This window comes from Carcharhinus amblyrhynchos, chromosome 16 (genome assembly GCF_965287045.1).
Source record: "Carcharhinus amblyrhynchos chromosome 16, sCarAmb.v2.hapA, whole genome shotgun sequence".
Lineage (NCBI taxonomy): Eukaryota > Metazoa > Chordata > Chondrichthyes > Carcharhiniformes > Carcharhinidae > Carcharhinus > Carcharhinus amblyrhynchos.
Genome location: NC_137339.1, coordinates 50030101 through 50174279, shown reverse-complemented (window position 1 = coordinate 50174279; position 144179 = coordinate 50030101). Strand labels below are relative to the sequence as shown.

Genomic DNA, 144179 nt, shown 5'->3' with positions numbered 1-144179 from the left:
ATGCGAATCTTTACACCTAACCTGCTGTTCAAGTCTTAAAGTGGCGAACAATGTGACTTGAACAGCAGGTTAGGTGTAAAGATTTGCATTCTAATCAGTAATCTGTAAACTGTCTGTGCTTTATATGCTCTGTCTGAGGCCAGAACTCTCCATTCACCTGACGAAGGGACTAACCCGAAAGCTTGTGCGTTTACTATCAAATAAAACGGTCGGACTAAAACCTGGTGTTGTCAGACTTTTTACTGTCATAGAGTTTCACAGCACAGAAAGAGGCCCTTCAACCCATTGTGTCTGCAACAGCCATCAAACACCCATTTGTTCTAATCCCATTTTCCAGCACTTGTTCTTTAGCCTTGTGTGCTAAGATGTTTCAGATGCTTATCGAAATGCTTCTTAAATGTTGTGAGGGTTCCCGCCTCTACCACCCTTTTAGGCAGCGAGTTCCAGATTCCCACCACCCTCTTGGTGGAAAGGATTTTCCTCAAATACCCTCTAAATCTCCTGCCCCTGACCTTAAATCTATGACCCCTGGTTACTGACCCCTCTACAAAGGGGAAAGGTTCCTTCCTATCTATCCTCAATGCCATAATTTTACACACCTGGATTAGGCCCCTCAGCCTTCTGTGTTGTCAGGAAAACAACCCCAGCCTATCTTCTTGGCTGAAACGCTCCAGCCCAGGCAACATCATGGTGAATCTCCTCTGCAACATCCCTAATGCAATCAGATCCTTCCTATAGTGTAAAGTTGCACACAGTGTTCTAGCTGTGGCATAACGTCCTGGACGTTCTGTGCCTTGGCTAATAAAGACAAGTATCCCATATGCCATCTTAACCACCTTACCTACCTGTCCTGCTGCCTTTAGAGATCTTTGGACATGCACGCAGAGGTCCCTCTGATCCTTTGTACTTCCTAGCGTGCATTGTGTATTCCCTTGCCTATTAGTCCTCCCAAAATGCATTACCTCACACTTTTCAGGGTTAAATTTCATTTGCCACCATTCTACCCATCTGAACAGCTCCTTTATATTGCCTTGTAATCTAAGGCTTTCCACCTCACTATTTACCACACCACCAATTTTCATGTCATTTGCAAACTTACTGATTGTAGCCCCCACATTTACATCTCAATTAATTTGCACAATTCAGTGCAGATCATAGATTGAAACATGAGGATCCCTGGTCTATATGATGCAAGATAACATTAATTTTATAGTCATTATATTATCCACTTGGCTCAAATATTTAAGTTGAATTGATTTGTGGTTTGTTTACTTATCTTGCAGATTGTTTTGATTTTCAGTAACTCAGGAAAGACTATTCAGTTTGTCAAGATCAGCTTGTTGAGGCCCTATGTGGGTGATAATAATGGTTACAATGAATGGGTGGTTGCTATGAAGCAACTTATTACGCAACTGCTGATGATTAATGAATGACGCAAGCATTTGAGTCATGTGCAAAGCATTCTATTAAAATCTGTTTTCAGATTCAACTCATCAGTGGATGATTGTTTCCCCTTAAAAACTAACCGATCAAACAGTTTTTTAAAAATAAAAAATGGGCTCTTGGTTTGACTCTTGGCTTGTGCTGAGTTGGCCACACTCAGGTAGGAAGGAGTAATTTCTGCCTTTTGTCCCTTTTTCCTGGGCAAAGGGGAACAAACCCTCTGGCCTGCTGTCCTGCTCCTAATTCCTATCCCACTTTCCTGCTGGAATGGGCACGTTTGTAGACAAGGACCCCACACAGCTCATTCCTAAGCTGCAGAGTGAGTGAATTAAATAGTCAGTACTCACTGGCTCGTTTCCAGTGTGAAAAGAGGAAGAGAGAACTTAGTGTTGGAGCAGGGAGGTAATTATTGAAAAGATTATAGTGTGACTAAATAACATATTGTGACTATAATTGATAGTTACATTTGCTTTATTTTTCCAGACTATAAAACTTCACTTGATGGAACTGAGCAATGTTAAATGTTACAGACAGGAGGGGTATTGATTTAAATAGAACCAGTTTCTCCTCTTATAGAATTCCATTGAATCCTGACAGTGCAGAAAGATGCCATTTGGCCTACTGAGTCTGCACCAACTCTCTAAAAGAACATCTTACCCAGGCTCTATCCGTGTAACCTCACGTATTTGTCCCACTGGTTCCCCTAGCCTACACCTCTTGGGACACTAAGGGACAATTTACCATGAACAAAACACCTAATCTGCACATCTTTGGACAGTGGGAGGAAAGCAGAGCACCTGAAGAAAACCCACACAGACATAGGGAGAAAGTGCAGACTCCACACAGTCACCCAAGGCCGGAATTGAACCTGGATCCCTGGGGCTGTTCACCACTGTGCCGAGTTGGCTACCCTCGGGTAGGAAGGAGTGATGTCTGCCTTTCCTCCTTTTTCCTGGGCAAAGGGGAACAAATCCTCTGGCCTGCTGTCCTGCTTCTAATTCCTATCCCACTTTCCTTCTGGGCAGAGTTGTAGACAAGGACCCCACTCAGTTCATTTCAGAGCTGCAGAGTGGGTGAATCAAATAGTCAGTACTCAGTGGCTAGTTTCCAGTGAGAAGAGAGGACTTAGTGTTGGAGCAGAGAGGTAATTATTGAAAAGATTATAGTGTGACTAAATAACATATTGTGACTATAGTTGATATTTGCATTATTTTTCCAGATTATAAAACTTCACTTGATGGAATTGAGTTGCCCATCTCACCACCCATCCTTAAACAGAAAGTTGTTTTTAATTAGCTTCCCTAGTTGTAAGCAATGGTGTACTTCCCAACCGTCTGTTTTAGGTGTGATCTAATTTCTATTAATAATCCCATGGCAAACTTGAGAAAGAGTGAATTCAAAGGGTTAGTTTATTTGCAACCATGAAAATGCAGGAGGAGGGTAGCAATGTTACCTCCTTTACATTCGTGCAACAAAGACACGGATAGAGAAACAAAAGATTTACCGCGTAGAGTCAACACAGAGAAAGAAATATTGTTCCAGAATCCAGAATCACAGTCCAGTGAGGTATACCTTTACCAAGGTCGACGGGCTCAAAACCGATGCTGGATAATTTGCTTTTCCGGTGTGTGCTGACTCCACACATTGAGATAGAGGCACAGAGATCATTTAGTCTTGGAAGTGGTGGTACAGAATTTCCAGCAGATGCAGTGCAGTTGGGGGCAGGTGGCTCCTAGTCTGTAATGCTGCTAGTTAGATGGCACAATGGCAGACTGACTTTGCAGTTCCACAAGGCAATATTCCTCGTTTCACAAACCAGAGGCCTGTGTCTTCATACTATCTTTGACAATGAGTGCACCCTTCACTTGGATCCCTGAATGGCTCAACCATTAAGAATTGGAAGGAACTTTGTAGGGCCCTTTTTCTTAGCAGATGAACAGACTCTGGTTGGTCAGCCTAGGTTATGAAATGCAGATGACCTTTGTATAACTCTCTTTGAATTTGGATGGTGAAGCCCACAATATGTCAATAGTATCTCTTCATAGGTAACGCGTTGTGAGTTACTCTGATACCATAGGTAGCTCCTTTTGTTCAAGGGCCATGGACTGACATACACTCATCAATTTTTGGGTCTTTGTTCAGTTTTAATTTTTAAAAATAGCAACACTATATGCTTCATTTGAAGAAAATGTAAGGTATTTATCCCTCACATTAACATTATCAGCTGAGATTTCAGTAGGTTCCCCAAGCTTCAATTAAGTTCTGTGGATACTTGGCAGAAACAAAGCTGTCATTCAAGACAGATTCATTCTCAGGGTGTGGTTGTTGCTGGCAAGGTTGACATTTTCTGCTCATCTCTGAAAAAGGTGTACTACTGGTGTTGTTTGACTTGCTAGGTCATTTTTAGGGCAGTTAACAAACTGGTTTGGAATTAAAATCACATAAGGGCCTGGCAGGGTAAGGATGCCAGGTTTCATTCCTTAAGGGACAGCATACAATCCATTTGTCTGACAGGCTCGTAGACACTTCCACTGGCACCTGTTTTTTTTATTTTCAGATTTTAGAAAAAACTGGATTTAGATATCTAAACTGTTAAGGTGGAATTCAAACACATACATATTTGGAGTGGGACAGTGGCACAAAGGTTGCCTCACAACATTAGACACCCGGGTTCGATTCCCACCTTCGGTGACTGTGTGGAGTTTGCACATTCCCCCCGTGTCTGCATGGGTTTCCTCCCACAGTCCAACGCCTTGCGGGTTAGGTGGATTGTCCGTGTTAAATTTTCTCTTAGTGTCGGGGGGCTAACTTGGGTGACACAGTAGCAGTGGTTAGCACTGCTGCTTCACAGCTCCAGGTTCGATTCCCAGCTTGAGTCATGTCTGTGTGGAGTTTGCACATTCTCCTCGTGTTTGTGTGGGTTTCTTCCAGGTGCTCCGGTTTTCTCCCACAGTCCAAAGATGTGCGATTAGGTTGATTGGCCGTGCTAAAATTGCCCCTTAGTGTCCTGAGATGTGGAGGTTAGAGGGGTTAATGGGTAAATATATAGGGATTTGGGGATAGGGCCTGGGTGGGATTGGGCCGGTGCAGACTCGATGTGGAAAAAGGCCTCTTTCTGCACTGTAGTGTTTCTATGATTCTATGAAATGCATAGAGTTATGGGATTAGGGCCTGATTGGGATCATGGTTGATGCAGGCTCGATGGGGCGAATGGTCTCCTTCTGCACTGTAGGATTCTATGCTCTGCATTATTAGTCCAGATTTCAAGGTGACTGGCTCAGTAACACAACCACTATACCATCAATTTGCTATTAGTTTCTGTGCTAGTTTTGCTGATTTTTCTTTGTGAAAGTTATAGCTGAGAAGAGGAGAAATGCATCTCCTCCCTATGGGCGTGTCACCCTTATGCAGCAAGAACAATACCTTCAATTTAACTGGTGCCTTTAGCACTGGAAAATGTCTCACACACTTCACCAGGGTCACAATCCTCATAGAGACTGATAACTTTAAAAATATACTTGCATTTTCCGGTGACTGATTGAAGAGGCCATACAACAAGGATTTCAAGACTTTTACCACAATTAATGAACTAAAAGCAACATTGTTTAAATATCATTCAGTCATTAACCTATTCTCTAAACTATAGAGTTTTTTAGCCAGATAACTTCTAATGCCCAAACCGACTTTCACATTGAGGGCTACCAAGGAAATTCCACCCTCTAGCCAAAGTTTGGCAAATGTTTCAGTTTCATTTAAATTCTCACAAACTTGGTCTCTTCAGTCCAATCGTGATCTCTCACCTGCATTCTGCATGATAAACAACAGAGACTGGCTGGCTGTCTCTCTCTTGCCCCCGCTCGCAAATTTTTAGAGACAGACCTACCAATTTGGTTCAGTGATATCTTAAGAAACCTGTAAGCCAACACTACAATGGCTTGCTGTGGTCTGTTCCTCTCTTAAGGTGCATCTCTATGACAATGTGAATAACATCGGCTTTGTATCAAGATAGAAATGAGAATTAGCTATCTTCTAGATACCCAACTGCATTCTATCTTGGCATGAAATAGACATTTCAAAATATGAAACCTGACAGTTTAAGGTGAGGGGAGAAATACCAAAGTGTCCAGAGGGGCAATTTTTTCATTCAGAGGGTGGTGAGTGTCTGCGATGTGTTGCCAGAGGTAATAGTAGAAACAGGTACAATTTTGTCTTTTTAAAAGCATTTAGACTGTTACAGCGGTAAGGTGGGTATAAAGGGATATAGGCCAAACATAGGCAATTGGGACTGGTTTACTGATAAAAATGGGCAGCATGGACAAGTTGGACCGAAGGGCCTGTTTCCATGCTGTAAACCCCTATAACTCTATGGTATTTCCAGCACCTCCCTGTGAGACTTGAGGACTAACAGGTTATCTATCCACTGTTAGCTGTTCAGATTACTGGTTACAATACCTCGCACCTCCTTCCTAACAAGACAACTTGGACCACTCAAGCTTGTTGCTGCGTGGAATTCAAAATAGGTCAAATGATCCCCAAAATTACAGACAGTCTCAAAACATAACAATTTAATAAACTTTGTATTGGTAATGTAGGAATGCAATCAGATCAATTTTGACACTAAGTCACATGAGATATTACGACAGGTGACCAAAAGCTTGGTCAAGGAAATGGGTTTTAAGAATCTGCTGGGCAGCTCTTTCTGATTTCTTGCTACATGTTTGGAATGCGTTATTGTTGGGAACCATCTTTAAGCTCTAACATTAATGTTTCTACAGTTCAAACGGCCAGAATACCATGCTGCTGGAAAGGCTAATGGTGTCACTGTAACCTTGCCGGAAGACAACTGGCCTACTGAAGAGCAGGCAGGCAATGGAATTTCAGTCCCAGTTCCAGAGTCTTTGGAGCAGCAACAGAACTTGATCATAGCTCAACAAGAAGAGGGAAAGGAGTATCATCTCCCAGAGCAAGAGCAGGCATCTCTGTCAAACAGCTAGCAAGCACACACTTCCCAAAGGATGACACTATGTTACTTGCTGAGACAAGTTGTTGGGAATGTCTGCAGAACATTGAACCCAAGCCTTGGCTTTTTTACTGAATACTGAAGTTTTCTGTATTTTAATTATTTTGATTGTTTTATGGCTCATGGCCACCTTGGTTGATGTGGCATCCCTACATCTTGCCTTTCATCTATTTATTCCAGGATTGTAAGAACGTCGCACTCCCATTACCAATGGTCATGAGAAAACAGAATAACTTTTAACATTGAAAGGCCTGATTAGTTGGTTTACTATAAAATTATTCACAAATTAAAGCTAATTGGTGTAGGGATGAGGAAGGTTCCCAGTTTGGATTGTGGCTGTGTTAAATTGCCTGATCTCAGTTGGGTGGCACAAGAGATGGTCCAATTAGCCTTGATCAGTTAACACACCACAGAAAATTCAGTAGTAACAGTCATCAGGCCAACTTGGATGGACAATAAATGCCTGCCTTGCCAGTCGCATAGACATTCAAGATTAAATTTAAAAATGCTTGAGTTCTGATGAGAAGCAAGGGTGGAATGGGATTAAGAGACTTAAACTCCTCAATGAATAAACATTAAACGTGGAATTTGGAAGGACAGCTTAATAATGTTGATAAAAGACTGCTCACTGAGTGGGCTCTGAAGAGGTCATATTTTTAGGGCATCACCTTGGTGATCTTGGATTGGTTGGATTTTTAGCTATTCTTGGTATGGAGAGAGAAAGCTGGGTGGAAAAAAATATTTAGCTCTCTGTTTGCAACAACAGCTGATTCACAGGAGAGTTATCAGACAATAACACCAAGTGAAAGGAAGAGATGTTAGGACAGGTCAATCAAATTTTGAAGAAGTTCCTTAAGGAAAGACAGGAGGAGGAGATGTGAGCCAGCTGGGAGAGTGAATTTCTGAGTTTACCTGGCAGGGAGAGTCAACAAACAGGGTAGCCAGTGAGGCTTAACTGAGGCATCCCGACACAATTTTTCAAAGCTATCTCTGTCTTTTGGCTAAGGTGAAGTGTCAGATCAAGCCCAAGTTGGGGTGCAAGGTCTCACGTTGTCAGCTTGGATCTTGCTTGTTTTTCTTGTGGGGACGATGAATTGGATTCAATTTTATTTTGAATTTGCTTTTAGGATGGAATAAAAATTTTAAAAATTCCTGAGTTTGGGACTCAGATAACTGAAGGCATGGCTGTTAAAGGGGTGGGGTGGGGAGTGGGGGACTGTGTGTGTGTGTGTGTGTGTTTGAAGGATATGGATGCACAAGAGGCCAGAATTAGAGGAATGCTCTATATTGGGAGGGTTGAGGGCTTGGAAAGCTCACAGAGATAGCAAGGGGTGAACTCAAAGAAGGATTTGTACAGGAGTATAAGAATTTTAAAAACGAAGCATCTGGGGACATGGAGTCAATGTAGATCCACAAGTACAATGGTGATGGGGAGGGAACTGATTAATCAGGTTGAGGATTGATGGGGTGTTTTCCAGCTTCGTAACCGGATACTGTTGCGGATACTGAGAACTTTTTCTCCAGAGGGCTGATACAGACAGTGCATTTAGACTGTGAGCGTAACTCAGTACAGATTGCAAATGACTTGCATCACCCTGCCACTTGTGTAATAAGTAATGCAACAGTGTATTTAACCTCAAATAACAATCGTGCTTAGATTGCTCCTCATCTTTCAATTTAGAGAGATGCTTTGTGCAATATGAGTAGTTACATCAGAAGCAGGAATTAGATGTTGAGCCTTGTCAGCCATATGTAGTGGTTTTAGCCTGGACCTCCCTTGCATTTCCTCATGACATGAAGATTGGATCTGATCTTTCAGAGAACTACCTCCTTCAGACAAACCCTACTCCAATTACCCAGGTTCGAAGAGGGAGTTTTTGAGTTTACGGCCCAGCTGGTAAGTGACTTATTTTCCAGAGAACTGTTCCAATATTCATCACCATGGTGATGTTAGGGGAATAAAACATTTGGGCTGAGGCCTAGAAACAATGGGCTTACTGAGTTCCCCTGAAATCACTCTTAATGCCTTTAACAGTAATTACCTTCTATTATAACTGCAGGTTTGGCTATGTATGACCATGGATTAAATCTGGGAACTTCCTGCTTTGTATTGATTACCAGTTAAACCAGAAGGTGTTTTTTTAGAAATCAGTGATAGCTATTGCAATTGTACAGTTTCTGAGGCAGTTATTAGGATATTGGTAGTTGTTTGCACCTGTCAAAGAGGAAGGTCTTCCAATCAATTTTTTTTTAAATTATTCATTCATGGGATGCGAGTGTCACTGAAAGGGTTAAAAAAAATCACTGAAAGGATTAAATATCACATAAGCTACAAGCTGAACCTGTCACACAGGGAAAGCTATATGCAAATGACAGGTTTTGATTAAAGTAAGCTCAGGTAAGGCTCAAGGACTATCTAATGGAATGATGCACAGCTATATTTCATGTCTGCTCATTAGAACAAGAAACAATGGAAAGGGAGGTTGAGATACCATTGGTCAGAGATATAGCTATCATTTCTTCATGATATAACATGCACAAGTTTTAATTGGACATTATACCATTATGAATGCATGATATAACTATATGCTAATTACTTGTAATCAAAGTTGAGTCTTTGTATGTATTTCTGAATTTTTCTCTCAATGCTCTGAATGGACATTCAGCGTCCTGTTGCTAGTTGTAGTTTATTAAAATCATCTTGAAACCACTCTGTTACTTTGTTTGGCTACTTGAGGGGAACTATGGTTTTTAAATACAACAAAAAACCATCGTAATAGCCCCTAACAGTCACTGACTAGGCCAACATTTATTCCAGCCACACTTGATGAGGAGTGGCGGTCCGCAAGTACAATAACTTGAGGGGTGCCACACCAGATCAAGCGTGGCTGACCAGGAATCTCTCCTACTCTTACCACTAGCCATTGACATGTTTGGAAGGATTTACAGATTGACACTCAACCTGTTTCACTGCAATATGAACACATCTTATTTGGCCATCAAGCCCTGGAGTGGGACTTGAAACCAGAGCTTCTAGCTCAGAGGCAGGGATACTACCCACTCTGCCACAAGATCTCCTTGCCAGCATTTATTGCCCATCCCTAATTGCCCTTGATCTGTGGGGTTATTTAGGACTAGTTGAGTAACGTGAGGAAGCTCCCAATGTCAATCCCCATTCTGAGCTGCGTTTGCCTTTCTCAGCTGGAACGGCATGACAGCTTTCAAAGTTTGCCTGAAGATTTGGCGGCAGAGAGTTTACCAAACTTCCCCTTTCTGACAGCTGCTATTTGTGCTGAGGCATAAGTTTGGGATTAGCTCTGATGCAAGTTGTGGTTGAATTTCTCCCACACGGTAGGTAGCCTCCCTCATCTATAATGGGTACCTGTGTGTGAGACTGGTGCCTTTGAACTACCCATCAGTAAGGAGCCTAAATCATCAGTAAAAACAGCCCAAGTACAAGATTTTCTCGAATATTTCAGTGGGTTGAATAACATGAGAGTGAAATTGATCAGAACCTTAGGGATTAAATAGCAATGGAAGCGAATAGACCAAAAAATGTAAGAGCAAGACTTGATTTGATTTTTTGATTTGAGTTGATTTATTATTGTCACATAGAACGTAGAACAGTACAGGCCCTTCGGCCCTCAATGTTGTGCCGAGCTATGTCCAATCCCAAGATCAAGCTATCCCACTCCCTATAATTCTGGTCTGCTCCATATGCCTATCCAATAACCGCTTGAAAGTTCCTAACGTGTCTGACTTCACTATCACAGCAGGCAGTCTATTCCACACCCCAGCCACTCTCTGGGTGAAGAATCTACCTTGGACTTCCCTCCTATATCTCCCACCATGAATCTTATAGTTATGCCCCCTAGTAACAGCCACATCCGCCCGAGGATGTCCACTCTGTCTATCCCCCTCATCATCTTATAAACCTCTATTAAGTCACCTCTTATCCTCCTCTGCTCTAAAGAGAAAAGCCACAGCTACCTCAACCTTTCCTAATAAGACCTACCCTCCAAACCAGGCAGCATCCTGGTAAATCTCCTCTGCACCCTCTCCAATGTTTCCATATCCTTCTTACAGTGAGGTGACCAGAACTGAACACAATATTCCAAATGTGGTCTCACCAAGGTCCTGTACAGTTGCAGCATAACCCCATGGCCCTTAAACTCAAACCCCCTGTTAATAAATGCTAACACACTATAAGCCTTCTTCATGGCTCTATCCACTTGAGTAGCAACCTTCAGAGCTCTGTGGTTATGAACCCCAAGATCTCTCTGTTCCTCCACATTCCTCAGAACCCTGCCGTTGACCCTGTAATCCACATTCAAGTTTGTCCTACTAAAATGAATTACATATATTAACATACAGTGAAAAGTATTGTTTCTTGGGTGCTGTACAGACAAAACATACCATTCATAGAGAAGGAAACAAGAGAGTGTGGAATGTAGTGTTACAGTTATAGCTAGGGTGTAGAGAAAGATCAACTTTATGCAAGATAAGTCCATTTAAAAGTCTGATGGCAGCAGGGAAGAAGCTGTTCTTGAGTCGATGGCACATGACCTCAGACTTTTGTATCTTTTTCCTGAAGGAAAAAGGTGGAAGAGAGAATGTCCGGGGTATGTGGGGTCCTTAATTATGCTGGCTGCTTTGCCAAGGCAGCAGGACAGAGTCAATGGATGGGAGGCTGATTTGCATGATGGATTGGGCTACATTCCTGACCTTCTTGTAGTTTCGTGCGGTTTTGGGTAGAGCAGGATCCATATCAAGCTGTGATGCAACCAGAAAGAATGCTTTCTATGGTGCATATGTAAAAGTTGGTGAGAGTCATAGCTGACATGCCAAATTTCCTTAGTTTACTGAGAAAGTAGAGGCGTTGGTGAGCTTTCTTAACTATAGTGTCAGCACAGGGGGACAAGGACAGGTTGTTAGTGATCTGGACACCTAAATACCTGAAGCTGTCGACCTTTTCCACTTCGTCCCCATTGATGTAGACAGGGGCATGTTCTCCTTCCAGAAGTTGGAAACAAATCTCCTTTGTTTTGCTGACATTGAGGGAGGGATTATTGTTGCTGCACCAGTTCACCAGATTCTCTATCTCATTCCTGTCTTGTCATTGTTTGAGATCTGACCCCCATGATCAAAATTTTGTACACTAGAAGGAGGCCATTTGACCCATTGAGTCTGCTCTGCCATTCAAAGTGATCATGATTGCTTTGATTTAATAACCCTTAACTTCCTTTGTCCCCATAACCCTTGATTCCCTTGAAACAGAATAAATAGAAATGGAGTAGGTTGGAACAGCAGCAGGGAATAGATCAGCATTTTAGAGATTAAGTTACGGTGGACTATCATAGATCAGCACCTATGGGGTTGAATGATGTTAATTGTAGCGCATTTTTTTTGAAGGATGGGAGAGTGAGCCTCATGCAATCCATAAAACAGGAGCTTTTGAAAATTTCAGAAAATACATTTAGAATAGTGAGTTCAGGCAAACCTATCTGTCTTCCTGTGGGATCTCTCCCCATATTGTGATGACCTTGCAGGAAAAAGCTGACTGCTTCTGTACTTTCCAGCACTTACTCATCCTCTAATTTTAGAAATGTACATGAAACAATTGTTTATACTATTGTTTCTCCCTCACCTGCTTTCTATAACAGCTGCAGTCCCTCCTGTTGTGCACTCAAATGGAAACAATAAGTGTTGGGTGGGGGAGGAGGGGATGAATCTTGCATAATTGGGGGTTGTACGCTTGGAAATAACATTTTGGGAGCCGGTGGGGGGGGGGGGGGGGGGGGTGGCGCAAGGTGTTGGGAGGGGGAGGGCTCCCAATAGGTTGGGTAGGTATCACCAAAGTTATTGAAAGGAAGAGAAGTGAAGGGGTGGGGTGCATTGGGGGTACAGCCCCTTCAAGATTCTAACCTTCCACCTTCCTTTGTGCCTCCTTGCCTGGACTCCAAAATCCACCGTCCACAGCCCTCCCTCCCTAGGGCATTCAATCACTGCCCCCAAAACCCCAGACTTAACTTGCCAACATCTACCTTTGATCTTGGTGGAACTACTTGCAGTCCCAGCAGCGTCCACTACTCTCCTCAGGTGCTGCTGGGATTGCAAATAGTTACCAGCCAATCGGACTATCTGGCAGCTTTCGAGGGCAGGACTTCCTTTCACTGAAGGGCCTAATTTTCACACAAGTTCTCAGGACCACTCTCAGTGTAACATTGCTGTAGGGCAGCTCATTTAGCCCAGTCCACACTGAATATTGGCTTTGTAACTTTAAAAATGGAGGAAAAATATTTTTCAAAGGTGATTTCTGATTAACATCTCTTCTGGAAAGAGAAGGGTGGGATGGTGGTTTGAGGAGATGGGGGAAGGTAGGGTGGATGGGGGGTGTTGGCAATATCCTTCCCCAAAAAATTCAGCCCAGAATATGAGTAACTTGGGGATTGAGATGTCTCACCATTAGTGCGATTTATTATTCTAACTTTTAATTTCATTTTTCCAATGATTTTTGTGCCACAGTTGTTGGAACTGTGAGCTGATCATCGCACAATGAAAGGTCAACAAAATATCATGGACCTTCCAGCTGAAGAGAGGACCATGTTCATCAACCAGCCAGTGGGAACACCTTTCTCTACCTTATCTAAACCATATTAAATCTATTAGATCTTCCCTCTGTCTCATTTGCTCCAAGGAGAACAAACACACACATGCTTCAGTCAATCCTTGTCACTAAGATCCCTCATCCCTGCAACCATTCTGTTACATCTCCTCAGGCATCCTTCTTAAAGTACGGTGATCAGAATAGAAAACTAGTTATGGCGAAACCAGAGCTTTACAAAGGTTCAACATAATTTCCCTGCTTTTGTACTCAATATCTCTGTTTATGAAGCCCAGAATCAAATATGCTTTGCTAACCATTCTCTTGATATGTCCTGCATACTCTCCCCATTTTCCCCTTGGTTATTGATTTCCCCATGAGGAAAGAGATGGTGAGTGCAGACTTTGGCATCCTGTGGCAACACCATGGGTTGACGAACCTGGATTCCGCAGTTGACATCACCTTTTTTAAAGATTGATCCACATGAACCCTCAGATTGTTCTGCCCCTAAGCTCGAACAGAACTGTCTTTTAGTATTGCCGCCATCACTTCTGCGGAAAAAAAGCATTAATTATTGACTAAAAATTCCCTGTGGGCTGCATCCAAACTGAGAATGTCCCAGAGTCGCTAGGAATAAATGATTAATTTCCTGGATACCACTAGGGGCAACCCTCTCCAGGACTTTAGCACAAAAGCAAAACTCCAGTGCTGTACTGAAAGAATGCTGCATTGTTGGAGATACTGATTTTGGCTGAAACATTAAATCAAGGCCCCAGCTGCTCTTCGCAAGAGGATGTAAAAGATCCCCTTGGCAAAGTTTCAAAGAAGAATAGGAGGGTTCTTTCAAACGTCCTGGCCAATACTTATTCTTCAATCAACATTACACGGACACATAATCTGGCCATTATCACATTGCTATTTGTGGGAGCTTGCTGTGTACAAATTGGCTATCACTTTTCTACATTATAACAGTGACTACACTTCAAAAGTACTTCATTGGCTGTAAAATGCTTTGGGATGTGTAAGCTGTGAAAGGTGCTAGGTAAAAGCAATTCTTTCCTTTTATACCTGGGAGAAAAATCATTGGGGCATTGAAGATATGGAGTGGAATTCCCTGGTTGTTCACGGCGTTGGGATTCTCCAGTCCAGCCGGCAGTGCAGCCCTGCCCATGGGTTTCCCAGGATGATGTCGAAGGGAATTCTCATTGACAGTGGCGAGACCAGACAATCCCGCCTCTAGCAAACAACATGCCAGCTACAACTGGCTGGAAGCATGGGGCTGGAAGGCCGGAGAATCTCACCCAAGGTGATTTTTAATCTTTCCTTCATTCACTAAGTATTGACTATGGGAAACCAGGGTGTTTCATTGGTGGGTGATTGGAGATGGGCGATCATGTCATGGAACCTCCAGGAGTATGACCAGCCAGAGTTAACAACTTTGACCTATCTCATCGCATTACTCATGGTGTTATATCCAATTCTTATCAGAAAACAATTGCCGTGCGTGGCTGGAAAATGTGTGCCATTTTTTTGATGATGATTTATTAAAAAGAGAGTGGGTGACATTCTTCCTATCTGTTTTTGACTTGATTTAAGAAGGTCAGGATAATCTTGCTGTCTGTCCTTCCCTGAATAATTCAAGAAATGAGTACCCCACATGTAAACGCAGGACTGAGCATCGACCAAGGGGTTACAGCTTCAATTGGTAACCTGGTGTTTGTCAAGGAGTTGACTGGGTACCATAATTTCCTGATTTACCCTTCTCTCTGCCATCTGTCCCACTCAGTTGGGAAGGGGAGGGATGTTCAGCTGGATTTCTTTATCCACTTCTAATCCCGATCTGAAGAAGGGTCATGGTGACTAGTGGAGTGCCCCAGGGGTCGGTGCTGGGGCCTCAGCCATTTACCATTTATATAGATGATCTGGAGGAGGGAACCGAGTGTAGGGTGTCGAAATTTGCTGATGACACCAAGATTGGTGGAACGGCAAATTGTGCGGAGGGTGTGGAGAGTCTACAGAAGGATCTAGATAGGCTGGGTGAATGGGCCAGGAACTGGCAAATGGAATTTAATGTTGGCAAGTGCGAGGTGGTCCACTTTGGTAGGAATAATGGTAGGAAGGATTATTACTTACGTGGCGAAAAACTGCAGCAGGCGACGGTGCAGAGGGACCTCGGGGTCCTTGTGCATGAGTCGCAAAAACCCAGCCTGCAGGTGCAGCAGGTGGTCAGGAAGGCGAATGGGATGCTGGCCTTCATAGCGAGGGGGATTGAATATAAAAGTAGGGAGGTGTTGCTGCGGCTGTATAGGGCATTGGTGAGGCCGCAGCTGGAGTACTGTGTGCAGTTTTGGGCGCCGTACTTATGCAAGGATATTTTGGCCTTGGAGGGAGTGCAGAGGAGGTTTACTAGGCTGATGCTGGAGTTGAAGGGGTTGAGCTATGAGGAGAGGCTGAATAAACTAGGCTTGTACTCGTTAGAGTTTAGAAGAATGAGGGGAGATCTCATTGAGACGTATAAGATGATAAATGGGATGGATAGGATAGAGGTGGAGAGACTCTTCCCGCTCAGAAAGGATAGTAGGACTAGGGGGCACAGCCTCAAGACAAAGGGGGGGCGGTTTAGAATGGAGTTGAGGAGGAACTTCTTCACTCAAAGGGTGGTGAATCTCTGGAATTCTCTGCCCGTTGAAGTGGTGGAGGCTGCCTCGCTAAATATTTTTAAGACGCGGGTTGATGGGTTTTTGGTAAGAGAGGGGATTAAGGGTTATGGGGAGAGGGCGGGAATGTGGAACTGAGCCACGACAGATCAGCCATGATCTTACTGAATGGCGGGGCAGGCTCGAAGGGCCAGATGGCCTACTCCTGCTCCTATTTCTTATGTTCTTAAAATGTTAACTCTGTTTCTCTCTCCACAGATGCTGCTGGACCAGCTGAGTATTTCCAGCATTTTCTGCTTTTTATCCTTTATCGAGTTAATGTCTTAGTGGAAAGCGTGCATGAGTGTGTGAGTGAGGAAAGCATTAGGATTGACTGCGATGATTCCTGTCAGTCCCACAGTTGAACAGCCTGTTAATGCTATCTCTTCAAGAGTGAGTGTTGAGGTGCCAGGGCACTGCTGATGGCTGAGGAACTGTACAGCAACATCAATCAGCATTTTCAGGGGATGAGAGCAGAAGACTGAAGGAGGAAGCCTCCACGCAGAAATTGTGCCCATTTCACTGAATGGGTAATGGGTGCCTTTTGAGGGTGTGTGCACCTGTATATAGAATTATTTTAGATCAAATTCGAGACAGACTGAAAACAGAAGTAGATGGTACCTTTTGTGAAGAATAGGCAGGTTCCTATGCTATGATCATGTTGATCACAGATCTTTACACAAGAACAACAGAGACTGCAATATCAGAAGCCATCTGTTATCAACTTCACTGATTTAAGTCCAACAGGTTTATTTGGAATCATGAGCTTTCAGAACGCTGCTCCTTCTTCAGGTGAGTTGGCTGGAGAAGCAGCGCTCTGAAAGCTCATGATTCCAAATAAACCTGTTGGGCTTTAACCTGGTGTTGAGAGACTTCTTACTGTGCTTACCCCAGTCCAATGCCAGCATCTTCATATCATCACTGATTTAAAGAGGTCTTCCAACAGCATCCATCGACAGTCACTCTGGTACATGGCAAGACAGCACAGCATCCCAGAGCAGCATTTTAGCACCTTCAAAACCTTATATCATGACTCCAACTCCTGTGTCAGCATGGGTACCATGGACTCCGTCAACATCATCACAGGAGTACTGCAGGTTGCATATTCTCCCCATTTTCATCTTGGTTATTGAGTTCACCATGAGGAAAGTGATAGTGAGTGCAGACTTTGACATCCTGTGGCAACACCACCAGTTGACAGACATGGATTCCACAGTTGAGATTGCCTTTCTGGCCAAACAATCGCACATGTTCCAAGACCTGGTCACCAGTCTCAAGAGCAATGATGCCAAGTTTGGGTTACACATCAGCTGCAAGAAGACAAAGACAACGTTGACTGGATGGTATCGAGGCTCTCCCAACACCATCGAGCAACAGAACATCGAGAAAATCAAAAATTTTCCTGACTTGGAAGCTACATCTCCAGGGAGGGCGACGTGGAGATTGGTGTTCCTTCAGAATGGGCAAAGCAGCATCGATCTTCCTGCAGCTCCACACAGACTGTGCAACCAACACCATCTGGCCATAAAGTTGAAATGCTACATATCCATAGTAGTATCAACTGCAAACTATCTCAACGTGACTTGGAAGGGAAGAGCAAAGTTGGGCATCTTTCACCAGCATTGCCTACATAAGGTCGTGGCATCATATGGAGAGGTGGCAGCAATGAAGAATTGTTATAGAGGACTGGCCAGAGACTCTTGTGGGATATCATGACAGCGAGGACTGAGGCTGACAGGACATGGTTTTCGTTCCCAAACCTGTCCCACTGAATGACACCAAATAGACACCACCAGATGGAAGAAGATAATCTGACAAAATAACTTAAAGAGGCTTTGAAGAGCAGCATAAAGCCTGGGCTGGAGCGATTAGATTGCGATAGACCGAGGCCAGTGGTCTCGCTGCCCTTTGTTCAACATGGGTCTTGGGAACCAGATCTAAGTCTAAGAATTTTATCTGTGAATCCAAGACTGGTTTGTGACAGGGGTTTCAATGGTGAAAGAAACAAAAAGAGAAAGATTTGGGTGAGATGCAACAATCTCTTGCGAAGTTCAGTGACTTGGCGCATCCACATTTGTTATGTATATTCCAGATTAGTGCTTGAAGGTATATTCATATGCTAAGAGGATTAACACCCAACATTAAATTCTTGTCAATATGATTGGTGGAATAGCCTCATCTCCTTACAAAAAACAAAAGTGGCTTGTGATCAGAAACAATGGTGAAGTGCCTATGATACAAATATTGGTGGAATTTCTTGACACCAAAAACTGTCGATAATTTTCCTTTCTCAATTTGTGAGCAAACTTTTCTGGCTTCTGAGAAGGTTCTCAAGACATTGCCTATTAGTCTTTCTGATCCGTTGATCATGTTATTGGACAACATTGCACCAACGATATATGGAGAGGCATCACAGGATAGTACCAATTTCTTAGACTGGTCAAAATGCATTAAAAAGTTTGAAGAATGTAGCAATTGCTTAACTCTGTTAAAAGCTTCTTTTATTTCCAAAACTAATGCCGGTGTTTCTTTAACAGCAGATACATGGGGGCCAATAATGTCAACAAATTTGATAACAAAACATGCATAATAATTCACCATTCCTAAAAATGACTTGAGCTCAGATGTATTTTTTAGGCCAATGCCTCCGTTATGGCTCCCACCTTGTCTTCCATGGGGTGTAATCCTTGTGCATCTACACAGTACCCCAGATAGGTTACCTCGTGGCTTGAAAACTACATTTCTCTCTCTTGAGGTGAACACTAGCTTCTTGAAATCTCTTTAGCATCTCTTCTAAGTTAGTTAGGTTCTCGGCTTCTGTTGTTTCAGTTATGAGAACATCATCAAGGTATACCACAACTCATGGCAGTCCCTGCAGCAGACTCTCCATTGTTCTCTGAAAATTGCACTTGCTGACAACACACTGAAGGGCAGGCATGTATGTTGAAACAAACCATTGTGCATGTTTATCATGACATAACCTCTAGAGTGTCATCTAATTCAAGTTGCTGATGTGCATGACTCATGTGCAGCTATGTGTAAGATTGACCTCCAGCTAGCTTTGCCATCAGGTCTTCAATCTTCGGGACTGGATATTTATTCAGTTGGGCAAGTTAACTGTTAACTTGTAGTCCCCATAAGTGTGAACAATCTTGTCTGGCTCCGATGTGGGAACTCTGGGAGCTGCCACAAATTGAACGGGCTGGATAATGCCCAGTTCTTTCAATCTCTTTAATTCAGAGAGTATCCACCTTTTTTTTAATAAAGCATACGGTACTGGTATGTTCTTAAAATATCAAGGGGTTGCCTCTGGATTCACATAGATCTTTGCATGCAGGCCTTTTATCTTGCATATCTTGTCACAGAAAGTACTCTCATATTTCTTCATCAGTTTGGGATGTTACTCCTTCCTGCACTTGGAAAGTTTTAGTCCAATTTGATTTGTTTTCCTCAAGCCATTGTGGCCCAGAAAGCTTTATCCTTCACCTGGCACTATTATTATTGGGAGCTGGGCAGATTATTGCCCATAGCTTATAGGAACTGTTGTGTCATGCCCATTATTTTTCTGGCTTTTCCTGTATAACTTTGCTAAATTCATTGACTGGGCTCATTCTCTCAAATACTGAAATGTATGTATATCACAGCAGCAGATGCCCCAATGTCTAATTCTTAAGAGGCTTTCCAGTTATCTGGAGCCTTACAATAATGGGGGCTACCTTGTTAGCTTTCACAATAAACAGGGAGTAAAACGTTGGTGCTTGCTTCTTCCATATTATATATTTATGATGCTACTTAATCAGCTACTGCGCTGATCCCTTGAACAGTCTTTCCAGTGACAGAGAAACATTCAGCTCTTTATGCCTGCAGGATTCAGGAGAGTATTTACCTCCATAATGGTAGCATTCTGTTTCAATATTTGCCAATTGAGTTCCTCTTCCAAATCTTCTTGTTTTATTTGTAGCTGAATTCACTTCTCACTCATTATTACATATTTGTTTTTGGCACCAGTGCTGACCGCAGGTTCCTGCTCTAACTGGTGAATGACGCCATTTTGTATGCTTTGTAACTCTTGTGTACCCTTTCAGTTCTCTCCATTGCCAGCACTATCTCCAACTCTACCTCCAACTCTTGCACAAAATTTATATCTGCCTCTGCAAGTAACTTTCATTGAATAGCCTCATTATTCATCCCACAAACTAATTTGTCCTGCAGCATTTCATTCAAAGTGGCTCCAAATTCACAACGATCTGAAATCTGCTTAAACTTGAAGATATAAGTCACAATAGTTTCCCCTGGGGCTCTTCCTTTTGAATTAAACTTAAATCTCTGCAATACAACCAATGGTTTCAGATGGACATATGACTATCAATTTAAAGATCTCACTGAATGACTTGTAAGCCTAGGTAGCACACACACTCAGGATTGCCTTTCTCTCCCCTCCTTCTCTATTCTGCTAGCTGAAAGTAATAGCCCAAATGCTCCATGTATCATGTCAAGTCCTTCATAGAAGCATCAATAGGTTCTATCCATTGAAATAGGTGCATTTTAGTAATTACTTTTCTTTGTCCCAACTTCAACGGAAACTGCATATTCACAGTTTGGGGTTTGCTTTTACCCACATTGCCAATGTAATAATTCTTGTTCACCTGTTAAGTAAAAAACAACAGCACCTTTATTTACAGGTAAAGCCTATACAGGGACTTGCAGACTATGGCTGCAGCCCGCTCCCGAGAAGGTTGTGGAACAGCAAGACCTGCTTAACAGGATGCTCCCCATCATCCTCCCCAGTTGGTTCCCTAGGACATGTTACCTTTACTTTACAGATTAATCCTTAAAAGGGCAATGATCACAGGGGTGGAACTTGTTCCCACAACCCTCTGACTGAAAGGCAAGACCAGTCACTGAACCACAGCTACCACTGAAAGCTGGGTTCTGAACATTGCAGCCAATTTATCAAAATCAAGCTGGTGACTAAATCTAATATGATTTTCTTTCTATAAAAAATGTTCAAAATAGTCTGACTATTCCTAAAACATATTTTCTACTTATGACAGGCTTTCCCTCTTGAATGCTACTTAATTAATCTAAACTAGCTGATGAGTGAGTATAAAACTGGATATTTAGTGCTGTTTCTCTATCCCTCCTGAAGGTGCTGTGTTTTCACTGTGATGTGGGCCACATGTCCAGGTAGCCCTCTGTTGTCTCAGCTAAGTGACTATTCTTCACCTAAACGACCAGTACCATCAAGGACAACACAGCCTAGTCCTGATCCCATTCTCAGAGGCCTTGGCGGCCTGAGGCTGTTTGTATGTTCCAGGTATTGCTTTGGTTGAAATATCCATCACACACTGAAGATCAAACCTCAGCCTGGCTGACTGGTTAATTGGGTACTTCATACTCCATAGGCGTACCTAACTACCTTCCGACATTCCTGGGCCTAGGGAACCATCTCTTTGTTAAATTTCACATGCTTCCCTCGTCCACTCCTATTCTGCTATAACTATTTTACACCTCCTCTGGATTCCCTTTTATTTCACAGTTTGTGTCATTATTTTTTGCCTTGCACCATCGTTCCTTTTGTCATTTAATCTCCCCGACCCTCCCTCCATTACAGACCTCTCTCCTTTGTTCTTTCCTCCCCTTTCCCCTTGTTTTTTGTACTTATTTAAAAACTATTCATCTCCAAAGACCATAAGACCACAAGAAATAGGAACAGGAGTAGGCTATTCAGCCCTTCCAGCCTGGTCTGCCGTTGAATAAGATCATGGCAGATCTAATGCTCACTAAGTCCACTTTTTTGCTTTTTCTCTGTCACCCTTAAGTTCCCTAATGATTAAAAACCATCTCAACCTTGAAAATATTCAAGTACACAGCCTCCACAGCTTCCTGCGGTAAAGAATTCTAATGATGCACCATTCTTTAAGAGAAAAAAATGTTCCTCAAACCCATCTTAAATAAGCACTCCCTTATTCTGCAACTATGCCTCTGGTCCTACACTCTTCCAAAGTTGGAAACATGCTCCCAAGATTTACCTTGGTCTAATCCCCTGAGTATCTTATATGTTTCAATCAGATCATCTCTTATTCTTCTGAACTCCAAGCAGTACAGACCCAATCTGTTTAATCTTTCCTCATATGGCAGCCACTCTGTACCCAGGATCATCTGAGTAAAACGTCTTCCTATTCTGATAAACCATCATTAACCTGAAGCATTAACTCTGTTCTGCTCTCCGCCAATGCTATTTCCATCCTTTCCTGTTTCATTTTAGTCCAGATGGGTCACTTTACAAAGTCTCTTTCGCTGATAGCTTCAATCAAATCATCTCTTATTCTTCTGAACTCCAAGCAGTACAGACCCAATCTGTTTAATCTTTCCTCATATGGCAGCCACTCTGTACCCAGGATCATCTGAGTAAAACGTCTTCCTATTCTGATAAACCATCATTAACCTGAAGCATTAACTCTGTTCTGCTCTCCGCCAATGCTATTTCCATCCTTTCCTGTTTCATTTTAGTCCAGATGGGTCACTTTACAAAGTCTCTTTCGCTGATAGCTTACTAAGTAAATATTCTCCATGATGTGACACTGAGCCACAGAGATTAGGAGATCCTAGTGTGGATCCTTGGTTGGCATCATATTAGCTGATCTACTGCAGAAGGCTTCGGTGTCTCTGCTCAGGGCGCCCTGCACTGGCGTACTCTGGCTCAAAGGCCACGTACACTGGCTCAAAGTCCAGCCGTGAAGCCTTCCAAAGTTGAATAACTTGCCACTATTCATTAGGTAGTCTAGACTCAAATAAAAGGAATCATTGAACCAGGACTAGTGAAGTTGCTGGAGCCTTGGACTTTTAGCCCTGAAGAAGAGTGGAAGAAAATAACTGAGTTAAAAACATTCCTTGTGAAATTCCCAAAGCAATGCCTCATTCTTATTAATGCATTGAATAGGGGACCCTGAATTGATGCACAGTTGGGCTTTCAATGCTTTTTGCTGAAACCTAATTAAAGCTGCTGGTGACGTCACTGCATGTGTTACACTCCCAAGATCTGTAATCCACATGGGGATTTACTCGGCTGTATTTGGGAATTGGAAAGATAAACATGTGGTCTGGGAGTTAACAAAGTATTAGCTTCCTCATATTTCCCTGAGCTGCAAATGGAGCGACTGGAAATGAAACTGAAAAAGATTCATAAAGGGCTGGGTGGGGGACACGGAGGATCAAGGAGAGGGATTGGAAAGCTTGGTTTTTTGAAATGAAATTACTTCTTGTTCAAGAAATCAGGCACTTTCATTATAATCCAACAAGGACATTTTTACTGAATGGCTCAATTGGTAACATGACTTGATTATCCGGTGAGTCAGGAGATCACGGGTTCAAACCCTACCCTCAGAGTTTTGAGGAAATAATCTAGACCAAAACTGTGGTGTAGGATACTGAGAGAATGCTGCAGTGTTGGGTGTGCTTTCTTTCAGATTAGATAATAAATTAGTTCAGTTGAAAGATTTCATGGCACTAGTCAATGAAGAACACAAAAGTTTACCCCCCACCCCCCCCCAGTGTTTCCCCTGTAGAGGGATGTGCCACCTCTTGAAGACAAGATTTTTCCCTTTCAGATGGACATAGAAAATTGACTGCAGTGTTATTTCAAAGAAGAATAGGAGTGTTTTCAGCAATATCCTGGCCAATATAATATGAGGGGACAATTGTGAAATGATCTCATTGCTGTGGCTGCACTGTTTCCAACTAAGGTGGCACAGTGGTTAGTTGTGATGCCTCAAGCACCAGGAACCGGGGTTCAATTCTAGTCTTGGACAGACTAGCCTCTAGTCTGTGCAGAGTTTGCATATTCTTCCCATGTCGATGTGGGTTTCCTCCGGGTGTTCTGGTTTTCTCCCACAGTCCAAAGATGCGCGGGTTAGGTTGATTGGCCAAGCTAAATTAACCCTAGTGTCAGGAGGATTAGCAGGTTAAATATGAGGGGTTAGGGGAACAGGGTCTGGGTACGATTGTGGTGGGTGCAGATTTGATGGGCCGAATGGCCTCCTTCTGCACTGTAAGGATTCTGTGAAAAACAAAATACTGTGGATGCTGGAATCTGAAATAAAAACAGAAAATGCTGGAAAATCTCAGCAGGTCTGACAACAGCGGGAATTTTACTGCCACGTCCATCCTGGAATCGGGACAGGCACGGCTCGCAGAACGGAATTTTCAACTGGCCTCGGGCGGGATTTTGTGAGCCTCGCCTGAATGAGGTGGGACAATGCTGGCTAACATCGGCGTTTTGCGTCTGGATGAGCCCGGATTTGGAACATTAGCCAGTACTTATTTTACTGCCCAGCCTGCCACGGGAATAGGAGGGCGAGGGGCGTACTAATGGAAAGCTGCCAAGGCGCTACAGAAATGTAACTGGCTGCTTCCCCCGGCTATATATTGTCCCCGGGCGCTGTCATGCTGTGTGGCAGTGGGGGTGTTGACACAGCTGGAGAAAGAGCAGATGCAGCTGCTCAGTCTGCGCCCTCAGCCACTGTCCATTGCGGAGGGAGGGGGGGTGGGCGTGTTCCGGTGTTTTTTTTTAGAAGGGGGCTGATCTTCTTCGGCAGCTCGATTCCGGCGGCTGCAAACAAAACCCCAGAGTTGTGAAAGCAAAGCTGGGAGGGTGCGCGCGCGCGCGCCAGAGAGAGAGAGAGAGAGAGAGAGATTGGGGGGGGGGGGGGGGGGCGGGGGTAGCAAATATATCACTAACCACTATCCTTACAGCCAGAGTGGAGGCGGAAGTATTGGCAAGAGGGTTGAAGAGACTGCCCCCGAGAGCTGGCAGACACATCCTGGGGAGAATGGATTCCCTGAGCTTTCTCCTGCTGCCCTGTCTAATTCCAGTAAGTATAAAAACTGCCGTCCCTTCCCTTGCTTGTTACATGGAGATTAGACACCCTGCGGGACAACTCTCACCCACCATTTCGAAAGAGGAAGTCCCAAGTCTCACTACAACAGACTGACCCTCAATATTTTAGCTGCCCCCCGCCCCCCCTCTCCCCTGGGTAATTGGCACTCTTGGTAGATTCCCTCTCCCCTCCTGGCGTTGCTGGTGAAGGCGGGGAGGGGAGGGGGTCGTTGGGGGGTAATATTTATTTGAAGTTTATATTCTTGTTTGCAAGTAACTCTGGGGCCACTTCAGTGAAATTCAGCGCGAGATGTTTCTTTCACTTTCGGTTACCTGCCCCAGATTATTTTGTGCCCACTGCTTGCTCTGTGTGTGTGTTCAGTTGGTGGGCTTTATTCCTCCCTCACTGTAAATGCTACCCTGGCGACATCAGGATGTGGTTGCAGGGCGGAATACTTGACGGTAATTGTGCGGATATCTATCGGGTTTTTCTGTATCAGTCCACCTAGACGGTGATCACCCACTCCTGAATCAGTGGCTCTCTAATGGTTGAGAGAGAGATTGCAAAATGCAGACTGGCGCCTCAGTGAATACCGAGAGAGTGCTGCACGGTCGGTGGTGCTGACTTTGGTAATAGTTTGTACCAGTTGTCTGTCTGCCCCCTCAAGTGACATTCCGTGGCATTAAGAGCAGAGGAGAGTTTTTTTCCTCTCTCCTGTCCCAACATCAATCCCTCAACTGCATCACTAAAATAGGTAATTTGGGTTATTATCACACTGTTTGTGGGAGCTTGTGCATAAGGGTGTCACTTCCTACATTAGAAGTTACTGTCCTTCAAAATTGCATCACATGAACAATTCCCCTGCTCCTTAGTGCCACAGGACCTGAAATGTCCACTTGAGAAAACAATCCGAATCGCAGGTTAATGGCACCTCCACCGATGCAGATCTCCCTCAATATTGTACTTTCAGTGCTGCTTTGAAACAAAATGAATTATCTCTGGCCAGGTAGACAGCTTACTTATGTGCTAGCCAAAATCTTCACCTGAGTATTAGGAAGTACTGTTCCCAACTGTGGACATCTGCCTGTCTTCACAACTACTGTGTCAGGGAACTCAACTACACCTTGAATAAGTAGGTCTGGTGTTGCCACTATAATAAAGTTACCTTGTTTCACAGGTGTGTACATTACATCAGGAAAACTCATTGGGACATTTCACCATTGACTTTGAAACCTATTTGTGATCTATAGTTACACCTAATTCTGAAGGAGACTGGGTTTTTCTCTGTCTCAGTTCAGCCTTCAAAGGGGTATAATTTTACCCCATGTTAAGATTTTTTCTGTAACGCTCTTGTTGCATCACTTGACAAGCAGTAGCTAAGTGGAACTCTGTGAATATACAGTTACTTTTTTTTAACTCTTTGATGGGATTTGGGCCTCACTGGGAAAGCCAGAATGTATTGCCCATCCCTAATTGCCTTTAAACTTGGGGTGGCTTGCTTGGCAGTTTCAGAGGACAGTTATGAGTCAACGACATTGATGTGGGCTGGGGGTCACATGTAGGTCAGACTAGGTAAAGATGGCAGATTTCCTTCCTAAAAGGATGTTAATGAACTAGATGGGTTTTCATGACAATTGGTAGTTTTATGGTCACCATTACTGAAATTAGCTTTCTATTCCAGATTTGTTAATTGAATTGAAATTTCATCAGCTGTTGTGGTGGCATAGTGGTTAGCACACTGCCTCACAGTGCCAGGGACCTTGGTTCAATTCCAGCCTCTGGTAGCAGTTGTGGAGTCTCCCTGTATCTGTGTGGGTTTCCTCTCAGTGTGCAGGTTAGGTGGTTTGGCCATGCTAAATTTCCCCTTAGTATCCCATGATGTGTAGGTTAGGGGGGATTAGTGGGGTAAATGCATGGGGTTATGGGAATAGGGCAGGATGAATGGATAAAATACTCTGTCAGAGAGTCGATGCGATGTGGAGATGTCGGCATTGGATGTAGGCACAGTAAGAAGTCTCACAACATCAGGTTAAAGTCCAGCAGTGCCAGTCACCTATGAAGGGGCAGCACTCCAAAAGTTCATGCTCCCAAATAATCCTGTTGGACTTTAACCTATTGTTGAGAGACTTCTTAGAGAGCCAATGTAGTGTCGATGGACCAAATGGCCTCCTTCTGCACTGTAGGGATTCTATGATTTGAAAGAAAGTCCCCAGGTAATGAGTGACATTACCACTCCACCACCATCCCCATATAGAGCTTCAAGATATTTTATCATATATACATAAGAACATAAGAAATAGGAGCAGGAGTAGGCCATCTAGCCCTTCGAGCCTGCCCCGCCATTCAATAAGATCATGGCTGATCTGAAGTGGATCAGTTCCACTTTCCTGCTTTCTCCCTTAATCCCCCCTATCTATCAGAAACTATCCACCCGTGACTTAAATATATTGAGCGAGGTAGCCTCCACCACTTCAATGGGCAGAGAATTCCAGAGATTCACCACCCTTTGAGTGAAGAAGCTCCTCCTCAACTCTGATCTAAATTGCTCCCCCCTTATCTTGAGGCTGTGCCCTCTAGTCCTGCTATCCTTTCTAAGCGGGAAGAATCTCTCTGCTTCTACCCTATCTATCCCCTTCATTATCTTATACGTCTCTATAAGATCCCCCCCTCATCCGTCTAAACTCCAACGAGTACAGACCCAGTCTATGTAGTCTATCTTCATAGGCTAACCCCCTCATCTCTGGTATCAGCCTAGTGAACCTTCTCTGCACCCCCTCCAAGGCCAGTATATCCTTCCGCAAGTGCAGCGACCAAAACTGCACACAATACTCCAGCTGCGGCCTCATCAGTACCCTGTACAGTTGCAGCAAGACCTCCCTGCTTTTATATTCTATCCCCCTCGTTATAAAGGCAAATATTCCATTCACCTTCTTGATCACCTGCTGCACCTGCAGACTGGGTTTTTGCGACTCATGCACAAGAACCCCCAGGTCCCTCTGCACCGTAGCATGCTGCAGCTTTTCGCCTTTTAAATAATAATCCCTCCTACTATTATTTCTGCCAAAGTGGATAACCTCACACTTGCTAACATTATACTCCATACAGCCTGTCAGTTGGAGAGTTCCTGAGCTGTTGCTGATAATGATTTTATTTCCAGTGTATCTCTCATTGTGACTTGTTACCTCAGGTAACCATGTGCACATGGCCACATTTTAGTTTATAAGGGGTCAGTGGAAGTGAGGTTTTGCGTGCGTGTGAGAAAACGCATTTAGAGTGCACCCACACAGCGATGTCTGCCACATTATTTAAAGCACTGTTACTTGGAAGGAAATATATGTGGGTTGAAACTATGTCCCCACGCAAATCTTTTGTCCATTATTCAATGTAAGCTGTGGGTTAAAGAATTTGTTAAAATAGTGGACAGGGGAATTCATAGGAAATTGCTGACATGTTTGTTGTTAGGATGGCACAGCACCATCCCAAACCCTGGAAAGCTGCACTGTATAAAGAGAGAAGGCATTGGGGTAGGTGATACAGTTGGATGATAGAATTGTTTTTGCTGCTTTAATATAATCTACCAATTTGAAGTAAACTAATGCCCCTGTTGGCTCCCTGAAAATCAGCGAACCCTTCGGATGGACAACAGAAACTGATGCCTCATTGAGAACTGGCACATATGAGGAAGTGTAAGGCCTATGTGCATTGCTTCTGACACAACAGAACTAAGTTGCTTCTGCAGAACTGGAATGTTAAATGTTCTGGTGTTTGAACCACCAAGCATGAAGGCTGGAACTAGTAACTTGATTTAAAATGAAGAATGGTGAATTTTACCAGTATTCTGTCACCAGTTTAAATTTTGAAAAGTATTTGAAGTTCACCAGAAACCTAAACAGGGTTAGGTGTGTTTTGAGCATTCGAATTATATTCTTGTGGTTTACTGACTGGTATTTTGTTTGAAAGGCTTGTAACTGCTATGTACAGTGGACTCCTCCCACATTCTTTTGACCCAATCAGCCAAATATTCCAACGCTGGGTGCCGCTCTAGACAAACTGAGAAGGACCATAAAAGTTTAAGGATCTACCTTGAAAGCGCCAGTTCTTCCAGCGCTGGCCCATCAATACACTGATAAAAGGGAGAGGGGATATGTGAATTTCTACCCTACCTGCTGTACAAAAGAATGATTGAAATCAATTTCACTGCCACTGTCAGCAGATCTGGGATGACTAACCTGTTTCTATGCATTCTAATCTCCAATATTGGCTTTCCAATATTGTATTAAGGTTATTGCTAGGCATTGGATGATGTGCAATTGAACTGAAAAATATGCTTCTATTCCAAGCTTGACTTATATCTGGGGGGTGGTCAGCTTTGAGCCGTACAACTGTGCGACTGGATATAGGGGTCTGTCATATTGATGACTATGGCATGAGTAATTTTATATTGCATGTAGGATGAGTGAATTGCCATGTCATCCCAGAGGGCATTTAAGAGTGAACACATTGCTGTGGACACAGCAGATTTCCTTTCCTAAGGGACATTAGTGATCCAGATGGGTTTTATGACAATAGTTTCATGGTCATTATTAGACATTTTATTCCAGAATTTCGTGGCATTCCAACCATCTACTGTGGGACTTGAGCCTGGTTCTCTCGAATACTAGTCCAGTGACAATACCACTACACCACTACCTCCCTGGAGTTGATGAAAGAAGACGTGCATTGCCACAACATCAATGTGTGTAGACTTAAAAGACAACATTTGCCATTATTACAGTGGCACAATGGTTAACACTGCTGCCTCACAGTGACCAGGACCCGGGTTCAATTCTGGCCTTGGCGGACTGTGTGAAGTTTGCACTTTTTCTCTGTGTCTATGTGGGTTTCCTCCGGGTGCTCCGGTTTCCTCCTATAGTCCAAAGATGTGCAGGTTAGATGGATTGGCCATAGTAAATGTGCAGGGAAAGGGATGGGAGGATAGGGATTAGGGGGTGGGATGCTCTTTTGGAGAGTTGTTGCTGACAGAATGGACTGTATGGCCTCTTTCTGCAATGTAGGGATCCTATGGTTCAGCACGATCTTGAGGAGGCTGGGATAGACAGGGTGGATGTTCTTCTTCAGTTAGCTTACTCAGTCATCATCTGCATTCAGTTTTGGGCATTACACCCTCAAGAAGGATAGCTTGGTCTTTAGTGGTTATCATCAGAATGAAACTGGGGCTCGGGGTTAAATTATGCATAAATTTATCCTGTATTCCCTTGAGATTAGGAGATGGAAATGTGATTGATTGAGGAGTTTAAAGGATAAAATAACTTGATCAGGTAGATACAGGAAAAAAAACTCTCTTCTCTGGTGGGAGAATAAAGAATAAAAGAGACGTAAGCTTAAAAATAGAGCCATTCGAGAGCAAAATCAGGAAGTACATGTTCACATACAAGCTGAAATGTTGAACTTTGCCCCGAAAGGTTGCAGATGCTGAGTCAATTGGAGCTTTCAAGACCAATATTGATGGGTTTTAGTTGGTTAGAGGGGTATGGAACAAGTAAATTAAGGTGCTGCTCGAATTGACGACAGAGCAAACTGCAGGCTCTGGAACTCTTTCTCCTGTTGAACATTTTATTCTATATAAGGCTCCTGGCAACATGATACAGCATCTTCAGATCATTTTCCAGACAGCACTTGCTAAATGAAAACTGTGAGGAACTAACTCTGTTACTGTCTGTTCCTTTGCTTGGTTCAAAGATTTATTTTTTTTTCTTGAATCTGTTTAAAAACACTTCTTTGGGAGGATATTGAGTGAAAAGAACAGTCCTGTTTTAAATACTTTATCAAAACTGGCCTGATAATTTTGTGACAGTTGGAATTCCCCTGAACACACTTAGCTCTGCTAAATTTATCTCTGAAAATTTTGAAACTGCCATTGTCCTCTTCAACCCCAGCTGTTCTTTCACAAATTTCATAATATTTAAATATTGAAAAGAAAATGGAATTTGAGTTTCTCTCTGGAAGGAGTAACTGAGGCCTGTAGCAACCAAACCCAGTAAAAGCCTAAATCCTACATGGGGATTTCCAGCTCAGGAATTCAGTGAAGAGACTTCCTTCTCAATGGCCCAGCTGTCTGTTTTTCAGATGATGGCGAGTGTTGGCAGACTATTCAACTACTGAGGGCATCACCGATGAACATGATCGTGATTCGCTTAGGTGTCTGCCCATATGTAATTTTGAGCCACACTCACTGGCTTAGTTTTACTGCTCTCCCATGAGGAAATAGATCAATTAATCTATTAAATAAAAAAAATTCAGAGGTCAGTCGCATCTCATGTTTCTGAAGAGATGGTGGAGAGTGCTCACTAAGCCGGAAGCTCTTTGGCACTGCTTTTACGAATAGTTGTTCCTAACTATTCCCAACATTGGCTCAACATGTTCCTGGAAATTTTACCCCACCTTCAACTGCGTCACCCAGTCAAACAGCCCATTCCCCTCTGCAATATTTGGATAACTAATAAAGAAATGTAATCAAAGAAAATAAAAGAAACATTTCTTTTAATGCCTCTATAAATTCTCCTCTACCTTACTTACATTAGTGTCCACAATATTTATCAGCAACTCCAGGAAACTCCCTCGGATGATCCAGATGGTTAGTAATTCTAATTATTCCTAGCTTATGAAAAAAAATCCAGAGACCCAGTTTGATACTGTGGGGATCCATGTTTGAATCTCACCATGGCAGAAAGTGAAATTTGAATCCAATAAAATCTGGAATTAAAATCCTAATGACGGCTATGAAACTGTTGTCAATTGTGGGGAAAAACCTATCTGGTTAACTAATGTCCACCAGGAAAGGAAATCTTCCATCCTTATCTGCTCTGGCTTACATGTGATTCCAACAATGTGGTCAATTCTTACCTGCCCTCTGAATGGCCAAGCAAGCCACTCAGTTCAAGGGCAATTACAGGAGGGCAATAAATGCTGGCTCAGCCAGTGATACTCACACACCATAAATGAACAATTTAAAAAAACGTATGTTGGACCTACCTGAAAGTGCTCTGTGGTTTCTCCTGGTGCTGTGTTAGGTTAATTATAAGAGGGAGATTAGTGTGAGTGGGGAGTAGGGGATAGTGGATTTATCTAGCAAACTAGTACAACACGACGCACTGTGCCTCCAATGGAACTCCAAGGCCGCAGGCTCAGTGATGGACCCACAGTGAGGTGGGGTGGTGGTTGGGGAGAGGCATGTGGGAGTTGGGATGACTGCCCCCTTCCTGAGGAAGAGGGCAAACCCAACTGCGCAACAGAAGAATAGATCACTACATTAGGGAGAGTATTGATGAATATGGAACCAAGGGATGGACAGATGGACAGCAAACACACACGACACACACAGCTTAAAATCAAGAAGGAGAAAATAATTACATTTCAAGAATAAAAAGAAATCTGTAGAATAGAAACTGAAATGAATATTGAAATGGGATAGATGTAGAAATGCAGATAAACAGGCGGAGTTGAATCCAGGAGTGGATATCAGATGTTTTGCGTAGTTTCCTTTCGAGTGTTGTGGTTTCTCTGGTGAGATGGTGCTAAAGTTTGTGGGAGATGTTTGTGCAAACACAATGCATGCAGCTGGCTCTTTAACAATTTGACAGGGTTTCCACCCTCGTAGGTAGGATCTCAGAAGATCCTGTCTCAAAATTATCATCTACGGTGACACAGAGCCAGCCACTCGAGAGAACTTTGATCTGCCATTTCTTTGATGCCTGTCATCCACTGCATCATGGGCTTGGATTCTCGTCTTTGCATTTTGGGTGAATCTGAGGTCTTGGCTGTTTCTTCCATGGGTACAAAAGATCCCCACCCTTATTTTGAAGAACGATAGGGATGTTCTCCCCAGTGTCCTGGTCAATATTTACCCCTCAATTAACATCCCTGAAACATATGAGCTTGTCATGACCTCATTGCTGTTTGTGGGAGCTTACTGTGCACAAATTTGCTGCTGTATTTTCCTACATCACAACAGTGACTGCATTTCAAACATACCTAATTACCACCACCTCAATGCCTGATGTCCATTCCCTTTCCCCTGCCTCCAGTGGGCTTCCTGGAACTGGCAGTGTGTATGTGTGTGGGATTTAATAGGAACACTGGGCCCTGAATCCTAACAACTTTCCCACCCATCTGCCCAGGGTTCTGCCACTTTGGGCATCCTTGAGGGAGGTGACAGCAGGCCTTGTGAGGCAGTCTTAAAGATCCTGAGATCTTTCCATGGAAACAGTTACTTATCCCCAGTTAGTTATCTACGGTGGTCATGGCAGCTGCCAAAGTTTCCTTAATGGGTCTGTCACTCTCTTCAAAGAGATTCTGCCCTTTTGATGCCATTGCTTTTTCTCTTGGTGCATTACCAGTGGATAAGCTCTTAGCATCGCTAACATTTCCCTCTTGAACTGACCATTGACAAAGGATTGGACTGGAGTCAGACTGAACTGGGCCAAAAGAGCAGAAGTAAATACAAAATATTTATATTACCGTAGGAGGAAAACAATTGACTGAGTGTGTTATAGGGTTGTTTGCCCCATGGTCAGAGATAGACATGTACTTGTTTGTTCATTATAGCCAGTGAACCTCAATATGGTCCATAATAAGGGGAATTAAACATGCCTGGATATGCTGCACATTCTTAATCTTGGGTCAAGCGCTGTCTTTTGGTTGAGACATTAAATCAATGTCCTACGCTTCTGCCCTCTTGAGTGGATGTGAAAGAGTACTATTTGGAAAAAGAGCAGAGATTTTGTTTGAAGAGTCATTTGGACTTGAAATATTAACTCTATTTTTTCTCTCCATAGATGCTATCAGATTGCTGCTTTTCCAGCAATTTTCTGTTTTTGTTTCAGGTTTTTAGCATCCACAGTATTTTGCTTTTGTTACAGGAGAGTTTGCCCAACAGCCAGAACAATATTTATCACTCAGTCGACACCTTCAGTAATTTCCCCAACCTATACTATAGCAATTACTGATAAATCAGAGCAAGATGTAGATTTACCTCATCTGATTTTCCGTGTCTGAAATAGATACGTTCCATAGAAGTGGGTGAGTCATATAGAGAGGAAGAGAGAGAGAAGGTCAAACAGGAACACAAATCGCAAATAAGGAATTAAAAGTGTGAGACAGAAGCAGGATGTGTTGGGCCTGCTGTGCTGAGGATCATTGAAACCTTACAGTGCAGAAGGAGGCCTATCAAGTCTGCATCAACAACAATCCCACCCTAGGCCCTGTCTCCACAACCCTACACATTTACTCTGCTAATCCCTCTAACCTACACATTCCATGATACTATGGGGCAATTTAGCATGACCAATCAACCTAACCCGCACATCTTTGGACAGTGGGGGAAACCCGAGCACCCAGAGGAAACCCACGTAGACATGGGGAGAATGTGCAAACTCCATACAGATAGTGATCCAAACTGAGAGTTGAACTCAGGTCCCTGGAACTGTGAGGCAACAGTGCTAACCGCTGTGCCACCGTGCCGCGCAGTCTCTGTGAATGACTTGTGTGTGTGAGAAAGAAGGGCATGCTGGAAAGTGTAGTTTACCCAGAGTGCTACTGACACCAGGGGTCTGTAAAAATAAATCTGTGTTTTAAGACATTGACGCTTGATTTACAACCATCGCTGAGGCATGAACACCAGCAAAATAACTTTAAAATAGATTTATTTCCTGGTGTTGAACTCATTATGCTGTTATTTTTGTACCACAGAGAAGAATACTGATTTGATGAAGTAATTTGATGCTGCACTCACAATTGTGGGTTGAGACAGGCGATCAGTTGGGCCTAGCTACTCAAAAGGGAAAATACAGCAAAACGGTGACATAAGAATACTGATCTGAACTGGTCTTGTATACCTTAAACTGGAACACTCGTAAAATGGGGAAATAGAATATTGGTCTGACTGTTTTTTACCTTCTGGATGAAAGGATGAGCATGATTCAGATGTTAGCTGTTTGAAACTCAGGATAAAGTCCCTCAATATTATTGTCCAAATAAATCCTTCAGCAAGGGAGAGGGAAAATAATACATTTGTGTTCCTGTAAATAACTGGGAAAATAGAACTGTTGGCGTCTAACTGCTTTAGATCACCGATTCGTCCTGTAAAAATAAAACTCTTACCAGATGTGTCGGCACAGGATTACTTGCTTATGAGTTGAAACAGCTAGGGTCAAAATGCCTCACCCTATTTTGCAGCGGAGTTCTGTGTTCATTCTTGTCTTGCACACATTGAGAAATTCCTTCCTCCTCTTCTGACATCTCTCGTTCTTCCTGCAGTTTCGCAAGCAGCAGTACGCCATTCCAGGTGCCATCCTTCATCCGGGAGAGCCATCAGTCCTTTGTCTTGGAGGGCGTGTCAGAGCTGATCCCAAATTTCCCACGCTTGCTCTCTTGGAGTTTCTATACATGCAATTTAAAGCTGTGCCTCCCACATTAACTTTCTTCCTGTCCTTAACTCAGGGAACAATGATAAAAGCAAATTATTGTGGATGCTGGAATCTGAAACCAAAAGAGAAAATGCTGGAAAATCTCAGCCAGCCTGGCAACATCTATAAGGAGAGAAAAGATCTGACATTTCGAGTTCAGATGATTCTTTGTTAGGAATAATGATTCTAATAATGAATAATGAATTGGTAGGGGGATTGAATTTAGGAGTCGCAGCGTCATGTTGCAACTGTACACAACTCTGGTGCGGCCGCACTTGGAGTACTGTGTGCAGTTCTGGTCCCCACATTACAGTAAGGATGTGGAGGCTTTGGAGAGGGTGCAGAGGAGGTTTACCAGGATGTTGCCTGGTATGGAGGGGAGGTCCTATGAGGAGAGACTGAGGGATTTGGGGTTGTTTTCGCTGGAAAGAAGGCGGCTAAGAGGGGATCTTATTGAAACATATAGGATGATTAGAGGTTTAGATAGGGTGGACAGTGATAGCCTTTTTCCTCGGATGGAGAAAGCTAGCACGAGGGGGCATGGCTTTAAATTAAGGGGGGGTAGTTATAGGACGGATGTCAGGGGTAGGTTCTTTACCCAGAGGGTGGTGAGGGATTGGAATGCCCTGCCTGCTGAGGTTGTAAATGCGCCTAGTTTGGGGGCGTTTAAGAGATCCGTGGATAGGTTTATGGACAAAAAGGGATTGGTTTAGGTTAGTGGGTCATTGTTTTTTAACTGGTCGGCGCAACATCGTGGGCCGAAGGGCCTGTTCTGCGCTGTAATGTTCTATGTTCTATGTTCTAATTGTATATCTTCACCTGTTAACTGGGCTGAGATTAATGCCGATGGGAAATTAAAACTGGGACATGCATCTGTGCATAGAATCCCTATAGTGCAGAAGGAAGCCATTCGGCCCATCAAACCTGCACTGCCAACAAGCCCAATCCCCATACCCCCATGTATTTATCCTGCTAGTCCCCCTGACAGTAAAGGGCAATTTAGCATGGCCAATCAACCTAACCCGCACATCTTTGGACTGTGGGAGGAAACCAGAGCACCCAGAGGAAACCCATGCAGACACGGGGAGAACATGCAAACTCCACACAAACAAGCATCAAGGCTGGAATTGAACCCAGGTCCCTGGTATTGTGAGGCAGCAGTGCTAACCACTGTACCACCCTGTGATTTGGTATTATCTTAGCTTGTGTTATCTTTCTTTACAATGACCCTTTGGGAAACTTGTTTATTTTCAATGTCGGCTCGGTCAGCAGTGCCTCTGGCCTCAAGTCATGTGTTCAATTCCTGCTCTATGCACAAGTATATGTTCCAGGTGCCCGGTATAGCACTGAGGGTGTGCAGCACTGCTGGAGAAGTTGTTTTTTAGATGAGGGGTGGATGTAAAAGGTCCCAAAGGATATTTCCAAACAGGAGCAGTGGAGGATCTTTAAGGAGATCTTTCTTGGTGCTCAGCGGAAATTTATTCCGATGGTCAAAAAGGACCGTAGGAGGAGAGGTAATAAGCCGTGGATAACGAAGGAGGTGAAGGAAAGTGTTAAATTAAAAGTGGAGGAATTTAGAGGAGCTAAGAGTAGTGGGCGAGAAGAGGATTGGGAGAGGTTTAAATGTCAACAAAGATTGACAAAGAAGTTGATGAAGAAGGGTAGGAGAAACTATGAAGCTGGGCTAGCGCTTAATATAAAAAAGGATAGCAAGAGTTTTTATAAATATATAAAAAGGAAGAGGCTGGCTAGGGTGAACGTTGGTCCTTTAGAGGATGAGAAAGGGGACCTAGTCGTAGGGGATGGGGATATGGCTAAGGTATTGAATAACTTCTTTGTGTCTGTCTTCACGGAGGAGGACGTGAATAATTTGCCGGGTGTTAGCGATGGAAATGTGGTAGGACTGGAGGGTCTTAATGACATTACTGTTACTAGAGAGGCGGTGCTCGACAGACTGGAGGGGCTGATTGTGGACAAGTCCCCAGGACCGGATGGAATGCATCCGAGGGTTCTGAAAGAAATGGCGGAGGTGATAGTGGATGCCTTGGTGGTTATTTTCCAGACGTCGCTGGATTCCGGGGAAGTGCCGGAGGATTGGAAAATGGCTAATGTTACGCCGTTGTTTAAGAAGGGTGCCAGGCAAAAGGCGGGGAATTATAGGCCGGTTAGTTTAACGTCTGTGGTAGGTAAAATGTTAGAATCCGTCATTAAGGAGGAAATTGTGAGGCATCTTGAAGGGAATTGCTTGATAGAGCAGACGCAGCACGGTTTCATTAAAGGGAAGTTGTGTCTGACGAATTTATTGGAGTTCTATGAGGATGTGTCTAGGGCGGTGGATAGAGGAGAGCCGGTGGATGTGGTCTTTCTGGATTTTCAGAAGGCGTTTGACAAAGTACCTCACAAGAGGTTATTGCAGAAGGTCGAGGGACATGGAGTTGGGGGTAGGGTGTTAGCGTGGATAGAGGATTGGTTGTCAAATAGGAAGCAGAGAGTGGGGGTCAACGGGTGCTATTCGGATTGGCGGATGGTGACTAGTGGAGTGCCCCAGGGGTCGGTGCTGGGGCCTCAGCTTTTTACCATTTATATAGATGATCTGGAGGAGGGAACCGAGTGTAGGGTGTCGAAATTTGCTGATGACACCAAGATTGGGGGAACGGCAAATTGTGCGGAGGGTGTGGAGAGTCTGCAGAAGGATCTAGATAGGCTGGGCGAATGGGCCAGGAAATGGCAAATGGAATTTAATGTTGGCAAGTGCGAGGTGGTCCACTTTGGTAGGAATAATGGTAGGAAGGACTATTACTTACGTGGCGAAAAACTGCAGCAGGCGACGGTGCAGAGGGACCTCGGGGTCCTTGTGCATGAGTCGCAAAAACCCAGCTTGCAGGTGCAGCAGGTGGTCAGGAAGGCGAATGGGATGCTGGCCTTCATAGTGAGGGGGATTGAATATAAAAGTAGGGAGGTCTTGCTGCAGCTGTATAGGGCATTGGTGAGGCCGCAGCTGGAGCACTGTGTGCAGTTTTGGGCGCCGCACCTGCGCAAAGATATTTTGGCCTTGGAGGGAGTGCAGAGGAGGTTTACTAGGCTGATACCGGAGTTGAGGGGGTTGAGCTATGAGGAGAGGCTGAATAAACTAGGCTTGTACTCGTTAGAGTTTAGAAGAATGAGGGGAGATCTCATTGAGACGTATAAGATGATAAATGGGATGGATAGGATAGAGGTGGAGAGACTCTTCCCGCTCAAAAAAGACAGTAGGACTAGGGGGCACAGCCTCAAGATAAAGTTGGGGCGGTTTAGAACGGAGTTGAGGAGGAACTTCTTCACTCAAAGGGTGGTGAATCTCTGGAATTCTCTGCCCGTTGAAGTGGTGGAGGCTGCCTCGCTAAATATTTTTAAGACGCGGGTTGATGGGTTTTTGATAAGAGAGGGGATTAAGGGTTATGGGGAGAGGGCGGGAAAGTGGAACTGAGCCACGACAGATCAGCCATGATCTTATTGAATGGCGGGGCAGGCTCGAAGGGCTAGATGGCCTACTCCTGCTCCTATTTCTTATGTTCTTATGTTCTTATGTAGGTCTCCTTGGTGTACTGGCTAATGTTTAACAGATGATCCGGTCACTGTCACATTACCATTTGAGATATTATACCAGGTGCAAAATGATTGCTGCAACAGTGAATTTACTTCAAAGGTTTGTAAGGAGCTTCAGACATCTTGAACTTGTGAAAGTTGCTATGATCAGTGCACACTTTTCTTTTCCAAATATGTGTTTACAGTGCCGTAAAAAATCTCCTACTCAGATTTTTGAGGCATCACACCCAGAACAAAGGAGTGAAGGAAATGTAAATGGGTAAAGGTGGTTGTAGAACAGTATAACTACTAGACCAGTAATCAGTTGGCTGGATAGTTGGTTAGTGATGCAGAATGATACCAACAGTGCGGGTTCAATTCCCGTGCTGACCGAGGTTATTCAACCTTCTCAGCCTTGCCCCTTGCCTGAGGTGTGGTGATCTTCAGGTTAAATCACCACCAGTCACAGTCTGTGATCATCTAGGACTATGGCAACTTTACCTTTTTAAATCCAGAGACCCAGAGTAATACTCTGGACCCTCGTTTGAATCCCACCATAGCAGAATGTGAATTCAATTAAAATTTGAATTAATTAAAAAGTCAAATGATGATCATGAAAAGATTGTCGTAAAAACCCATCTGGTTTACTTTCCTCCTTTTAGGGGAGGAAATCTGCTGTCCTGACCTGGAATGGCCTCTAGACTCACCCTGGTCCACTTTTAACTGACCTCTGAGATGACCTATCAAGGTACTCATTTCAAGGGATTGGGATGGGCATCAAATGATGGCCCAGCCAATGACTCCCACATTCCAAAAAAGTATTATTCCTCCTTCTGTCCCATCATTACAATTTATTTTACCACATTCCCTCTGTGTGGTTGTCATATTTCTCCTCTTCCCCTCATTCTGCACCATTCTTAAGCGCTGTCCATCCATTATCCAGTTTATATAGAATACCTTCATGCTCTAAATGTGGGTGTCTGATCTTTCAGCAGGCACCTTATGTCTCCCCAAGACATAAGTTACAATAATTAGCAGTTAATGCATTTTTGTCCTATTTGCAAAGGTTTGCCATTGACATGAACCTGATCATCTGAGGGCCAAGTTTTCGGCTATTTATTGGCATTGTACAAGACAGGAGGTGACCATTTTCTCTTGTGAACAAATTCAAACAACCAGTTCATTCAATAAGTGAGTCACCTTTTGTCACAAACCGTGTTGTTTAACAGCCCAGAATCCAAAAACTAGTAAGAAATGCATTTTTGTGCCTCTCTACCTCTCACCCCTCTTTAAAACTGACAATATTTCCTCCTGTTATATCCTTATATGTTTCCATGTAAAATCTTGACATGTTTTGTTTTGTTGAAATTCTGTCCTCTTGCCAGTGGGGATCAGTAAACCAAATAACCAAATTTACCAAAAGACCTGCAATGAAAAAAATTGCCAAACAAGATATCATTTTTTGTACTTTTTTTACTTTGACCCAAGTCAGAATCAAATTGTCACTTGGTTGTTCAGAACTTGAGTTTACTGAAGAAGGCACATGCTGGCAAAGATTTTCATCTTGCTCTCATCAGGAAAGAAGCATGATTCTGGACTGATGAAAAACTGCAACATCACATCTCCTCTTCCTTCAGCAACACTCGAGTCAGAATCAATGTAAATTGAACGTAAGTTAACAGGCAAATCATGGCCACTATAAACTGTAAATTATACATGGAACAGTGGATACAACAGTGATAAATCTCTCAGATTTTTTTAGGTAATCCACTTTGCTTCTACGGGCCTAATTTTAATCCAAGTTCCTCCAAGCATGGATCTTGTTCAGGCAGAATTCCAGACCCTTCCCTTCAGGGACTTGGTGAATTCTCCCCAGGCAGCAGCTTCTGCGTGAACTGCTGCAACAACCCTGAACGTGCTTTCCAACCAATCGAGGATCCAGCTCTCTGACTCAACCTCCTCCTCTCCAGCTCTTCACTTCCCTCTTTGTTTGCCACAGAACTTCCTTCCTATTGGCAGAGATCAAGGGTCAGCAGTTTATATGGACAAGTATATCATTTTGTCGAAAAATTATAGTTGACCACTTTACAGTTCAGACAGAATGCTTTTCAAACATTTTTGAATAAAGATGGATTCCTCAATTAAAATCACAAGTTTTGTTACTGGTTTTGCTTCCATCAAAAGCTGCCACAGTAATATATAAATGCAAGTTTTTGTTGTAATAGGTCATTAAAACCACACATCTTCAATGTCCTGCATCATCATTACATTGGACTGTTTCTTCACATGTACTACATAGAATTATATAGAATTTAATATCACAGGCCATTTAGCCCAGCAATTCTATTGGTTTTTATTCTTTCATAAGAACATAAGAAATAGGATCAGGAGTAGGCCATCTGGCCCCTCGAGCCTGCCCCGCCATTCAATAAGGGCTGATCTGAAGTGAATCAGTTCCACTTTCCGGCTTTCTCCCCATAACCCTTAATTTCCTTGTCTATCAGGAATCTATCTACCCATGACTTAAATATATTCAACGAGGTAGCCTCCACCACTTCAATGGGCAGAGAATTCCAGAGATTCACCACCCTCTGAGTGAAGAAGCTCCTTCTCAACTCCATTCTAAACTGCCCTCCCCCTCATTATTTTGAGGCTGTGCCCTCTAGTTTTGCTATCCTTTCTAAGCGGAAAGAATCTCTCTACCTCTACCTATCTAGCCCCTTCATTATCTTGTAAGTCTCTATAAGATCTCCCCCTCAGCCTTCTAAACTCTAACGAGTACAGACCCAGTCTATTCAATCTCTCCTCATAAGCTCCGGTATTCCTGGTGAACCTTCTCTGTACTCCCTCCAAGGCCAATGTATCCTTTGGCAAATACGGAGACCAAAACTGCACACAGTACTCCAGTTGCGGCCTCACCAGCATCCTGTACAGGATCTATATTGCAGCAACACCTCCCTGCTTTTATATTCCATCCCTCTCGCTATAAAGGCCAACATTCCATTTGCCTTCTTGATCACCTGCTGCACCTGCAGACGCGGTATTTGCAATACGTGCACAAGGACCCCCAGATCCCTCTGCACTGTAGCATGCTGCAGCTTTTCACCCTTTAAATAATAACCCCTCCTACTATTATTTCTACCAAAGTGGATAACCTCACATTTGCTAATGTTATACTCCATCTGCCAGGTCCTCGCCCATTCACTCAGCCTATCCAGATCTCGCTGCAGACTTTCTGCGCCATCCACACAATTTGCTTTTCCACTCATCTTTGTGTCATCAGCAAATTTTGTTACCCTACACTCAGCCCCCTTCTCCAGATCATCTATGTATACGGTAAACGGTTGAGGCCCCAGCACCAGTCCCTGTGGCACTCCACTAGTCACCAACTGCCAACCAGAAAAGAACCCATTGATTCCAACCCTCTGCTTCCTGTTAGATAACCATCCTCAATCCATGCTAACACTTTACCCTGAACTCTGTGTACTCTAACCTTCTGCAGCAACCTTTTGTGAGGCACCTTATCAAACGCCTTATCGAACTCATAGGACATGAGCATTGCTGGCAAAGCCAGCATTTTATTGCCCATCCTTAAGCTACTGGTGAACCATGTTCTTATACCACTGCCATCTATCTGGGATAAATAAATCCACAGTACTGTTAGGGAGGGAGTTCCAGGATTTTGATCCAGCAACAGTGAAGGAACTGCGATATAGATCCAAGTCAGAATGGTGTGTGGCTCAGGAGGGAACTTGCAGGTGTTCCCAACTGTCTGCTGCCCTTGTCCATCAAAGTGGTAGAAATTGGGATTTGAAAGGTTTCGTTGAAGGAGCTTTGGTGAGATGATGCAGTGCATCTTGTAGATGACATAAACTGCTACTACTGTGGTTTTTGGTTAAAGAAGTAAATGTTTATGGAGGGATGCCAATCAAGCAGGCTGCTTTGGCGTGGATGATGTTGTGCTTCTTTTTGAGCCTGAATGTTGTCCAGGTTTTGCTGCATTTTGACATAGAGTCATAGAGTCATTGAGGTTTACAGCATGGAAGCAGGCCCTTTGGCCCAACTTGTCCATGTTGCCTTTTTTTTCCTAAAACCTCTAAGCTAATCCCAATTGCCCGCATTTGGCACATATCCCTCTAAACCAACGTACCCTTGTAACTATCTAAATGCTTTTTAAAGATAAAATTGTACCTGCCTCTACTACTACCTCTGGCAGCTTGTTCCAGAAGCTCACCATCCTCTGTGTGAAAAAATTGCCCCTGTGGACACTTTGTATCTCTTCCCTCTCACCTTAAACCTATTGCTTCTAGTTTTAAATTCCCCTACCTTTGGGAAAAGACATTGACTATCTACCTTGTCTATGCCCCTCATTATTTTATAGATCTCTATAAGGTCAGCCCTCAGCCTCCTACGCTCCAGAGGAAAAAGTCCCAGTCTATTCAGCCTCTCCTTATAACTCAATCCATCAAGTTTCGGCAGCATCTGAGTAAATCTTTTCTGCAGTCTTGCTAGTTTAATAATATCTTTTCTATAATAGGATGACCAGGTGTGGCCTTACCAATGTCTTGCACAACTTCAACAAGATGTCCCAACTCCTGTATTCAATGTTCTGACCAGTGAAACCAAGCATGCCAAATGCCTTCTTCACCACTCTGTCCACCTGTGACTCTACTCTCAAGGAGCTTTGAACATGTACTCCTAGATCTCTTTGCTCTGTAATCTCTCCCCAACGCCCTCCCATTAACTGAGTAAGTCCTGCCCTGGTTCAATCTACCAAAATGCATCACCTCGCACTTGTCTAAGTTAAATTCCACCTGTCATTCGTCAGCCCACTGGTCTGGAGACGCATGTAGGTCAGACCAGGTAAGGATGGCAGATTTCTGTCCCTAAAGGACATTAGCGAATCAGATGGGTTTTTATGACAACTGATAGTTCTATAATCACTGAGATTAATTTACAATTCCAGATTATTTTTCAATGCTGTTTTTTATGCTCCATATCAGGGGTTGTCAACCATTCTGCTTCTGAAGCAAACCCACCCCCCCGTGTGATAAAAATTCCACAGATTGCCTGTAACACAATAGCAATGCCTTATTGCTTCAAAATTAAATCATTAAGCATATAAATATGCTTAAGAATAGAAGTAGGCCATCTGACCCTTCAAGTCTGCTCTGCCATTCAACAATATATTTTATTTGTTTTATTAAATGCTGTCCTCTTGTCTTTCCACTTCTTCAGCTAAAATCTTCTTTTTCCTTGATACTTCGACTAACCAAGGACTTCTCACATCATTCTCCTACCATTTCCCACTGTGCACGTTTCTGTGCCTCAAGCAAGCATTTATACAAATATTGAATGTGGTGTGTAAATATTGTACTGGATCTAAATTTAGTTTTCCAATAGCACTCAATTAACTCAATTATAGCTTGTCCACTCTTGTAAATTCATTGATGAAAGCACAAAATCATAATACTTTAGTTAATAATTTAGTTCAATAAAATTCAGTTGCAAGCAATGATCATAAGTCAGTCTTCACCAATGTTTTCCGCACAGGAATTGTGACAAACTCTGAAATCAATAGCTTTGGTCTTTCCAGTAGTTCAAATAGAATAGAATCTCTACGGTGCAAAAAGAGATCATTCAGCCCATTGAGCTGTTTCTCTGAAAGAGTATCCTATCCAGGCCCAAATGCCCCTCCTCTCCTATCCCCATACAGCCGCACATTTAGCATGGCCAGTCAACCTAACCTACATATCTGTGGACTGTGGGAGGAAACCAGAGCACCTGGAGCAAATCCATGCAGACATGGGGAGAACGTGCAAACTTCAAGGTTAGTTAGTTAGAAGGAATTTGCACTCAGACATATAAACAATTTTGTGCGTTTGTAGAAGGCTGTATCCATACAGCATCAGTCTAGACTTCGCCAACTACTGCTTTATGAACAACATGAAAATAATAATTTTTCAAATAAGCAGCAGATTTGTTACATGCAACTGCTGGGTCAGAATCCTGGAATTCCCTCCGTACCAGCACTGTGGGTGTACCTACACCACATGAACTGCAGCGGTTCAAGAACACTACTCACAAGGGCAATTAGGGATGGACAGCAATTGTTGGCCTTGTCAGTGATGTTCACACTCCATTAGAGAATGGCTACAAAAGCCTCACTACGACAGCTGGTTTTGATAGAGATTCATAGAATCCTACAGTGCAGAAGGAGGCCAATCGGCCCATCAAGTCTACACTGACCACAATCTCACCCAGGCATAGGTACATAGTTACGAACAAGATGCAGAAGTAGGCCATTTGGCCCCTTGAGCCAACTCTGCCATTTAATAAGATCACAGCAGATCTGATGGTAATCTCAATCTACATCCCACCTACCCCTGAGGAACAGAAGTTGCGATAGGGTCCAAAGGCAATGACTTTGGTCCTTTTAATATTTAGCTGGAAAAAGATTTCTGCATGCTGAACAAGCAGTATGACAACTTAGAGACAGTGAAGGTGCTGTAAGAAGCAGTGATGAAGTAGAACTTGGAAAATTAAGAGAAAAAAAGTAAAAAAACAAAGTTGATTAGAAGGAGACGGCTGGAAAAATGATGAGATGTGAATTAACCTATTAGTGGAAAACAGGTATTTTACACATGTGACTGGAGATAACAATGGATCTATAGAAGGAGTAAGGTCAGAGGGGAGAGGTATGGAAATTGACACGTACTGCCAAAAACCAACTCCACAGGAGGATAAAGTTAAAGGAATAGAAATAGTGTAACTGTAGAACACTAAGATGAAGGGGTGAGAGAGTTAACATCAGAACTGCAGCAAGTTGCAGTTATATTGAATCAGCCATTTTCCTGAACCTGAAGACTATTTCCCACACATGGGCATCTTAACCTGTGTGTGATAATTATTTGCTGGAATTAGCTCATTTGTTACTTAATATTGGATGTTGTTTGGGAAAAGGGTGTCTGAGTTCAGGTAAAAGTAGGTAGTTTGGGGACCAAGGAATATTTTTGTATAAAATTAGATGGGTAAAACCATCAGTATACTTAAGAGTCACAGAGTATTACAGTCCTCCTTGTCGAGTTGATTTTGTTTTTCTTTTAAGTTAATAAACATTCTTTATTAATTCTTTACACAATGATGACTGTTTTCTCACTGCTCACTGAGTTGTACATTGTTCCTTACATAATACCAAAAAACACATACATCACTACAAACTAGTGTTCTAAAGTACCCGACTGGGTTTTGGGATACCCTTGCATTTAACATCAGTGGTGTTTGGTAACAAGCTGGATGTCATCAGCTGACACATGGAGATGTGTTTTCACTAATGTTGCTGAGGGACATCATGTAGGAATGGTACGGCGATAATTATGGGGGATTTCAATCTACATATTGATTGGTCGACCCATGTTGGACGTGGTGGGCTTGAGGATGAGCTCTTGGAATGCTGCCGGGATAGTTTCCTTGAACAGTGTGTGTTGGAGCCGACGAGGGAGTGAGCTATCGTAGATCTGGTGTTATGTAATGAGGCAGGTAGAATTAGGGACCTTGTGGTGAAGGATCCTCTTGGGAAGAGTGATCATTGTATGATGGAGTTTCTGATGCAGATGGAGGAGGAGAAAGTAGGATCCCGGACCTGTGTCCTTTGTTTGAACAGAGGGGAGTACGATAAGATGAGAGAGGAATTGGCGAATGTAGATTGGGGGAGCAGATTGAGAGGTAGGACTGCTGAGGACCAGTGGAGGATCTTTAAGGAGATCTTTCTTGGTGCTCAGCAGAAATTTATTCCGATGGTAAAGAAGGATCGTAGGAGGAGAGATAATCAGCCGTGGATAACGAAGGAGATAAAGGAGAGTATTAAATTAAAAGCTGATGCGTTTACAGTGGCTAAGAGTAGTCGGCGAGAAGAGGATTGGGAGAGGTTTAAATATCAACAAAGAATGATGAAGAAGTTGATAAAGGAAGGATAAACTATGAAGCTAGGCTAGCGCTAAATATAAAAAAGGATAGTAAGAGTTTTTATAAATATATAAAAAGGAGAAGGCTGGCTAGGGTGGATGTTGGACCCTGAGAGGATGAGAGGGGGGATTTAGTGGTGGGGGATGAGGAAATGGCTGAGGCCTTGAATAAGTTTTTTGCTTCGTTCTTCACGGAGGAGGACGCGAATAGTTTGCCAGGTGTTAACGATGGAAAGATGGTAGGAGTGGAGGGCCTGAATGAAATCATTATTACTAGAGAGGCAGTGCTCGACAGACTAGAGGGACTGATGGTGGACAAGTCCCCAGGACCGGATGGAATGCATCCAAGGGTTCTGAAGGAAATGGCGGAGGTGATAGTGGTTGCCTTGGTGATTATTTTCCAAACCTTGCTGGATTCCGGGGAAGTGCCAGAAGATTGGAAAACGGCTAATGTTATGCCGCTGTTTAAAAAGGGTAGCAGGCAAAAGGCAGGGAATTATAGGCCGGTTAGTTTAACGTCTGTTGCAGGAAAAATGCTTGAACCCGTAATCAAGGAGAAAATAGTGAGGCATCTTGAGAAGAATTGTTTGATGGAGCAGACGCAGCACGGTTTTGTTAAGGGGAAGTCGTGTCTGACGAATTTATTGGAATTCTATGAGGATGTGTCTAGTGCGGTGGATAGAGGGGAACCGGTGGATATGGTGTTTCTTGATTTTCAGAAGGTGTTTGATAAGGTGCTGCACAAAAGGTTGTTACAGAAGGTTAGGGGGCATGGAGTTGGGGTAGGGTGTTAGCGTGGATAGGGGATTGGCTGTCAAATAGGAGGCAGAGAGTGGGGGTCAATGGGTGCTATTCGGATTGGCGGATGGTGACTAGTGGAGTGCCCCAGGGATCGGTGCTGGGGCCTCAGCTATTTACCATTTATATAGATGATCTGGAGGAGGGAACCGAGTGTAAGGTGTCGAAATTTGCTGATGACACAAAGATAAGTGGAACGGCAAATTGTGCGGAGGGTGTGGAAAGTCTGCAGAGGGATCTAGATAGGCTGTGCAAGTGGGCGAGGACCTGGCAGATGGAATACAATGTTGGCAAGTGTGAGGTTATCCACTTTGGTAGGAATAATGGTAGGAAGGACTACTACTTACAGGGCGAAAAGCTGCAGCATGCTACGGTGCAGAGGGACCTGGGGGTCCTTGTGCATGAGTCGCAAAAACCCAGTCTGCAGGTGCAGCAGGCGGTCAGGAAGGCAAATGGGATGCTGGCCTTCATAGTGAGGGGGATTGAATATAAAAGTAGGGAGGTCTTGCTGCAACTGTACAGGGCACTGGTGAGGCCGCAGCTGGAGTACTGTGTGCAGTTTTGGTCGCCGCACCTGCGCAAGGATATTTTGGCCTTGGAGGGAGTGCAGAGGAGGTTTACGAGGCTGATACCGGAGTTGAGGGGGTTGAGCTATGAGGAGAGGCTGAATAGACTGGGCTTGTACTCGTTGGAGTTTAGAAGGATGAGGGGAGATCTCATTGAGATGTATAAGATGATGAAAGGGATGGATAGGGTAGAGGTGGAGAGGTTCTTTCCGCTCAGAAAGGACAGCAGGACTAGAGGGCACAGCCTCAAGATGGGGGGGGTGCAGTTTAGAACGGAGTTGAGGAGGAACTTCTTCACTCAAAGGGTGGTGAATCTCTGGAATTCTCTGCCCATGAAGTGGTTGAGGCTACTTCGCTAAGTATATTTAAGACACGGGTAGATAGGTTTTTGATAGGCAAGGGGATTAAGGGTTATGGGGAGAAAGCGGGAAAGTGGAACCGAGCCACTTCAGATCAGCCATGATCTTGTTGAATGGCGGGGCAGGCTCGAAGGGCTAGATGGCCTACTCCTGCTCTTATTTCTTATGTTCTTATGTTCATATAACAAATGGTAAAGAGCTGTGGATAAATCCTTAAGAGGTGCCAGAGGTAATGGTATGAGAGTGGAAAAAGAAGTTTATATCTGTCAGGAAATATTGAACAGGCTGGAGTTATTTTCTCTAGGAAAGAGAAGATTGAAAGGACAGAAAGGAAGGACGTAGAAGCTATTGAAAGGGTACAGAGGAGATTTACAAGGATGTTGCCTGGACTGGGAGGCATGCCTTATGAAGTTAGGTTGAGGGAGCTGGGACTCTTTTCCCTGGAGAGACGAAGGTTGAGAGGCGACCTGATAGAAGTTTATAAAATGTTGAGTGGAATAGATAGGGTGGATTCTCAGAGGCTATTTCCCCGGGTTGAAATGGTCGCTACGAGAGGACACAGATTGAAGGTGCGGGGAGGAAAGTACAGAAGTGATGTTAGGGGTAAGTTTTTCACTCAGAGGGTGGTGAGTGAATGGAATCGGCTGCCGTCAGTGGTGGTGGAGGTGAACTCGCTGGGGTCTTTTAAAAGACTTCTGGATGAGTGTATGGAATTTAATGGGATTGGGGGTTATAGATAGGTCTATAGATTGGTAGGTGTTGATGTGATCGGTGCAACTCGTGGGCCGAAGGGCCTGTTTGTGCTGTAGTGTTCTATGTTCTATGACACTGAGATCATGAAATGGAAGATGTAAAGAAGATAGTCCCACTTACTGGACAGACTGGAACTTGGGGCTATCATTGGCAGATCCTCACTAATAAAAGCAACTGGGATCTCAGGAGAAACGTTTTGGCTCAGGGAGTGGTTAGAATGATAAAGCTGCTACCACAGGGACTAATTGAGATACATTTAAGGGAAAGCTCAATAAACATGATACAGAAATGAACATACTCATATATTGATGGGATTAGTCGAAAAAGGGTGGGAAGAGACTCAGCCAGATCATTAATATCAGCACTGACCTCTCTGGGTGAATGGCTTGTTTTCTGTGCTTGGTATTAGGGAAATGAAAGTATTGTTGCAAAGCAGAAATTTAAAAGCTGTGGGAAACTGCAGGGGAGTACTGTCAATTGGATAGGTCTTTCAAAGAGCAAGTACAGTGATGATGGGTTGAATGGCCTCTTTGTACAATGACTGCACAATTTAAAAGAGAAAGTTGTACTTCATTTGGTCTTAGGGATGTCAGAGACGATGCCTTTGTGAATGGGTTGTCAGGGCAATGAGCTGAAGGAAGACCATTCTTACTAAGAAGGGAGCCTATGCAGAAATTCAGCATCTTGTTCTGAGCATTTGGTCTCTGTGTTTGATTTTCAGCTTTACCTGTGTGATGTCCCCAGCAACTGTGACAACAAGACCCAATATTTCAAGATTGACAAGTGTTGTTACAAATGTGGCCCAGGTAAGTGTATTTATCAAGGGGTTTGAGGTCAAATGGTGAGGGGCAGGGAAAAAAAATACGATGGAAACTAAACGTTTACTTGACAAATCTGAAAGCACCTTTATTTCTACCAGAACCGATGGACACTTTTAAGGTCTTTCCAATATTTTCCATAATTAAGTTGCTTTCAGATTTGGAGTGTAGACCCTTCATTGAAACAAGATCATTTTGTTTGATAGAAATATTAATAATGTATTTCTGAAAATGTTGTCCTTTCTCAGAGGTTGGTTCACTCACTTCATGTTTCCAAATGCTCCTTCTTATTAATCTTGTTGATTTACCAATTTCTTGTTAATGAATGTACCCATTGTCAAAGGAGTAATAGATTATGGCTGGCCTATACCTCAATGTAATTTAACCGTTTTGGTTAATGCCTTCACCCAACAAGAATATACCAACCTCAATTTTGAAATTTTCAATTGATTCTCGGGCTTGGATTTTCTTGTTGGGCTTGGAAAATGCAAGTGATGCCATTTTTCCCAAGTTTGAAAGCTGGAGCCCCTCACCTCTGTCTATATCCACCATATTTTAAGAACTACATATGAACATAAAAAATAGGGGCAGGAGTTGGCAATTTAGCCCCTTGAGCATGGCTAATCTCATATCAGCTTCAACTCCACTTTCCTGCTCATTCACCATAACCCTTCATTCCACTATAAATTAAAAATCTCTCTATTTCCTCAAATTTGTTTAATGTCTGGCATCCACTGCACTCTGAGGTAGAGACTTCCAAAGATTCATGACCACTTGAATGAAATAATTCATTCTCATTTCTGTTTTAAATCTGCCAGCCCTTAGCCGAAAACTATGGCCTTTCATTCTTGAATGTTCAACAAGGCGAAACATCCACCCTACATCTATCCCCTTTAGCATCTTGTATACCTCAATTATATCTTCTCTCATTCTTGTAAACCCCATTGAGTTTCGGCCTAAGCTGTTGGATCTCTGTTCATAAGACAGGTCCTTCATCCCTGGAATCAATCCAGGTGAACCTTCTCTGAAACACATCTAATGCATTTACATCTTTCCTCAAGTAAGGGGACTGAAACTGTTCACTGTACTCCAGATGTGCCCTACACAGTTAAAACAGCACCTCTCCATTTTTATGCTCTATTCCTTTAGCAACGAATTCCATTTGCTTTCCTTATTGCCTGCTGCACCTGCAAACTAACTTTCTGCGATTCGTGCATGAGGGAACTCAAATCCCTTTGCACCAAAGCATTTTGAAGTTTCTCTCCATTTAGATAATAAGTTGCCTTTTTATGCCTCTGACCAAAATGCAAACCTCACACTTATCTATATTAAATTCCACCTGCCAAGTTAACTTATCCACATCCATTTGTAAATTATTTTTCTCCTCATTGCAACATGTTTTAGTGTTGTCTACAAATTTGGCAATAGCACATTTTATCCCTGCATCCTAGCCATTAATATCGACTAACTTTTTGGGGCCCCGAGGACTGAATGCAGTGGAACACCACTGGTTATGTCTTGCCAACCAGAAATAGGCCTGTTTATCCCTGCTCTCTGTGTTCTGTTGGTTAGCCAAGTCTCCAGACAAGTTAATATATTACCCCCACTCTTGTGGGATTTTACCTTTATGTTAGCTTCCAGGTTTAGGTGGAAACGCGTGAGGCAGGGTAGGTTTAGTTCTTAGTTTTTTCTGTGTTATTTGAAGAAAGGGGGAAATATGAATGTGAAGCCAGTTTGTTGTTCTCGGTGTCGGATGTGGGAGGTCCTGGAGTCTCCTAGCCTCCCGGATGTCCATATCTGCACCAGGTATGTTGAGCTGCAGTTTCTAAGAGACTGCGTTCTGGAACTGGAGCTGCAGCTCAATGACCTTTGTCTGGTCAGGGAAAGTGAGGAGGTGATAGAGAGGAGTTACAGGCAGGTGGTCACACCGAGGCCACGGGAGGCAGACAAGTGGGTCACGGTTAGGAAGGGGAAAGGTCAGGTACTAGAGAGTACCCCAGTGGCTGTGCCCCTTAACAATAAGTACTCCTGTTTGAGTACTGTTGAGGGGGACAGCCTACCTGGGGGAAGCAACAGTGGCCGTGCTTCCAGCACACAGTCCGGATGGTAGTTTGCCTCTTTCGTGCCATGATCCGGGATGTTTCTGATCGCATCTAAGATATCCTGAAGTGGGAGGGAGAGGAGTCATGGTACATATTGGTACCAATGACATAGGTGGGAAAAGGGAAGAGGTTTTGAAAGGAGAATATAGGGAGTTGGGAAGGGAGCTGAGAAGAAGAACCACAGAGGTAGTAATCTCGGGATTGCTGCCTGTGTCACGTGATAGTGAGTAGGAATGGAATGAGGTGGAGGATAAATGTGTGGCTGAGGGATTGGAGCAGGGGGCAGGGAATCAGGTTTCTGGATCATTAGGACCTCTTTTGGGGCAGGTGACCTGTATAAAACGGACGGGTTGCCCTTGAATCCCAGGGGGACCAATATCCTGGTGAGGAGGTTTGCTAAGGTCACTGGGGAGAATTTAAACTAGAATGGTTGGGGGGTGGGAATCAAATTGAAGTGACTGGGAGAGAGGAGGTCAGCTCACAAATCGAGAAAGTTTGTCTACAGGGTGAGGTGGAGGAGAGGCAGCTGATAGAGAAGGGGAGCGCTCAGACTGAAGGTTTGAGATATGTCTATTTTAACGCAAGGAGTGTTGTGAACAAAGTGGATGAGCTTAGAGCGTGGATCACTACTTGGAAATATGATGTGGTGGCAATTACAGACATGGATGACTCAGGGACAGAACTGGTTACTTCAAGTGCCGGGTTCCAGATGTTTCAGAAAGGACAGGGAGGGAGGCAAAAGAGGTGAGGGAGTGGCACTGTTGATCAGAGATAGCGTCAAGGCTGCAGAAAAGATGGACGCCATGGAGGGATTGTCTACGGAGTCTCTATGGGTGGAGGTTAGGAACAGGAAGGGGTCAATAACTTTACTGGGCATTTTCTATAGGCTGCCCAATAGTAACAGGGATGTTGAGGAGCAGATAGGGAAACAGATCCTGGAAAGGTGTAATAATAAGTGTTGTTGTGATGGGAGATTTTAATTCCCCAAATATTGATCGGAATCTCCCTAGAGTAAGGGATTTAGATGGGGAGGAGTTTGTTAGGTGTGTTCAGGAGGGTTTCTTGACACAGTATGTAGATAAGCCTACGAGAGGAGAGGCTGTACTTGATTTTGTATTGGGAAATGAAGCTGGTTAGGTGTCAGATATCTCAGTGGGAGAGCATTTTGGAGATAGTGATCATAATTCTAAGCCTCTTTAAAATAGCATTGGAGAGAGATAGGATCAGACAAGTTAGAAAAGTGTTTAATTGGAGTAAGGGGAATTATGAGGGTATCAGGCAGGAAATTGGAGGCTTAAATTGGAAAGAGGTTTTCTCACGGAAATGTATGGAAGGAATGTGGCAAATTTTCAGGGAATGTTTGTCTGGAGTTCTGCATAGCAACGTTCCAATGAGACAGGGAAGTTATGGTAGGTTACAGGAACCGTGGTTTACAAAGGCTGTAATAAATCTAGTTAAGAAGAAAAGAAAAGCTTACAAAATGTTCAAAGAGCTAGGTAATGTTAGAGATCTAGAAGAGTATATGGCTAATAGGAAGGATCTTAAGAAGGAAGTTAGGAGAGCCAGAAGGTGTCATGAGAAGGCCTTGGCAGGCAGGATCAAGGAAAACCCCAAGGCATTCTACAAGTATGTGAACAGCAAAAGGATAAGTCATGAAAGAATAAGACCTATCAAGTGTGGTAATTTTACTGATGACACAAAGGTTGGAGGTGTTGTGGATTGTGTGGAGGGATGTCAGAAGTTGCAGCAAGACATTGATAGGATGCAAGACTGGGCGGAGAAGTGGCAATTGGAGTTCAACCCAGATAAGTGTGAAGTGGTTCATCTTGTCAGGTCAAATATAATATTAATGGTCAGACTCTTGGCAGTGTGGAAGATCAGAAGGATCTTGGAGTCCGAGTTCATAGGACGCTCAAAGCATCTGCACAGTTTGAAACTGTGGTTAAGAAGGCGTATGGTGTACTGGCCTTCATCAGTCGAGGAATTGAGTTTAGGAGTTGAGAGATAATGTTGCAGCTATATAGGACCCTGATCAGACCCCACTTGGAGTACTGTGCTCAGTTCTGGTCGCCTCATTACAGGAAGGATGTGGAAGCCATAGAAAGGGTGCAGAGGAGATTTACAAGGGTGTTGCCTGGATTGGGGAGCGTGCCTTATGGGGATAGGTTGAATGAGCTCGGCCTTTTTTCCTTTGAGAGACAAAGGATGAGGGGTGACCTGTTAGAGGTGTATAAGATGTTGAGAGGTATTGATAGAGTGGATAATCAGAGGCTTTTTCCCAGGACTGAAATGGTTGCCACAAGAGGACACAGGTTTAAGGTGCTGGGGTGTAGGTACAGAGGAGATGTCAGGGGTAAGTTTTCCACTCAGAGTGGTGGGTGCGTGGAATGGGCTGCCAGCAATGGAGATGGAGGTGGATTCGGTAGGGTCTTTTAAGAGACTTTTAGATAAGTACATGGAACTTAGTAAGATAGAGGGTTCAGCCCACAAAGTTGTGCCAAACATGTCCCTACCTTAGAGATGACTAGGCTTACCTATAACTCTCTATCTTACTAAGTATCTCTATTGTGGTGCAGTTTTTCTGTATTTCTATATTTCTGTGTGTCACCTTATCAAAAGCCTTCCAGAAATCCAGGTACACTACACCAAAAGGACTGCCATTATCCACTTTGTTTGCAGACATGGGCAGACATGCTTAGTGTTTTCTGGGATCCATGTTAGCATTGGAAGAGTGAGGATGCCAAGGCGGGCTTGTTAGAAGGCCCTGCTGCTGGGACACTGGCATGGTTCTTCAACATAGTTGTTATGCCACCTCAAACCCAACCACCCTTCATGTCCTCATATCCCCTATACCACCTCCCTATGCCTCAGAGCACCTGTATTTCTCACGCTCCCTGATATATCCCATGTCTACTCACATCCATCATTGTCATCCTCCTCATGCCATCTCCACACCCCCCGCCTCAAAACCATCATGTCCCCAATGTCTCTCATATTGGCCATGTCCCTCATGCATCCTCCATAGCCACTCACCCAGTGTGTACTATGAGCGGTATATCTTTGAAATGGACATTAAAAAAATAAATTGCTAACAATTTAAGAGCTGTCATATTCAAAGTCAATTCATACTGAAAAAAAAACTCTCCCCAAAAATCCCATTCAAAAATATAAATCCCTCAGATGGTCAATCTGTTGGACAAAACAAACAAATTCTTATCCACTTGCGACAAGGCAGATAGTCCTGTTATAATCACCTTAAAACTGTCAATCAAAATATGAGATATATAAATATATGGCCTTTTGAACATAGAACATAGAACATTACAGCGCGGAACAGGCCCTTCGGCCCACAATGTTGCGCCGACCAGTCTTATTTTTTACAAAAAAACATTGACCCACTAATCTAAACCAATCCCTTTTCGTCCATAAACCTATCCACCAATCTCTTAAACGCCCCCAAACTAGGCGCATTTACAACTGCAGCAGGCAGGGCATTCCAGTCCCTCACCACCCTCTGGGTAAAGAACCTGCCCCTGACATCCGTCCTATAACTACCCCCCCTTAATTTAAAGCCATGCCCCCTCGTGCTAGCTTTCTCCATCCGAGGAAACAGGCTATCACCATCCACCCTATCTAAGCCTCTAATCATCTTATATGTTTCTATAAGATCCCCTCTTAGCCGCCTTCTTTCCAGTGAAAACAACCCCAAATCCCTCAGTCTCTCCTCATAGGATCTCCCCTGCATACCAGGCAACATCCTGGTAAACCTCCTCTGCACCCTCGCCAAAGCCTCCACATCCTTCATGTAATGTGGGGACCAGAACTGCACACAGTACTCCAAGTGCGGCCGCACCAGAGTTGTGTACAGTTGCAACATGACGCTGCGACTCCTAAATTCAATCCCCCTACCAATAAACGCCAAGACACCGTACGCCTCCTTAACAACCTTATCTACTTGATTCCCAACTTTCAGGGATCTATGTACACATACACCTAGATCCCTCTGCTCCTCCACTCTATTCAAAGTCCTCCCGTTAGCCCTATACTCAACACATCTGTTATTCCTACCGAAATGGATTACCTCACACTTCTCCGCATTAAACTCCATCCGCCACCTCGCGGCCCAGCTCTGCAACCTGTCCAAGTCATCCTGCAAACTTCGACACCCTTCCTCACAATCTACCACACCTCCGACTTTGGTGTCATCAGCAAACTTACTAATCCACCCAACTATACCCTCATCCAGATCATTAATAAAGATTACAAACAGCAGTGGCCCCAAAACAGATCCCTGAGGCACACCACTCGTAACTGAACTCCATGATGAATAATTACCATCAACCACCACCCTCTGTCTCCTATCTGCTAACCAATTCCTGATCCAAGTACCTAAATTACCACCAATCCCATACATCTGCATTTTCTGCAGAAGCATACCATGGTGAACCTTATCAAACGCCTTACTAAAATCCATATATACCACGTCTACTGCCTTACCCCTATCCACCTCTTTGGTCACCTTCTCAAAGAACTCAATAAGGTTAGTAAGGCACGACCTTCCCGCTACAAAACCATGCTGACTATCTCTAATCAATTCATTACTCTCCAAATAACTATAAATCCTATCCCTAATAATTCTTTCTAAAACCTTGCCCACTACAGAAGTAAGACTCACTGGTCTATAATTCCCAGGGAAGTCTCTGCTCCCCTTCTTAAACAATGGGACAACATTCGCTGTCCTCCAATCTTCCGGTACTATACCAGAGACCAACGACGACCTGAAGATCAGAGCCAGTGGCTCTGCAATCACCTCTCTTGCCTCCCATAGAATCCTAGGGTAAATCCCGTCTGGACCAGGGGACTTATCTATTTTCAACCCTTCTAGAATATCCAACACATCCTCTGTATCAACTGCAATACTTTCTATTTTACACCCCTTCACCCCAGTGACCTCCTCAGCTACATTCATATCATCCTGCGTGAACACCGAAGAGAAATAATGGTTCAATGCCTCTCCAATCTCTTCCGGTTCCACACACAACTTCCCCCTACTGTCTGTAACTGGCCCTAATCTTGCCCTAAAAAGAACATAAGAACTAGGAGGAGGAAGTAGGCCATCTGGTCCCTCAAGCTTGCTCTGCCATTCAGTAAGATCATGATTGATCTTTTTGTGGACTGAACTCACTTACCTGCCCGCTCACCATAATCCTTAATCCTTTACTGTTCAAAAACCTATCTTTCTTTGCCTTAAAAACATTCAAAAAAGGTAGCTTCAACTGCTTCATTGGGCAGGGAATTCCACAGATTCACCACCCTTTGGATGAAGAATCTCTTCCTCCAGTCAGTCCTAAATCTGCTCCCCTTTATTTTGAAGTTATACCCCCAGTTCTAGTTTCACCTGCCAGTGGAAATGATCTCCCTATCTATCTAGTCCCTTCATAATTTTATATGTTTCTATCAGATCCCCACCCCCTCCCCCCATTTTTCTGAATTCCAATGAGTATAGTCCCACTCTAATCAGTCTTTCCTCATAAGCCAACACTCTGTCCTGGTCCATGCAGACACAATAGTTAAGAAAGCCCACCAATGCCTCTACTTCCTCAGAAGACTAAGGGAATTTGGCATGTCAGCTACTACTCTCACCAACTTTTACAGTTGCACCACAGAAAGCATTCTCTGGTTGTATCACAGCTTGGTATGGCTCCTGCTCTGTCCAAGACAGCAAGGAATTACAAAAGATCATGAGTGAAGCCCAATCCATCATGGAAACCAGCCTCCCATCCATTGACTATCTTTACTTTTCACTGCCTTGGTAAAGCAGCCAGTATGATTAAGGATCCCTAGAACCCCGGACATTCTCTTTTCCACCTTCTTCCACCTGGAAAAAGATACAAAAGTCTGAGGTCACGTACCAGTTGACTCAAGAACAGCTTTTTCCCCGCTGCTGTCAGACTTTTGAATGGACTTACCTTGCATTAAGTTGATTTTTCTCTACATCCTAGCTATGACTGTAACACCACATTCTGCACTCTCTTTCCTTCTCTTTGAACGGTACGTTGTGTCTGTATAGCCCACAAGAAACAACACTTTTCACTGTATGTTAATACATGAACACACACACACACCTGCGCCGCCACCGCACCCCCCCACCCCCCGTATATCCTTTCTCAAGTAAGGAGTCTAAATCTGTACACAGTACTCCAGGTGTGGCCTCACCAGCACCTTATGCAGCTGCAACAGCTGTTACTAAAATCCATTCATCTAGCAATGAAGCACAAAATCCATTTGCCTTTTTAATTACCTACTGAACTTGTAAACCAACCTTTTGCGAATCATTTACAAGGACACCCAGGTCCCTGTACACAGCAGCATGCTGCAACTTTTTACCATTTAAATAATACATTTTGCTGTTATTCCTACCAAAATGGATGATCTCACATTTCCCAACAGTGTACTTCATCTGCCAGACCCTTGCCCACTCACTTAAGCTATCTATATCCCTTTGCAGATGTTCCCTGTCCTCCGCACACTTTGCTCTAACATGCATTTTAGTATCAACTACGAACTTGGAAACACTACACTCGGTCCCCAGCTGCAAATCATCTATATAAATCGTAAATAATTGTGTTCCCAACACTGATCCCAGAGGCACACCACGAGTCACTGATAACGAGAAAAACACCCATTTATCCCACTGTTTGCTTTCTGTTAGTTACTCAATCCTCTGTCAATGCTAATACATTACCTAAAACACCATGCACCTTTATCTTATGTAGCAGTTTTTGGTGCAGCACCTTGTCAAAAGCCTTCTGGAAATTCAGATATACCACATCTACTGGTTCCTCATTTTTTTGCCACTGTCCTACTGTCCTCAGCGAATTCCATTAAATTAGTTAAACATGACCTGCCTTTCATGAACCCTTGCTGCATCTTCCCAATGGGACAATTACTGTCGAGGCGTTTTTCTCTTTCTTTCTTGAGATAGATTCAAGCATTCTCCCCACTACAGAAGTTAAACTATCCAACCTAAAGTTATCCTTTTGTTTACCTCCTTTTTTTAAACAGTGGCATTACATTTGCTGCTTTTGAATCTGCCAGAATCACCCCAGAGTCCAGTGACTATTGGTAAATTACCATGAGTGCATTTGTTATTTCCCCTGCCATCTCTTTTGGTTCCCTGGGATGCATTCCATCAGGGCCCAGAGACTTGTCTATCTTTAGCCCCATTAGCTTGTCCAACACTGCTTATTTAGTGAAAATGATTGTTTATCTGGGTCCTCACCTGCCATAGCCTTCTTGTCATCAATCTTTGGCATGTTATTTGTGTCTTCCTCTATGAAGACCCAAATTACCTGTTCAGTGCATCGGCCATTTCCCATTATTAAATCCCCTTTCTCATCCTCTAAAGGACCAATGTTTACCTTAGTCACTCTTTTTCGTTTCATATTTTTGTAGAAACGTTTGCTATCTGTTTTTATATTCTGAGCTAGTTTACTCTCATAATCTATCTTTCTTTTCTTTGTAGCGTTTTCTGTGGCTTTCTGTTGACCTTTAAAGATTTCTCAATCCTCTGGGTTCCTACTGATCTTTGCCATTTTGTATGCCTTTTCTTTCAATTTGATACTCTCCTTTATTTCTTTAGATATCTGTGGCTGACTATCTCTTTTTCTACAGTTCTTCCTTATCATTGGTGTATACTTTTGCTGAACACTGAAAAATCACTTTGATTGTTGCTTGTTCCACTGTGATGTTATTATCTGGCGGCCTATAGACCCCTTTATACTGGGGACTTGAGATCACAAATAAGGTAGTCAAATGCGTTGCTTAAAAGAAGGATCTTCTTTCTGTTAATAAATAACAGGGTTTAGCAATAACTCAACAGAATAGTGAAAACAGCAATAACGAAGAAAACAGGAGCACTTGTAAAACAGATCTCGCTTACAGGTCACCCACTTGCAGACTAAAAAGCCTGCCTAAAGCTCACACATGCTTAGAACCCTCAACAGATGCCAGTAAGACAATTGCATAGGAGAAGAGGCTTATAAGAACACTCTGTACTCAAAATTACACTCTGTAACATTTCCCTTCATTTAAATTTCAATCCCCCATTAAGACAGATATATAACAAAAGTAACGTCTTAACTATATGAAAGTCTATCAGAATCTTTGTGGTTGTGCTGCAACCTACACAATACCACTGGTGAATTTTGAAGCAGTTGATTTAGATTCTAAGGTAAAGAGATAGATTGAGAATCTGTACATGAATGTTCCTCTTCCACTCCCTTAGAATCAACTGGAAAACAGAGGGACTTCTCATGTTATCTGTAATGGTTGTTAACTCTGAAACCTTTCCTGATTCTGTACATGGTATTGTACTGATAAGCTTACAGTGTAAGTGCCCAGTGATGTGTTCGTGCTGAGGCCATGGAGGAATATGTTTAAACTCACTGAAAACACTCATCAACAGCTTGTGGTGAACAAACGATCATAGTGACGCTGATGGAATCTTTTCACTGCAAAAACAATAACAAGTCCCTCTTTGTCCAACTGTGAATTATCTCTCAGCCTCTATCAGCATCCTAGTTGCAAAGCTAATGGGTTTTCCAGACTGTCCTCCATTAAATGAGAAAGTACTGCCCCATTCCGTAGGACGAGGCTTTTTACGACAGGGTAAGTTCACTGACTGGATCAAAATGCTGATGAGCTCATTGCAACAGTGCTTTCACATGCTTGAAAGCTGCCTTCTGCGCAGGCTCCTACTTCCATTTGGTTTCTTTGCGCAGAAGTAGGTACAGTGGAGCCAACACTGTACCTGGTCTGTCAAAAACTTCCCAGAAAAGTTTACCAAACCCAAGAATGACATGAATTTGGCCACGTTCCTGAGCTGCAGAGCTTCCTTTATGGCTCAAATTTTGCCCTCCACAGGAGATGAGCCCTTCGAAGTGATTCTGTGGCCATAGATATTCCATACTTTTTGCCTGAAAATTGCTTCTCTTCAGATGCAGTCCCACTCTGAAAACCTCTACAAAACTTAATCTTCCCTGTAATTAAGATGCCATCCAATCTTGGTATCATAGAATCCCCACAGTGCGGAAGGAGGCCTTTTGGCCCATCAAGTCTGCATCGACCACAGTCTCACCCAGGCCCTATCCCCTTTTAATCCCATGTGTTTACCCTGCTATTGCCCTTGACTCCTATGGAGCAATTTAGCATGGACATTCAACCTAATCTGCACATCAAAATGCATTTTGTAAGGTCTAATACAGATAGCAAATATACAGTAAATGGCAGAACCCTTAAAAGTATTGATAGGCAGAGGGATCTGAGCATATAGGTACACAGGGTACTGAAAGTGGCAATGCAGGTGGAGAAAGTAGTCAAGAAGATATACAAGTGTGCTAGCCTTCATCGGCTGGGGCACTGAGTTTAAAAATTGGCAAGTCATGCTGCAGCTTTATAGAACTTAGTTAGGCCACACTTGGAATATAGTGTTCAATTCTGATTGCCATGCTACCAGAAGGATGTGGAGGCTTTGGAGAGGGTACAGAAAAGATCACCAGGATGTTGCCTGGTATGGAGGGCATTAGCTGTGAGGAGAGATTGGAGAAACTTGGTTTGTCCTCACTGGAACAACGGCGGCAGTGGGGCGACCTGCTAGAAGTCTGCAAGATTATGAGGGGCATGGACAGAGTGGATAGTCAGAAGCTTTTTCTGAGGGTGGAAGAGTCAATTACTTGGGGGGGCACAGGTTTAAGGTATGAGGGGCAATGTTTAAAGGAGAAGTACGAGGCAAGTTTTTTTTACACAGAAGGTGGTGGGTGCCTGGAACTTGCTGCCAGGGGAGGTAGTGGAAGCAGGTACAATAGTGAGTTGTAAGGGGCATCTGGATAAATATATAAATAGGATGGGAATAGAGGGATATGGTCCCAGAAGGGTAGGGAGTTTTAGTTCAGCTGGGCCGCATGGTTGGTGCAGGCTTGGAGGGTTGAAGGGCCTGTTCCTTTGTTGTAATTTTCTTTGTTCTTTGTCTTTGGAATGTGGGAGGAAACCGGAGCACCCGGAGAAAACCCATGCAAACACGAGGAAAACATGCAAACTCCACATAGACAGTGACCCTAGGCCGGAATTGAATACCGGTTCCTGATGCTGTGAGGCAGCAGTGCTAACCACTGTGCCACTGTGCTGCCCCAAAGTAGACAGCAACCTGAGGAATGCTTTGTAACAAATTGTCCATCTTTTGAATGTTTGCCAAACTGGAGGAAATGACAAAAACCAAATGATTATATTTGAAGAACCCTTTATGGTAACATACTGCTTTGAATCTTCCTCCAGCATGAGTTTTTAATCTGCCAGGCTTGTGTCCAGTTTTGAAAATGTCTTACCTTTGGGAAGAATTGAAACCAAATCTTCCATCCTAGGAAATGGATATGCATCTAACTAGGAAATCTAGTTAATGGTGAGTTTCTAGTCACCACTTCTACACACCATACCATCATTTGTAAGGACAGGAATGTTTGGAGCTGCCCAATGAGAAAACAGAATAGGCTCAATGATTCCAAGCGTTTGCAGCTGTTCCAAGTCCTCCTCCTCTTTGCCTTCTCATGGCGTAGGACACTGTCTTGGGTTTGATGAAGAGAGGACTGGCCTGAGGATCTGCGTACAACTTCAGTGGTACCACACCATGTCCCCAGTTCATCCTTGAACATATCGGGTACTTACTGACAACATCCCCAGTCACACTCGTGTACTTGATCTTGCATGGAATTTTGCTGAGCCAGACATGCCCTAGCAAACTTGGCCCTTTCGTTTTGACCACACAGAAGCTTGTTTCTTGACTATTATATGTAATATGGACTTACAATTCCCAGAGCAAAGGGGTGGCCTCTTCAGTGTGATGATGAATCTCTGCCAGAGTAAGGGCTGGCGTTCAGTTGGAGTCCTGATTTGTAGGACTCTTCACGATTTAAGGAGGCTCCTGTGACCATTTCCATCTTGATTTGCTTACTGTCAATGATGAATATGGTAAACCTAGGCACTGCTTGTGCCCCATTCGCATTAGACATGCTGTGAGCTTCCTCCTCTTCCTGCTCTGAGCTGTCCAGTTGATGCATGGTTGACTGAGGCTTCTTCAAATTTAAATTTTCTGAGCAACTAAATTAGCCTTCAGAATATCTTTAGCGTTGTTGGCAAACATGCAAAGTTTCTAAAAGTCAGTGTGACTTCCCCCAACAAATGATGCTGAATGCTATCCCCGTTAATACTGAACACCAATCTATCTCTGATCATATCTTCTAAAACTGCTCCAAAGTTATGCTGTTCTGGAAGCTGGCGTAATTCTGCCACAAAAGTAGCTACCAATTGATGCGCCTTTTAAAAATGCACCCCCCGCCACCACCACCACCAGCACACACAGGTGAAGCAATGGTGCTTTGCCTCATCTTCTGTTCTATTTGATAAAAAGAAATGCTGCAACCTCTCCATGTGTTCAGTTTTCGCATCAGACTAACCGATTGCCGGAACCTATGCATGGCGCTGCTAACTTGAAAATTCCATCAAGTAAACTCACAAAGAAAATGAAGTACTCACTGTATGCAACCTTGTGTTTCCAAGCTGAACATCAAAAAACTTTGTTTTCTTTCCTTGCCATTTTCTCCTCATTGCGAAAAAGATGTGGTGACTTGAGACCACAAAAAAGTAGTTGAATGCATTGTTTAAAAGAAGGAACTTCTTTATATAAACAAATTTAATAATAACTCAGCAGAACAGTTTTAACCATGAGAACAGGAGCACTGGTAAAACAAGCCTTGCTTACAGGTCTCCTTCTTGCAGAGTGAGAATCATGCATATGCTCAGATGCCAGTAAAACAAATACATTGGAGAAAATGCTTTCGAGAACGCTCTATACTCAAAATGACATTCTGCAACATGTATGTTCAACAGCATGGCAACTTTTACAAATCAAAAGATTGATGGACATTTTTATTACAGTTCATAGTGTGATAGGAGAGTTTGACAGCACATTTTTCTACAATTTTGCATTTTTAATGGCACTTTCTCCATTAAGAAAATTACTGTAATACATGTCAATACTTACACAGTGTTGGTAAACCTATATTAGCAGGACAGGTTCCCATGATCAGTGAACCATTAAAACACAGCAGTATTATAATTCAGCATTTAATTGTGACATTTGAAGGGCCCACTGGTCACAAATTCTCTAATCTGGCATGTTTATTTAATGCCTCCAAATTTAATGCTTCCAGCACGTGAAAAAAGCGTGGGGAAGGAAATTCCAATTCCATAGGGTCCTCCCAACGGCCACCCTTTCCTCAGAAGAGGTGTGTGCGTGTGTGGGGTTTACATCAGAGGCTTTTCCAACCTATGAAAAGGCCACACAAAAATAGCATGGACCGAGAAGCCGGAGTAAATTGGAATGTGCAGTCAAACTCCTAATTTTTTAATATTCCCAACCACTTCCATCACCTTTGCCAGGAGATGAATATCTAGCCCTCGGCCTCATCAGTTTTTTTCTGGAAGTGACTTCTGGTTGTTCGCTATACTTTGTACGATGAAGTGCTTCCTGTTACCACCCCACAGACCTGGCTCTAGTTTTACATCACTTTGTTCTTGAATATCAAATCCTAGTATCATCTTGATATTAAACCAAACTGATTTTAGACACTGGCAAAGGAGTGTATTTTTCAGTGTCTCGATGGTACATGTACATTTAGTGGAGCTGGTACCGTTGTTAGTATGGCTGAATGTTCACAATTATAGAATGCTACAGCACTGAAGGAGACCTCTATCAAATCTCTGGTTAACTTTCTCCATTTTAAGTTATTCCAATTTATGAATGGGTTTCAGTTTCTCCAAATGAAACTGATATCGCTCATTCCTGGTACCATGCTGGTAGGTCCCATTGCAGTCTCTTGATATCCGTTCAAAAGTGCTCAATACCTCAGCTGGGGCCTAACTGATGCGTTTATGGAGAATTTGGATAAATTGTTGGCTTTTGTAATCTGTTCCTCTCGTAATGAAGCAAGGATCCCATATGCTTCTTTTAAACAGCGTCCTCAATGTGTCCTATCACTTTCCAACACTTATTTACTCACAACCCCAGGATCCTCCAATCCTGCACCCACTTAAAATTTGTACCATTTAGTTCAGATTGCCTCTGCCCATCTTTCCTGCCAAAATTCATCATTTTGTACACCTCTGCATTAAATTTCATCTACATGTCCATTTTCCCAGCATGCCTATGTGTCCCTACAGTCTGTTCCTGCCCACGTTATTTTCAGCAGCAGTCTCTGCAAAGTGCTGCATCCAGTACAATATGGGACTCACCTTGGTACCAACCGTTCCTCACAGTGGGATCCTGGACTTCATTCATGTTCCTCAGGAAAGGGTGTGTGGTGAGGGTTGCTGATTGGCTTTTTTGTTGTGGATATTGGACTGTTCCAACTGCCAGCATCACCCTGTAGTTTCCTTTGAGTGGAAAGTGATTGGAGGAGAGCACAGACTGGGAGCTTCAGCAGTGCCAGCTGGAAATAGAGAAAGGGAAAAGAACAACAACGCATCGCTGGGACTCACTCTGAGCTGGCAACAGCAGGTAGATGTTGGCAAGTCGATGCATGATTGTAAATGAGCAGATGGTATGAAGCACGTTGATGCCTTTAAAGGAGGTGGAGTTTGTGATCTAGCAGATCTCTGAAGGGGACCAGGTGTCAATCACGGAGAGATTTCAATAAAGACAGATAGTGATGAAGAGACAAATATCAAGATTGGACTTAATATCAATGATGCAACAGTTGGGTTGGAGCACAGCTTTACAGGATGACATTTTTAATCGATTATGTCTGTGGTATAAGGGCAACATTTGAATGGCCGGCATTGCAGAGATTACAGAGCCCTGGTATATATGATTTCCTTGTGAATTTATATCTCTGAAGTCAGTGTTCTTGTTAGGATACAACACATTCTATTTGAGGGATTCCAGATCAGCATTGAATATAGCCCAGCCAATTGTATAGAGCTGGAGTCTGATCTGGTGTTCAGACTCTCATGATAGTAGTGGTAGTAGACATTGCTATCTGTGAATAGTCAACCATAGTTATGTAACTCAGCCACCTCCAGCAGTGATCGCAGATGTGAGTGCTTTGAGATTGAAGGTTTGGGTATTCACCATTCCTCCTGATCAAAGCGACCTCTAGCTTTTCTGTTTGAGTTTGTGAGATGTATAGGAGAAAAGGGGTAGAATTGATAGTGAGAAAAAGAAACAAGAGATATGACACCACTGTGCAGTGTTAATATTGAGGAGAGCCCAAAGATGTGCAGGTTAGGTTGATTGATTGGCCAGGCAAAATTGCCGCTTAGTGTCAGGAAACAAGCAGGGTAAATACATGGGGTTATGGAGATAGAGCCTGGGTGGGATTGTGCTTGGCGCAGACTCGATGGGCCAAATGGCCTCCTCCTGCACTGTAGGAATTCTAGAGAGAGAAGAAATAGAAAGCATTGGCAAAGAAGCAGGGAGTATGTTAATTATCTGTAATTGTAAAAGAACAGAGGGTTGTGGATTTCAGCCTTGAACATTGAAACATTGACCATTGCAGATCTAGTGTGCTCAAAGATCCCATGGCACCAGTCAAAGAGTTTGGCCAATACCATCACATACCATCACAATACACTAACTGCTCGGTCCTGATTGTGGGTTTTATCGAGTCCAAAATGGCTGCCACCTTTTGACCCATGTAACAGTCCCTAAGTTTCATCATGCATTGTGTGAATCCTGTGACCTGTTTGGGAGGGAAGACAGTTCAGTCAGTTTATAAATGAAAGCCTTTGACTCTTACACAGCCATAATTCTTTGTTGCGTGAGGTTATGTCTTCCATTGTAATGGTAATTTGAAGGTGGGTGTTTCATTTATTTGCAGGTTCATTCATGTCAAAAGAGTGTGAAATGAGTGTATATTCAAATTGTAAACCTTGTTGGAATGGCTTCTACCAACCTACATGGACCATGGAAGATCACTGCCAGAAACATTCACCTTGTGATCATACAGGTATTTCTTTTTTTTTTGTTTCAATAAGGTTGCAATTAATATTCTTAATTATTTCTCCTTTTAGCATCATCTTGGATTTGGGTGCTCTAGTCATCCACTTAGGCTGATATGTTTGGCTTCCTCGAAACTCCTCTTGGCATGACACAAATGGATACGATTTGGTGGCCATTACAGAGACGTGGCTGCAAGGTGACAGGGACTGGGAGATGAATGTACAGGGCTATCAAGTGTTTAGGAAGGATAGGCAGGAGGAAAGAGGGGGTGGCGTAGCTCTGCTGATTAAGGATAGTATCAAGGTGGTAGCAAGGGATGATATCGGAGCCAAAGAGCAGAAAGTGGAATCGTTGTGGGTGGAGATTAGGAACAGCAAAGGGAGGAAGACGCTGGTGGGTGTCGTCTATAGGCCCCCAAATAATGATCTGGAGGTGGGGCGGGCTGTTAACGTGCAAATAAGTGCGGCGTGCAGGAATGGGACGGCAGTAGTTATGGGAGATTTCAATCTGCATATTGATTGGTCGACCCATGTTGGACGAGGTGGGCTCGAGGAGGAGTTCTTGGAATGCTGCCGGGATAATTTCCTTGAACAGTGTGTGTTGGAGCCGACGAGGGAGCGAGCTATCTTGGATCTGGTGCTATGTAATGAGGCGGGTAGAATTAGGGACCTTGCGGTGAAGGATCCTCTTGGAGAGAGTGATCATTGCATGGTGGAGTTTCTGTTGCAGATGGAGGAGGAGAAAGTGGGTTCCCGGACACGCGTCCTTTGTTTGAATAGAGGGGAGTATGGTAGGATGAGAGAAGAATTGGCGAATGTGGACTGGGGGAGCGCGTTGGAAGGTAGGTCTGCTGAGGAGCAGTGGAGGATCTTTAAGGAGATCTTTCTTGGTGCTCAGCAGAAATTTATTCCGATGGTCAAAAAGGACTGTAGGAGGAGAGGTAATAAGCCGTGGATTACGAAGGAGGTGAAGGAAAGTGTTAAATTAAAAGCGGAGGAATTTAGAGTAGCTAAGAGCAGTGGGCGAGAAGAGGATTGGGAAAGGTTTAAATGTCAACAAAGATTGACAAAGAAGTTGATAAAGGAGGGTAGGAGAAACTATGAAGCTGGGCTAGCACTTAATATAAAAAAGGATAGCAAGAGTTTTTATAAATATATAAAAAGGAAGAGGCTGGCTAGGGTGAACGTTGGTCCTTTAGAGGATGAAAAAGGGGACCTAGTGGTAGGGGATGGGGAAATGGCTAAGGTCTTGAATAACTTTTTTGTTTCTGTCTTCACGGAGGAGGACGTGAATAATTTGCCGGGTGTTAGCGATGGAAAGGTGGTAGGACTGGAGGGTCTTAATGACATTACTGTTACTAGAGAGGTGGCGCTCGACAGACTGGAGGGGCTGATTGTGGACAAGTCCCCAGGACCGGATGGAATGCATCCGAGGGTTCTGAAAGAAATGGCGGAGGTTATAGTGGATGCCTTGGTGGTTATTTTCCAGACGTCGCTGGATTCCGGGGAAGTGCCGGAAGATTGGAAAACGGCTAATGTTACGCCGTTGTTTAAGAAGGGTGCCAGGCAAAAGGCGGGGAATTATAGGCCGGTTAGTTTAACGTCTGTGGTAGGTAAAATGTTAGAATCCGTCATTAAGGAGGAAATTGCGAGGCATCTTGAAGGGAATTGCTTGATAGGGCAGACGCAACACGGTTTCATTAAAGGGAAGTCGTGTCTGACAAATTTACTGGAGTTCTATGAGGATGTGTCTAGGGCAGTGGATAGAGGAGAGCCGGTGGATGTGGTCTTTCTGGATTTTCAGAAGGCGTTTGACAAGGTACCTCACAAGAGGTTATTGCAGAAGGTCAGGGGACATGGAGTTGGGGGTAGGGTGTTAGCGTGGATAGAGGATTGGTTGTCAAATAGGAGGCAGAGAGTGGGGGTCAATGGGTGCTATTCGGATTGGCGGTTGGTGACTAGTGGAGTGCCCCAGGGGTTGGTGCTGGGGCCTCAGCTATTTACCATTTATATAGATGATCTGGAGGAGGGAACCGAGTGCAAGGTGTCGAAATTTGCTGATGACACCAAGATTGGGGGAAAGGCAAATTGTGCGGAGGGTGTGGAGAGTCTACAGAAGGATCTAGATAGGCTGGGCGAATGGGCCAGGAAATGGCAAATGGAATTTAATGTTGGCAAGTGTGAGGTGGTCCACTTTGGTAGGAAGAATGGTAGGAAGGACTATTACTTACGTGGCGAAAAACTGCAGCAGGCGACGGTGCAGAGGGACCTCGGGGTCCTTGTGCATGAGTCGCAAAAACCCAGCTTGCAGGTGCAGCAGGTGGTCAGGAAGGCGAATGGGATGCTGGCCTTCATAGCGAGGGGGATTGAATATAAAAGTAGGGAGGTCTTGCTGCAGCTGTATAGGGCATTGGTGAGGCCGCAGCTGGAGTACTGTGTGCAGTTTTGGGCGCCGCACCTGCGCAAGGATATTTTGGCCCTGGAGGGAGTGCAGAGGAGGTTTACTAGGCTGATACCAGAGTTGAGGGGATTGAGCTATGAGGAGAGGCTGAATAAACTAGGCTTGTACTCGTTAGAGTTTAGAAGAATGAGGGGAGATCTCATTGAGACGTATAAGATGATGAATGGGATGGATAGGATAGAGGTGGAGAGACTCTTCCCGCTCAAAAAAGACAGTAGGACTAGGGGGCACAGCCTCAAGATAAAGGGGAGGCGGTTTAGAACGGAGTTGAGGAGGAACTTCTTCACTCAAAGGGTGGTGAATCTCTGGAATTCTCTGCCTGTTGAAGTGGTGGAGGCTGCCTCGCTAAATATTTTTAAGAAGCGGGTTGATGGGTTCTTGATAAGAGAGGGGATTAAGGGTTATGGGGAGAGGGCGGGAAAGTGGAACTGAGCCACGACAGATCAGCCATGATCTTATTGAATGGCGGGGCAGGCTCGAAGGGCTAGATGGCCTACTCCTGCTCCTATTTCTTATGTTCTTATGTTCTTATGAGCTGTGATTCAGTGAGCCTCCTATTCGATTTGACCAGCCAGCCCAGAGACTTGAGCATGAAGTCTAGGCTGCATCTTCAGTGCAGTGCAGAGCAGAGGATTTGCTGCCCTGCTATCTTTTGAATTAGACATTAAAACAAGGACCGTCCTATCTCCTTTACAAGTGGATGTAAAAGTTCTCCTGCCATTATTTTGAAGTTCTCATGAGTGCCCCGGCCAATATTTACCTCATCAACCAACAACAGTGAAGTTGGTCATTGTCAAATTGCTATTTTGGCAACTTGCTGTGCGCAAATTGACTACCACATTCCCTAGGTACAGCAGACACTTGAAGTATTTAATTGGCTGTAAAGTACTTAAGGACATCCTGAGTTTGTGAAAGCTGCAAAGTAAAGACAAATCTGTCTTTTGTCCTTCTCAATCTCTGCCTTGAAACAATTTTTCAAAATTCATCTCTTTAATTAAGTCTTTGGTCACCTCCTTGTCTGTAAGCACTCTATGTTGAATGATGGTTTGAAAAGAGAGCACTCCGTGTACTCGGGTAGTATTTTTTAAACAACATTTAAGTGGTGATCTGCAGTGATCACTGTAAGGGATAGTGGTTAGGCCACGTGCACTTAGCTTTTTGAACTAGCACTGACTGTCCAAGTCAACCTAATTCTGCAAAAAAGACCTCAAATATGCAAATGGACAGACCTAATGCCTGCTCAGAGCATGGGTGTTGGACGTCCATATCAATATGGCAGGAGGACCCTGCCCCTTTGTTTTGAAATGTGCATGACACGCTGACCATCATATTGGATCTGTGGAAGAGGAGGGCTAGAAATGGAAAGTAATGGGGAGAATGAGGAACTTGCTGACTATACATTGACTCTCGGTAACTTGAAAATGCATTCTAAAGACAATTGCTACAGGATGTGGTACATCAACCTCAAACAGTGGTGGGCGTGCGGATATGTGAGTGCTGCTTTGAGCTCCTTCTCAGTGAATGTGTTTTGTCACACATGGTGAGTCAGGTAAAGATTTGAAAACTGTTCCTTTGACTCTCTGGCCAGTGGAATGGGCAGGCTACTCCTTCATTCTCCAGTGGGTGAGGGCTCCAATGTGTGTTCGTTCTGCACTGATGACCTCAAATCAAAGAAGATAACAAGTAGCCTTGTATTGAGGATAGAGATTGGTGTGGTTCTGTTCCACTTTTACAACCGGATCTGTTCCTCATGCAATTTCCAGCTGTGCTGGTCACAGCCACTACTTTTCATCACTTTGTCCCTATATTTCAGAACAACTCCAACAGCAAGAACTCTGCTCTTACAGTGTTCCCCATCACTTTCAGACAACTTCAACAACACCAACTCTGCTCTTACAGTGCTCCCCATCACCTTCAGAACAATTTCTAACAACAACACTACTCTTACAGTACTCCCTATCACCTTCAGAACAACTCCCAACAACAGCAATACTGCTCTTACAGTGCTCCCCATCATCTTCAGAACAATTGCTAACACCAATAACATTGCTTTTACAGTGCTCCCCGTCAGCTTCAGAACAACTCCCAACATTGATAACACTGCCCTTATTGTGCTCCCCATCACCTTCAGATCAACTCCCAACACCAATAACACTGCTCTTGCTGTGCTCCCTAGCACCTTCAGAACAACTCCCATCACCAACAACACTGGTGTTACTGTGCTCCCCATCACCATGTCTGGGGTGCGTGGGGTCCTTATTTATGCTGGCTGCTTTGCCGAGGCAGCGGGAAGTGTAGACAGAGCCAATGAGTGGGAGGCTGAATTGTGTGATGGATTGGGCTACATTCACGAACTTTTGTAGTTCCTTGTGGTCTTGGGCAGAGCAGGAGCCATATCAAGCTGTGATACAACCAGAAAGAATGTTTTCTATGGTGCATCTGTAAAAGTTGGTAAGAGTCATAGCTGACATACCAAATTTCCTTAGTCTTCTGAGAAAGTAGAGGCATTGGTGGGCTTTCTTAACATAGTGTTGGCATGGGGGAACCAGCACAGGCTGTTAGTGATCTGGACACCTAAAAGCCTGAACTCTTGACCCTTTCTACTTTGTACCCATTGATGTAGACAACGGCATGTTGTCCTTTACGCTTCCTGAAGTCAATGACAATCTCATTCGTTTTGTTGACATTGAGGGAGAGATTACTGTCGCTGCACCAGTTCAGCAGATTCTGTATTTCATTCCTGTCCTCTGTCTTGTCATTATTTGAGATCCGACCCACTACGGTGCTGTCATCAGCAAACTTGAAAATCGAATTGGAGGGGAATTTGGCTGCACAGTCATAGATATATAAGGAGTATAGTAGACGGCTGTGAACGTAGCCTTGTTATGTTGAGGATGATCGTGGAGGACGTGTTGTAGCCTATCCTTACTGATTGTGGTCTGTGAGTTAGGAAGTTCAGGATCCAGTCGCAGAGCAAGGTGCCAAGGCCCAGGCCACTGAGTTTGGAGATGAGTTTCGTGGGAATGATTGTGTTGAAGGCTGAGCTTTAGTCAGTAAATAGGAGTCTGGCATAGGTGTCCTCGTCATCTAGGTATTCCAGGGTTGAGTGCAGGGCTAGCGAAATGGCATCTGCTGTGGACCTGTTGTGGTGGCAGGCAAACTTAGTGGATCCAGGTAGTCCAGGAGGCTGGAATTGATTCATGCTGTGACTAACCTTTTGAAGCACTTCATAAAGATGGATGTCAGAGCCACCGGCTGATAGTCATTAAGGCACGCTGCTTTGTTTTTCTTAGGTAACAGGATGGTGGTTGTCTTCTTGAAGCAGAGAGGGACCTCAGATTGTTGTAAAGAGAGGTTGAAGATGCCTGTGATGCACTCAGATCCTCCACCAGCTGATCGGTGCAGGGTCTGAGTGCAGTTCGGATACCCAGTCCGGGCCAGTTACTTTCCGTGGGTTGACCTTCAAGAAAGCTGCTCTGACATCTGCAAGGAAGGTCCCAGATACAGTTCATCCAGGGCTTACAGGGTGGAGGGCATGCTCTTGCTGACCTCTTGCTCAAAATGGGTATAGAATGCATTGAGGTCATCAGGGAAGGATGTGTTGGAGCTGACAATTTTACATGCCCTCATTTTATAGCCTGTTATGTCTTGCCAACCTTGTCATCATCAAATACTGCTGAGGAGGCTGCTGCGTTTTGGTAGGGTGGGAATTTGCAGCTAGTGAGTGAGGGTGACCCATACCAAGTGGATTTGTAGCAGTCGTTCCACCAAGTGTAGCAAATACTGATACAACTTAAATATTCAAAAAAGAAATGGATTGATTCCTGATCCAGTGGCAGCAATAAGAGAGAGAGGGGAGAGGAGAGATTCGGGATAGGTCTGGGAAATGCAGCAAGTAGGATATTCCTCCTCTTCTCACCTTTATCTCCATGTATTCTGCTCTGTGTCTAAGATCTAATGTTTGTCCTCTTTTTGTGATTTCTTTAGGAGGCTTTGAAGTAATAACAGCTGGTAACGAGGTAAAGGATGTCGAGTGCCTGTGCAAGTTTGGAATGCACTGTCCTAATGAAGACTGTGAGGTCTGTGAATATGATAAGGAATGCCCTCGTGGACAAGGAGTCAAAATCCTAGGTAAGGGTTAGAGCATTAGCTGGAATGGTTGCCAGTTTTGTTGAAGGCCTTTTGGGATGAGGAAACTATTATTCTGCAATTTAACTTGGCAGCCTGATTATGATTATGAATCATTAAGGTAGTGAATAATGGGTTATATCTGTGGAAGCAATGGGTTTGACAAACCCATGCTTTATTCAACTTGTTCTAGACCTTAAATTGTATGATGTTGACCATATTGTGCCCGTGAGTGAGATGTTTCAGCAACCATATGCTGGTCGACCTCTCCAGGAGCAGGATGGGGAATAGAAGCCAGGCCTATACCATGGGCTGTCAATGGCTAGCTGGGTGACAGAGGCTGTGGATGAAGTTGTCTTGTCTGCTCTCTCAGCCCGTGTGGCCCAGGAAGACCATTAACTGTCTCAAGCTTGGCATGCCTTGTTCGAGACAGTTTATTGCTAGCTGCAGAGCTTATGTTTCCATGCTAACTCAGATAGCTGGTGCTGGCTGACCTTTTATACCCACACCTGAGTATAATTAACTCTTCAATACCCAACACCTGTTCACCTTATTGCTTTCAAATACCTGATATTCAACATCCATTAACAGAACAGTCCAAAGATGCACAGGTTAGGTGGGTTGGCCATGCTAAATTGCCCCTTAGTGCTCCAAAAGGTGTAGGTTAGAATCCCTACAGTGCAGAAGGAGGCCATTTTGCCCATCGAGTCTACACCAACTACAACCTCACCTGGTCACTTGATGTGGTCTGCCAGTCAAAAATGGGGCCTGCTGGATCAATTTTGGTCAGGCCCATGTCAGTTGGTTGAAGTGCTGTTAATGCCAGGAATTCCTGGCTTGAAAATCAGAAATCCTCTGATAAAAGGAGAAATTTTGGTGCATTTACTTAGAACTGTGGCCAACTTCCGAGAAAGGCACTTTTTGAGTAGATTATTAGATTTTGTTCGATTAGAGTAGACAATTTTCAATTGAGGGCAGGGGGAGGGGGAATAGTAATCTTTAACCTGAACGCACAGATTTAAGGTAATTGGCAAAAAGAACCAGAGGTGAGATGAGAATTATTTTCATGCATTGAGTTGTTCTCAGCTGGAAAGGATGGTGGGAGCAGATTGAATAGTAACTTTCAAGTGGAAATTGGATTTCTAATTGAAACAGAATTGTAGAGCCTTGGGGAAAGAGAAGGAGAGAAGAACAAATTGGGAAGTACTTTCAAAGAGCTGGCCAGGACATAATGGCCAAGCAGTCACTTTCTGTATTGTATGTTTCTTTGATTCCATGAATTATTTGTAGGATTTTCTGGATAGCTGATACCTGTGCTTTTTTGCATGGGTACTTAGCACCCAAAATGACATTGGGTTTGAAACCTTCAGGTAACAACCCAACAGGTTAGGTGTGACAATAGTTTCTGGTTAATTTGTAACCGTGTCAATTTCATTAATCATTTGACTAGGTGATCGAAAGAACCAGGCAACTGTGTGCGAGGTTTGCGAATTGGGATACTATTCAAATGTGACATCCTTAACGGAGCCCTGCAGGAAGTGGATGGAGTAAGTATCCAAGATTAAATTAAGCATTAGACTAGAGCTTCACAAGAAAGAAGGAAAGATGAACAGATCCTCTTTTCACTCCTGGTTATCATGCTTGCTTATGTAGAAGCTTACTGATTTGCAGGGTGACTCTGTGCTTGGGGATTAGGGTTTCCAACTCTAATTGGACATGTTTCTGGAGGTTTCATCACATGACCTCTTGCCTCCAACCGCCCCACAGCCTGTTCCTGCTCTGCCACTGTCTGTCATTGGCCATCCAATTTGGCCATCTTCCTGGAGCAGCAACTCTTCAGTACCTGTCTGGATGATGCTGGGGGCGGGGGTGCATCCTCAACATTTATAAACCATTGGCCAGGCCCCAGCTGCAGTATTTTGTCAAATTCAGGTGCCATTGCACTTGAAGGATTCCAAGGTCTTGGGGAGTGTGCAGCGGAGATTTACTGGAATGATGCCAAGGATGAGCGACTTCAGTTCATATGGACAGGTCGGAGAAACTGGAATCATTCTCCTTGGGGTAAAAAAGGCTAAGGAAAATTTAATCAGGTGTTTAAAATGATGAGGTGTTTAAATACATTAAATCAGGAGAAACCCTTTACAATGGTGAGCGGAGGATGCAGATTTCAGACTGTTAGCAAACAAACCAAAGTGAAGGTGCAGAGAATTATTTCACACAGCAAGTTGTTATTAAATAGACAAGAACTATATTCTTCATGATTTAAAAAAATGAGAGGTGATATCGTTGGAGAATATACAAGTCCTGAAGGGCTTGACAGACTCGGTGCTGGAAGAATGTTTAAAGTTTAAAATTTTATTTATTAGTGTCACAAGTAGGCTTACATTAATGCCGCAATTAAGTTATTGTGAAAATCCCCTAGTCGCCACACTCTGGCACCTATTCCAGTACACTGAGGGAGAATTTAGCATGGCCAATGCACCTAACCAGCACATCTTTTGGACTGTGGGAGGAAACTGGAGCACCTGGAGGAAACCCACACAGACACGGGGAGAAAAACCCAAGCCAGGAATCAAACCCGGGACTCTGGCGTAGTTGGAGACAAAGGAATTACCTGAGCAGCTATGGTGATCCTAACGAATATTTTGACAACTATCAGAGAGCCCAACTTAAAGTGATTTTATCCCAAGTCAATCCCAACCTGACTCCGAGAGTGAAGCAGCAGTGCTAACCGTGTCGCCATGTTAGAATGTTTTTTTCCTGGCTGAAGAGTCTAGAACTAGGAGTTACAATCTCCAAATATAGGAGCGGTTATTTTGAACTGAGGTAAGGAGAGTTCTTATTTCAGTGTTGTGAATCTTTGGAATAATCTAACTCTTCAATGATGTGATTGCTCAAGTATGGAGTATATTTAAGGCTGGGACAGATGTGTAACAGAATCTTCCTACCGTCCATGCCCTGTTGTCACTGCAAGCGAGGATGGAGAATTTGGCGCTTGGTCAAATCTCTGTTTACTGCAGCAGGAACAGAGAATCCTGCCGGTGTGAATGGCTGGAAAATTCTGGCCATGGCTTTGAACCTCCTAGTATCAAGGAATATAAGGATCAGGTGAGAAAATCACTCCCTCACGCTCAACCTTTCCACACATTGGCAGTGCACAGGTCAGACTTTCATCTGTTTCTGTAGCTAATTATTCCCAGACCAGCTTAATGGTCTGTCCCCAGGGGCTTATAGCTTGAGGGGTGTCACTCCACATCAATCAAAAGCACACATTCTCACACACACACACACACACACACACTCTCCTATATCTTATGCAATAATTATGTTGCTGACTGTTTTCTTTCTCAAATTCAACATTTTTATAGCATACAGTCAGAATGTTTACTTGCTTTGTATGGCTCCTGTGGTTTTTCTCTTGAATTGCTGGCCTAGGGATTATTCATTAATTCCTGGAGACTTTGTAATCTATAATACAATAAGTTTATTCCCTCTGGTCCCTGATACCCAAGCAGTGGGTGTTCACAATTCATGACTGGGGTATTAGATTGCAGAATGGGGCAGCACTGTGGCACAGTGGTTAGCACTGCTGCCTCACAGTGCCAGGACCCCAGTTCAATTCCAGCCTTGAGTTACTGTCGAGAGTTTACACACTCTTCCCTGCATGGGTTCCCTCTGGGTGCTCCAGTTTCTTCCCACAGTCCAAAAGATGTGTGGGTTAGGTGGATTGGCCATGCTGTTGCCATGTAATAAGGGCAATTGACCCTTAGTTTCAGAGGGATTATCAAGGTAAATACATGGGGTTACGGGGATAAGGCCTGGGTGGGATTGTTGTCAGTGCAGGTTCAGCGAGCCTCCTGCACTGAAGGGATTCTACGGCAAATTGTGCGGAAAGTGTGGAGAGTCTGCAGAAGGATCTAGATAGACTGGACGAATGGGCCAGGAACTGGCAAATGGAATTTAATGTTGGCAAATGTGAGGTGGTCCACTTTGGTAGGAATAATGGTAGGAAGGACTATTATTTATGTGGCGAAAAACTGCAGCATGCGACGGTGCAGAGGGACCTCGGGGTCCTTGTGCATGAGTCGCAAAAACCCAGCTTGCAGATGCAGTAGGTGGTCAGGAAGGCGAATGGGATGCTGGCCTTCATAGCGAGGGGGATTGAATATAAAAGTAGGGAGGTCTTGCTGCAGCTGTATAGGGCATTGGTGAGGCCGCAGCTGGAGTACTGTATGCAGTTTTGGTCGCCGCACTTACGCAAGGATATTTTGGCCTTGGAGGGAGTGCAGAGGAGGTATACTAGGCTGATACCGGAGTTGAGGGGGTTGAACTATGAGGAGAGGCTGAATAAACTAGGCTTGTACTTGTTAGAGTTTAGAAGAATGAGGGGAGATCTCATTGAGACGTATAAGATGTTGAATGGGATGGATAGGATAGAGGTGGAGAGGCTCTTCCGGCTCAGAAAGGACAGTAGGACTAGAGGGCACAGCCTCAAGATAAAGGGGGGGCGGTTTAGAACGGAGTTGAGGAGGAACTTCTTCACTCAAAGGGTGGTGAATCTCTGGAATTCTCTGCCTGTTGAAGTGGTGGAGGCTGCCTCGCTAAATATTTTTAAGACGCGGGTTGATAGGTTTTTGATAGGCAAGGGGATTAAGGGTTATGGGGAGAGGGCGGGAATGTGGAGCTGAGCCACGACAGATCAGCCATGATCTTATTGAATGGCGGGGCAGGCTCGAGGGGCTAGATGGCCTACTCCTGCTCCTATTTCTTATGTTCTTATTATGTTCTTATGATGTGAATGCATCATCAGGAATATTGTGGACTGAGAGTAGATTCTTCAAAATCAAACTTTAGTTGGAAAATGGTGGTGAATATTGGGGATAATGGCTGTGTTTGTAAGAGAAGAGGGAGTAGGATTTCTCTGTCCTTTTATTCCTTCGTTAAAACACATTTTAAAATTTGCTTTTACTTCAATCCATTGCTTCAGGAGCCTACCACCATCAATGGCAATTTTACCTCCAGGGCTAGCTCCCTCTGCTGGTTTGAACATCTGATCAATGGGAACCAAACACTGAAATGCTGTAAAAGATCGGTTATCTTAAATTTCAATTGAATGTAGCTGTAGCCATGGACATATCTGCTCGTTACATCCCTCCAACACACACACACACACACACACACACACACACACACGAATAAACTCACAAACAAGTTTAAACATGCATGCATGAATACATACTCACACACATACATGCATGCACACTTACATACAAAATCACACATGCATATATACACACCCTGAATATCCCGCATGCAGAGACACACAAGAAAATCTAACTGTGAACAAAGAATGGCTGTGACACCATTTTGAAAAATAAGTAGCACTTTTTATAACTGGTTATTATTTAAATTAATTTTGGCAAAACAGCACTTGTTCCTTTTTGTAGGCAGTTTGCTACCATTTCTTCTGGCTTATAATGCTGTGTAGCCTAAACTGAATGTGTATATTTGTGCTCCAGTGTGTATATACGTGTGTGTGTACACAGATATATGTATGTTTGTGCAGATATGTACAAAGTGTATATATCTACATGTGTGTATTTGTATGTACATGTGTGTTTGTAGTATCTATACATATGTAAGCATGTGTACCTACACTTGTATGTGCACATAGAAATGTTTGTGCGTGTGTGTGAACATACATTGTGCCCTATAACCAGAGAACTCCTCAATCCACCAAATGGACAGTACAGCGGCCTCAGGCAAGGCTAGCGGAGGTGGGGCCTGCATTATAATCAACACCTCGTGGTACCTAGATGTAGCAACACTGGCAAGTTTCTGCTTCCCGGACCCAGAATATCTGATGTTAAAATGCTGCCCCTATTGCCTTCCGCGGGAGTTCATCTCTGTTATCCTAATGGCAGTTCTCATCCCTCCCCATACGGACGTGAAGACTGCACTGGATGAAATATATACTAGTGCAAACAGCCTTGATATAAAAATCCCAAGGCCTTGTTCACTGTGGCCGGGAACTTCAATCAAGCCAAGCTCAAGCGTCCTACCAAGATACCACCAACACGTCTCCTGTTCCACCAGAGGCCCAAAGGTCCTAGACCACTGCTACACAAATATCAAACATGTCTACTGCTCTATCGCCCGGCTACACTTGGCAAATCAGACCACAAGGCTGTGCTCCTGCTCTCGGCTTACAAGTAAAATCTAAAATGGGAGAATCTGTCAAAAAAAGTTGTGCATTGTTGATCTGAGGAATCGGATGATCTCCTATGGGACTGCTTCGAGTCAGTAAACTGGTCAATATTTAAAAACTCTGCGACCAGCATAAACAAATACACCACTACAGTAACTGACCTCATCAATAAGTGTGTATATGTGTGCCAAAGAATCAAATTTGCGTGTTTCCCAACCAGAAACCATGGATGATCAGGGATATCCACTGCTTGCTGAAGTCTAGGTCTGAAGCATTCAAGTCAGGCGACCCTGACCTATACAAAAAAAATTCTCAACACCAGGTTAAAGTCCAACAGATTTATTTGGTAGCACAAGCCACAAGCTTTCGGAGCGCTGCTCCTTCATCAGATGAGTGGGAGTTGTGTTCACAAACAGGGCGTATAAAGACACAAACTCAATTTACAAGATAGTGGTTGGAATGTGAGTCTTTATAAGTAATCAAATCTTAAAGGTACAGACAATGTGAGTAGAGAGAGGGTTAAGCACAGGTTAAAGAGATGTGTATTGTCTCCAGCCAGGACAGTTAGTGAGACTTTGCAAGCCCAGGCAAGTCGTGGAGGTTACAGATAGTGTGACATGAACCCAAGACCCCGGTTGAGGCCGTCTTCATGTGTGCGGAACTTGGCTATCGGTCTCTGCTCAGCGACTCTGTGCTGTCATGTGTCGTGAAGGCCGCCTTGGAGAACGTTTACCTGAAGATCAGAGGCCGAATGCCCGTGACCACTGAAGTGTTCCCCAAGAGGAAGAGAACACTTCTGCCTCTGGTGATTGTCGAATGGTGTTCAACGGTAGTGTCTGCATGGTCTCCCCAATGTACCATGCCTCGGGACATCCTTTCCTGCAGCGTATCGGATAGACAAAGTCGCAAGAGTATGTACCATGTACCTAGTGGATGATGTTCTCATGTGAGATGATGGCATCCATGCCACAACAACCCCTGTAAGATGTACCAGATCATTGACAATGATGCCATCATATACTATCTGTAACCTCCATGACTTGCCTGGGCTTGCAATATCTCACTAACTGTCCCGGCTGGAAACAATATACACCTCTTTAACCTGTGCTTAACCCTGTCTCTTAACCCCCTCTCCACTCACATTGTCTGTACCTTTAAGACTTGATTACCTGTAAAGACTCACATTCCAACCATTATTTTGTATATTGAGTTTGTGTCTTTATATGCCCCGTTTGTGAACACAACTGCCTCTCACCTGGTGAAGGAGCAGTGCTCTGAAAGCTTGTGGCTTGTGCTACCAAATAAATCTGTTGGACTTTAACCTGGTGTTGTGAGACTTTTTATGTGCTTACCCCAGTCCAACGACGGCATCTCCACATCATGGCTATACATGAAAGCCAGATATGATCCAATGAGATCCATCAAAGATGCCAAAAGACAGTATTGGACCAAAGTAGAGTCCCAGGCTAGCCATGCAGACCCCCACCGATACGGCAAGGTCTGCAAGACATAACGGGCTATAACGCTTGGGTGGGATTTGTGTTCGGTGCAGACTCAATGGGCCGAAGGGCCTCTTTCTGCATGGTAGCGTTCTATGATTCTGTAAGATGGAGGCATGTAAATTCGTCAACACCAATGCACCCCACCCGATGAGCTGAATGCATTCTATGCTCACTTTGAGCAAGAGGTCAGTGAGAGCAGACTCTCCACCCAGAAGCCTCAGATGAACTTGTATCCGAGGTCACCATTGCAGACATCAGAGCAGCCTTCCCAAAGGTCAACCTATGGAAAATGACTGGGCCAGATGGGGTACCAGGATGACACTCAGATCCTGCGTGGACCAGTTGGCGAGGGTATTAGCAGACATCTTAAACATCTTTTTAAACCAATCTGAGATCCCTGTATGCTTCAAGAAGATGACCATCATCCTGGTACCAAAGAAAAGCCAGGCAGCGTGCCTTAATGACTATCGGCTGGTGGCTCTGACATCCATGATTATGAAGTTCTTCGAAAGCTTAGTAATGGCAATCAATTCCAGCCTCCCGGACTGCCTGGATCCACTACAGTTTGCCTACCGCTACAACAGGTCCACAGCAGGTGCCATGTCCCTGGACCTGCACTCAACCCTAGAACACCTAGATAACAAAAATACCTATGTCACACTCATTTATCAACTACAGTTCAGCTTTCAATACCATTATTCCTACGAAACTCATCTCCGAACTCCATGGTCTGGGGCTTGGCTCCTCCCTCGGGACTGGATCATGAACTTCCAAACCCATAGACTGCAATGAAAAAACATGCCATGATCATCCTCAACACCAGTGCCCCACAAGACTGTCCTAAGCTCTTTACTATATTCCCTCTCCCTCAATGTCAACAGAACAAAGGGGATAGTCATCAACTTCAGGAAGCACAGTGGACGATATGCTTCTACCTACATCAATGGAGACGAAGTAGAAATGTTTGAGAGCTTCAAGTTTTTAGGTGTCCAGATCACCAACAACCTGTCCTGGTCCCCCCATGCTGACATTATGGTTAAGAAAGCCCACCAATGCTGCTGCTTTCTCAGAAGACCAAGGGAATTTGACATGTCTGCTACAACTGTCACCAATTTTTACAGATGCGCCATAGAAAGCATTCTTTCTGGTTGTATCATAGCTTGGTAAGGCTCCTACTCTATCCAAGACCACAAGAAACTACAAAGGGCTGTGAACATAGCCCAGTCCACCACTCAAACCAGCCTCCCCACCCTTTGACACTGTCTATGCTTCCTGCTGCCATGGAGAAGTAGCCAGCATAATTAAGGACCCAATGCACCCTAGACATTCTGTCTCTTCCATCAGGGAAAAGTTACAAAAGTCTTAGGTCATGTACCAACTGACTCAAGAACATCTTCTTCCCTGCTACCATCAGACTTTTGAATGGGCCTATGTTGCATTAAATGATCTTTGTCTACACCATAGCTATGACTGTAGCATTACATTCTGCACTGTCTCATTTCTTTCTCTATATACAGTGTGCTTTGTCTGTATACTTTTCACTGTATTCTAATACATATGACAATAATAAATCAAATCAGTGTGCATGTGTGTGTTCATAAACTTATATGTGAATGTATGTGTGAGTAAATGTGGTTGCCTGTCTGATGCTTTATTTACAGAATCTTGCAGAGTTGTGGCTTGTTGAAATTATATTAAAATAAGTTTTATATTAGTTAAAGCTTTTGTGATAAGGCCGAAATTTAACACCCCCCCCTCTGAGAAATAACACCAAAAGATGAGTACCTTGCCTTATAATCTGTAAAAAATGTGTGAGAAGTGGTGTACTGCTCTTCAGTAACTCCTAGTGGTTAAATACAAAATAAATCCCTGACGCGCTCTCACTAATCAACACATAACAATATATTTATCGAACGGTGAGCAACTCGACTAAATTATTAACAAACCAAATAAATCTCTTCTAACTATTAACTATTCCTGGATACAACAGGATTTTACTGTCCAAATAAATACAATTCCTACTCATTAAAGAATAGAATTTATTCACTCTCTAAACTACAACTAGGTTTTGTGTCTTCCAGAATATTCTGGGCTTCCTCAGTTGATTCTTCTATCTGGAACTTCTTCTTTGGTACTCTAGCTATCTAGATGTTGCTTTTTCTAAGACATAAATGAAGCTATGAGAGCTAGTGATTCTCTGCCTCTCGTTGAGAGCTCTGAGCTGTTAGCTCTGGCAGGTGACAGTTGCTCTATTCTCTTCGTCCCACTGCTCCCTTTTATACCTGTGATGACATATCAATATTTCCCACAATAGGATTGGTCTGAGCTCATCAAAAGCATCAGATTTAAATTTAATAGTTTTTTTTGCATCTAAGTACCTGATTCAAATTGATTGACTAAATTCAAAAGCCCGTTGTCTTGGTAAAACTGCTATTTGGCCTTTTGATATAAATGTTTCAGTTTGGGGCTCTATATGTACTTGTATTTTAAATTTTTAAGTGCAGAAAAAACACCACCTTTTAACGGGACCATGCAGTACTTTCTCCCCTAGAATTTTACAATTTTACAAACACCAAAGTCTAACTCCCAGTCTGCAATTATTCCACCCAACTTCGCAACACTTTTTAAAATTTGGAACCACCCTGGAATCTCTGAATGTGCTAATGGCGGATATCTTGTGATATTTTCGTTGAGAAGATCTTGTGGCGCAGAGGGTATCGTCCCTTTGAGCCAGAAGTTCCGGGTTTGAGTCCCATCCCAGGACTGAATGGCCAAGAAAGGTGTGTTCATAACGCTGTCAAACAGGTTGAGTATCAACCTGTAAATCTTCCCAAACACACCAGTGGCTGGTGGTAAGCATGGGAGTGACTCCTGGTCAGTCACATTTGATGCAGAATGTCTCCCTTCCAGCTATAAGCCCTTGGAAACAGACTAGTGACCTGTCCCAGGAATTACTAGTTATGGAAACAGACAAAAAGTCTGCCTTCTATCAGATCGCTCCTCAACCTCCATCATTCTAGTGAGAACAAACCAAGATTCTGAACTTCTCCTCATAGCTAATGCCCTCCATACCGGGCAACATCTTTTATTTTCTGTACCCTCTCCAAAGCCTCCACATCCTTCTGATTGCATGGCGACCAGAAATGAACAGTATATTCCAAGTGCGGCCTACCTAAGGTTCTATAAAGCTGCAACATGACTTGCCAATTTTTAAACTCAGTGCCCTGGCCGATGAAGGCAAGCATGCTGTATGTCTTCTTGACTACCTTCTCCATCTGCGTTACCACTTTCAGTGACCTGTGTACCTGTACACCCAGATCCCTCTGCCTATCAATACTCTTAAGGGCTCTGCCATTTACTGTACATTTCCCATCTATATTAGACCGTCCAAAATGCACTTTCTCACATTCGTCCAGATTAAACTCCATCTGCCATCTGTCCGGCCATGTCTCCAACTAATCTATATCCTGCTGTATCCTCTGATGGCCCTCATTACTATCTGCAAACTTACTAATCAAACCAGTGATATTTTCCTTCAAATCATATATATCGAACAGTAATGTTCCCAACACTGATCCCTGAGGAACGGCCTTGTCACAGCCCTCCATTTCAACAAACGCCAATGGCAGGTGTTAAGAGCGGGAGAGATTCCTGGTCAGCAATGTGATGAAAAGGAATTTAAGCGTCTGCCATCACTGTCCATTGCTTCAGAGTACAACATACATGGAAAAGTAACTTGGATTTCTTCTAGGGCTGGTTGGCTCAGTTGGCTGGGTGGCTGGTGTGGATCAGGTTGATGCCAACTGCCTGAGGCCTGATTTCCCTGTACTGGTTGGGTTAGATTTGCTCTGTCAGTGGTGGAGATTGTGGCACTGTGGCTCAGAGTACTTTATGTGCAGAAAACTCAACGCGTTAACTGCATTGCCTTTTAATTGAATGTAGTCTTGTTTCTGCCAGCTGTGTTTTGCCGCCACCATTAGGGCAATAACAGTACCGCTGCTCCAGTGTCCCAGCAGCAGGAGTTGTCTGGAGACTCTCGCAGCACAAAAATGATTCCCCCCAAGCTCACCTCACTTTCTCACCAAACCACTCACTGGCCACAAAGCATGACAACCTCACCTGACATGACCCTTGATCATTGTACCAATAGCAGGAAAAGTCATGGTAAGACACCTGGATATCTTAATGAGTTCCCTCTGTAAGCACCATGCAATCAAAATGCATCAGCACTTGAGAAAATGTAACTGCAAATATATGTTTCTGACAGTGAAGCTGTCAATCTATATTTCCCTAATCGATCTCTTGTGACATTGCAACTTGATGGGTCAAAATTAAGTGTAGGCTTTAATTGAGCCGGATTAGACTGCGGGAAAATAAGATCAAGGTATACAGTAATACACCAGTTATCTTTTTTACAGTGATATATTCCATCCTTATTGTTACATAAAATATTTATTTTAAATTATATTTTATGTTTTATATTATAAAATTATATTTTCTTTAGAAGGCAAAACTCATGGCAATTTGGGAAGTGGAATTGATTGGGGTACAAGAATTGAAGACTTGTTTTACTACCCCTACTGACCAGAGGTGTCATGTTTACAGCGTGTCATGTTTACATAGTTCCCATTATAAATGTGGACATGAGTGACAAGAATCAAGGCTTTACAGATGTGGAGCGTATCTAGCTGTAAGAATTTTAACAAATTGTAGCTTTGTGGTTGCAAGAACCTTTACTACAAAAATGGTTCAATTCAGAATTGTTGACTTTCCAGTACAGCTACTCTGTTGCTAGAGGATTGAGAGTCAATGTCATTAGGTGAAATCTGGTGTGAGAATGTGGCTAAAAAATCCCCAATCACTTTCCCACTGACTCAGTTGACAAATGCATGGCCAGGAGTTGCCTTTACTGCAGGAAGATTTGAATACAGGGCAGTGTCTTGCTGCAATTGTACAGAACCTTGGAGAGACTGCACCTGAAGGGTAACACAATGGTTAGCACTGCCCCTTCACAACACCAGGGACTCGGGTTTGACTTTGGCCTTGGGTGTCTGTGTGGAGTTTGCACATTCTCCCTGTGTAGTCTGGGTTTCCTCCGGGTGCTCCGATTTCCTTCCACAGTCCAAAGGTGTGCAGGTTAAGTGGATTAGCCATAATAAATGTGCAGGTTTATGGGGGTAAGGTGAGGGAGGGGACAGGTGGTGGAGGGGTGGGATGAGCTGGGTAAGATGCTCTATTGGAGAATCAGCGTGGACTCGATAGACCAAACTGTGGAGTTCAGATCAGTGGAGATTTGATGGATTCTATGGTAATTGTACAGTTTTGGTCTCATTACCTAAGGAAGTACAGGGAATGCAGCGAAAGTTCACTGAACTGATTGCTGAGATGGTGGGACTGTCCTAATGGGAAATGTTGAGGAAACAGGCATGTATTCTTTCGAGTTTAAAGAATGAGAAGTGATGTAACTTAGAGAACATTCTTACAGAGTCCAACAGAGTAAATGTAGGAAGGATGTTTCCACTGGCTGGGAATGTAGAACAAGGAGACACAGTCTGAGAATGAGCCAGGCCAGTTAGAGTGTGATAAGGAGGAATTTCTCTTTCAGAGGGTGGTAAATCTTTGGATTCTTTACCTCAGACTAATATGGAGACTCAGTCATACCGTATGTTTAAAACACAGATTGATAGATTTCAGATATCAAGGAATTGTGGGGTAGTTTGGGGAAAATGATGTTGAGGTAGATTATCCATAACTGGTTGAACGACAGAAGGCTCGAGGGGCCAAATGGGCTGCCCCGGCTCCTAATTCCCATGTTTCTCTGGTACAAGATATTCAGAGGAAGACTTCCATGATAAAAACAAATAACTGCAGATGCTGGAATCTGAAACCAAAAGAGAAAATGCTGGAAAATCTCAGCAGATCTGACAACATCTGTAAGGAGAGAAATGAGCTAACGTTTCGAGGCCATGACATTCATGAGCTTGATCCAATGATTGTGCTGAGTTAGCTGACCTCAGCTGACCTCCATTTGCTGGGCTGCTGATCCGAGGCTCCCTGCCCCCAGTTGCTAATGAGGGGCCTGCTCTCAGTGCGAATGTGCAGATGTTGGGGCGAGAAAATAAGATTGTTTCTGGCTGTGATTCTCCCCCGGCTGGTACAGATGGCCGACACTCACCATTTCGGCCTTCACCTGAAGAATGGGTACTCAGGTGGCTGGCACCTAGAGAATGATGTACTGAGGATGATGGGGAGAGGAGAATGGAGCTGAGTGCAATCCTGTCCTTTGCAGATGTTCACACCTGCACACTCCTGGCTAGTGACTAGGAGCAGGAAATCTGGCTTTATGCTCCCCGCCCTCAGTTAGTGCAGCTGCAAACCTCCATTTTAAATAAAGAATGGAGGCACAATGTTAGCACTGCTGCCTCACAGCTCCAGGGACCCAGGTTCGATTTCCGGCTCGGGTCCCTGTTTGTGCGGAGTCAGCAGTTCTTCCCGAGTCTGTGTGGGTTTCCTCCAGGTGCTCCGGTTTGAGCGGAGTCAGCAGTTCTTCCCGAGTCTGTGTGGGTTTCCTCCAGGTGCTCCGGTTTGAGCGGAGTCAGCAGTTCTTCCCGAGTCTGTGTGGGTTTCCTCCAGGTGCTCCGGTTTGAGCGGAGTCAGCAGTTCTTCCCGAGTCGGTGTGGGTTTCCTCCAGGTGCTCCGGTTTGAGCGGAGTCAGCAGTTCTTCCCGAGTCTGTGGGTTTCCTCCAGGTGCTCTGGATTCCTCCCAAAGTCTGAAAGATGTGCTGGTTACATGCATTGGCTATGCTAAATACTCCCTCAGTGGAACTGAACAAGTGCTGGAGCGTGATGCCTGGGGGATTTTCACAGTAACTTCATTGCTGTGTTAATATAAGCCGACTTGTGACACTAATAAATAAATTTAAAAACTTAAACTTAGAAATGAGTGATAGTACAGAGCAGGGATTGATTCTGCTCCTTGCTGAACTATCTGTGACCAGTGGGGGGGCGCGGGGGGTGGGTGGGGGGGAGGAGGACAGTCTCCTTTGGTTCTAAGGGCCATTTGTTTCTTTTCAGCTGTGCAATGCTTGGATTGATAGAAACTGAACACGGGACCACAGAGAGTGATGTCATATGTGGTGAGTACACAACACCGTATGGAGTTTGTTATTGTGAATGATGTTATTATAGAAACCCTACAGTGCAGAAAGAGGCCATTTGACCCATTGAGTCTGCACCAGCCAGAATCCCATCCAGGTCCTACCCCATACCCTAACATGTTCATCTGCTATTCCTTCTAACCTATGCATCTCAGGTCGCTAAGGGGCAATTTTAGCATGGTCAATCAACCTAACCTGCACGTCTTTGGACTGTGGGAGGAAACTGGAGCACCCGGAGGAAACCCATGCAGACACGAGGAGAATGTGCAAATTCCACACAGACAGTGACCCCAAGCAGGGAATCAAACCCAAGTCCCTGGAGTTGTGAAGCAGCAGTGCTAACCACTGTGCCACCGTTATGTCTCCCAGATTTAAAATACTAATTGTTGTTGAGAAAGGGAGCAAATTCCTGACTGCAGAGACCAGGAAATGGAGCTCCCCTGTCAGGATGGGTAGCTCTGAATGACACAGCTTCTGTGTCTCACCCACAGCACTTGTAAAACTCAGCTCGAGTCTTTGCTTGCTTTCCTTTCCTATTCTGTGTGCTTGTCTCCCCCTTTTCCATTCTCTTTCCTTCCTCATTCTCTCTCTCCCCTTTCCCACTCTCTGTGTCCTTTTCTAAACACTTTCTCTTTCCCACTCTCTCTCTCTCTCTCTGTCCCCTTTCCCTCTCTCTCTCTGCCCTTTCCCACACTTTCTCTCTTTCTTTCTTTGTCCTTTCCCACTGTGTCTCTCCCTTTAGAGTCTGGATTCCTTTCTGCACAGTTTGCAGGGACCACACCCCTATTCACCCCTGTTGAAGAAGTAGGGGTTGAGGGGAGCCATTGAAGAAGGCAGAGATTGCTCATTCCCACTCAGATTACTCAGTTCAGTGGCCAATTGCTTCCCATCACTGTGCTGCCCTCCTGCTCTCAGGATCATGAAACTCACCGTCTCTACAGAGCTTGGGTCTCTGGTTACTATGGTGATGATGGCTCCAGCATCAGAACATAGTGGTAGGCTCTGCGCAGGGGCAGTGGGGGAACGTGGCAGGATAGAGTGCAAATGACTTAATATCAGAAATGGCAATATTAATAAAAAAAAATCCATGTTATTGTGAAATAACTTAAAGTGAAGCTAATTATAGTGAGGACTTAACTACATCCAGTTTGGGATCGGACTAATAAACATTTACCTTTTGTTTCAGGTGTCCCAGTGCAGAACAATGAATCTTACAAAGCTGCAGTTACCTGTTTGGCTGTGCTTCTTGTCATTTTTATAGTTTTGTTGATCTGCAGCAGGCAGGGTAAGTTACTGTGTCTGTTGTGATGTTTCACAATGTAGCTGGCTGACCTAGATGTTTAAAGAGGACTGGAATGTGGTTTAGTTTTAGCTGCCAATTAGCTAGCTTTACTATTTTTTGGACCGGGCACTTGAATTTAGAAATCTGGAAATTACTGAAGGGTAAACCAGTAAACTAAAAAGAGTAAAACAAACATCAAAATCTGCTTTAAACTCAAAGCCTGTCCACATTATTCATTGTGTCACAATGTGAATCTCCGTTATTACAAACCTGTCAATTTCCATGATGAGTGAGTCTCAAAGACTGATCCTGGTTAATATAACCTAAGATACTTAGGCTTGTTGTACTTCCCGTCTGCACATCCTTACTTTGTGGTGCTGTTGTTTGTGATTCCACTTTTGTGACAACTTTTACCATCATAAATTCCTATGTTCCTATTCAGAATGGAAATTGCCAATATAAACATGTCACATTATAATTACGAACTCTCACCAGTCATGTTGCTGTGGCACCTCAGATTCCCGTGCCCCAGCTCTATACAGGGAAAGTCCTTTACTCCAACTAACATTGTTGATTCTCAAATTGGACCAAACGTTAATCATAAAAATATGACCTTGCTTGATTGTGAAAAGTAAAAGCAGCCTCTATGTTAAAACTACTCCCACGATATTATGTGAAACTAAAGACAGAATTTATGCCTCTCGATGGAAACTGGATACAATTTATATTAGATCTATTTCTATCTCATTAGAAACTTTAGATTAACGTGCTCTGCCCCAAATATGTCAGATCTTTCAATTCCGCACATCAGCGACAACAACTTGTGTTAAAATAGTCCAAAGTACTTCACAGGAATGGCAAAGTTACAGAAGGGGCAAGACTTGGCTGTTTGTTGGACAATGGGATTTGTAACATAGTACACAAGATAATGAAAAGTAGTTCAGAACTAGATAGGGTGATCAAAATGGACTTAATGGATACATGTCTTCACTACTTTGGAATCCATGAAGTCTCATGGTACCAGGTCAAACATGGACAAGGAAACCTCTGGTTAATCACCACAAACTGTCCCCCTTTAGCTGATGACTCAGCACTCACTATTTTGAACACCATTTGGAGGAAGCACTGAGGGTGGTGAGGGGGCACTGCAATGTCTATCACCAGGAGTGGCTCAATAATACCACCACAGATTGAGCTGGTCAGGTCTAAAGGACATAGGTGTTAGACTACAGCAATGTGGTTGACTTTCGACTGCCCTCCAAGGGCAACTGGGGATGGGCAATAAATGCTGAATAGCCAGCGATGCCCATGTCCCACAAATGAATTTTAAAAATGGGACTGCTGCAGATGGTGAGGGAACCAACAGGAGGCAAAAACATACTTGACCTCATCTTTACCAACCTGCTGCCGCAGATGCATATGTCCATGATAGTATTGGTAGGAGTGATCATTGCATTGTCCCTGTGGTGACACAGTCACATCTTCACATTGAGGATACCCTCCATCATGCTGTGTGGTACTACCACCGTGCTAAAGAGGATAAATTTCGAATAGAACTAGCAATTCAAGATTGTACAGCCGTGACATGCTGTGGGCCATCAGCAGTAATAGAATTGTACTCAACCACAATCTGCAACCTCCTGGCTCAGTATATCCCCCACTCTACCATTACCACCAAGTCAGGGGCCAAACTTTGCTCAATAAAGAGGGCATGCCAGGAGCAACACCAGGCATACCTAAAAATGAGCTGTCAACCTGCTGAAGCTACAACAGGAGCATTTGTATGCAAAACAACATAAGCAGCAAGTAATAGCCAAAGTAATTCCACAACTAACAGATTAGACCTAAGCTCTGCAGTCCTGCCATATCCAACCATGAATGGTGGTATACAATTAACATCTCATTGAAAGAGGACGCTCCACTAATATCTCCACGCTTAAAGATGGAGCAGCCTAACACACCAGTGCAAAAGCTAAGACTGACATTGAAATCCCCCATGATTAACATCCTGGAGGTTATCATTGGCCAGAAACTGAACTAGTCATATAAACACTGTGGCTACCACAGCAGATCAAAGGCTAGGAATCCTGTGGAGAATAACTCACCACCTAACTCCCCAAAGCCTGTCCACCATCTACAAGGCACAAGTCAGGAGTGTGATGCAATACTCTCCAATTGCCTGGATGTGTACAGCTCCAACAATGCTCAAGAAGTTTGACACCATCCAGAATAAAGTGGCCCACTTGCTACCTCTTCCGCAAACATTCACTCCCTCCACCACAGATGAACAGCATTAGCTGTGTGTACCATGTACAAGATGCACTGCAGGAACTCACCAAGGCTCCTTAAGCAGCACCTTCCAAATCCACGACCGCTACCATCTAGAAGGACAAGGGCAGCAGATACATGGGAACACCACAAGCTGGAAGTCCCCCTCCAAGTTACTCACCACACTAACTTGAAAATATATCACTGTTCCTTCACTGTCACTAACTCAAAATCCTGAAATTCTCTCCCTAACAACTTCAGTTCAAGGAGGCCGGTCACCACCATCTTTTGAAAGGCAACTAGGGAGGGGCAATAAATATTGGCCTAGCCAGTCAAAGCCACAATCCATAAATGAATTCTTAAAAGGTACAAGACTTTTCGTGATTATAAAAGTGAGTGCGCACTCCTCCTCCAATCAGACAGATTACTGTTCATCCCTCACACACACTATTCTGTTTAGTTTACTTTGGCTAGCCTCGTCCCAGAAAGAATATACCTATCTTGTGAAAGAAAATTCAGTGTGGATACCTCAGGACATTATCTGGGATGAGTTGTAGTGAGAGACTTTGTCCTTTTTGTCCAGGGATCCAGAGTTTAAGGAATATTTGATCAAAAGACAGTTGGTGGTGGTGAGGGGGTGTGGGGTGGGGAAGTGGGTGCATGGTGGTGGTGTGAAGATGAGCCACTTTCCTCTGTGATAGCAGAATTCAGAACAAGAGAAAGGAATCTGAAAACGTTTAAAATCTTGACAAAGTTGAGCAGGAAATGAATTCAAGTGAGTCAGTGAGGATGTTCATATTCTACTAACAGGCATGTCTTTCTCTGCAGGTTATTTGGACCCAGCTTGGAACTTACTTCAAAGACAGGTCAGTACATCTAGTTATTTGTGTAGTGCTCAGTAATGGTGAACTGTGAGATGGTGCCCCTTCCTGCTCAGTAAGCGTGCTTACCATTCGGTGCCCCTGGAGACAGCAGAGCTGGAGCAGCCATGCATGTGAGTGGCTCAGGAGCTTTCTGTTTGACTGCGGAAGGTTTTGTGCGCTCAGTCTGTTGAACCTGTCCAGGGCATTGAAACATTGCAAGGCCCAGAATTCCAGCCTAACTGGGATATACCCAACCATTGGCAGGTTCAGCAATCCTGACTTGGCTGGAACATTCCCATCCATCGGCAGGTCCAGTGATCCCAACCTGTCAGGACATTCCCAAACATTGGCAGGTCTAGCGACTTCAAGTTGTCTGGAACTTTTCCAACGATTGGTCTGGCTCTCCTAACCATTGGAAGGTTCTAGCACTCCCAGCCTGTGCTGAGCATGTGCTGCATTAGAGACACCACGGTCAGGGATGCAGTGGTGATTGCAGCTTTAGTGCCGATGCACTGAGGAAAGAAAGTTCTGTGTTTGTTTGACCTGTTGCCAGTGGTGTTGTGGGATCTGCCTGCCTCATGAAGCTCGCAGATTCCACCTGCAGCGGGAGACAGGATGAGAGTGGCCTCTTATTAAATAACATATCAGTTGCTTCACTTGGACAATGTCTTTTATCATTAGATAAACAAATGGAGAGGGCAGAAGGAGAAAGACCCAGAGCGGGTAGCCCAGGAAACCCAGCTAGTGGGGGTCCCGGAGACGGAGCAAGGAGAGAGCAACAGCATTCAAACTGGGATCCAGGAAGAAGGCAAAGACAGCCATCCATCTGAGGAGGAGGGACTAAACCACCATGGTACACCGAGGGTCTGTCACATTGCTGGACAGGATGCTAATGGAATACAGGAAGGGAATGCCTGAACTGAGAAAAATAGGTAGCTGAAATGAAGTCCTTCCCTTGGAATCCTATGGAATTTTCTTCAATACTGAACACTGTAGAACTGTTTTATTGTGTGATCAGTACATTACTTTCTATATTTTTAATACCCTTGAACTCTGTACAGCATAGTTCATCAGTAACATTACTCACTGGCACCATGCACCAAAAGCTGCCTTTTCTGTTATCAGTCGCCACTGTACAGAGTGGTTAGATATTGGGCATTTATTGCTTTTCTTTAAAGTACTTGTCCTGGAAATGCATGACTAGTGAATCAGGCAATGAGTGCACTGCCATGTTTTTCTGAATTTGGGTGAGGTTGATGCGGAAGACTGCTGATGGTGCTTGGTTGAGAGTTTCATAGTCAATGTCTAATGACCCGCTTCTGGAAGTGAAACTGGCATTGGTATGGGGGGAAGGAGGTGGGGGGTGGATACAGGTTGGTACTTGGACAGTGCAGTGACTTCCCAGCACTTGTTACCTGGCTCATACCCAAAACATGGACACTTGCTTGAGGAATGGCAGGATCTGCCAATGTTCAGCCCACAGAAGCAACAGAGAGGCTGCCAAGGATGGCAGTGGCATGAGAGGGGCTGCCAATGCTTTTGAGTCACCAGAGGAACAGTGCCACCGGTGGAATTGGCTCCCTTGGGAGAGGGAGTGAGAAAATAATGGATCAGAATGATGACAAGAACATAACCCCGACTTGAGTTTCAGATGGCAACAAAACCATTCAAACTAAAGAAAAGTCAGTTTTTCTTTGTAAAATTGACTTGACACCTTATTTGCCCACAGCTACCCAAATAACACGCAGCATGACGCCACTTGATTGGTGATAATTTCTTGGCGACAACCTGTTTCTTTTGTCACATTATTGGAAATTTCATTTTTTTTTAATCAGGATGTTCTTACGTTGATGATTCTGAGCTGATGATATCGATACTAAATGCCACGATTATGCAGTTGTATTTTATCTCACTGGAGGAATGCATTCACAAAGTGTACTGTGAACTGTGTGAATAGTTGAGAATTTGATGAGAGTGGGAAAATTTGGTGGGACGGAAAAGATGATTTTTGTTTTTCACACAGGTGGATATAAAAGATCCCAGGGCACTGTTTCAAATGAGAACTCGGGAATTATCCCCGCTGTGTCCTGGGCAATATTTATCAACGCCACAAAAACAGATTATCTGGTCACTATCTCATTGCTGTTTGTGGGACAAATTGCTCAAATTGGCTGCTGCGTTTCCTACATTACAACAGTGACTACACGTCAGATGAACTCCATTGGCTGTTAATTGCTTTGGGAGATCCTGTGATTGCGAAAGGTGAAAATGTAAACGCAAGACTTTTTCTTAAATTAATAAGCCATTTAAAAAAAACTGAAGATATACTAAGTGAATTACTTCTATAAGCTTTCATTAATGATATAACAGTAGGCTAGATAATGATTTTGCAGATGTGATTGCAGGCTTTGTGAAAAGTAGTGTGATCTTGGGCCACCACATCTGCCATGTCTTCAGCACCAGGTGATTTGGCTCAGTGTTGTTGAGCTGGAGTTCAGCGGGCTGACGTTGAGGGGCCTCAGGGGTTGGGGGGGAGGGGGATGGAGTGGTGGTGAGTTGCTTGGACATTTTGACCTGATAGGCAATCACAGCTCTTCCATTATGGAGCGATTTAGATTGTTCAGTGACCAGAGACAGGAGGATGTGTCTTTAAGCCAAATAGCTGTGAGGACTGCAGGTGCAGTAGTGGAGGGATCTCAGTCTTTGCAATTGCCCAGTATGTATGAGGTGGTTGCTACCAGTGTGGATAGGAACAAAAACAGTAATGAAAGTGGGCATATAGGTGGTGGCACCATGGTACAGGAGGGCAGTCAAGCTGGCAGATAGAAATGTGATCACGGTAGCAAATAGTACATTCAGATGGATAGATGCTGCTCTCTGTAACCATGACTGGGAGTCTCAAAGACGATGTTGCCTGCTAGGTGCCGTGGTTAAGGATATAACTCCTTGCTGAAGGAGAGGGGAGTTGTCATGGTCCATGGAGGGACCATGGAACAAGGAATAAGGCTCTGCTGAGGGGTTTAGAGTGCAGTTTAAAAAATAGAACCTCGTGGGTACAAAATCTCCAAACCTGAACCACACATAAATGGGCAAAGAGGCAACAGTCAAGTTGTTTAAGTGCATAGCTGAAAGAACGGTGTGGGAGGTAAGGTTTCAATAGATAAGGCACTGATACAGAGAAAGAGGGAGCTGTTCTGCTGGGTTGGGCTTCATTTGCTACCCTAGTGAATCAATTAACCAGTCAGGCAGATAGGACTTCAGGCTAATAATTGAGAAGGAGATTTCAGACACGGGTAGATGTTTAAGTCTGAAAGGAAATGTCAAGGCTATGAAATAAAGTGGCAGTTTGGGTAAAGTCAGAAATGATGATGTCCGAAAGGGACAAAGAGTTTAATGACAGTATTGGAGCATTAGTGACTAAGAGCACATCAGAGAAATATAATAAAAGGTGCAATATTAGATTTCCTGAAGCATTTTTAACAAGATGGATAAATTAATGTCGCAAATAGAAATAAATGAGTTTGATCCAGTAGCCATTACTGAGGCGTGATTGATAGATGGCCAAGATCAGTACTCATTGGCAAATTGTATGTAACAAATGTGTTTGACTTTTTTGAGGTAGTAAGTGGGAGGGTAGATACAGGGAAGTTTGTAGAGACAACGTGTTTGGATTTCTAGAAGACATTAAATAAGGGTATTTGACTTTTAGAAAAAATAGGCAAAATAGAAAAAATAGTGGGGTAATTCTGATAATAAAGAATTGGCGAAGGCTACAGGGAGAAAAGAATTTACCCTGGAAAATGTAGATGTTGAGTCAGTAGAAAACACTTGTAGGAAGTTGCATAGACTGCTGAATTTTAATCATATTGTTGGACAGCATATAAATCAGGAAATTAGAGTAACATATACAAAGGTAATACAATAATCATGGGGAACTTCAATCTTCAACTAGGCTGGGCAAACAAAATTGCAAAAAAAAACTCGGGATGAATGCACATGGAACAATTTTCTAAATGTGGTGAGGAGCCAACTCGGGAACAAACCTGTAGATCTGTGTATTGTGTAATGAAATAGAGTTGATTGTAATTATATAGTAAAGAATTCTTTAGGGAAGAGTGATCATAATTTGACAGAAGTTTCAGATTGAGTTGATGTGATCAAGCCCATAACTAGGGTCTTAACTTTGCACACAGCCAGTTACAAAGGAATGAGTTACAAGTTGGCTGAGGTAGATTGGTAAATTAGATGGAAAGATGCAGTGCCAAAATTTTAAGTAGTTCATAATTCTCAATGAATATATATTTCCTTGAGGAATAGAAGCTTGAGTGGAAAAGTGATACTATTTAGATTTTAGAACAATTCCTGTGGATTGTAAATTATCAGCTGTAACCTCATTGTTTGAGAAAGGAACGAGAGAGAAAACAGGAAGTTATAAGCCAGTTGGCTTAATATTACAGAAAGCAGTAGAGTCAAAAGGATTTGTTAACAGGGTACTTGGAAAATCACAATATGCTAAGAAGAGTCAGTATGCAAGAATAATTGGGCTTAATAAATCTATTAGAATTTTTTGAGGGTGTAATTCTCTTCTCTAGCATCCTCAATAGTGAGGGTCTCCATAGGCACCTGGTCTACCTCAGCCCAAATGGGAGAATTAAAGCCTGTGCTCTTGTGCTGGTGGTGCCAAATTATACCATATGTTAGTCATTTAGCCAAATGAGCCAACCAGCCCCCCATTGGGTGTAAATTATTAAGGTAGATAAGGGGAAACCAGTGGTTATAGAGTATTTGGATCTTTAGGAGACATTTGATAATGTCCCACACAAGAGCTTGTTGCACAAGATTAAGGCTCATGGGATTGGGGAATAAAAGATCTGTATGGATTAAGGATTGGCTAACAATTGAAAACAGAGAGTAGGAATAAATGGGCTACTTTTGAGATGGCCGTGTGTAACTTCTGGAAAGTGTGAGGATCAGACCTACATTCTTTATTGGTTCTTTACACTCTGTCAGGTATCCGTGTTTGTGGCATTGCGTAGGTTGGAGCAAATATAAATGGTGAAGGGGTGCAAAGAGGCAGCAGTGAGACAATAGATAAGTTACATAATTGGACAAGAAGATTGGCAGATAGAGTACAATGTGGGAAAGCATAGGAATAAGAATGAAAAAACAAGATATCTTGTAAAGATAAAAGTCTATGAGTTTTTGGTGTTCAAAGGGATTTGTAAAACACAAAGTTAATATGCAGATAAAACAAGAAACAAGGAAGGCAAATGGTACATTAGGCCTTATTTCAAAGAACATACTTCCTCAGAAGAGGGTGCAAAAATGTTTTTTCGAATGATCCCTGAGATGAGCGGGCTGTTTTCTGAAAAGATATTGAGTAGTATGACCTATGTTCTCTGAAATTTAGAAGAATGAGATGTGATCTCATGCAAGTGTATAAAATTCTTAGGGATTGACAGGATAGGTACTCAGAGGCTGGTTGGAGGATTTAGAAGTAGGGGGTTATAGTCTCAGAATAAGAGATCAGTCATTTGGGATGAGATGAGGAGAAATGTCTTTGCTCAGAGAGTTGTGAATCTTTGAAATTCTCTACCCCAGAGGTCTGTGGAAGCTCAGTCATTGAATATGTTCAGGAGTGAAGTGGATAGATTTTTGGGCACGTAAGGGAATGAAGGGATTGAGGAATTGGTGGTGGAAATGGAGTTGAGGTCAAGGTTTTAGCACAATTTTATTGAATAGAGGGAAAGTATGTCGATTCCTGCTACTTATGTTCTTATTGAGAGTTTGAATGCTTTGAGTGATGTAAGAATAATGGGTACAGAATAACACTAGTGGATTTCTAGTAGCATTTTGAAGGCTGGGAATTACATTTAGCTGCTAACCTGGCCTGCCCCTTTAAGACAATACTGAAATTCAGATTCTTGTTGCTGCTTGTAGGTGTTAACTTGCAGCTCAACTGGCTTCTCCTTGGTTTGTTTTTCCAACTCTATTTTCCATTGTATCAATATAATGACACCTGGAGTGTGATGTATGTGTGTTTCAGCATGTATTTCTGTATGCAAATCTTCTGTGGCACTGATTTGAGTTCCTGCTGTTTAATACCCACAGGAGCATTATGTTGGTAATGTACAACTAATAATTCTGTTGCAGAGGTGAAGATGCCTGTCCCTTTAAGACCATAGGGCATAACTCCTTAAAAGTTCTTCAGACCAATGTTTGGGTCAGTCAGGACTCAGACTGGAATGTCAGTCTGTAAAGTGTTCACTGATTGCTACTTATCACAGACTCACTCTGTCATACTTTATGATTGGCTCAGATCTCTTCTAATTTGTTGCTCATTTAAAAAGAAATCTGTAAGTTTGACTAGTGTGAAAAAAATCTACCAATTAAAGGAAGGCAAAAACTAAGCCAATCAAATCACCCAGCAACATTACCGTGGCTCAATTGAACATATGTCAAGCAGCCAGCTTGATCAGCATCCCATCCACCACCTTAAACATCCATTCTCTCCGCTACAGATGCACAGTTACAGCACTGCAAGAACTCACCAAGGTTCCTTAGACAGCACCTTCCAAACCCATGACCTCTACCACTTAGAAGGACAAGGACAGCAGATACCTGGGATACCACCTCCTGCAAGCTCCCCTCCAAATCACACAGTATCCTGACTTAAAAATATATTGTTGTTCCTTCATTGTCACTGAGTCAAAATCCCTCCCTAATAGCACTGTGGGTGTACCTACAGCACATGGACTGCAGCTCAAGAAGATAGCTCACCATCACCTTCTCAAAGGCAATTAAAGAAGGGCAATAAATTCTGACCAGCCAGTGATGCCCATATCCCATGAAAGAATAGAAAAAAAATCACCCAGGTGAGAAGGTTGAGGGCTGATACCCAGCTGTGGATTTGCAAATATAATCCAAGCTGACACCTCATTGTTAATAGAATTCTTAGAGTCTCAAATAAAAGCTTAAACAGTTTGGATGATTAAGATGCCCTATAGCACTATCCAGAGGAGTGATAGTCACTCAAAATTCCTCCCACAACCAAGCACCAAAAGCAGTTCAGAATAAAAGCAAAATACTGGAAATCAGAGAAAAAAAACAGAAAATACTGGAAAAACCCAGCAGGTCTGGCAGTATCTATGGAAAGAGAAACAAAACATAATGTCTCAAATTGAACATCATTCTTCTGCAGAATTGGCATTCGACGCAAAACATTAACCAAATATAGCCCAACTGCTCTTTGTAGGATTTTCCTGTGCATGACCTATCTGCTGTGATTATCCATAGAACAGTGACTGCAGTTCACGAGTGCTGAAATGATTGTAAAGCACAAGGGCTGTCCCAAAGGTGTGAGAAGCCCCAAATAAATGAAAATAATAAAAAGTAAATCCCTCAGCACAGTTGTTTATCTTCCATTTTTCTTTTGACTTTCCTTTGTGATTTCAAACTTTGTGACATTTGCCTGGTGCTGCTGTCACATCTTCACTTGTCATTCCGTTCTCCTCCCTTGCCTACCACCAACATTCCACCCCAGCCTTCTTCAGTGTTCCTGGCCAGTTCTTTAGTCCCAGTGCCCTCTTCCTTCAGTGAACCAAAGAACCTACATGTGAGAGCGAGGGGGGTCAGACAGACAGATTATCTGGATATTATCACAGAGCTGTTTGTGGGAGCTTGCTGTGTGAATTGGTTGCCAAGTTCCTTATAACAGTAACACACTTGAAACGGTGGCTCAGTGGTTAGCACTGCTGCTTCACAGCGCCAGGGTCCCAAGGTTCAATTCTGGCCTTGGTTGACTGTGTAGAGTTTGCAATTTCTCCCCGTGTCTGTCTGGGTCTTCTCTAGGTGCTGTGGTTTCCTTCCACACTCCAAAGATGTGCAGGTTAGGTTGATTGGCCATGCTAAATTGGCCCTAGAGTCAGGGGATTAGCAGAGTAAATATGTGGATTTGCAGGAATGGGATGGGATTGTGATTGGTACAGATTTGATGGGCTGATTGGCCTCCTGTACCACGAGGATTCTATGAAAAATTCTAAGGTCTTAAAGCACATTGGGAAGTCCTAAGGTACTACATAATGTAATTTCTTTCTCTCCAGGGACACTAGCTTCACCTCAGCAGCAGAATGGTATTTGTGCTTTGTTGACAACAGTCTTGTTTTTATAATGCAGTAATGTCTGTGACAACATGAAAAATTTCTTTTTGATGTAGCATTTCTCCTTAAGCAGCAAGATATCTTGTTATTGGCTTCATTTTGCCTTCTCATTATTAAAGGACAACAACCAGGATGTTTACGCATATTGGCCCAGATTCGTTGACAACATTAGGCCCAGAAGAGCTGATATATCCACTGTAGCTGTCTAGGCTACAGGAAGATATAAATACGTTAAACAACAGAATTCGGACTTACAGTATAATGCTTACAAAATGCTGCTGCTAAAAGCAGATTCTTCGATTGTTCTGAGAATGATTTGATAGGCACCGATGAGAGAAATACTTCATAGCTTCTCCTAAATTTTTAACAGTTGATTATTTTTCTGCCCAGGCTCCAGCTATTCAATTCAAATGTAAGTGTACTTTCTATGGATGTGTTAAGTAAGAGCTTGATTTCAATATGCCTTCAATTTCTTTTGCTGTCATCAACCTTCAGAGGATGTTGAAGGTCCTCCTGGAACCATAATGGAGAAAGATCTGACCCCAGAGAAGGTTAGCAACAGGTTGTTATGCAAGGTCATGGCCAGGGAAGTGATTTTATGTTGAGTTTTCCCCTGGAGGATTTAAGACTTGACTATTCAAAAACATATTTGTATTTCATTGTGAGAGTGTTGCCTGTATATTGCTGTAAAATTATCCTTCATCTTTGCTATGGTACACTTTTATTTATATTAGAAATACATGGGGCGATTCTCCCAAAAGTGCTGAATTGGTGGAAAAACTGTTCTAGGCCGTAACTGTTTTCTCAGTGTTGCTTTTGGTTTCAGTTTAGACCCGAATGTCTGTGCACTGTAGAGATCACAGTCGTGAATATCATTAAAAACTGGAGGGGGGGTGGGGTGTGTGGGCCAGGGCTATTCGTGCCAGAGGCTGACAGCTCTGGAACCCTGTGGATGAGCAGTGGTTCCCTCCACCCCCCCACCCCTGGCCGCTATGGCCCGATCGCAGCCTCCACAGCAATTCCTGGGCCGGCGTTGACCTCTCTCCACCTCCATCCATCCCCGCTTTGGGATGCCCCGATATTCAGCCCGCCCCAATCGCTGGCCTCCCTCCATCCCAGATTAATCCCTATGCAAAGTGGCAATGGGACCTCCCACCCTGACCGATCACCCCTCAGCCCCATTCCCTTGGCACTCCCTGATGCCTGGTGGGTAGTGCCAAGGCGCCACCTGGGCATGGGCACTTTGCCCCTTGGGCAGTGCTGGGGGCACAGGCTGGCACAGCCAAGGTAACCACCCATCCTGCTGCCTGGTTGCCCCCCCCCGCCCCCTCCTTTATTCCGGCAGGGTCTCGTGCTGGGCCTGATAATGACATGCAAAATGTATTTAAACTAAAGATTCAAATAACTTGTCTCTCCGCCCACTAGTTTTCAGCGTGGTCTAGACTGCAACTGTTCTTCAGCTCCGGGAGATGCACATGCATTCCCAGCACATATGCAAATCCTGCGAAATGGCTGATACACGATTCTACCGACCAGACCCACCAGAAAAGTTGCGGGTTGCAATGGGAGAATCGGGCCCACAATTTGTTTCGGCAGTATATCCATTGATGTGCTGTCTGATTGGAAAGAAGCACAATAAATATTCAAAGTTAATGGGGGCAATTTTAACCTTACCCAGTGAAGAGCAATTTGGAACTGGATGCAAAACTAACTTTCACTTGATCCTGTGGCTTTCTTGCCTGGGAAGTGAGGTGAAATATGATTTGTGTGGATTGAAAAAAACTCTCAGGATGGCTAGGCCAGCATTCATTGGCCATCCCTAATTGCCCTTGAGGAAGTGATGGTGAGCTGCCTTCTCACCATCAGGTACACCCATTGTTCTGTTAAGAAGGGAGTTCCAGGATTTTGACCCAGCGGTAGTGAAGGAACGACGTGATACATCAGTAAGCTGACAACACTGGTCAGAGTTTACTTTCAACAGAGGCTTCCTCCAACAACCTAACATTGGGTATATAAAGACATGGTCAAGAATAGTAAAGAGTAACCTAAGCTGGTGTTTGGGCAGCATGAGTGGGTCTCCTTCATCTCAATGGGCTGCAAGTTTGAAATCAAGCTTGTTCACAAACCATGATCCCATGAATAAGATTAAATGCATTTAATACACTTTGAATATTCCACAAGTTATAGAAAATGCTTAATCATCCATATATTGATGGAACTATCATCAACTTCAAATGGTAAATCAAAATGAATATTTACACTTTGACTGTGAGAGCCACTTTGTATCCAATGTTGTGAGCAATCAGCAATACACCTCACTTCACTTGCTCTTGCTTTTTATGTGTATCACTTCAGTCATACTAGTAGGAAAAAAAAACTGGTGCAGATAGAAATCAATGGAATTTGGCAAGCCTACGCATGAACAACAGTTACCAAAATGTCTTGTGGGCCTCATTTCGAGCCTAGATGGGCTGCAAGTGAGTCCTGGGGTGCAGGTTGCCCACCCCTCCCCGGTCTAGGGCTTCTGACACTGAGCATGAGGTAAATAGATGAGGAAAAATATCAAAAAATTACCAGCAAATTTCCCTCATCCTTAGTTAAGAGAAAGCAATCCAATCACTTATTTCAGAAGGATAGAAAATAAAGGCTGACCTAGCCAGCGACACCCACATCCCATAAATGAATATAAAAAAATCCAATTACTTTTGACCTATGGCTGTAAACCCTGCAAATTCCTTACCCAAACAGCACTGAATCCTCACCCCATGTTTACTTGGTATCAATTAGGCTCACTTCAGCAATAAAATATCACATTGTAAATGTCATGACTCTGTGCATCTCCACCTGGACTCCTGCTCTGATCAAACAGCACTGTACAACAAACAATTGCGAGGGAGATCGACTGAAGGACCTTGCAGAGTGCTAGCCATGTGTTATTGTTTGCTCATTCAGCCTATGCAGAGGAAACACATGAAACCAGTTTGGAACATTGGGAACAGGAGCTGGCTGTTTAGACCGTCAAGCTTGTTCTACGTTCAATTCAATCGTGATGAATCCAGGCCTCAGCTCCATTTTCCTGTCTCTGTTCCATATCCTGTGATAGCCGTATCCATCAAAAATCTATCAAACTCAGCCTGGACAGCTTGTCAACCCCAAAACCTTGTGGGTGGGGGGGGGAGAGTGGAAAAAGGTCTAGATTTCTGCCAACCTTTCTGCCTCCTGATTTTACTCTTCAATGGTCTCGTTCTAATTTTTAAGGTTATTCCCCCTGATTTCCCCACCAGAGGAAATAGACTTTTATATTCATCCCGTGCAGGGTTAGGACAATACCTCAGCCTTCAGGCCTAGGATTTACCTCAGGCTCAGGTTTTAATCATAATTTCCAGGCCCAAGAATTACCTCAGACCCAGGCTTTAATCACAGTCTCCAGGCCTGAGAATTACTCGGGCCCAGGCTTTAATCACAGTCTCCAGGCCCAGGAATTACCTCAAGCCTAGGCTTTAATCACAGTCTCAAGGACTGGTTTGGCCTCAGCTGCAATATTGCATCCACTTCTGGGTGCTGCACCTAAGGAAAGATATGAAGGCAGAAAAGATTGATGAGAATGGTTCCAGGGATGAGGAACTTCAGTTATGTGGAGAGATTGCAGAAGTTGGGACTGTTTTTCTTTGGAGAAGAGATGGTTGAGAGGAGATTTGATAGAGGTATTCAAAATCATGAGGGATCTAGTTAGGGAGGAATAATTCCACTTGTGAAAGGATTGAGAATGAGAAGGTTTAAAGTAAACAAAATCTTGTGGATTCTGGAATCCGAAACAAGAACAAAAGTTGCTGGGAAAACTCAGCAGGTATGACAGTATCTGTAAGGGGAGAAAGTGGAGTTAAAGTGTTGAGTCCTTCTGGCTCTTCATCAGAATTATGATTGAAGATAGATTAGATTTTAAACTTAGCTAAGAGATTGCGATAAGATGTAGCAACACTGAAAAGAAAAGACAGATGGGGGAGGGGGTGGGTGTGTGGGTATGGATGTGTGTTTGTGTGTGTGTGTATGTGTGGGGTGGGTGGGGGTCATTGAGGTAATACATGTATGGGATATTTTTAGAAAAGGCATTTAAGATGGAGAAGAAAATTCTAAATCTATAGCTGCCAAACTCAACATTTAGCTGCACCGTGCCCAACCGGAAGATGAGATGCTGCCCCTCCATCTTGCACCAGGCTTCACTGGAGCATTACAACAGGCCAAGGATGTGGGTGTGAGAGCGAGGTGAGGAAGTGAAGTGGAAAGCAACAGGAAAGGTGGGGTCATGCTTGCAGACTGAGCAAAACTGTTCTGCAAAATGGTCACCCAGTCTACGTTTAGTCTCTCCAATGCAGAGATGACAGCACTGGGAGCAGCAAACACAATAAACCAAATTGAAGTAAGTGCAAGTGAAATGCTGCTCAACTTGAAAGAATGTTTGGAGCCTTGAACAGTGGTGAGGGAGGAAGGAAAGGTGACACAGATTTAAAGTGATTGGCAGAAGAAGCAAAAACGACGTGAGGAAAAATCTTTTCATACAGTGAATGATTCAGTTCTGGAATGCATTGCTCTGAGTGTATGGTGGAGGTGAGGTGTTAATGGGTGAACATCCCATGAATCTCCTATCATCTTGGCCATTTGTAAAAAAGGTTTTGCAAGCTGAGCTCCTGCAAAATTGCAAATGCAGCTGGTTGCTTTAAGATAAAGTGAAAAGTCTCCATTAGCTTAAAGCTGTGATTAACTGCACCTTGTTCGAAACAACTTGTGCTGATATCAGTGCATAATCCCTTATTCTGAATTGTCACCCTGGCCTTGTAAATAACAAAATATAACAAAACTTTTGCTTTATTAAATCAGTCTAGGCTGGACTTGGCTAAATGCTGTCCTTGCCTGAAGAAGATAACATTCACTTCATGGGCAAAGTAATGTCCCAAGATATATATGAGAATGGTTGCTATCTCATACTGGAGCAATGGTGGACGTGCAACTGGGGGCGTGGGTTTTCAACATATTTTTACTCACATACTGTATATGTACGTACTTTTCACTGTTGCTAAGCACATGATCTGGATGAAGTTATACTGTGTGTACGTGACTAATTGCTGTTAAAAAGAGTATAAAGGGGGAGAATCCCCCCGTTCAAGGTAGTATCGCTCAGCTAAGCTCAGAACACTGTTCTGAGTTAGTAAAGCAATTCTCCAAAAAAACCCTGTACTTTCTTGAAAATAAAGGACTGGGTTTTCTTATACAGATCAGTGTCTTGCTCTTGCATCATGTACGTAAGGGTCTCTGAAAAACGAACCTGACAAAGGCAGGTTCAATCATAGCATCCAAAAGGGAATTAGACTGTTATCTGAAAAGGGACAATGTGCAGGGTTGTGGGGAGAAGGTTGGAGAGCATCACTAAGTTAATGATTAATTTGGAGAGTTGGTGCACACGTGGCCTCTTTCTGTGCTGTGACAGTTCTGATTCTGGACAGATAATAACAAATTGCTTGATTGACAATAGTCTAACCAAACCTCTTTTTGTTTTAATAAATATTAATGCAGAAATTAATGGGCCAATGCAGTAACTAAATAGATGATGAATGGAAATCATGAATTCATAACCCAACATACCTTCAAGGCAGAAGTAAACATATTCCTAAGTAATTAGCATTCCTCGACTGCATGTAATAAATATATTTACACTGAGTAAATAATTAATTTTTCAGTCGCTCAATGAGGTAACTACATAACTAACCTCCTCAGTTAAATGATTTATTCTCTGACTACAATAATCCTTAGCCAATTGGTTGGCTTAAATAAATATTTGCTGTTGTCGATGGATAAATTGATTGTTTTTTTCATGGGATTCTGTGAATAATACGACATGATGACAATAATCATTCCCTAACTGTGCATGACCCTGTTAAGAGGATGCCCGCTGAGAGTTACATTGACCTAATAGCCTAAACATCCTTGCATCATAAGGTTCAGCCTCCACATTTTCTATCAGCTCCTTTAGTAGAAGCTGACATTTTGCAGATCCTCGAGGTCTTTCCTTCTACTGGTTGTTCCTGCAGCTGCTTGTCACCTTCTGGTGGTTGCCTGGATGATGAGCAGATCTCAGGCTGTCAGCAAAGCACAGGAACTAAGGTAGAATTCAAAACCTTTCTGGCAACCAATCTGGGTGAAGGAGGAATTCTAGTGGTCAGTGTTTACCATTGATTAGCATTGGGAATTCTAGGGGTCAGTGTGTATCAGGGAAGGACATTGGGAATTCTAGGGGTCAGTGTTTACTAGTGATTGACACTGGGATTTCTAGGGTTGAGTGTTTATCAGGGAAGGACATTGGGAATTCTAGGGGTCAGTGTTTACCAGTGATTGACACTGGGATTTCTAGGGTTGAGTGTTTATCAGGGAAGGACATTGGGAATTCTAGGGGTCAGTGTGTATCAGGGAAGGACGTTGGGAATTCTAGGGGTCAGTGTTTACTAGTGATTGACACTGGGATTTCTAGGGTTGAGTGTTTATCAGGGAAGGACATTGGGAATTCTAGGGGTCAGTGTTTATCAGGGAAGGACATTGGGAATTCTAGGGGTCAGTGTTTATCAGAGAAGGACATTGGGAATTCTAGGAGTCAATGTTTACCAGAGAAGGACATTGGGAATTCTAGGGGTCAGTGTTTATCAGGGAAGGACATTGGGAATTCTAGGGGTCAGTGTTTATCAGGGAAGGACATTGGGAATTCTAGGGGTCAGTGTTTACCAGAGAAGGACATTGGGAATTCTAGGGGTCAGTGTTTATCAGGGAAGGACATTGGGAATTCTAGGGGTCAGTGTTTATCAGGGAAGGACATTGGGAATTCTAGGGGTCAGTGTTTATCAGGGAAGGACATTGGGAATTCTAGGGGTCAGTGTTTACCAGTGATTGACACTGGGATTTCTAGGGTTGAGTGTTTATCAGGGAAGGACATTGGGAATTCTAGGGGTCAGTGTTTATCAGAGAAGGACATTGGGAATTCTAGGGGTCAGTGTTTATCAGGGAAGGACATTGGGAATGCTAGGGGTCAGTGTTTATCGGGGGTGGACATTGGGAATTCTTGAGGTCACTGTTGATTAGGAATGGACATTGGGAACTCCAGTGGTCAATGTGAATTTGGGATGGACATTGGGAACACTAGGGGGTGAGCATTTATCTGGGATGGGCATTGGGAACTATAGGGGGTCAGTGTTTATCAGGAATGGACATTGGAAATTCTAGGGGTGAATCAGGGCTGGGCATTAGGAATTCTAGGGGCCAGTATTGACACAGGAATAGACATTGTGAATTCTGGAGGCCCGTGTTTATTAGGAAACAAAAGTGGAATTCAATACCTCACTGGCAATCAACCTGGGTGAAGGAGGAGTCTAGGGGTCAGTGTCTACACAGGAGTAGACATTGAGAATTCTGGAGGTCAGTGTTTATTCGGGGTGGACATTTGGAATTCTAAGGGTCAGCATTTATCAGGGATGGTCATTGGGAATTCTAGGAGTTAGTGTTTATCCGGGATACTGTTTAACTGGAAGCTTTCTCCTCTTTATTTCTGTAATGAAACACTGCGTGGAGGCTGCGATGATTTGGTGCCAATCTTGGTATTTTTTCTGATAATTGCGTGCTATACGTGTGGTGTATATTTTTAAAACAGGAGAATTTGTGTCAAGTATAATGTGTTTGATAATACAGCAATGGAATATTTTGTACTCGAGGAGATGTCCGTGATGCAGATTCCTGGATGACCAACAGAGGGCGGTCATAACCCAGTAACATAAAGTTTTTGTAAGCAAGTGAAATACCTGCTATAACTGACTGATCTATAAGTCTTTTATGGGTAATCTTTCAGACGCAATTATCTGCGTCCTGGGATTTGCAGACAAAGCTTTGCTGCGACTCAGATGCACATTGCTCTGCCCTTTCTCTTGCTCTGATTCTCCCTTTTGAATTTTGAGTTTCTCTTTGCTGATTCCCTGAAACAAAGGGCAGTGTCCACGGCAGTGGTTCCAACCTGTCGTGCACAGACCACTGCTGGTTCACGAAGGTACTGCAGGTGATCCATGGGGGGAAAAAACAGATGTACTTCGTACGTACCACAATCAATGTTATATTATTATTCTCAATGGATTAATTGGTCAAAATGAGTAGGAGTCAGCACAGATGGGGCCTGTTTGATGTTAGGCCAACATAGTGAGGTTGTTATCTGTGTAAGAACAGTGGCTCCACTAGCAACATCCATTCACTGCAGCATCCATAGGGAGGCATTCGCTACAAAGAAAATGCCTGTTGATATCATGACCATTTTGGAGGAAGTGTTTGAAACAGTTAATTTTATCAAGGTCTGTCCACTGAATTCGCAAATATTTGCAGCTGTGTGTGATGAAATGATGTGGGTATGCCGGCGTTGGACTGGCGTAAACACAGTAAAAAGTCTGACAACACCAGGTTTTAGTCCAACCTATTTATTTGATAATATACTCGCAAGCTTTCGGGTTAGCCCCTTCGTCAGGTGAATGGAGACGAAGGGGCTAACCCGAAAGCTTGCGAGTATATTATCAAATAAATAGGTTGGACTAAAACCTGGTGTTGTCAGACTTTTTACTGTGATGAAATGGGCAGTGATCACCATCAACTACTTTTGCACACCAAGGTCTATTGGTTCCCCTGAGGAAAGATACTGGCAAATCTTTCCAGTTGTATCATGAAATATGAATTTTTTTACTTGACTCAAAGTTTGAAACTCTGACAACACTCCAGTGGCTTACCAAATTGGCACATATGGCAGCTACTTTCCGTCACTCAAATAGTCTCAGTCCTCAGGGAAAATCAGTGCTAGTCTTTCATGTGCAGGATAAAATAGAAGCAATGATCAAGAAAATAGAGCTATGGGCCAAATAACGTGAGAGGTCAAATTACGACTTGTTTGTGACTCTGTCAGATTTTTGGCCATGGCAGAAATACAATTCCCAAACAGTGTGAACTGTGACATCAATGAGCACCTGCAAAGTTTGAAAACACAGCTACACGGGTACTGCCTTGTTCTTTCTCCCCATGTCTGCATGGGTTTCTTCAGGTGCTCCGCTTTCCTCCCAGTCCAGGGGGGTTAGGTTGATTGGCAGTGCTAAATTACCCCTAACGTCAGGATGATTAGCAAGGTAGATATGTGGGGTTATGATCGGTGCAGACTTGATGGGCCGAATGGCCTCCTTCTGTACTGTAGGGATTCTATGATTCCTGACACAAAGTTCAACTGGATGCAAAATCCCTTTCGAAGCCTTGATGATGACATCCTCACAAACCTGACCTCAAGAGAGCGAGGCAGCTTTGTGGTACTGCCCTGTGACAGTGCCTTAAAGCTGGGTTTTTTCTCACAACTACCTGACTGACTCTTGGCCAAAAGTTGTTTCAGAATACCCAGAACTGTCCAACAATGCAGTAAAGTTTCTTGTGCCTTTTCCTACAACCTATCTTTGTGAAACTGGATATTTAGGGCTTGTCACATTGAGGACAAAATATCAGAATAAACTTAACATTGAACCAGGTCTCTGATTCGTAATGTCATCCCTGGAACCTGCCTTTAATGTCTGTGAATCAACATCCTCTCAATGGAGAATTGTTAGCTGTTTCCACTGGTAAATCTACTGCAGGAAAATGTTCTATGGTGAATGCAATGTATTTGTGTGCATGTGTTTTTCATACCCGTTGATATATGAGTTTGATGCCTGGCTTTGTAAAAAATGTTTAAAACACCTTGCATACATCGTGATGAAAAGCTTTGAATGACAATCTAGTGGTTTGCAAAAGGTTGGGAACCAGTGATCTACAGTGTCTCAGAGCACGAGAGGAAACAGGAACTGGACACACACAGCCTGAGAGCACCTTGTGGTTGTACCTACACATCAGGGACTGCAGTGGTTCAAGAAGCTCACCACAACCCTCTCAAGGGCAATTAGAGATGGGCAATAAATGCTGGTCTAGTCAGTGATGTCCACATCCCATAAAATTAATCAAAAAGCACATGGGCTAGAATATTACTCGTCCACCTACCATAGGATTCAGAGCGGGTGAGGGACGGAGCATTGGAAGATTTCGGGCGGGTTTTCAAGATTTTGGGTTGAGCAAAGCCATAAAATCCCACCCATGATCAGAAAGACTATCTTTTTCAGGAGTATTGAATACCAAGAAGAGATGGTGACTGTTCAGTTGTATAATGAACAAAGAACATTACAGCACAGGAATAGGCCCTTTAGCTCTTCAAGCCTGTGCTGATCATGATGCCTGCCTAAAGTAAAACCATATACATTACAGAGTCCGAGTCCTTGCATTCCTATCATATTCATGTACATATAACATATCTACTGGAATACTGCATTCAGTGTTTGGCAGCTCAGCTAAGAAAACATATACTAACAGTGAGGCAGTGTAGATTTATCAGAAATGAATTTAAGGCCTGCAAGGTTAAAAGAGGGCAAACCATATAGACAATGAGTTATGAGACTGTTCCGAAACTTCTCTGATGAGAAGATCCTGAATGAAGTGAAGGTGGAGGGGACAGTCTCATATTCAGAGCTGGGTCATCGAGAATTGAAAGCAGACGGTATATTTCATGGAAAACTGCAACTCACTCTCCCAAAGGGACAGGACAATTGAAATGTTCCAGATAGAAATAGAATTTTATTGGGTGGGAGTAACAAGGGAAATGGAACCAAGGTGGTGTCTAGGTGGAGTTGAGGTTCAGGTCAGCCATTAATGGTGGGGCAGACTTGAGAGGTAGAATGGCCTCCTCCTGTTCCTGAGTCCCTCATGGGGAAGAAATCTGAAGATTCAAATCATGGTCACGTTGCCGTACAACCCAACCATTCACATTTGGCACAGATAGAGAGTATCTCAGCTGCAGTACCTCCTTTACTGAAAGGCAGACAATTGACTGAACAAAGTGAACTTGCATTTGTACAGGGCCTTCCATGACCTGAGTCCACAGCATTTTGAAACAAAACAACTCTTGGTTCACAGGTGAAGAATCAGGAAATCTGGCAATGAATGACAAGGTACTTTTGGGATGAAGTCACTGCTGTAGGAATGGAAAAAGCAATCAGTTGGATAGAGCCTTGGTCAGACTGCAATACTATGTTTAGTGTTTGCAGTTCAACTAAGAAAATGTACATTTGCCTCAAGGCAGTGCAGATTTATCCAAAATAAATTTCCACTGTTGTCAGTGATTTTTTTTAAAAAAAATTCATGGGATGTTTGCATCACTAGCTGGGCCAGCATTTATTGCCCATCCCTAATTGCCCCTGAACTGAATGGTCATTTGGGAATCAACCATATTGCTGTGGATCTGTTGTCACAATCAGGCCAGGCCAGATAAGGATGGCAGATCTCCTTCCCTACAGCGGGAGATGGATTTTTAACCGCCATTGACAATGGTTTCACGGTCCTCCTAAACTTTTAATTCCAGCTTTTTATTGAACTCAAAATTTCACCATCTGTGGTCGGATGCAAACCCAGGTCCCCAGAGTAATAGCCTCAATTACCAGTTTAATGACAATACTACAAGACCACCCTTTCACCTGCCACACAGCAAGTTCCCATGAACAGCCCTGTGATTAGGACCAGAGTAACAGTTTCTCTGAGGAGAAGGCTCCTAATCTTCTGCAAGTGATGTTACTGGGACTTTACCCTCCACCTCAAAACCACTGACTGCCCTGACACATTACTGGCCGGGTGCTCCCCCGGCACCTGTTAGAACACTTAACAAGAGTGTCAGGTCTCTGAGCCTGGGAGGGTAATACTGAGAGGCCCAGCAATACGAGGCGATTATTGGAGTCAGCCTGCTGGCCATGGAGGCAGATCAGTGAAATCTCAGCAGCCAGTCTCTCTGGATCAGAGATCATTTTAAGAGTTGGAGAAAATCTGAAGAGGGAGTAAAACATGGCAATTAAGTTAAATAGAACTGAAAAATTCGAGGTTGAGCTTCTATATTCCAACCAGATGAAACAAATTTTGCAGAGAATTTTATTTTCAAATTAAAAGCAGGTGGTGGGTTGACCGCCTCTGTCACTGAGCAGGTTTACAGAGGAGAGTGTGCTGCCAAATTGGTTACATGTTATTTTGAATGAGCTGATCTTAGCCAGTGTGCTGTAATAGGTCTCAGCATTTGCTGTTAGGTGGAATGAGGTTGCCTGAGTTCACCAATCTGATCATCGCAGGGTCTCCGGATTTGCACCTTCCAATCATCCAGCAAGCCTGTGAACTAGTTGAGGAATTGGTGCGAGTGCTGCTGGAAGGGCTGCTGTCCAGCAGATGGGGCTAAAAGCACACATTCAGGAAAATAGACTTGCAGTTCGGGAAGAGGCAGAGAGCAGAACTGATTGTGAACGGGGCAAAACACAGTCTGACTGTGAGCAGGCCAACAGGATCCACACAGTGCGCCTGTGAACAGGCCAGCAAGACCCACCCACACAGTCTAACTGTGAACAGGTCAACAGGACCCACCCAGTCTGACTGTGAACAGGCCAACAGGACCCACCCAGTCTGACTGCAAACAGGCCAACAGGCCACATACAGTCTGACTGTGAACAGACCAAGGGGGAACCTGCACAGTCTGATTGTGAATAGCCTCTTTCATGGCCGGCATCCATTGGGTGCGAATGCATCAATTTTCCATTTGCAATTCAGGAGTATGACTGCTTTCAGCTGCAGGCAATTTCTGTCCAGCTGAGTGATCTTAATTCCATTTGTATAAACATTGCTGAATAATGGGGAGTAATTCAGATGCATTTAGCTATTAAGGGAAAGATAAACATTGAATACTATGCAAAAACCATTAAGCTACCAATCAAAAACTTGTTAGGCTTCTCTATTAAATTGAATGAAAACAAAGGCTTTTCAAAGGAAAGCAAAGGACTTTCAAGAATTTGTGCTTTCTAGGAAGGCTCAGAGACTGGGAATAAATGCAATGTTAAAAAATTAGACTAAGTGAATAGCTGTGGAGAAGGGAACTCCCCACCCTATTGAAAGTGACTGACTTCAGAAGGGGTCTTCTCGGCCTACAGCTTCTGAGAGAGACAAAGGGGAATCCCTTCTGCAGAATGGAGTATTTCTGGTGTTTGGTTGCTTGCCAGCTATCCAAGGGATGGCGATTAAAGTAAAAAGCCACTACAAAGTTTTCTCAATTCATAGACCAGTATGAAGGGAGATGCTTGTGGTCACTATTTGAGAGTGATATTCAGGTTACCCCGGGGAATAGGCAATCTAGCCAGTAGCCCCCTAGGCCACTTCCCCCCACCCCACTTGCCCCCAGCCTGAGTCCACACAACACCCAGTATCTTTGGGGGACCCTCCCTCTGCAGATTGGTAGCGGCAGAGGGGCACATTGGCATTGCATTTACCTTCTTCATTTACCTCAGAATATAAGGAGCCAGTTCAGGACATTACCGACAGGGTGCAAGGTTGGCACAGGGGTTCCTGAGCAGAGTATTCGGAGAGGGAGGCCCTGAAAGATGATGCTGAGCGGGGTGTCTTTTGTGGAGGGTGGAGGAGGAGGGTGGGTGGGGTGCTGAGGTCCCTGGCTCTGGGTCTGGAGGTTGGGTCACCTTCATGAATGCATGGTGGGGGGGGGCGGAGACTGGGGGGGGGGGGCGGGGGGGTGACCCATTCTTTCCGGGTTGGGGGGAGGATGCCTCTCTGTGCTGTGAGGTTGGGTGTGCTGTTTCCATTGTCAGGGTGAGGGGACTCTCTCAGTAACAGCAGGAATCAGGGCACCAGTTCTCTGAATAGCTGGTCTGGCCGGTGGGTCTCACTCAGGTGATGCAGAAAGTTGTATTGCTCTGGTGGGAAAATCCCATAGGGCGGCACTGCTAATGCGAATGGGAAACATTCCGGTTTTCCCACTGGAGCAGGGAGTCCCATGGAAGAATCTAAACCAGTCTCTCCCTGTCAGTACACCCTCTCTCCCTGTCAGTACATCCTCTCATCCTGTCAGTACACCCTCTCTCCCTGTCAGCACACCCTCTCTCCCTGTCAGTACACCCTCTCTCCCTGTCAGCACACCCTCTCTCCCTGTCAGTGCACCCTCTCTCCCTGTCAGCACACCCTCTCTCCCTGTCAGCACACCCTCTCTCCCTGTCAGTACACCCTCTCTCCCTGTCAGTACACCCTCTCTCCCTGTCAGTACACCCTCTCTCTCTGTCAGTACACCCTCTCTCCCTGTCAGTACACCCTCTCCCCCTGTCAGTACACCCTCTCCCCCTGTCAGTACACCCTCTCCCCCTGTCAGTACACCCTCTCCCCCTGTCAGTACACCCTCTCTCCCTGTCAGTACATCCTCTCTCCCTGTCAGTGCACAGTTCTTGTCTATATGCACTCTCACATGGCATTCATGGAGAAGGAAATGAGAGATTTCAGAATGTAGTGTTACAGTCATAGCTATGGTGTAAAGAAAAATCAACTCAAAGCGAGGTAGGTCTACTCAAAAGTCTAATGGCAGCAGGGAACCAGCTATTCTTGTGTCAATTGGTAAATGACCTCAGACTTTTGTATCTTTTTCACGGCAGAAGAAGGTGGAAGAGAGAATTCCTGGGGTGCGTGGGGTCCTTAATTATGCTAGCTGCTTTTCTGAGGCAACAGGAACTGTAGACCGAGTCAATGGATGGGAGGTTGGTTTGTGTGATGGATTGGTTTCATTCACGACCTTTTATAGTTCCTTGTGGTCTTGGGCAGAGCAGGACCCATACCAAGCTGTGATACAACCAGAAAGAATGTTTTCTATGGTGCATCCATAAAGGTCGGTGAGAGTCATAGCTGACATGCCAAATTTCCTTAGTCTTCTGAGAAAGTAGAGGCATTGATGGACTTTCTTAACTATATTGTCAGCATGGGGAACCAGGATAGGTTGTTGGTGATCTGGACACCTAAAAACTTGAAGTTTTTGATCATTTCTACTTTGTCCGTGTTGATGTAGACAGGGGCATGTCCTTGACTATGCTTCCTGATGTCGATGACTATTCCCTTGGTTTTGGGAGAGCATTCCAGCAAGTTAAATAAAAACAGAGTACAGGAATGAGATAGAGAATCTGGTAAGCTGATGCGACAAAAATAATCTCTCCTCCAGTGTCAACAAAATAAGTTCATAAGATATAGGAGCTGAATTAGGCCATTCGGCCCATCAAGTCCATTCCTTCATTCAACCGTGGTTGATATTCTCCTCATCCTCATTTTCCTGTCTTCTCCCCATAACCTTTCAACCCATTACCAATTAAAAATCTGTCAAACTCCTCAAATTTAGGACTAATTCTGCTCCTATATCTTAAGAACTTACTTATTTTCTTAACATTGAGGGAAAGATTATTGTTGTTGCAACAGTTCACCAGATTCTCTATTTCATTCCTGTACTCTCTCTGCATTTAACTCGCTGGAGTGCTCTCCCAAACTGCCTGCAGCTGATCTGCCACAACAAGGGGCAACTCCATGAAAACCTCAAGGATGGAGAGTCTCTCCTTGTCAGTACACGCGCTCGCCCTGTTAATACACGCTCTCTCCCTCTCAGTACACGCTCTCCCCCTCTCAGTACACGCTCTCTCCCTCTCAGTACACTCCCTCCCCCTCTCAGTACACTCCCTCCCCCTCTCAGTACACTCCCTCCCCCTCTCAGTACACTCCCTCCCCCTCTCAGTACACGCTCTCCCCCTCTCAGTACACGCCCTCCCCCTCTCAGTACAAGCCCTCCCCCTCTCAGTACACTCCCTCCCCCTCTCAGTACACTCCCTCCCCCTCTCAGTACACGCTCTCCCCCTCTCAGTACACTCCCTCCCCCTCTCAGTACAAGCCCTCCCCCTCTCAGTACACGCTCTCTCCCTCTCAGTACACTCCCTCCCCCTCTCAGTACACGCCCTCCCCCTCTCAGTACAAGCCCTCCCCCTCTCAGTACACTCCCTCCCCCTCTCAGTACACTCCCTCCCCCTCTCAGTACACTCCCTCCCCCTCTCAGTACACTCCCTCCCCCTCTCAGTACACTCCCTCCCCCTCTCAGTACACACTCTCTCCCTCTCAGTACACGCCCTCCCCCTCTCAGTACAAGCCCTCCCCCTCTCAGTACACTCCCTCCCCCTCTCAGTACACTCCCTCCCCCTCTCAGTACACTCCCTCCCCCTCTCAGTACACTCCCTCCCCCTCTCAGTACACGCCCTCCCCCTCTCAGTACAAGCCCTCCCCCTCTCAGTACACTCCCTCCCCCTCTCAGTACACTCCCTCCCCCTCTCAGTACACGCCCTCCCCCTCTCAGTACACTCCCTCCCCCTCTCAGTACACGCCCTCCCCCTCTCAGTACACTCCCTCCCCCTCTCAGTACACTCCCTCCCCCTCTCAGTACACTCCCTCCCCCTCTCAGTACACACTCTCTCCCTCTCAGTACACGCCCTCCCCCTCAGTACACGCTCTCTCCCTCTCAGTACACTCCCTCCCCCTCTCAGTACACTCCCTCCCCCTCTCAGTACACACTCTCTCCCTCTCAGTACACTCCCTCCCCCTCTCAGTACACGCCCTCCCCTCTCAGTACACTCCCTCCCCCTCTCAGTACACGCCCTCCCCCTCAGTACACGCTCTCTCCCTCTCAGTACACGCTCTCTCCCCCTCAGTACACGCTCTCTCCCTCTCAGTACACGCTCTCTCCCCCTCAGTACACGCTCTCTCCCTCTCAGTACACTCCCTCCCCCTCTCAGTACACGCTCTCTCCCTCTCAGTACACGCTCTCTCCCTCTCAGTACACTCCCTCCCCCTCTCAGTACACGCCCTCCCCCTCTCAGTACACGCCCTCCCCCTCAGTACACGCTCTCTCCCTCTCAGTACACGCCCTCCCTCTCAGTACTCTCCCTGTCAGCAGGCAGTGCAGGAAGAAATGGCATTGAGAAAAACAGCCCCCAGTTTTTCCAAATCTGACCTGGCGAGGTTGCTGGACACAGTGGAGGTAAGACCGGACACCCTCTTCCCCCCAGCAGGATGTCGTCCCAGGGGAAACGACAGTAAAACAGCCTGGGAGGCAGTGGCCATGTCTGTGAGTGCCATGGCACTGGCCAGGAGACCCAGCAAGCAGTGCCACAAGAAGATAAATGACCTCATCCGGGCGGCAAGGGTGAAGTTTTACCCCCATCTAGCATCTTCTCCCAAGTTACCCCCAGATTAAACCACCCTGAATTTCCTGCATTCTTCCTGCCCCGACACACAAAACACCCACCCCCACCAACCAAGAGTATCACCGTGCTGGCCCTTTGAGGTCCCCCCCACCACCCCCCTGCCCCCCCCCCCCCCGCACCCCCATACCCAGGAATCGTGTGACCAGATTTTTTATGGCTTCTTCTGCCTCTACAGGAGGAGAATACCCATAACCAACAGGAGAGGGCAAAGATAGAGGGTGGTGAGCTTGGCCTCAGTCCTCAGACCCTGATGTGCACCCCACCCACCCCCTTCCATCCATCCTGCCCTTGACAGCTTGCAGGACTCCTTGGAGGAAGCAGGTGAAGAGACCTCTGAAGGTGGCACCAGTTTGGCATCAGCTTCCACTTCGCAAATCACCACCCCAGAGACTCTCACTTGTAGGTCAAGTTCGTGGTTAAGGTATCTGGATGGCTCTCTGGTAAGCACAACACATCTGATAATGTACATCAGGTGGAGGAGGGAATGTCCGAGGCCTCTGGCACGCAGGGTCCTGCTGGAGGTGAGGACTCTGTTGGCCTCAGGCTACATGCTGCACCTTTGCAATCACCCCTCCCTCAGCTGCTGGAGATACAGCAACAGAGCCAGGGAATGCAGGAGGGATTGACAACGACACTGGACTGACTGCGAGGTTGTTGGGACAAGTCCCAAAGTTTTCGGGTAGACCAGCTGTTGCCCATTTTGTGCGCTTCCCAGGATAACACTGCAAGGGTGGCATCCGCAGTGGAAAGCCTGGGGCAAGAGATCCTCAACATGGGTGTTTACAGATCCCTTACCCACTACACAGACAGGTGCCAGCGCGCATACAGAGCTCAGGTAGGAGTCAGACTAGTTTGCACCAGGGCTTAGCAAGTCGTCATCACCCTCCTGCTCGCAAAAAACTCAGTAACCACAGAGTACCCAGGCCCACCACTCTGATGTGACAATATTGCAAGAGTTTGTAGCACTCTATGGGGCTGAAGGAAGAGGCAGATGGAAAGGTTAAAGAATGGTTTATGAACATTTAGAGAAGTTTAGTATGATCAGAAATAGACAGCACGGCTTTGTCAAGGGCAAGTCGTGCCTTACGAGCCTAGTTGAGTTCTTTGAAAATGTGACTGAACACATTGACAAAGGAAGAGCAATGGATGTGGTTTACATGGACTTCAGCAAGGCGTTTGATAAGGACCCCCATGCAAAACTTCTTGAAAAAGTGAGAGGGCATGGGATCCAAGGGGCTTTGGCCTTGTGGATCCAGAACTGGCTTGCCTGCAGCAGGCAGAGAATGGTTGTGGATGGGTCTTTTTCTGCACCGAGGTCAGTCACCAGTGGAACAAAGAACAAAGAACAAAAACAGCCCGGGAAACAGGCCCTTCGGCCCAACGAGCCTGCGCCGCCATTTTAACATTACCAGTAACCCCCTCCACCCATGACCCTTATCTATTGTTTATGGCATTCCACATTGAGGGAAACTAATTTAGGGACAATTTATTACCTCCAATCAGCCTAATAGCACATCTTTGGGGTGTGGGAGGAAACCGGAGCACCTGGAGAGAGCCCACGCAAGCACGGGGAGAATGCGCAAACTCCCACAGACACCGGCCCAAATCCATGTGTCTGCACAGCAAACAGTGATAGTCACTGAGCTGTCGTGTTGCCCAGCATCTGGCCCAGTTTAAGCACACACTAACGACATGAAGCACTAGGCTACCCTCGAACATTCAAGAGCAGCCCCAGTACGACCCATCGTGTGTATGCCCCTCGTCGGACAACAAGGCGGACTGACTTAAAACCTGTGAATTAAGAGTGAAGTGCCCCAGGGATCCGTTCTAGGACCCTTGCTGTTTGTCATTTTCATAAATGACCTGGATGAGGAAGTGGAGGGATGGGTTAGTAAGTTCGCCGATGATACAAAGGTTGGTGGTGTTGTGGATAGTCTGGACGGATGTCAGAAATTGCTGTGTGACATAGGTAGGATGCAAGACTGGGCAGAGAAGTGGCAGATGGACTTCAAAGTGGATAAATGTGTAGTGGTCCATTTTGGCAGGTCCAATGGGATGAAGGGGTACAATATTAAGGGTAGGACTCTTAGCAGTGTAGAGGATCAGAGGGACCTTGGGGTCCAGGTCCACAGGACTCTTAAATTGGTCTCGCAGGTGGAGGATGTGGTTAAGAAGGCATATGGTGTACTGGCCTTCATTAATCGAGGGATTGAGTTTAGGAGTCAGGAGGTAATGCTGCAACTTTATAAGACCCTCGTCAGACCCCACTTGGAGTACTGTGCGCAGTTCTGGTCGCCTCACTATAAGAAGGATATGGAAGCTATTGAGAGGATGCAGAGGAGATTTACAAGGATGTGGCCTGGATTGGGTGGCATGCCTTATGAAGATAGGTTGAGGGAGCTTGGTCTCATCTCCCTGGAGAGATGGAGATTGAGAGGCGACCTGATAGAGGTTTATAAAATGTTGAGCAGGTACAGAGGAGGTGTCAGGGGTAAGTTTTTCACTCAGAGGGTGGTGAGTGAGTGGAATCGGCTGCCGTCAGTGGTGGTAGAGGCGAACTCGGGGTCTTTTAAGAGACTTCTGGATGAGTACATGGGATTTAATGGGTTTGAGAGTTATAGAAAGTTCAATGGCCTGGTAGGTATGGATATGATCGGTGCAACTTGTGGGCCGAAGGGCCTGTTTGTGCTGTAGAGTTCTATGTTCTAATGTTTGCTCGCCACCCACAGCCCAGGAATACACACATCCCACCCTTCCAAACCCAGGCAGGAATGGCTGTTGCAGGTCCCGGGGTTCAAATGCTTTAGTCGGAGTAGAGAAGGAGGTAGAAGGGGGGGAGGGGTAGCATTATTGGTCAAGGACTGTATCACAGTGTCAGAGAGGAAGTTTGATGAGGACTTGTCTGCTGAGGTAGTATGGGCGGAGATTAGAAATAGGAGATGAGAGGTCACCCTGTTGGGGGTCTTTTATAGACCTCCTAAAAGTTCTAGAGAGGTTGAGGAAAGGATTGCGGAGACGATCCTGGTTAGGAGTGAAAGTAATAGGGTAATTGTTATGGGGGACTTTAACTTTACTAATATTGATTGGAATAGCTATAGCTCTAGCTCGTTAGAGGGGTCAGTTTTTGTATAAAGCGTGCAGGAAGGTTTTTTGACTCAGTATGTAGATAAGCCAACTAGAGGTGAGGCTATATTGGATTTGGTGCTGGGAAATGAGCCAGACCAGGTGCTAGACTTGGAAGTTGGTGTGCATTTTGGTGATAGTGACCACAATTTGGTTACGTTCACCTTAGTGATGGAAAGGGATAGGCATGAACCTCGGGTCAGTAGTTTTAGCTGGGGGAAGGGTAATTATGAGGCTATTAGGAGAGAATTAGGAAGCATAGGTTGGACTAGGAGATTACAGGGACTGGGAACGTCCAAAATGTGGAGTTTTTTCAAGGAGCAGCTACTGCGAGTCCGTGATAGGTATGTCCCTGTCAGGCAAGGAGGATTTGGTAGGGCTAGGGAACCGTGGTGCACTAAAAAAGTTGATTCGTTGGTTAAAAAGAAAAAGGAGGCTTATGTTCGGATGAGGCTTGAGGGCTCAGGTAGTGCATTAGAAAGCTTTAGATTGGCTAGGAGGGAGTTGAAGAGTGAGTTAAGAAGGGCTAAAAGAGGACATGAGAAAACTTTGGCTGATAGGATTAAGGAGAATCCTGAGGCGTTCTATAGGTATGTCAAGAACAGAAGGTTGGTTAGGGCAAGATTAGGGCCAGTTACAGACAGTAGAGGGAAGTTGTGTGTGGAACCGGAAGAGATTGGAGGGGCATTGAACCAATATTTCTCTTCGGTGTTCACGCAGGGGGACATGAATATAGCTGAGGAGGACACTGGGTTGCAGGGGTGTAAAATAGCCAGTATTGCAGTTGATAAGGGGGATGTACTGGATATTCTAGAGGGTTTGAAAATAGATAAGTCCCCTGGTCCGGATGGGATTTACCCTAGGATTCTCTGGGAGGCAAGAGAGGTGATTGCAGAGCCTCTGGCTCTGATCTTCAGGTCGTCGTTGGTCTCTGGTATAGTACCGGAAGATTGGAGGATAGCGAATGTTGTCCCATTGTTTAAGAAGGGGAACAGAGGCTTCCCCGGGAATTATAGACCGGTGAGTCTTCCTTCTGTTGTGGGCAAGGTTTTAGAAAAAATTATTAGGGATAGGATTTATAGTTATTTGGAGAGTAATGAATTGATTGGAGATAGTCAGCATGGTTTTGTAGCGGGTAGGTCGTGCCTTACTAACCTTATTGAGTTTTTTGAGAAAGTGACCAAAGAGGTGGATGGGGGTAAGGCAGTTGACGTGGTATATATGGATTTTAGTAAGGCGTTTGATAAGGTTCACCATGGTAGGCTTCTGCAGAAAATGCAGATGTATGGGATTGAGGGTAGTCTAGGAAATTGGATCAGGAATTGGCTAGCGGATAGGAGACAGAGGGTGGTGGTTGATGGTAAATATTCATCATGGAGTTCGGTTACGAGTGGTGTGCCTCAGGGATCTGTTTTGGGGCCACTGCTGTTTGTAATTTTTATTAATGATCTGGATGAGGGTATAGTTGGGTGGATTAGTAAATTTGCTGATGACACCAAAGTCGGAGGTGTGGTAGATCGTGAGGAAGGGTGTCATAGTTTGCAGGGAGACTTAGACAGGTTGCAGAGCTGGGCCGAGAGGTGGCGGATGGAGTTTAATGCGGAGAAGTGTGAGGTAATTCACTTTGGTAGGAATAACAGATGTGTCGAGTATAGGGCTAACGGGAGGACTTTGAATAGTGTGGATGAACAGAGGGATCTAGGTGTATGTGTACATAGATCCCTGAAAGTTGGGAATCAAGTAGATAAGGTTGTTAAGAAGGCATACGGTGTCTTGGCGTTTATTGGTAGGGGGATTGAATTTAGGAGTCGCAGCGTCATGTTGCAACTGTACACAACTCTGGTGCGGCCGCACTTGGAGTACTGTGTGCAGTTCTGGTCCCCACATTACAGGAAGGATGTGGAGGCTTTGGAGAGGGTGCAGAGGAGGTTTACCAGGATGTTGCCTGGTATGGAGGGGAGGTCCTATGAGGAGAGACTGAGGGATTTGGGGTTGTTTTCGCTAGAAAGAAGGCGGCTAAGAGGGGACCTTATTGAAACATATAAGATGATTAGAGGTTTAGATAGGGTGGACAGTGATAGCCTTTTTCCTCGGATGGAGAAAGCTAGCACGAGGGGGCATGGCTTTAAATTAAGGGGTGGTAGTTATAGGACGGATATCAGGGGTAGGTTCTTTACCCAGAGGGTGGTGAGGGATTGGAATGCCCTGCCTGCTGCAGTTGTAAATGCGCCTAGTTTGGGGGCGTTTAAGAGATCCGTGGATAGGTTTATGGACGAAAAGGGATTGGTTTAGATTAGTGGGTCATTGTTTTTTAACTGGTCGGCGCAACATCGTGGGCCGAAGGGCCTGTTCTGCGCTGTAATGTTCTATGTTCTATGTTCTAAACCCGCCCCAGAACACACCCTCCCCACCCACACACAGTCCCCACCCAACCTCCAAAGTCTCCCAGCAACACATGTTGTCCATAATCCCCCACAGGTTCCAGAATGGTAACACCAGATCCTTCCCCCCATCTCCCACACCCACAGACAGAGACCCCGCACCCGTGCAGTTGTGGCCGCAGACAGTGTAGCCCTGAGGCTGCATCACTGTCATTTTTCATAGTTTTCGGCAAACCCCCACCTGCCACAATGCTTCCAGCTGCATGCACTAGGACCATAAGTGATCTCGTGATCTCTATGATCCGAGGTCAGCGCTGAAAGTCCGAGGTTGGACCCTCTGAGCAACAAGAGCCCCCTATTCCCCCACACATTCACAGACCGCCCCCCCTGCTCCAACCCAAAGAACAACATGGCCACTAAGAAATAGCTTTCACTGAGCAGCATGGAGTGGTTTGGACACAGAAACTTACTTCCTCACTCACCAACACTAATTCAGCGCCAGACTCCGACTTACATAGAGGAGCTGTTTTCCAGACCGATCCAGTTGCGGTGAGTGACGTGGTAAAGGTAGGCGAGCTGGGGTGATTGAGAGTGAAGGTCTGTTAATGACATTATGATGAATGCAAAAAATGTAAATTGATGTCTCACCCGGTTTGGGCGGGCTCCCGATCGCCCAAACCGGGTGAGACATCAATTTACATTACCATGATTTTCTTACCATGGCAAATTGGGAAACAGTGCCAAAATGGGCACCATTCCGATTCTACGACACATCCGATTTTACAACATTTTCACGCCCAAAAATGGACACAATGAGGTCGTAAAATCCTGCTCTTAGAGTCTCAGCATGGACAAGTAGATGGAATCCATCATTCCAGATAAATACATGAAAGATAAAGAAAGAAAGAGGAAGTCAGCTGGAACAACAGGATCATGCTTATGGGACTGACCAATGGCCTGCGGCTGGTGGATTTTGCATGCAATGGAAGCTGGCAGGTTGAACAGTGACATAACTTCCCTCCAGGAGGTGAGGCTCACAGAGCAGTTCATTGAAAATACAAACTTCACACATCCATCTGGCAGGGAAAGAAATCAGTGTAAACATGGGACCATTTTCAACACACAGTTACCACAGAGCCCAGTGTGATACAAATCACTCCCCTGTGTCAACCAGAAATAGGACGCAATCTTTGAAGTTTTCTCATTCAAAGCAGAAATACTGTCCTTGTATCAATGTCAGCCAGGCTATATAACCCAGATAAAAACCAACAGTTCCTCAATTCAATTGAACAGACACACTCCTGCATTCCCACACAGGATGCAGAAGTGAAGTGGAACGTACTTCGAGACACCATCTAGAATCCTGCACTCTCAACATATGGGAAGCAAGAGTGGAGAAACACTGACTGGTTCAATGTTGACATCGTTCTGATGGAACCTGTCATTGAAGCCAAGGAGCCCACTCTCATTGATTACAAGAGAGATGTGACTGAGATGGTGGTGAATGCTTACAGCTTCTCAAAATAAAAGTCCAACAGGCTGCTAGGTGGTTGCCAATGACTACAGGTTACAACCTTTCCAGTATATCTGATATTCTTTGACAGGGATATGTATGGAGGAATCAAAAAAGCATCAGGTCCATTGGCAAGAAAACATCTCCATTGAAAACAAAGGCAGTGGAGGTCAGCACTGACTGCAAGAAATAGCTGGAGAGATATGTGGAACATCAGCTTGAGCTGCACTCTAGGTATAATGCCATCACTGGGGAAGCTCGAGACACCATAGAAAACCTGCCTGTCATGGCAGAGCTGGATGTTGAACCCACAGTGAAGAAGCTTAGTAAAGCTATAGACCTGCTTGTCGTGGGCACTGCTCCAGATGTTGATGCCTGAACTCTTACTGCCATCTTTCAACGCTGACAATGTGACCCTGGAGATTGTTTACTGCTTTGTATATTTAAGTTCCACGATCATCAGCAATCTGTCACTTGATGCTGAAATCAGCGCATGCAGCTGTTATCCCCTAAGAGAATTTGGAACAACAGCAACCTGGCTGAGAACACCCATGTTGTGAGTTTCCAAGACCTGGACAACATATCCCTGACAGGATAAAAGACTGAACAGTTTCTACCTTCGCTGTCCAAGATGTATCCTCAGCATCTCTGTTAATTCCATCAGCATCATACATTGCTAAGCCAATGCTGTCTGTGCTAGCTCAGCTACATTTGTCAGATAGATGACTGTCGTATATCCACAGATCCTGTTTACAAATGTACTACAAATCAGCCACTGGGTCGTGACCTCTTGGATATCTGTACCTCAGCTACAAGGACACCTACAGTGTGAAGAAGGTGGACATTGGCACCGACAACTGGAAGACAGTTGCTGATGGCCTTGACTTCTGGATGCTGGCTGCAGGAGGAAAATTGGAAGGGGCGGGTAGAAATGAGAAGATCCTGCTGGCCGAGCAGTGGGATCATGAAAAACAGAAGCCAGTGAATCACTGACATCATCATTCTTTGTCTTCCTCCTCAGTACATGTGGCAGGGACTGCCATGCCAGAGTTGGTGTTCTGGAGCCATCTTGTGGCACAGAGGGTCAGTGGTTAGCATTGCTGCCTCATAATGCCAGGGACCCAGGTTCAATTCCGGCCTCGGATCACTGTCTGTGTGGAGTTTGCACATTCTCCCCATGTCTGCGTGGGTTTCCTCCAGGTGCGCCGGTTTCCTCCCACAGTCCAAAGATGTGTGAGTTAGGTTGATTGGCTAAATTGGCCCTAGTGTCAGGGGGATTAGGAAGGTAAATATATGGAGTTATGGGAATAAGGCCTGGGTGGGATTGTGGTTGGTGCAGACTTGATGGGCTGAATGGCCTCCTTCTGCACTGTAGGGATTCTATGACATAGCTGAACACCACGGTGCAAACGATCACCTTACAAAACCAAAGGCTGTCATCTTCTGTGAGGAGGTTTAGCCTCTTCTGATGATAAATCTTATCTCTAGCGTTTTCTGACCTGTACTGCGTTACACAAAACCAAATTTCCATGCGCCTCCCGCTATTCCATTTACTTTTACAAGACACTGCAAACCAGGAAGAGCCTCACTTTTCCTCAGTCTTCTCCTGAACTATATTGGGGAATAGCAACACAGACAAGAGCACCAAAGTTAGGCTGACACTCCAGTGCAATACTGAAGGAGTGCTACATTGTCAGGGGTGCCACCGTTCAGATGCGAAGTTAAACTTCTTCCCTTTCAGTCTTCCCTTTCAGGAGAATGTGACAAATATTATTTTGCACAAGAGCATGGGATTTCTCCCTGGTATCCTGGCCAATATTTGTCCCTCAATGTTTATCCCTCAATCAACATCAACAAAACCGACTTTCCGGTCATTATTACATTGCTGTTTGTGGGAGCCTACCGTGCACCTATTGGCTGGAGTTTCTCCTGTATTATAACAATGACTACTCTGGAAATAATTCATGATCAGTGAGGTGTCCCGGGGAGGCGCTATATAAATTCAAGCCTTTTTAAAATTTGATTGATGTCCAATGATCCCCATGCTGCCTTCTCCCACTTAATGTTTTGGCAATTGGATATTCTGCGGGCCTGAGTCCTGGCAGGAAAGGGGTCATCACCTCAACTCTTACCCGATCTTCACACAGATGGGCTGCAATTCTAACCGACCCCATGTAGTGGCAACAAGGTGGCTTAATACCTCACATTTATATCTGATTCAAGTACCTTACTTTTTGTTACAACAACAACAGCAGCTTCTACTTATATAGCATCTGTCATGTAGTAAAAAACACCAAGGTGCTTCACAGGAATGTTATCAGGAGACTGCTGAAGGCTTGGCTTCCAATGGGTCTAAAATGTGGGAGGCTGAGGAGGGCAGAATTGTAGGATATTAGAAATCAGAGGGTATCAGGACTGGAGGAAATTACAGAGTGGAGGAGGGGTGAGACCAGAGAAGGTTTTGAATATGAGGATCAGAATTTTAAGTTACACATGTTGCCAGGTAAGGAACAAACAACATGTCAGTGAGCACAGGGGTGATTGTTGAGTGGCCTTGGGGTGAGTTAGGACACAGACAGCAGAGTCCAGGATGAGCTCATTAATGGAGGAGGAGAAGATGAGAGGCTGCTTTGTCAGGTGTTGGAACCGTTGAGCCTGGAGGTGGCCAGTTAAAATTGGGGCAGTGTGTATTCCAGGGGGAAATCACTTAAACAGCAGTGAGGAACACTGGCTGACTCCTTCATTATTCTCACTTTCAACAACCAACCTCCTCTGTCCCCTGCCAGCTCCTTCATTAATTATCTGGTTGTTATCTCACCGTGGTTTATGGAAGTTTCTTATAGTAATTGGCTATAATTCATACGTTACAACAGTGTCTAAAAGCAGAATGTCTGATCTCTTGAGTAATGAGCTTGAATAACAGAAGGTATGTAATCAGGTGGAATGGTGACGTTTTTGAACCCTGTTGCCTTCCTGCTTCCACCAGAATTAAGTTCATTAGAGAGCAGAGATTCCGCTGTTGCAATGTGGGAAACATTGCAGCCATTTGTATACAGGAATCTCTCATTAGCTTATTGGAGGTACCATTCTCTTGTTTCCTCCTCTTTTCCATGAATCTCAGTGAGATGAACATAGATTGAGGAAGCTATCATGGTTACATAAGACCATAAGAACATAAGAAATAGGAGCAGGAGTAGGCCATCTAGCCCTTCGAGCCTGCCCCGCCATTCAATAAGATCATGGCTGATCTGAAGTGGATCAGTTCCACTTTCCTGCTTTCTCCCCATAACCCTTAATTCCCTTGTCTATCAGAAACCTATCTACCCACGTCTTAAATACATTTAGCGAGGTAGCCTGCACCACTTCAACGGGCAGAGAATTCCAGAGATTCACCACCCTTTGAGTGAAGAAGTTCCTCCTCAACTCCGATCTAAACTGGCCCCTCCTTATCTTGAGGCTGTGCCCTCTAGTCCTGGTATTGGTTACAATACCACTCAGCATCCTCTCACCTTTGGTGAATGTTCACATTACCATGTTGCTTTGGTGAGTTCAATTTCAGTAGGAGCCCTATCTGCTCTCCCATTGCCCTCCTGAAGGCTGAAGAGAGTTTAGGAAGCAGCTCATGATTGACCAAAGATCTGAAGCAGTCTTGTAAATCAGGCTGAGAAGCACGTTCAGGGCGGGATTTGCATAGCTCAGAATTGCTGATTATTGTGAAGTCAGCACCTCTGGTGCAGGTTAAACCGCAAATCCAGCTCCAGGCTGTTGACTGAATGAATGCTAAGATCTGTGATGGAAATCATTTTCTGTGACAACCCTGACCCAACGAGAGGCAGCTCTGTAAGGTATAAGTGTATAAGTGCTCTTTCATACTGTGCCCTCTCATATCAACATTGCAATTTATTTTCACTGATGTGCAATAATTGGAGTTACTCCCTGGTCCTCCTGATCATTAATTATTTCTTCATTAAAAGGATAATTCATGTAAAATTGTCTGAAGGATCTGGTCAAAGTTCACTCGATCATGCTGTGTCTATTGCTGTCTGTGTGTGACAGCTCCCACAGTATAACATCTCACACAGTCACAGTCTGACTGCACTCCCACCCTGCCTGCCACCATAGACACCTGCTCACTCTGCACCCTCCTGCATAAACTACAGAGCTTATCCAAAGACCTTCTGAAGAACATGCTTCCTCTTTCCTCCACCCTGCCTGTGTTTCACATCACAGTGCTACTTCCCTGATTGAGTGCTTCTGCTGATGAGTGGCACTTGCTGGTCAGAAGTTCACAAGACTACGATTACATACGAACATAGATACAAGTTAGGAGCAGAAGTAGGCCACTCAGCCCCTCAAGCTTACATTCAGAAGGAAAAAAAACAAAATGTGGAAATAAGAATCATAGAATCCTGACAGTACAGAAAGAGGCCATTTGGCCCATCGAGTCTGCACCGACCACAATCCCACCCAGCCTACCCCCATATCCACCCACTAATCCCTCGAACCTACACATCTCAGGACACTAAGGGGCAATTTTAGCATGGCCAATCAACCTAACCTGCACACCTTTGGACTGTGGGAGGAAACCGGAGCACCCGGAGGAGACCCACGCAGACATAAGGAGAATGTGCAGACTCTACACAGACAGTGACCCAAGCCGGGAATCGAACCCAGGTCCCTGGAGGTGTGAAGCAGCAGTGCTAATCACTGTGCTACTGTACCAAGAATTTTGTATACTTTAAAATGGAATACCCGTAAAATGGGGAATTTTGCACTCTGGTCTGAATTGATTTTCCTGTCTCGGTGCTCTGCCATTCAATGAGATCATTGCTGATCTGATTGTAAACTCAACCCCACATTCCTACCTATCCCCAATAACCTTCCACCCTTCATTTTAATTAAGGTCTTGATCTGCCTTAAAAATATTCAGTAAGAAGTCTCACAACAGCAGGTTAAAGTCTAACAGATTTATTTGCTTTTAGAATGCTGCCTTTTGAAGAAGAAAATTCCAGAGACCCACTACTCTCTGAAAGAAAAAAAATTCTTCATCTTAGTCTTAAATGGGAGACTCCGTATTTTTACAACAGCCAGCACTCCCAATGACAATCAGTCCTCATGGAATCCACAGGACACACCTTTTACAAAGAATGCCCCATTACATAGCAAAAACAATACAGAAAATGGGCCAGACAGCCAGAGGTTAACAGTTTCTTTGTATTTTAGCCCATCGACATAATTTTGCTTTCAGTCAATCAGAAGCAAAGGTGATTGGAAAGATTTAGAGTTCCTTTGGGCTTAAATAAGGAAGACATGCTGGGGAATTGTCTGAAAAAGCCGGGAAAAAGGAAGAACAAATGAGCAAGAGCTGGATTGGAATAGCATTCTGTATGCTGCACAAGCTCAGTGGTACAGCCATGGTCTATTGAAAAATGGATTCATGAAGAGTTTTATTGCAACTCAAGACTTCCTGACTGAAAGCACACTTCCCCTTGACAACAACCTTACCTGCATGACAACATGATTTGTGAACAGATTGTACAAGGGGGCGATAGGAAAGAAATTAAAGTAAGGAACAGAAAGTCTTATGTTTATAGAACTCTGTACATGCCCTCATTCCTGTAAGAACTTTATAACCAATGTGGAATCGTGTTGAGGCACTTGCCTACCGATTAGTGATCCTGCGAGAGAACAATGCTGCCTCTTTTTGGGAAGGCCTGCTGAACCGCACACCAATCAGGTGGTGGCAAGGTCACCCACGGGCCTTTCCCTAGAATCAAGACCCTGGGACGAAAGTCTCGCCTCCCGAGAGTTGCCAGCCAGTCAGCCTGAGGAGTTGCGAATGTTGCTGAACACTGTGCAGTCATCAGCGAACATTCCCACTTTTGTGCTTATGATGAAGGGGAGATCATCGATCAAGCAAATAATGTGGCTACAAGAGCAATTGAAGATGGTTGGGCCTTGGAACATACTGACAAACTCCTGCTACAACGTCCTGGGATGAGACGACTGTTTTCCAATAATCATAACAATCTTCCTTTTTGTTAGACGTCTGGCTTGAACCAGTGGAGAGTTTTTTTTTCCCTGATTCTCACTGAGTCCAGTTATGCTTGGGGCTCCCTGATGCAACACAGCTGAAATGTTGCCTTGATGTCAAGACCAGTCTCTTTCTGGAATTCAGCACTTTTGTCCAAGGCTTTAATGGGTTTGGGAGCTGAGTTGATCTAGCAGAACTCAAACTGAACATTAGTGAGCAGGCTAGAGGTGCATAAATGTCTCTTGATAACATGGTTGGTGACCCCATTCAGCATGTTGCTGATGATCGAGATTGGACTGATGTGGTGGTAATTGGCCAGATGGATTTGTTTTCGTTTTTATGGACAGGACATAGCTGGGACCACATTGCCAGGTAGAAGAAGAAATATTCTGGAGATTTTGGGTGAAAACACAAAATTGTGAAAATTGTGGGAAATTTCGAGAATGGATGACTGGCCAAGTATCCATTATGATCATTGAAGGACACAAAAGGATTTCAGTTGGAATGAAAGAGGGGAAGATAGAATCTCAGCTCCTCCAGTCTCTCCACACAGCTGAAGTCCTTCATCCCTGGCACCATTCTGGTAAATTACTCCCAAACCCATTCCAGAACCGTGACATCCTCCCTAAAGTGGATTGCCCAGAATTTCACACAGGGACTGAATTTGTTCAACTAAGTCAGATATCAGTCTGCTTTGAAATATTGGACACATTACCTGTAGATCGCTGTATTATAGTAGTACAGCATTAAGATTAAAATTGTACAGTAAAGGTCTTCCACTAACAAGCTGTACGACAGGTTGAATATTATCGCAAATATTATTTTAGAATGTGGTCATCATCTTTCTTAACCCAGGGTTGTGGACTCAACCAGCCCCTTGATCTGGAAGCAATGATTACAACTGTCAATTAAACCATTGAGCTGAAGGAAAGCTAACAAAACAAAAAGAATCAATTGATAACATTGGAGACCAAATCCAGGACTTTGATCTAACTGATGGAATGTCATTTTTTTTACCTGGCTACACTTTTTCACAGCGGTTTCATAGAATCATAGAATTCCCACTCTGCTGAAGGGACCATTCGGCCCATCAAACCTGCACCAAAAACAATTCCACCCAGGCCCAATTCCTGTAATCCCACAGTTTTTCACATCTAGTCTCTTGATAGTAAGGAGCCATTCAGCATGGCCAATCAACTTAACTCGCACACCTTTGGTGTGTGGGAAGAAACTGGAGCGTCTGAAGGAAACATACACAGATACAGGGAGAACGTGCAAACTCCATACAGACAGTGACCCAAAGCTGGAATTGAAACTGGTTCCCTGGTGCTGTGAAGCTGCAATGCTAACCACTGTGCCACCCTACCATCAGAGTGGCCTGGGTAGAATTAGTTTTGGTGTAGTCAGTAAGTACATTGCTGTAATAAAAAGAGAGTGCTGAACAAGCTCAGCAGGTCGTGTAGCATCTGTGAGGGCAGAAGCAGAGTTAACATCTTGGGTCCAATAGATCTTTTCTTCATAAAATCCCTACAGTGCAGAAGGAGGTCATTTGGCCCATCGGGTCTACGCTGATAACAATCCCAACCAGATCCTATCCCTGTAACCCAATGTATTTAGCCCCCTAAACTGCACATCTTTGGAAACAAAGGGGCAATTTACCATAGCCAATGCACCCAACCTCCGCCTAACCCGTACATCTTTGGAGTGTGGGAGGAAATTGGATCACCCAGAAGAAAGCCATGCAGACATGGAGGAGAATGTGCAGACTCAGTTCCATAATTTCTTGAATGACAGGGACAGTGAGGGAGGGTTGGAACCAAGATACCTGATAATCAAATAGCTTAAAAGTTTCGATCCTATCAGATCGCGACGGGCGGAATTTGTCACAATCCCCAGAAATCCGCCAGCCTCCCCTCTGATGATTGGTCAATATGGGTGAGAGTGGTCCAGTGAGATGTGGAGGTCGATCTGGAACTTTCGGTAAGTGAGACTCTTAACGTGAGCGCAATTTCCCCGTTAATGTGATCGTCCTAATCTGCAAGGTAAGGCAAATAAAGACGAGGGAAAAAACAGATTTAAATTGAAGGGAGAGCAACCTTGAGGCTTCTTGTTGATAAACATTATAATGAGACGTGAGACCTCAGTATATCTGGTAACTATCTTATCTGTCAAGTAATGAGATTAAAAGCCTGTACATGAACAGCTCTGTCATGAATTTTCCACCCGTCAGCTCATCCAGCCTTGGGTCACTGTCTGTGTGGTGCGTGCACATTCTCCCTGCGTCTGTGTGGGTTTCCTCCAGGTGCTCTGGCTTCCCCCCACGGTCCAAAGATGTGCAGATTAGCTGGATTTGCTATGCTCAATTGTCCCTTTGTGTCTCAAGACATGCAAATTAGAAGAATTAATGGGGTAGGTACATGGGGTTAAGGGGAGAGGGCCTAAGTAAATTGCTCTGTTGGAAAGTTGGTGCAGACTTGATGGGCTGAACGGCCCCCTTCTGCACTGTAAGAATTCCATGATTCCATGGTAATGGGAAAATTTGAACTGGATTTCAGAGGTAACTTTCGGAGCTTGGCTCTCTGGAACTCATCAGCTTTCAGCCTGGGGTTAAACTCAGCGAAAACACAAGTGAGGAAACTTTCAGCTTGCTACCTGGTTTTAAAATTAGTTACGTGGATTTGCAAAAATGGGTGATTTCCATAATGGCTGATCAATGCAATGGTATTCTTAGCCTGGGCAGCAAGTTGAAAATCTAGAATTCCACAATTATTTCTATTGCTTAGTGCTAATAAAAAAAGCAAGTTTTTTGCAGCGATAACAATGTTTTCTCTGGGGAGTTAATAATGTCATCCAGGAATGAGGACAGAATTCCCCATGAGGATGTTAATATTTATCAAGTCTATTCTATACAAGATCTTTGAAAGCTGCAGTTTTAAGCTGCTTTAGTTTCTCTGGTGTTTCAGAATCCATCCTGTAGCGCTAAAATACCCTGTAGCGCTAAAATAATATTTTCTGCTATTGGGTGGTGTTATAATTTTAGTCAGGTTCAGTTAGAGATGGACAACATTTTGTTTAAAATAGACATTTGGGACACTTGCTGAATTAATGAAACTGCAAGATTCCACAGATTTTGAGCAAATAAAAAAAAAACTATACTAGGTCAGAAAGATAAAACAATTTACAGTATCCATCTGATACTCTAACATGCAGGCCAAATATGAGGTACTTGTGAATTAACAGGTAAGCTGTGGTTGAACACAGCACGCTAAATAGCAAATGGGACCAAGACAGAGTCCATGGATTTCTCACCATCCCACTAGGTGTCATTAACACTGTGAGTCAATCAGTCTTACTAAATTTTGGCTCTCTCACAAGGAGTTCCAGTCTTCACCTTCAAACATCTAACCTGGGAACTTTCGTCAAATATCTTCAACTCAACAACAGCCCACTTTGTTTCAATCTTGCCTCCCAAGACTCCATTCTACTGGGTTCTCAAGTATGTACTCAAAAGAGAAATCACAAACACAACTTCAGCTCTTTGGCACGCCAAGCCGAACACCACTACTGCAAAGAGCTATCTTTGCCGCAACAACCTACAGCGTCTTGGATCTTTAAAGCTGTACCTAAGCCCTCTTTGCTTAAAGCCTGCTTCCCACTGCCCTTTTTCAATTTGGAGTCTTTTCCTGCTTCTCTCCTTTTTAAAAAAATACTTAGTGGGAACATGTCTCTGTTCCCTACCAGAGACTTCCTTTCAGAACCTCTCCCTGTCCCTTGCTTGGGACACCAGTCTTCCATGGCTTTGTGGTCTTGGTCAACTGACTTGGGTTTTTACACCTTTATTTTTCTGTCTTCATGCACAGCTATGCTATGCTTATCCTGGGCTTGAAGAACTTACACTGTAGAATTTCACATATGTAGCCTGTTTCCGGTCTGCAAAAGTTGTGATCTCCATCAAGAGTTTTAGTTTCCAAAACCCTGCTCTCCACTGGGGTAAGCATACTTTTCAGACCACACTTCCCCTTGGATAATAGAAAGCTTCATTATGGTGAAGGTTTTTTTTTAACAATGGTTTTGCAACATCTTTGCAATAAGTATTTAACATCATGAACTTCTAACAAATAATTTCTTACATACCATACAGATAACCTTTCCATTTTATTTACAATTACTCACAATGGCCCATAACTTCCAGTCTGAATGCTGGCTTAAGTCGATTGTGCTCTGCACATGCGCATTGGGACAGCACAGAAGTCATGCATGTACTTGCTGAAAAAGCGCCAAGTTTGAACTTCCAGTTCAGGTTTGGAAAGCTGCCGGTAGTAAAGCGCTGAGCTGCAATCTCACCCTAACTTCTGTTACTTGCACTAATGATAAGTGAGTGTTTGCTCTTATTTATTTGGTCTAGCTGCAGTGAGTAGCGGGAGCAGACTTTTAATTTTTTGTAAATGTTTTAAAAAAGATGTTTAACATATATGTAATGCACAGAAAGCGAAAGAAAGATTTTAAACATGTTCCCTCAGAACCTACTATAAATTAGGATGACACAGGATAGTCAAGAGAATTCCCTCTTCACTACTGCTAAAGTGAATTAGAGGTTTTGGCTTAAAGGGAGAAGCGTCCCCTTACTATTCTAATGAAACAAAATAATACTTTGAGAGATACTGGGGCAGATCAGCTATTGATAGTAGCTGATGATACAATTAGTACTCCAAATGTTTTGATGAAGGAGGAGTTATTAATAGGGGGTATGAAGGGGATTTATAAACCTGTTACATTGTGTAAATTTATCAAATGACTTTGTAAATAGAATTGTTACTGATGCAATGGTCCCTAGTTTACCTCCCAAAAGGGTAGATTTTATATTGGGTAATAATTTGGTCAGCATTGACAGTAACATGGCAACAACTGCTTTGCTGCAGGCACTTGTTCTTGTTGATTTTGCCAAACTCCTAAAAATTACTGCAGCCAAACATGAGAAGTATATATCAATAATGAAGAACTGAAGGAAAATCTGATTGGTGTAAAGAACCAATTTATACACATGGAAGATAAATTGGTTAATGAAAACAAGAACTATGTTAGTCAGAGGAAAATGAATTGCTTGTGAATCAGAAAAGTTAGTTGAATACAGAATTTTAAAACAAAAATGATTAACTGGTAGAATTTCATAGTGAAAAGAGCAATGAATTTCTTGAACTCAAGATACAGTCTAGAGAACAAGAAAGATAAGATGTGCAGTGTGAAAGAGGATATCCATACTTTGAAAGCAGATAAGGAAAATCTTAAGAAACATTGTAGGTCTAAACTCGTGAATCGAAAGAGTCTAAGGAGCAGTCATTACTGAAGGAGATAGGTTCCAACATGAACTGAATGCCCAGTTAATAATTGTTTTTCATTAAACTACAAAGTTCTGCTAATGTTTTATTGAAACAGGTCCTTGCTGCTGCTGAGAAAATAGCTGATGTCTTGCTTTGCTGCTGGATCTTTTTTGTTCTTCCCTCTGCCATGAAGTAGTTGCCTGAATTCACTCCTTCCCGACTTTACAACTCTTCTGTCCCGAACTTCACAGAACTCTTTTCTGAGTTAACTGCTGAAAGGCGAACCACCTCTCCCCCTTATGTGTTCTCTTGGCCAGAGTTCGATATTTTTTAAAAGGCGCTTTCCTTAATCAAATTGTCTGACTCCTCCCATCAGTCAGTTTCAAAACAATGGGGCGCAAGGTGCTTACAGGATGAAACTGATTTGATCAGTTTCACTGACAAGACCCCAAACTGTTCTAGGAGGTGTCTGATGGGCTGCTAAGTGTCCCAAGGTGGTTTCCTGGAACTGCTAAATGTTTTCCTATTAGTGGAGGCATTATTTCCAGATAGCTGGGGTAAAGCTCGTTACCATTTCCATTGTCTCTTCTGTAGTTGATCAGGGCTATTGACACCCCTCTGCATAATCTTGTCAGATAGCTTTGCCATAACTCATGGCTCCTTTGTTCACTCCTTGGATGATCTGGTGATGTTGTATATTCTGATCTCCGGTTTGCAGCCATTTTGCTTGAATGTAACCTTTTAAAATAATACTGTCTTTAAAATGTCCATTGTCCCACTTGAAATTGACCATGTTGTATCAGGTTTAACATAATGTCTATGTATCCTATGGAGTTCATCCAAATGATGGATTTGCTACATCTTACATTTTAAATTCCCAAACTTCAAGTGAGACAAGTCCATTAGCATTAAGTACTACAGTTTTAATTATCTCATAAACTAAAGATTGTTCTTCCAAAAGGCTAGAATATACAGCTGTATTTTTCAAAATAAGTGCCTATGGCCGGAATACTTGGGCCATTCACACCGGTGGGATTCTATAATCCCATCGGCAGCACCCCTTGGTTTTCTGCGAGCATGGGGTGACTTCAATGTGAATTCCCATTGACAGTGGCGGGACCAGAGAATCCTGCTTATCGGAAACAACGTGCTACCTCCAGCTGGCGGGAAACATGCGGCTGGGAGGCTGGCGAATCTTGCCTCATGTGTCCTTTGGTGAGTTTAGCATTTTAGCCACCTTTTCAATTGTGATTAAACATCTCTCAACTCCGTCTTCAGTGAATTTTGGCACTAGGTGAAGACATTTTGTTATATCAAAGCTTAGAATGGGAGTCAATTCCTCATCTAAACTACTAGATTCTTTCTCTTTATACCCTAAACTTTTCTTTAACTAATTAATGCTGTCTAATTTCTTTCTCCCTTTGAAACTCTCTTCCTTTACAAAGTTTGATATTCAAAACACTTGCTGATAGATTAAAGCTACAAGATTCCATGTGTTTTGCAACAGCAAAAATAAACCTTACTATACAAGGTCAGAAAGATAATACAATTTTCAATACCTATCTTATATTCTGACTTTTGGGGTAAGTATGAGTTACATGTAAATTAATAGGCAGACCATGGTCAAACCCAACACACTACACACTAAATACCAAATGCAATCAAGACAGAGTCCATGGTTTTCTAAACAACCTATCCAGATGTCACTGACACTGTGCATCAGCCAATTTCATCAATCTAACCTGGAAATTCTCTCCAAAGGTTGTTCCAACGCAGACTGTATGAATAACAGCCTACCTTGCAGGGTTTCAATCTCATCTCTCGAGACTCCTGAGTCTGCATTCAGCACAGTTCAGCTTCTCGGCCACACTAAGCAGACCACTACTGTTCCAAAGGGGTAACTTAACCCTAATGGTCCACAGTATGAAGATCCCAAATGTTGGCTGCCTTCTTGGGTATTCAGAGCAACCCTTGAGCCTTCTTCTCTTAAAGGCAGCTCCCCATAGCCCTTTGTTCTGTTTGGAACCTGTTTCACTGCTTCTCATTTTTTACAGTATCTTAAAGGGGATTTGTCTCTGAGTCCTACTCGGGAAGATAGTCTTCCATGAAGCATCATCCCTAGTCACCTGACTTGAGCATGGGGCTTACCCTGGACCTGTAGAATTTGCACATGCTGCCCACTCCCAGTCTGCAAACTTGCGGAAAGTTCAAGGTGTTTGAAAGTTGAAGTTCCTGAGCTCCCACTCTCCACTAAATATAATTTTCATAACAACGGCTAACTGAAAATATAAGGTCGGTCTCGGTCCCCAAAACCTCCAATGGAGCTGTTTGAGGTATTTTCACATTTGCAATGTGACAGGATGACCTTGCACATAGTTATTCAGTTGGGTAGGGCCTCTACTGGTGATTCCCAGTATTTATGCAGCAACTTCCGATTTAACTTTTACCCTGCCCAGATTGTTTTATGATTGGCCACAAACATGCAGGCTTAAACCATTTGCCCCATACTTACCCTAGTTTATACATGGAATTACATAGCGATCTTCATAGCAGGTGGAAAAGTAATGACACCAGAATAAATCAGCTGGAATGCAGCATCCACAGTAATGTTGGGGATAATTCTCACCCCCTCCCCACTGAGACAGTGCTCACCCCCTCCTCACTGAGACAGTGCTCACCCCCCCCTCCCCACTGAGACAGTGCTCACCCCCTCCCCACTGAGACAGTGCTCACCCCCTCCTCACTGAGACAGTGCTCACCCCCTCCTCACTGAGACAGTGCTCACCCCCCCCTCCCCACTGAGACAGTGCTCACCCCCCCTCCCCACTGAGACAGTGCTCACCCCCTCCCCACTGAGACAGTGCTCACCCCCCTCCCCACTGAGACAGTGCTCACCCCCCCCCCACTGAGACAGTGCTCACCCCCCCTCCCCACTGAGACAGTGCTCACCCCCCTCCCCACTGAGACAGTGCTCACCCCCTCCTCACTGAGACAGTGCTCACCCCCCCCTCCCCACTGAGACAGTGCTCACCCCCTCCCCACTGAGACAGTGCTCACCCCCCCTCCCCACTGAGACAGTGCTCACCCCCCCTCCCCACTGAGACAGTGCTCACCCCCCCTCCCCACTGAGACAGTGCTCACCCCCCCTCCCCACTGAGACAGTGCTCACCCCCCCTCCCCACTGAGACAGTGCTCACACCCCCTCCCCACTGAGACAGTGCTCACTCCCCCTCCCCACTGAGACAGTGCTCACCCCCCCCTCCCCACTGAGACAGTGCTCACCCCCCCTCCCCACTGAGACAGTGCTCACCCCCCCTCCCCACTGAGACAGTGCTCACCCCCCCTCCCCACTGAGACAGTGCTCACACCCCCTCCCCACTGAGACAGTGCTCACCCCCCCTCCCCACTGAGACAGTGCTCACCCCCCCTCCCCACTGAGACAGTGCTCACCCCCCCTCCCCACTGAGACAGTGCTCACACCCCCTCCCCACTGAGACAGTGCTCACCCCCCCTCCCCACTGAGTGAGTACTCACCCCTCCTCCCCACTGAGTCAGTGCTAACCCCCTCCCACTGAGACAGTGCCTCAGCCTCCCCTCCCCTTCCCACTGAGACAGTTTCTAGGGGACTGGTGCACACTGTTGGCAGTGAGGGGGACAGGTGAACACAGTCAGTTGAGTGAGGATATGTAGTCTCAGATGTCAGCAGCTCCAGGCAACTTCAACCAATGAATTTTTCCCTCAGACTCAGAGAACTGCAAGTCATTTCATCTGTAAATGCCGGCCATCGGATGTTTAATAATTGTCGATACTGAAAATCACATTTGCTTCTGTGAAACAAAACTGAAACTAGCATAATTAACAAGCTTTGAAATATTTAAAGCAGGCATCTAACTTTTTATGCAGAGGTCACAGTTCCATTTTCTTCTCATTCAAGGGGTCAATGAGCCAATTTCAGAAAGGAGAACAATTTCAGAAAGATACACACTATTCAGAAAGAAACACACATTCCAGAAAGATACATACATTTCTGAAAGAAACACACATTCCATCAAAGCTACACACATTTCAGAAAGATGGACACGTTTCAGAAAGGTATGCACGCACATTCTACAAAGATACATTTCAGAAAGATAGCTACAATACAATTTGAGGAAGGGGCAGAGATCTGAAAGCTCAGTGATTTGAAATAAACCTGTTGGATTTTAATCTGGTGTTGTGACATTTCTTACATTTCAGAAAGATACTCAGAAAGATGCCCAAATCAGAAAAATATCTACATTTCGGAACGATATACACATTTCAGAACAATACATACATTTCAGAAAGATATACACATTTCGGAACGATAGGCCCGATTCTTTCATCTCGACATGCATTTTTTTTGGCACGCCGGGTTGGGAGATGTGCATGTCAGCCATTTTGCGGGATTCGTGCATGCGTTCAATTTAAATCTGTTTTCATGTTATTTTAATGTCAGTATCAGGCCCGGTGTGGAATTCTCCAGGCCCGATAGCGTCTTCCAACCTGCCAGGAGTATTTCACTCCACTGGGGTTTAGAACAGCTCCCCACTTGCAGACAACTAGCCGGAGATCCTGCTGGAGTGAAGGGGGTAATTGGTACCACCCAAGGAGTTGGACAATGGGGGTATTGCCCCCTAGGAATGGGCACCCTGGCACTGCCCAAGAGGTAAAATGCCCATGCTGAGGGGGCACCTTGGCATGTCACCAGGCATCAGACAGTACCAAGGGGGCTGGGCCTAGGGGGCAGGGCCAAGGGATGGGCTTTTGTAGACAGGGCCAATTGGGTGGGGCCAAGGGTTCAGGGCCTGTGGCAATTGGCAGGGGCGGTGGGAGGCCAGCAATCGGGGTGGGCTGAACACAAGATGTAATTGTCTTTAGATATATTAGCTTCAGAAGTAGAACATAAACTGAATTCATTTCAGAGAAATAAAATCCATGATTGAAGGGGGAAGTTTAAAGTGAGAAGAGGGAATTTGGGGTGGAAAAAAGGGCATGGAAACAAGAGAAGAACTGGGGTCCATGGTTCTTTTCTTGAGTCCTGCATATTGTATTCTCATATATGCTGCCATACCTGCTGAGTTTGTCCAGTACTTTGTGCTTTCAGTGGGGTTGTTTGGCCTGGAATTTCCATTAGAGCAACAAATGAGGAAATACGTTTGGAATGAGCTGACTATTGAGGTAGTTTTTGTGCCCAGGTTATTGCAAAAAGTTCATAAGCATAACCTCGTGCAGAAAATTTCCTGTGACTCAGCACAATGAAGCATTTGAAGAGGGGCCAAATGGGGCCACGAGTCACTGCGCTGAGGACATAGAAAACTAGACTCAAGGAGATTCTCCTTGGAGTGAAGTACAGCCAAATGTCTTGTCCTGCGCCTGCATTCCAAAACCAGCTACCATTCAAGTCAGTGGATATTTGAGTTCACCATCTAATAGCTTCTACCTTACAATATTTATGTATTATAAATATTAAAGAGGATATGTCTGGTGATCATTTTCCCCACTTTAAATCTAATTTACTAGCAGTACTGTTTTGCCTGGCACTTTAATAATGCCAGGGCCTAGCCGATCTAAAGGCCCTGACATGGGATGAGTGCAATCAGACATTAAAGCCTGGATTTTTGTGGAGTCATGCGGACCCCACTGACAATCCAAAATAGTCAGATGCACTCTAGATCTGGAAGTCCTGTCCCCTTTTCTGACAGATGACCGGAACGTAATTCCCAAATATCAGAAGCCCAAACTCAGCAGGACCATCAGTGCTGAGTTCAAATGGTCCTAATTTTTTCTGTGGAAACGGTCTTACTCTGCAGCGTGGGTGTTATGAATTTTCAAAGTAGTTGTAACTGTTCTTGAAGGTCAGATATGGCTTGTTGAACTGTCAAATTGCCAAGTTATTTAAATGCCCAGCCCTTTAAACATTAAAAAAAATCACAGCCTGCTTGTATCAGTGTAAGATAAAAATAAGTCAAGTTGATAAGTAATTTAAATAACCAGCACCTTTAAAACAAAATGCCTGTATCTGTGAGAGGTAAAACAGATTTGTTCCACAAGTTACAATAGCTGTTTGTTGAAATAACCCAAAGGGTCATGACTCTATCGTCATTAATTCTTGGCTGATTTATATCAACAATGATTATCTCAGCATTTGATTTTCCGTTCACAGAGGTTATTAAAGGAATAGCTACCTTTGATATGGGATTGTGAATACAATTTTTTTTACAGAGGAATGAGTACTTGAGGGGATTTAAATGTTTTGAATGGGTTTTCATGAATGGAAGCATATTCATATAGTGGGTAGGTTGGCATGGAAGGTATGAGGAGCCATGGGCTGTGTGGGAGGCAATGGGTTGGTACAAGTTGGCATTCATGGGTCATAGGGAGTGGGTGGGGATTGAGGAGCATATGAGGTCTGAGGGCTGGAAAGCCTAATGTTTAACAAAACAACTGGGACAAAGTTCCAGAGAACCGAGGTGAGAGTTTGAAACAGTCCACATCAGCACTCAACAGCCTCTGTGATGCCCCTAATTTGCATACTTTTTTAAAGTAAATAGTTTATTTATTTATTAATCACAACTAGGCTTACATTAACACTGCAATGAAATCACTGTGAAAATACCCTAGTCACCATGCTCTGCTGCCTGTTTGGATACACTAAGGGAGAATTTAGCATGGCCAATGCACCTAACCAGCATGACTTTCGGACTGTGGGAGGAAACCAGTGTACCCAGAGGGGACCGTGCAGACTCCCCACAGACAGTGACCCAAGCCAGGAATCGAACCAGGGTCCCTGGTGCTGTGAAGCAGCAGTGCTAACCACTGTGCCACCGTGGATGTGGTGAACACATACATACCTGCCGTACCTTCCACCCCAGTGCCATTCAAGTGAATTTATATAAGAGGGGCCGTGGGAGATGTCCTGACTACTGTCAACTCAGTTCGGGAGCAAAGATCTGGGCCTCAACATGGCCCAATGAGCCTCAGTGTCAACTATGACTCAGTAGCAATCTTGTCTCTGAATCTCAAAGGTGTGCAATCCTGTCCCACTGCAACACAGTTGTCTAGGCTGACGCTCCAGCACAGTACTGAGGGAATGTTGCACAGTAGTGGCTTCTCTAAACCCAGGCCCACTTTGGCCTGCTCATGGGGATGAAAAAGGTTCCATGGAAGTCTTTTGAAGTCGAGTGGCTGAGGTCTCCTCGGTGTCCTGGCCTAAAATTATCCTTCAGTCAAGATCACAAAAACAGATTATTTAGTCAGGATCACATTACTGTCTGTGAGACCTTGCTGTGCACAAATTGACTGCCACATTTCCAACATTACAACAGTAACTAAACTTCAAAAATGTTTAAAAGTGTGGCTCTAAACAACTTGAAGATGTTTCTCTGTCATGAAAAGTGCAGATATTTCTTTTTTTTGATAGTGTTAGATCCCCCAGTATTGAAATGGCTCAGGGTTGGTG

At 44.1% G+C, this 144179-nt stretch overlaps 2 protein-coding genes across 2 annotated transcripts in view; both read left to right on the top strand.

The window, feature by feature from the left end:
• The window catches only part of LOC145353997 (tumor necrosis factor receptor superfamily member 5-like), a 43050-nt gene extending 35436 nt beyond the window's left edge, over positions 1 to 7614 (top strand). The window contains exon 9 of the mRNA XM_080205064.1: positions 6219 to 7614. Within this exon, the coding sequence (XP_080061190.1) occupies positions 6219 to 6437 (219 nt within the window). The 3' untranslated portion in view covers positions 6438 to 7614. The remainder of the gene's footprint in view (positions 1 to 6218) is intronic.
• A 16892-nt stretch (positions 7615 to 24506) lies between these two features.
• LOC145353996 (tumor necrosis factor receptor superfamily member 5-like) lies at positions 24507 to 101871 on the top strand. Its single transcript, XM_080205063.1, has 9 exons — positions 24507 to 24636; positions 49831 to 49915; positions 66960 to 67088; positions 73529 to 73672; positions 75120 to 75216; positions 88454 to 88515; positions 89723 to 89821; positions 92915 to 92952; positions 93631 to 101871. The coding sequence occupies exons 1-9, from the start codon at positions 24595 to 24597 to the stop codon at positions 93865 to 93867; spliced, it is 933 nt and encodes a 310-aa protein (XP_080061189.1). The 5' UTR covers positions 24507 to 24594; the 3' UTR covers positions 93868 to 101871.
• Positions 101872 to 144179: the final 42308 nt, after the last annotated feature.

What these genes read in the sequence shown, in the direction of transcription:
- LOC145353996 (XM_080205063.1), top strand. Translation starts at nt 24,595, where the DNA reads ATGGATTCCCTGAGCTTTCTCCTGCTGCCCTGTCTAATTCCA. An exon ending in TTCACCTTGTGATCATACAG is followed by an intron (nt 67,089 to 73,528) that starts GTATTTCTTTTT and finishes TGATTTCTTTAG; the next exon opens with GAGGCTTTGAAGTAATAACA. An exon ending in AGAGAGTGATGTCATATGTG is followed by an intron (nt 88,516 to 89,722) that starts GTGAGTACACAA and finishes CTTTTGTTTCAG; the next exon opens with GTGTCCCAGTGCAGAACAAT.